This window comes from Cucurbita pepo, chromosome LG15, assembly GCF_002806865.2.
Source record: "Cucurbita pepo subsp. pepo cultivar mu-cu-16 chromosome LG15, ASM280686v2, whole genome shotgun sequence".
In the NCBI taxonomy this organism is placed as follows: domain Eukaryota; kingdom Viridiplantae; phylum Streptophyta; class Magnoliopsida; order Cucurbitales; family Cucurbitaceae; genus Cucurbita; species Cucurbita pepo.
Window position 1 is genome coordinate 2,710,735 of NC_036652.1, and position 127,611 is coordinate 2,838,345.

Consider the following 127,611-nt stretch of genomic DNA (forward strand, 5'->3'; position numbering starts at 1 on the left):
TGATAAATGATGAATAAGGGTGTCATATTAAATACAAAAAGACATGATATTACTCTACTTTTAGAGTTATCAGATACATAAACATCACATAATCATAAACAAACATATCACATATAATATGGTGCATGCACCATCATACATCATATAAGCTAACGCCAACAGTAAGGTCACTTACTTAGTTGGCCTTGGCCAAAGTCACTCACAATAAGGTAGTCACCTCGATAGTACAATTTCAATGTCTAACTATTTCCTATAAAAAAAACATATAATCTGCTTAGGGCCTATTCATAACTTAACCAGGCAAAACATCATGTTTAATTAGTGATATAAGTCTTTAAACTAATCATATTCGGTAAATAAGAGTCATATTGACCTGAAATGGCTTAAATAAGGTCAGAAATGGCTTCAGAAGGATAAAAAACGAGTCGTCTAAGCCGAGATGCCAAGCCGCCAAGTCGAGCCGCTTGAAAAACGTAGTCGAGCCGACGTTACGCACACATTCGAGCCGAGGCGAGTTTGCGTGCACGTGCGAGCCAAATACACGCGAGTCTTCTTGGCATAGGTCGCATGTCGTAGGTGTTAGGTTATGGAGTCTGCTCCCTGTATTTATAGCTTGGTCAACGGCTATATTTGGTAAAGCTATATTTGGTAAAGCTATATATGGTAAAGCTATATATGGTAAAGTTATATATGGTAAAGCTATATCCGGGAAAGCTATATATGGTAAATAGCTATATATAGTAGATGGTTAAATCTTGTAAAGCTATATATATATATATATATATATATATATATATATATATATATATNGTCTCCAAGTAAGGAATTGTTTCGAAATTTCAAATCAGGAAATTTCGGGAAGGTGTATCTTGCCGACAATAAAACCTTGGAGATTGAAGGAAAGGGAGATGTCTCCATACAAACTCCAGCAGGAAATCAATGGACATTACAAGATGTCAGATACATTCCTGGTCTCAAGAAGAACCTGATCTCTATTGGTCAGTTGGATAGCACAGGCTATGCAGCAGAGTTTGGAAAGAGTTCCTGGAAGATTGTGAAAGGCGTCATGGTTGTTGCACGTGGCACAAAACCCGGAACCTTATACACTACTGCAGAGTGTATAAACATGATTGCTGCTGCTGAGAGTGCTTCCAATTCAAGTCTATGGCACAATAGACTTGGACATATGAGCGTCAAAGGAATGAAGATGCTGACTGCGAAAGAAGNTCTATTGATATGGGTCTTTGTGAGAACTGCGTTATGGGCAAACAGAAACGAGTTAGTTTCACAAAGGCTGCCAGAGAACCGAAGAAAGTGCGGTTGGAAATGGTCCATACAGACGTCTGGGGACCATCTCCAGTTTCATCACTTGGTGGATCAAGGTACTACGTCACCTTCATCGATGACTTCAGCAGGAAGGTATGGGTTTACTTTCTGAAACATAAGTCAGATGTGTTTACCACCTTCAAGAAGTGGAAAGCTGAAGTTGAAAATCAGACCGGCTTGAAGATCAAATGCCTGAGGTCTGACAATGGAGGAGAGTACAACAAATCAGAGTTTATAACATTTTGTGCAGCTGAGGGAATTAGATTAATAAGAACAATTCCCGGTAAGGCAAGACAAAATGGTATTGCAGAAAGGATGAACAGAACCTTGAATGAGCGAGCAAGAAGCATGAGGATTCATTCTGGATTGCCAAAGGCATTCTGGGCTGATGCTGTGAACACAGCAGCATATTTGATTAATAGAGGGCCGTCAGTACCCTTGAAGTTCAAATTGCCCGAAGAAGTATGGACAGGAAAAGAACTCAAGTACTCTCACTTGAGAACCTTTGGCTGTACTGCGTATGTTCATGTTGATCCAGAGAAGAGAGATAAGCTTGATGCTAAGGCTGTGAAATGCTACTTCATAGGCTATGGCTCTGACATGTTCGGGTATAGGTTTTGGGATGAGAAAAATATGAAGATCCTAAGACACTGTGATGTGACCTTTGATGAAAATGTCATGTACAAGGACAGAGAGAAGATAAACTCTGAGACTACGAAGCAAGTGGGAGTTGAATTTGAGTGGCAAGAAAATTCACACAGTGATGGTACAACAGAAGCTCAAGAAACTCCTGATCCTATTGCTGAAGAACCAGACGTGGCTGATCCTATTGCTGAAGAACCAGACGTGGAGCAAGTTGCACCTGAACAGGTGTTGAGAAGATCATCCAGAACTATCAAAGCACCAGATAGATATTCAGCCTCATTACATTATCTGTTGCTGACTGACGAAGGAGAACCAGAGTTCTTTGATGAGGCCCTACAAGTGGAAGATTCAACTAAGTGGGAGCAAGCCATGGATGATGAGATGAGCTCACTTGAAAGGAATAATACGTGGGTGCTGACTGAGTTGCCTACAGGAAAGAGAGCTCTGTTGAACAAATGGGTGTTCAAAATCAAGGTTGAACCAGATGGCAGAAGGAGGTTTAAGGCTCGGTTAGTAGTTAAAGGATATTCACAAAGAAAAGGCATTGATTATGCTGAGATCTTTTCTCCAGTTGTGAAATTAACTACTATCCGAATTCTACTGAGTATTGTTGCATCGGAGAATTTGCACCTTGAGCAAATGGATGTAAAAACGGCATTTTTACATGGAGATCTAGACGAGGAGATCTATATGCAACAACCCGAAGGATTTGCAGCTCCATGCAAGGAGCATATAGTGTGTAAACTCAATAAGAGCTTGTATGGACTGAAACAAGCACCGAGACAATGGTACAAGAAGTTTGACTCCTTCATGAGCAAGAGTGGTTTCCACAGAAGTGAAAAGGATCAGTGTTGCTACCTCAAGAAATACACTGATTCTTATGTGTTTCTACTCCTGTATGTGGATGATATACTAATTGCTGGATCAAGTATGAGGGAGATAAACCACCTGAAGGCAAGCTTGTCTTCAGTATTTGAGATGAAAGATTTAGGTGCAGCGAAGCAGATCCTTGGGATGAGAATTTCTCGAGATAGATCTGCTGGCACATTAAATCTATCCCAAGAGCAGTACATTGAGAAGGTGTTGTCCAAATTCAAGATGAATAACGCTAAACCCAGGACTACCCCCTTGGCAAATCATATTAAATTGTCAAAGGGGCAATCTCCCAAGACAGTTGAGGAACGTGAGCACATGGCATCAGTTCCGTACGCTTCTGCAGTTGGGAGTTTGATGTATGCTATGGTCTGCACTAGACCTGACATAACAACAGTGGGACTTGTTGTTAGCAAGTACATGGCAAATCCAGGGAAAGAACATTGGGAAGCTGTGAAGTGACTTCTGAGATACTGAGAGGTACATCCAATACTTCACTTTGTTATGGCAANTTAATTGCTTGATCAAGTATGAGGGAGATAAACCACCTGAAAGCAAGCTTGTCTTCAGTATTTGAGATGAAAGATTTAGGTGCAGCGAAGCAGATCCTTGGGATGAGGATTTCTCGAGATAGATCTGCTGGCACATTAAATCTATCCCAAGAGCAGTACATTGAGAAGGTGTTGTCCAAATTCAAGATGAATAACGCTAAACCCAGGACTACCCCCTTGGCAAATCATATTAAATTGTCAAAGGGGCAATCTCCCAAGACAGTTGAGGAACGTGAGCACATGGCATCAGTTCCGTACGCTTCTGCAGTTGGGAGTTTGATGTATGCTATGGTCTGCACTAGACCTGACATAACACATGCAGTGGGAGTTGTTAGCAAGTACATGGCAAATCCAGGGAAGGAACATTGGGAAGCTGTGAAGTGGCTTCTAAGATATCTGAGAGGTACATCCAATACTACACTTTGTTATGGCAATGGCAAAGTAGTTCTGCAAGGTTTTGTGGATGCTGATCTGAGTGGAGATGTAGACTCCAGCAAGAGCACATCTGGGTATATCTACACTATAGATGGAACAGCAGTGAGTTGGATGTCTAAGCTTCTAGAAATGCGTTTCTCTTTCATTATTGAAGCTGAGTACGTGGCAATAGCTGAAGCTGGAAATGAGATGATATGGATGACAGACTATCTAGAAGAATTAGGCCGGAAGCAGTGCAAGAAGATCCTTTATACAGATAGTCAGAGTGCCATACAGTTGGTGAAAAACCCAGTCTATCATTCAAGAACAAAACACATTAGAAGACGGTACCATTTCACTCGCAGGTTAGTGGAAGAAGGCGATATGTGTTTGGAGAAGATAGAGGGTGCAAAGAATCCAGCAGACATGTTGACAAAATGTGTTGATGTTGGAAAATTAAGGTTATGCAAAGCCCTAATTGGTATGGTGTAGGATCAGTCTCCAAGTGGGAGAATTGTTGAGTCCGGTAAAGCTATATTTGGTAAAACTATATATGGTAAAGCTATATCCGGTAAAGCTATATATGGTACATAGCTATATATAGTAGATGGTTAAATCTGGTAAAGCTATATTTAGTAGACTGAACCATATATATATCCCGTCCAGTAAAGCTCTTAAATGTACTTTTCTATTCTCTGTACTCTCTTGTTGTACATGCCTGAAGTCANAAAAAAATCCTGTTCTTTGTGTTCATCTAGATCGAGCGTGTGCGTTGTAGTGTGATCCTAACAGTAGGCTTGTTGACCGGTCGTAAATCTATTGGGTCGACGCCTTCACTTTGGCCGAAATTGTGTTGGGCCTGGACTGTGGCTAGCGGATTATGTCTGGGCTTGAATAATTTGATAAATTGTGGGCTGGATCAAGGGTCGTGAGAAACTGGTTGGGCCGAGACAATTATGCTCAGGTGCGAGGTTAGACTGTGCGTGATCGTAGGTATTCGAATGTTGAAAAATTGACCCAACTCGTACCGACAAACCATCTCTCTACTTGATAATAGATCGCAAAACCCTAAATCGTATTATGTTGGATTCCGACGATACTTTGACACCCTTATGCTCGATTCTACTGCCGTTTTTCTACACTCCTCGTTGTTCAACACTCCACGACATTACTTCACTCCCACCCAAAGTCATCACTTAAAACTCGAAGCCTTGAAAACGTCTCTCGATTTCTCTATTCAAAACCTATCTCTTTTTCTCTAACACATGCAACAATATCATACAAAGAAAAATAAATGACTCATTAGGTATTATAGCGCTCTAGAATAAAGAACTTAAGAAAATAGGAACGTTTTTATTAGAAAATAAATGTCTCGCCGAAAATCACGTGATTTTCGACAAGATTACATGCAATAAGGGTTCTAACATTTAATAGATGCAATAAGGGTTCTAGTTCAAACTTTGCTTGATTAACAAATGGAATAGAAAGAAAGGAATGCGTAGAGCCGGATTGAAATAAGGTTAAAGCAAAGTGTCCCAAGACTTATAGTATACATATAGCCACTATATCGGACTTCCCGGTGTCTCTATTATGGACACGTATACTCTTGGTTCTCTTGGTGGATTAACTAGGTTCTCGATCCCCTTAGTTGTGCAATTCATAGCAATGTGGCCCTCCTAGCCACACTGGAAGCATGCTCTAGTTCCAACGATACACCTACCCCCATGCGGTTTTCCGCATATATTGCACCCCATCCTCCTCTTCCTCTAACTCCTTCTTGGTCTCTAGGGCGTCTGTCTGCATGTCGAGAGGGGTTTCTAGCTGCATATCGAGGTCTACGCGATTATATTGTCGATATGAACCCCTCAGTTCATATAGTCATTTTTGGCCGAGAGTACGAAGAATTTCTGGATCCAAGCCCATGACGAATCTCTCACCTATTTTCAATTTTGTATCCACCAATGACAGTGCAAATCGTTTTAACCTCAAGAATTTTCTTGCATAATCATCAAAAGGATGTCCACCCTGTGTCAGGTGGGTGAACTTTTGTTGTCTTCCGAGTCGGGCTGCTTTTGGGTAATACTGCTTCAAGAATATCTCTTTCAACTTGTTGATAAAATTAAAGAAATAATAATAGAGAAAAGTATGTTTTCGAAGGAAAAATGCTTTAGAAAATATCACGCTATTAAATATCAATATATGGCAAAACAGAAAGAAACGAAAAATAAAGAGTTTATGCTATTGACTTCTAAAAGTTATCGTCCTATTCTAAAGGAAAGAGTTCCACACAAAGTGAAATTTTATTTAGACCAAGTAAACTAACAACTATTACACTTATGTCTCGATGAAAAATTTCTCGTTTTCGACCCACCATAATTTTGAGTCCTTTAGCATGAATGACGCACAAGACACCTTCTGATCGTCCGAAAAGTTCATTAATAAGAAAATCGTCTTCATTGACGATAGCTATAACTAACTTTTTGTTGGATCCCCCACAATTTCTCAAAAAGTGCGCCGGTCATACCGCTTGAAATCCCATAAATATCTTACCTCTTGTGTAGATTGCATGTTGTTGGCTTGCTAGGTGGCCACCATTGTTTGCTTCATGGTTTGGAATGATTCTCACATCAGGTTCATCGTGGGGTCTATTCGAGTCACTAGTGCTATTGGAGGAGGCACAGCCACGTCTATTCGAGTTACGGACCCTTCACTTGCTAGACTCTCTCCCCCTCTACACATTCCTTAAAATAGAAGGTTGTCCTCTTCCTCGATGTCTCTACAACATCCTTTAGCCGACATGGTTGTAAAGCCAATATATAAGTTTTCTTAAGTCTACTATTCGCTAACATAAATTACATCATATTTTATATCATCAAAAACATACTTAAGCCAACAATCACGCCGTCAACAATAATATAGTGAATCTTATCAAATTCAATCATAAGTTAGAATTGATAATGGTCAATTAGTAACCATATACTCAATCAATGACATTTTTTTTTTCTTAATCTTATGCATCACATACGTGACGGTGACAGAGCATCGGTAGTGAGACCATGGAACATGTCAAATTTACCTCATAGGCTCGTCTACAAAATCTATAACCTAAAACTTTGATACCAATTATAGCGATCCTAATTGCCCTAATTTTTCTTACAATTTCTTTTATTTAAGAGGAATAGAGGTGTAGCTCAATGGTAAAGCACCTTGCAACATGGGATTCAATTCCCTACACCTCCATTTTTTTTTAAGTAACAAATTATCATATATAAATTTATAATTACCAAATTTTTTAAATTTTAAAACATAATTGCCTATTTTTTCATACCGTTTCTTTTATTTTAAAGAAACAAAGGGGTGTAGATCATATGGTAGAGCGCTCACTTCGCATGCGAGAGGCACGGGGTCCAATTCCCTGCACCTCCATTTATTTATATTTTAGATATCAAATTATCATATATAAAATTATAATTACTAAATTTATTAAAATTCAAAACATAATTGCTCTAATTTTTCATACCGTTTCTTTTATTTTAAAGAAATAGAGGTGTGTAGCTCATATGGTAGACCACTTGCTTTGCATGCAAGAGACACGGGGTTCTATTCCTTGCACCTTCATTTTTTTTTATATTTTATTATCATATATAAAATTATAATTACTAAGTTTTTTTAAATTCAAACCATAATTGCCCTAATTTTTCATATTGTTTCTTTTATTTTAAAGAAATAGAGGGGTTGTAGCTCATATGGTAGAGCGCTTGCTTCGTATGCAAGAAGCACGGGTTCAATTCCCCACACCTTCATATTTTTAATTTTTCATACCGTCTCTTTTATTTTAAAGAAATAGAGGGGGTGTAGCTCATATGGTAGAGCGCTTGCTTCGCATGCGAGAGGCACGGGGTTCAATTCCCCGCACCTCCACTTTTGTATTTTATTATCATATATAAAATTATAATTACTAAATTTTTTTAAATTCAAACCATAATTGCCCTAATTTTTGATACCGTTTCTTTTATTCCAAAGACATAGAGGGGGTGTAGCTCATATGGTAGAGCGCTTGCTTCGCATGCGAGAGGCACGGGGTTCAATTCCCCGCACCTCCACTTTTGTATTTTATTATTATATATAAAATTATAATTACTAAATTTTTTTAAATTCAAACCATAATTGCCCTAATTTTTCATACCGTTTCTTTTATTCCAAAGACATAGAGGGGGTGTAGCTCATATGGTAGAGCGCTCGCTTCGCATGCGAGAGGCACAGGGTTCAATTCCCCGCACCTCCACTTTTGTATTTCATTATCATATATAAAATTATAATTACTAGATCTTTTTAAATTCAAAACATAATTGCCCTAATTTTTCATACCGTTTCTTTTATTCTAAAGAAATAGAGGGGGTGTAGCTCATATGGTAGAGCGCTCGCTTCGCATGTGAGAGGCACGGGGTTCAATTCCCCGCACCTCCATTTTTGTATTTCATTATCATATATAAAATTATAATTACTAGATCTTTTTAAATTCAAAACATAATTGCCCTAATTTTTCATACCGTTTCTTTTATTTCAAATATATAGAGGGGGTGTAGCTCATATGGTAGAGCGCTTGCTTCGCATGCGAGAGGCACGGTGTTCAATTCCCCGCACCTCCATTTATTTATATTTTAGATATCAAATTATCATATGTAAAATTATAATTACCCTATTTTTTAAAATGTTTAGCTCATATGGAAAGTAACTTTTTTAATATTTAAACTTAGATAAGGTAATTCTATTGAGGGATATGTGATATATACCTTTCAATGAACAATGAAGATTGGAAGGTAAGTTCTTTAGTTTTCTCTTAGATCGGTTAGATTTTCGAGGAGCTCGATTATAAAATTTTAGTATGATATTCTTAGGAAAATTTTGCACAAATTTTGTGAAGGAAGTCGTAGTTGAAACCGATTGAAAGTTAGAGTTCCAACGGGCCTCGAAAATCTAATAGATCTGAGAGAAAACTAAGAACGTAAAACTAAATAGCTCACCTACCAATATATATCACATATCCCTCTAAACTCTCTAGCATGGTAAGTATTAGGGCTGACACTAATCTTTGTTTTAGATCTTGCAAACTTTTCTCACATGCATCATTCCATATAAATGGTACACCCTTCTTCGTCAATTGTGTTAGTGGTGAGACAATTATTGCGAAGTCTTGCACAAACTGCTGGTAGTATCCCGCTAACCTCAGAAAACTGCACACAACAGTAATAGTGATCGAGCAATCCCACTTAGTGACCACTTCAATCTTGGTGAGGTCTACTGAGGTTTCATCTTTAGACATCATGTGTCCTAAAAACGAGACTTTTCATAGGCAAAATTCACACTTGAGAATTTGGCATACAACTTGTCGACTTTTCGTAGGTATCCTCAGTATTTTTTGTCTGTCTTTGAGTAGACTAGGATGTTGTCTATGAACACAATAAAAAACATGTCGAGTCATTCCTTGAATACTCGGTTCATTAACTCCATAAATAGCGTTTGGGCGTTAGTGAGACAAATCAAAATCACCATAAACTTGTATTGACCGTTGTTCTTAATGTTGTCTTTGACACATTCCCTTCTTTAATTTTAATCTGCCTGTTCGAAGATCTATCTTGGAGAATATTGTCGCTTCTCTAAGCTGGTCGATAAATCTTCAATAAGAGGGAGTGGATACTTATTCTTTATTGTTCTCTTGTTTAATTCTCTATAGTCGATGCACAAACACATCGAGCCATCTTTCTTCTTAACAAATAGCATCGACGCACTACAAGGAGATACACTAGGGCGGATGAAGCCTTTGTCTAGTAAGTTTTTTAATTGTGCCTTGAGTTCCTTTAATTTCGCTGGCACCATATGGTAAGGGGCTTTAGAAATATGTCCACTTCCCGGCTTCAAGTTTTATACCAAAATTTTCTGCTCAGGAAGGGGGTATTCTTGGTAGATTTTCGGGAAGACATCCAAAAATTCATTCACTATGGGTATAGTATTTAAGGTCTTTTTTCCCTTTTTACATCTACTCTACTTTCTAACATGGCTCAACTTCCTTGTTGAACCAGTCTCTTGGCTTTCATCATCGACTACTTTAGGGGTAACTTAACACATGTTCCCCTAAACTTAAAATTGGATCTAGATGACGGTGAGAATAATGCCTCCTTTTTGTAACAATCTATACTGGCATCCCTAGTATATACGTCAAAGTCTGACATGGTAACAACTATCAGGTCTACTTTTAAGGTTCATCAGGTTACTATTACTTTCCCATCTTTTACTCTATCCTTAGCAACTAGGTCTACCCCCATTGGGTACTAAGAGTTAATACATGAAATAAGGGTTCTAGTTCGAACCTTGCTTGATAACAAATGGGACAGATGGAAAGGAATGCGTAGAGCCTAATTCAAATAAGGTTAAAGCATAGTGTCCCAAGACTGATAGTGTACATAGCCACTGTAGCAGAATTCCCGGCGTCCCTACGGGTGGACGCGTATACTCTTGCTTGGAAATGAGTTTGCATATGTTGTAAGCTTCACTTGGTGGATTAACTGGGTTCTCAGTCCCCCTAATTGTGCAATTCATAGCAATGTGACCCTGTGACCCTCCTAGCCACACTGGAAGCATGCTCTCGTTCCAGCCATACACCTACCCCCATGCGCTTTTCCACGTATATTGCACCCCTTCCTCCTCTTCCTCTAACCCCTTCTTTGTCTCTAGGGCGTCTGTTTGCATGTAGAGGTAGGTGTCTATTTGCATATTGAGGTCTATGCATTAGTGATTGTCGATATGAATCCCTTGGTTCATATAGTCGTTTTCGCCCGAGAGTACAACGAATTTTTGGGTCCAAGCCCATGATGAATCTCTCACCCATTTTCAATTTTGTATCTACCAGTGACGGCGCAAATTGTTTTAACCTTATGAATTCTCTTGTGTAATTATCAACAGAATGTCCACCCTGTGTCAGGTGCGTGTAACTTCTTTTGTCTTCGAAGTCAGGCTGCTTTTGGGTAATACTACTTCAAGAATACCTCTTTAAACTAAGACCATAATTTTTTGGTTATGTCTAGGCTGAGAATTTTTTTGGTTACAACCCACCATAATTTTGCGTCCTCCTTTAGCATGAACGACGCACAAGACACCTTTTGATCGTCCGAAAAGTTCATTAATAAGAAAATCATCTTCATTGACGATAGCCATAACTGAGCTTTTGTTGGATCTCCCATAGTTTCGCTAAAATTGCGCAGGTCATACCGCTTGAAATCCCATAAATATATTACCTCTTGTGTAGATTGCGAGTTGTTGGCTTGCTCGGTGACCACCATTGTTTGCTTCATAGCTTGGAATGATTCTCACATAAGGTTCATCATGGGTAAATATATTACCTCTTGTGTAGATTGCGAGTTGTTGGCTTGCTCGGTGACCACCATTGTTTGCTTCATAGCTTGGAATGATTCTCACATAAGGTTCATCATGGGTAAATATATTACCTCTTGTGTAGATTGCGAGTTGTTGGCTTGCTCGGTGACCACCATTGTTTGCTTCATAGCTTGGAATGATTCTCACATAAGGTTCATCATGGGTAAATATATTACCTCTTGTGTAGATTGCGAGTTGTTGGCTTGCTCGGTGACCACCATTGTTTGCTTCATAGCTTGGAATGATTCTCACATAAGGTTCATCATGGGGTCTATTCGAGTCACTAGTGCTATTGTGGGTGGCATAGCCACGTCTGTTCGAGTTACGGACCCTTCACGAGCTGGGCTCTCTCTCCCTCTACACCTTCCTTTAATAGAAAGTCGTCCTCTTCCTTGACGTCTCTTCAATGCGCTCTAGGCGATATGGTTCTAAAACCAACATATAAGTTTTCTTAAGTCTACTATTCGCTAACCTAAATTACATCATATTTTATATCATCATAAACATAGAATTAAGCCAACAAATGCAATCATAATTAAGTTAAATTTGTTAATGGTCAAGCAGTGGTATCAATATAAGCAATCAATGACATTTCTTTTTCTTATCTTATGCATGACATACGTGATGGTGATAGGGCATCAGCAGTGGGACCATGGAACATGTAAGTCTACCTCATAGTCTAGTCTACAAAATCTATAACCTAGAGCTCTATTACCAACTATAACGATCATAATTCTCTACTAACCTAAAGCCGCTACTTTATGCATGACACACTATGATTTTTCTTTTTTTCTTTTTTGCGATGACACATGTCGTGTAAGTACAGGTGCGTCCAAACTAGGTTAGACAGAGGCACGTGGTTCAGGTTGCGCCTTGGTTCTCGAGTTGGAGGAGTAGGTGTGAGTTACCCGCTTACTCCATGAAGTGTAGCATGAGCTCTACATTGAACGTGTGAGCTCTACATTGAACGTGTGTCCTCATTGATGACCAACGGCCATCCCACTCCTCAATTGACACATGTCTGTGGTTCACGTCTTCCTTACATTGACTTTTGCAGTTTTCACACGATTTTCATTAGTTTTTCTAATTCATTGGATTTTCTTAAGTTTTCCTATTTAACTCAAATTAACATGATTCCTTCGCAATAATGGTAGAATTCTAATCTTATTTTCCAAAGATAATTTTCTCATAATTAATCGGATTTTCTTAAATTTTCCTATTTAGCTCAAATTAACATGATTCCTTCACGAGAATTGTAGAGTTCTAATCTTATTTTCCAAAGATAATTTTCTCGTAATTAATCGTCAATCACATAAAGAAATAATTGTACTCAAATTAACTTTCAGTCTATTTTTACTCTGACTTCCTTCACGAGAGTTGTGCTAAATTTTCTAAAGAACATCATACTAAAATTTTATAATCTAGCTTCTTGGGAAATCCAACCGATATGGAGAAAACTAAGAACGTAAAACTGAAGAGCTTACCTTCCATCTTACTTGTTTCTTGTCGAGTTTGGACGATTCAAGTAATCAGAATACTTCTCGTATGACTATTGAGCAACTTTTGTAAAGGAAGCTCGACTAGAATCAGACTCTAGGGGGCTAAATGGAAAAGTCTCGAGCAATTTCTTCCTTCTTTCTCCCTAGGGTTTTCTCTCTTTTTCTTTCTTTTTTCACTAAACCCTTAATTAGTTTATTTCCAAATGCCTTATTAGGAAATAGAGCATAAATGACCAAATTACCCTTTCAAAGTTGAACTTAACCATTTTTATCATTTTTTTTTCTTTTTTCTCTTCTATTCGACCTCTAAGTCCTTCAATAAAATTATTAAAGCATCAACGTTAAAGAAAAATCCGCTATAAAATCTCTCGTTAAAGCTGAAGTGTTACATTTCCTTTGATCAATGTAGAGAATCATTTGCCTTCTCCAAATTTTTATAATTTTTTTTTATCATTTACCAAATATTACAAAATTTTAAAAATAATACATTTAACCCATTTTAACCTTCATTAATTTGACTAACTAGAGTCTAAATTGTTTTAGTAATTAAAAAGTGAGATCTTTTTCTTTTCTTTTCTTCCTAAAAATTAAGTTGATTTTTCTCCATTTAAAACATTTATTTGAAATCTAAGCTCTTTTTAAATTTATAAATCATTTTTGAGAAAAATAATCTGAAATAAAAAAAATAATAATAATAATAAAAGAAGAAAAAAATAGAAAAGCTGCTGAACGTTGGATGGAAAATGACTTTTCATTACCTTGGAGGATGTGAGAGCGACTTTAATTTAATTTTGTCCGTTGAAGGGAAACAGATGTGTCAATCACATCAATTGGGTAGGGGGCCATAATCAATATTCTCCCTAAATTATAAAACAATATCAATTTTTTAAAAAATAATAATAATCATAAATGCATTTATGATTTGTATGTATAAATACAATTTTGACTCTACTTTCCAAACTCACGTGGCTAGGTTTAGGGCATGGATCTAATACCATGTTAGGAATTACGATTCTCGACAATGGTATGATATTGTTCACTCAAAGCGTAAGCTCTCATAGCTTTACTTTGGGCTTCCTCAAAAGGTCTCATACCAATGGAGGAGTATTCCTCACTTATAAACTCATGATCTTTCACTGAATTAACTAAGGTAGGATTCACTCTCAATAATCTTCATCACTATTATATCAATAAGATGGACAATCAAACCTATTTCTCGTTTGAATCCCACGAGTGAATAAAAAAGTTCAAAAGAACTTGCATTTGAAATAATCGAGACAGAATATAAAGCAAATATTCAAAAGTAGAAGCTTCTATGTATGGAGGGACAAAGTGTAAGGCAGGCAGCATGCCTCTTCACTCTCTAACTGCAAATCAAAATTTGTTCCTTATTTGAAAGGGAAGAAGATGCTGATTGATGGGAAATAATGAGCCTCAAGGTATTGTCCTTGATGATAAAAGGTATCTTGTATGATAGCCACAAGGTATCCAAATACAACTGGATCTTCAACTTTGGCATAGCATTGATTGTTGCTTGAAGGTTATGACTTAGATCTCGTCACTACGAAAAAGCAAAGTTGCTCGTTTCCTTGGCTTGAAGTTGTACAAATTGATTTTAAAGGATGAGATTCATCGTGGAATGATGAGAATTCATACCATGTTTAGGTTTAGTAAGATTTCTATTGTGATTGTGAAAATACAGTGCCGTGAAAATTAGAAGGCTTACACTAGTATATGCATGAAAACGATTATGTTAAGGGAGGTTAGATATTTTAGTCATATGTCTTGAGACATAGAATATGGTGTTGTGACCATAGAGATAAAAAAGAATGTACCCACGTATACTAGTCAATTGCTTTAAATGAAAATGACCGAGGGGACTTGGTAGACAATAAGGTCCTATAGACTACTACACACATCAAGAGGTCGAAGAAAATTTTGTCACTTTAAAGTATGCAATATAAAATTATAGGGTTGACATGAACACGAAAAAGAGTGGTTTGGGCTTACTAAATGGAAAACTTACGAGCTAACATCATGAAAGCTCAAACACTGTATACTTGAGCTAATGAGTGAATGCTATGCCACACTTAAAAGTGAACTTGAACCTTTTTAAAGCTGGTTCTCATATATTTCTTTTGGTTCAAAGACATTTCCTCCATTCGAGAAGATTTGAATAAATTCAGATACTAGAAGCTCGAGAACTAAAGACTTGAATGTCAAAGAACAAGTAGTCAATCTAGATTTTTCTCTTACTTGTAGGAATTACTAGAAAATATATATGATGGTAAGTTAGATAAGATTTAAAAGGTTGTTGGAAGAGTTAAGTCCATAACTAAAAGTTAAAAGACCTAAACCACACCATTTTCTTGAGATTCACGTAACTTTAATATAACCTATTAAACGGACATTACTATCCATGAAATTTTAATAGAAGGCTTAATATGATATGATAAGGTTATGTATTAAATTTAGTGGTCATTAGATTATGTCGAAGGGGCTAAACCAAGAATATGTATAAATAACCATAAAAGAGTTGGGTGACTTCTAAATGACATGAAATTTTATAAGGAGGCTTATTTCATGGTTTAAAAGGGTTAGACAAGTTTCAAGGCTATTTGAATATGTTAGGTACTTAAACCAAGATTTGGGGTGATAAACCACCAAAATACCCCAATAAGAATTTTAAGATGTCTTGAAGACCCTAACCGACTCTAAAAGCTACAAACTTTGCATGAGACTCAATTATGACCTTAAGGATAATTGTGTAAGATCTAAAGGGGATTAGAACATAATTGGGGTATGAACCAAGAGAAAAATGACGAAACTACCCCTCAAGACCTTCATAAGAAATCAAGGTTTTTATGAATACCACGTGACAAGATGCCTACAAAGATTTATGCATGTGAAGATGTGTTTATGACTCATATGAATTAGGGCTTACATGTTAAGAATTTTGCTTTGTTTTTGCCTCAAAACTTACTAGAGAACTCTTAGAGCGAAAACCCAAGAAACCTAAGAATCTAAACATGACACTCTAAAAACCAAAATCACGCCAAGAATGTACGACTCAAATCCTAAGCTAGCTATGAGATGAAGATAGCTAGGTGATAACTCTCTAAAAGTAGAGTTACATGGAGCCTCTTTATAAATAATTTTGAATTCATGCTCATAATTTTCTCATTAATTGTTCCATTTATTTTAATTAGCAAGCATGAAATAGTTTATTATGGTTCAACATGAAAAGAGAATCAATTTATACACATCAAGTCTAACGGTACATTTAATTGAGTTATTTTGTAAAAAGGGCTGAATCATGATGCTGTAAAAAATCTGGAACCTGTTAGGCTATGGAGCCTGATACCTATTTATAGCTTGGTCAACGGTTATATCCGGTAAAGTTATATTTGGTAAAGCTATATATAGTAAAGCTATATATGGTAAAGCTATATCCGGTAAAGCTATATATGGTAAATAGCTATATATAGTAGATGGCTAAATCTGGTAAAGCTATATATAGTAAACTAAACCATATATATATCTGGTCCGGTAGAGCTTTGAAAATGTACTTTTCTATTCTCTGTACTCTCTCTTTTGGTACATACCTGAAGTCATCAATACAAAATCCTTTTAGCCAGAGTTCTCCTTGCAACTTTTCTCTATCCTTCTTCTTTGTGTTCATCTAGATCGAGCGTGTGCGTTGTTGTGCGATCCTAACAACTGGTATCGATCCTAACAACTGGTATCAGAGCAAGGCAAAATTCACCACGATCTGTGAAGATGGAAAGTTCAAAGATTGGAATTGAGAAGTTCGATGGATCCGATTTCGGTTTCTGGAAGATGCAGATTGAAGATTATCTGTACCAGAAAGATCTTCACGAACCTCTGTTGGGGGTGAAGCCGGTTACCATGACCACGAAACAGTGGAAGCTTAAGGATCGATAAGCCTTGGGGCTGATCCAGTTGACGCTATCCAAAAACGTGGTGTTCAACATTATCAAGGAGAAGACAACGTCAGGTCTATTGAAGACGCTGTCGAATATGTACAAAAAACTGTCGGCTATGAACAAGGTGTATTTGATGCGGAGATTGTTATGAGTCCTTGTGAGAACTTCGTTATGAGCAAACATAAACGAGTTAGCTTCACAAAGACTGTTAGAGAATTGAAGAAAAGTACCAGAAGAAGCACGCAGAAACTCCAGAGGAGGTTGCGTCGCCCGGAAGCATCGCTAAAGCTCTAGAGGGGGTTGTGTCGCCCGGAAGCGTCGCTGAAGCTCCAGAGGGGGTTGCATCGTCCAGAAGCGTCGCTGAAGCTCCAGAGGGGGTTGCGTCGTCCGGAGGTAAAGCTATATATAGTAAAGCTATATATGGTAAAGCTATATCCGGTAAAGCTATATATGGTAAATAGCTATATATAGTAGATGGCTAAATCTGGTAAAGCTATATATAGTAAACTAAACCATATATATATCTGGTCTGGTAAAGCTTTGAAGATGTACTTTTCTATTCTCTGTACTCTCTTGTTGTACATACCTAAAGTCATCAATACAAAATCCTTTTAGCCAGAGTTCTCCTTGCAACTTTTCTCTATCTCATTCTTTGTGTTCATCTAGATCGAGCGTGTGCGTTGTTGTGCGATCCTAATAACTGGTATCAGAGCTAACGACTGATATCGATCCTAACAGAACCAACCCTAATAGAGATGACGTACATATAGAAATTGATAATTCTAATGCTGTAACAATTATGACAGCATATTTGTTAGGAATGACGCAAAAATTTTACTCCAAATCAGTAAGCCGTGTGGATGGTTGACTTCCCAATTAAAAGGTACCTAGGTTGACAAATTACACATCCACCAATGTTAGATAGCTCCAAGATAGTTGGACTACCCAACATTGGTGGATGCTTTTGCCAATGGAACTATCTTGTCAAAGACGTACAATAAAGCTTATGAGATCCTAGAAAGAATAACATCTAACATTGGTTAGCAGGGCTGATGTGAGGAGAAATCCAGAAAAAAAGACCCGAGAAGTACTTGAAGTTGATGTTTTGACCTAAATCAACGCTCAATTAGCTCCAGTGACTAATATTCAACCGACTTTAGCATTGGGACAAGACTTAATGACTAAAGCACCAGTTCAAGCTGCATCTGTAATGACTCAACGAGTAGCTGAATCTTATGTATATTGTGGGGGGAGCACACTTTTGACCAGTGTCCAAGTAATCCAGCTTCAATTTTGTATCCTGGGAATCAAGCTAGTCAAGGAAACAAGAAGAATTACTTCTTCGCAAACACATACAACTCAGAGTGGAAAAACCATTTGATATGTGGAACTCACTATAAGGGGAGTAAGATTCGGATTATCTTGTTGATCGAATATCTCAAGACAAGAACATTGTTTGAGATTCGAATCGCTCCACAAGCAAGATCAATCATGTCTAGCTTGAATGATTCTTGTTGATTAAATATCTCAACGCAAGAACACTTGTTTGAAATTCGAATCACTCTACAAGCAAGATTGATCATGTCGAGCTTCAATGATTCTACATGCAACCTACACTACATAGAATTGCAAATAAACTTAGTCATTGGCTAAAGAAAGCACAAATGCTTTTTTTACTACATTTTTGAAGTCTCCTTACAAATACAACATACATGGCTTTATATAGCCTCAAAAATGAAACTATATTAAAGACATTCCAAGAGTTGTAACATTCATACTTTATGGTCATAATTAACCATGATGTAAATGTAACCTAAAGTAAATAAAATGTCTTAATATACATTAATGAAATACAATAACTCTAAATTACTCTAAATTGTAATCTACCCAAAATTTATAACAATGAAACTTCATTCTTCTTCAAGGTCGCATGAATTGAAATATCTTTTGATAATTTCAACAGCATTTTCTTCGCGTCTTCATTGAAAAATATTGTATGATTGATGTCTATTGGTTCATATCACCATCCAAACTTCTCATGGAAGGGACAAAACTCGTACAATCAACAAATGTCACCTAAGACAGTTTACCCTCCAGATTTTGAATTATAAAATCAAATGACTTATGGTTCTCAACAAGCCTATACCTAAGAGAAATGAAATACCCAAGCTTAGCAAGTACTAGGGACATCACTGGAATATATGACCAAGAATGACGTTGTGATACAAAATTAACAGACCCCCTTGTGAAATTTGGAAGTTCAAGTAAGCGAATTAGCAATATAGCTACGAAATAAACATATTGGTAAGCTACCAACAAATATCGAAATGCCAAAAAGAGAGGGCAAGAAAGAATGTCAAGTAATAGAATTGAGAAGTATGAAGAAAATACCCAACACGGGAAGTGTAATTAAAGAAAATAACTACAATCACCCTCAAAAAACCGCTGATACACCGTAGAGAAAGGAGGAAGACACTCAATAGAAGGAGCATAACTAAAATTATGCAAAGTGGAAAAGTCTTATAAAAGGCCAGTAACATACAATAGTCAAGAAGAGAGCATAACATACTTTGCCACACTTTTTCTCTGAAAAAAAAAAGAATAATAATTAAAAAAAAAGAAAGAAGGAAACTTATTTTGAGAAGTTTATGGATATTCTATAGAAATTCATATAAACATATCACCGGCGGTGTCCTTCAAGAAAATGTCAAGTCATGTGAAATATGCTCATTAAGAGAACAAAGTTTGAAGAATTAAAGGTAGTTGTACTAAATGAAGAGTGTAGTGCAATACTGAAAAATAAGATCTAGCTAAAAGAAAAAGATCCATGCTCGTTCACTATTCCAGTATCCGATGGAGAAAATGAGCTAGGTAGAATATTATGTAACTTGGGGTGAGCACCAACTTAATGTCTGTATCCATTTATAAGAAGTTACGGATTGAAGAGGCTAGATCAACTGCCGTCACCATTCAACTAGCTGATAGGTCCATCACAAATCCAGCATGAACATTTGAAGACATTTTAATTCATATGGTTGATTTCATTCTTCCAAAAAAAAAAATTATCATTTTGAATTATGAAGTAGACCATGATATATCAATCATCTTAGGGAGACAATTTTTAAACAAGGGGTGAACACTCATTATGGGTGACAAAAAGTTCAATTTAATATCAATGACTACTTGAAATATCCAATAAAGGTAGAGGAATGCTTAGCAATTTATGAGTTGATAGAGCAACCAACGGAAGAGAAATGGGATTGTTGGGAATGTGAGCAAGAAGAAGACAACAACTGGAGTAATTCCACTAAACAACTAACATTTTTAGATGAATTCAGATGGTTTATATTATGAATGTAAACCATGGGGACATCATGCATGTATGTATGTCATGTGCAACCGGATACTCCCTTTATGTTATGTTAGTACAGACGCGTACTTTCAATGTTTATGTTTGCGATGATATAATGCGAGCCTTTCCTTTTTTGTGGCATATGGCGACATGTTAATCCATTGTGCCCAACCAAGCCAGACTTAAGGGATATGCATACGAGCCTGCCTAGTGGTTCCACATGCGCGTGCGTGGGCCATGTATGGGGAAGTATCACACATTTAACCTTGTCTAGAACGGGAAAGAGTCCAAGACCATGTTATGGTTTTAAAAGATACGTTCAGTCATTATATGTATGTGATTGCCTTACTAACCCCAATAGAGAGGTGACTTACTAAGTATTTCTTGAAATACTCAAGCTACGTGCTACCATTATATTTTCAAGGTAAAGGTAAAGCGTCCATGCACGGATGACGGTGAATGCTAGAATAGCCATGGAAGTCAAGATAGGGCAATAGTATGCATTGATTGTCATTTATTAATTGATAGGAGGTTTATTTCATTTTTCGTGTTCAAAGACTATGTAATTTCTATTTTCTTATTTTAAATTAAATGTGTAAGTCCATGACTTCATTTGTAAGGCATGTATGTAGTAATGTCTCTAATTTAGGCAAGAAAATTAGGGGCGTTACAGTCACACTGTCATTCAAGTAGCGGTGGGTTGTTACACTCCTAAGCTTACATAGGTTACTTCGAGTAAAGTCTCAACTCTATGGAGAATAGGCAGGACTATGTAATGTCAGTATTAATAGTAGTAATGCCTCAGTCTCATAATCAATTGGGATTTAAAGTTATATCTTATGAAAATTGCTTACAGAGATATCATACAACTATTGGTGTGACGTTGTTCGAAAGTTTATATTGAAATAGATAAGGGTGCAGTGTGCTATGATGAGGTAGGCAAATGTGAACGGTTAGAACAAGAGTTAGTCTAAGCCACCAATGAGGTCATGTAAAAGATCAAGGAAAGAATGTGCATGACTCAGAGTAGACAGAAGATTCATGCCAACGTGAGGAGTAGAAACTTGGAGTTTAAGGTAGGCGACAAGCTATTTTCAACTAAAGGGCAAGCTAAGCCCACGATTCGTCAGACCCTTCGATATTCTAGGTTGGATCGGATCGATGACATACAGTTTAGCCCTACCACTATCTCTCTCTATGGTGCATAACATATTCTACTTTCCATGCTTCGCAAATACTGATTAACTCGGCACACATTATAGATTACGAACCTCTCTAGATAGATGAGACTTTGAGTTATTCTAAGCTTAAGTTACTTTCGAGGATGAAAGTTTCTTATAGATTTGTATTACGTAACAAACGAAAATTAGAAAGAAAAACAGTTGTTCCACATCGATTAGATTGAGAATGTGGAAAGTTATAATCTAATATAAAAGAGAAGTCTTTTGACTTACTAAGTCACAACAACTACTCCATTTCATCTCACTTTGAGAATTTGAAGAATCCATGTTCTAGTGGCTCCAACTCGACTTCTTGACGATTTTGAGCCAGTCAAAGAATCCATGTTCTAACGATTACAATTCGACCTCTCAGTTGATCTAGCTCGGACTTGATATTTTCAGACACTTTCCTACCATTTTAAACTCTTTGAGAGCCATTTCTGAACTTTTGGAAGCGTTTGAGGTTAATATGGCTACTACTTTACTAGTTTAAATTATCTATGGTTAAGTTTGGATTGCATCGTGCAACTAGATAAGCCAACTTGCATAGTAAAATTCTTAATTATGATTGTGGGATTTCTTTGATGGATTCAGATTTCAATGAGTAGTTTTAAGCTAACATCAAAAGTGTATAGTGACTTTTGCTCATGCCAACCAAGTAAGTGGTTCTATAGTTGAACACCCGTAGGCTTGGTTAGATGACATATTTTAAGTATGAATGACACATACCATGTGGTCCTTGTACGTGTCATATTTTATGGTGCTATGATGTATGATGTGCATTATGTTATGTGACGATTTATGCTATAATATGAGTTATGCTATAATCTGAACTATGATATGATATGAATGTCATAGGCATAGTGTGAACATGGAAAGATACATTCAGTATATGTATGCATGTATCATAGGAAGACTACGACACATAAATGAATGGAGGTATGATTTGTATCATAAGTATGTACCAGGATTTGAAACTAACGGATCTCATGAATTTTGTATGTTTAATGCATCAAGATACTTCCCTATTATGATTAGTACGGACTTGTACACTACGCTATTATGTACACTATAATACTATGCGTGCTCCTTTCCCTTTATGGCTTCTGGCACCATGATTGTACGTTAGCCTAAAGGCAGGCTCAAGGGTATGTATATGAGTCCGCCTGGTGGGTCCATGTACGTGTGTGTGGGTCATGTGTAGAGAAGTACTACATATCCAACTTTGCCCAGACGGAAAAAGTAGAGACCAAAGCCAAGCCATGATGTTTTATGAAAGAATAGTTCTCATCATGATTACATGTGATTACAACAGGTAACGTCTCATGCTCCGGATTCAGAACAATCTCCTGCATCATGGCCAAACATTCTTACTCCACACTTCTAAGATTGAAGATTATCCCAACCGACTAACACAGATCCTTGTAGGATACTTTTTCCTAAGAAATGTATAGAGAAGTACTACATATCCAACTTTACCCCGATTGAAAAAGTAGAGACCAAAGCCAAGGCATGACATTTTACGAAAGGATAGTTCTCATCATGATTACATGTGATTACAGCAGGTAACGTCTCATGCTCAGGATTCAGAACAATCTCCTGCATCATGGCCAAACATTCTTACTCCACACTTCTAAGATTGAAGATTATCCCAACAGACCAACACAGATTCTTGTAAGATACTTTTTCCTAAGAAATGTGTAGAGAAGTACTACATATCCAACTTTACCCAGATTGAAAAAGTAGAGACCAAAGCCAAGCCATGACATTTTACGAAAAGATAGTTCTCATCATGATTACATGTGACGTCTCATGCTCTGGATTCAGAACAATCTCCTGCATCATGGCCGAACATTCTTGCTCCACACTTCTATTATCTCAACAGACCAACACAGATCCTTGTAGGATACTTTTTTCTAAGAAAATTTCCAGGAGGTCACCCAACATATAATTGCTCCTAGCAAACTAGGCTTAACTTTCAAATTCTTATGATTAAGTCATCAAAAAAGACGGTGCACCTGATTGGTATACATAATAACTTTCAATTCTTTTAAGTTTTTTTAACCTCTCTAATTGATCTCTAACTTTTTGTTGAAGACTCCTCTCATTCATTGTTTTCATCTTCCACATACAATCATACAATTTCAAAATTAATGCATGGGATGACAGATATCAAAGCTTGGTACAAAAAGTTGGTGTATTTTTTATGGGAAAGTTATTGGGTTTGGTGATACTTCAAATTCAGCTGCAGTCATGCTTCTTACATCCCACTTATCAGTATTTAAAATTCTCCTGCAGACATGGACTACACACTGTCTCTCCCTCTGCATTCACCCAAGAACGAACTAATCACCCTTCTGATACACTTTAATTTTAAAATAAAAAATTTAAAAAAAAAATTCTTCGGAAATTGAAAAATAAAAAATTAACAAACAATTTCAAATTAATTCGTAGTCTAATGATGAAGAACGACAATTTAGATGAACATATTGTTGATAACTTTGAATGTGAGTAAATCATAGCTCAATCGATTTGCCTGTTAATAGTAGGGTTATGCATCTCCTACCTCTCGATACTTAATGCAACGTATTCGATTTGAATTCATCTTCCATTATGTACCTAATATTTCATTCTTCCATCTTCTTTAATGTCACTTTACTTTCTTGAATCGCCTCTCTCGTAGGCTCTACTCATCTTCCGTTATTTTGGAATATGTAGAGATATTTACCTCATTTACACGGTTTTCGTTTTTGAATGTCAAAATTTTTTAAGATAGTAGGTAAGATCTATATATCTCTATGTGTTATTTAAATGATGTCATTTCTTAACATGTTTTAAACAAACAACGCCATAGTTATTACATATTTTGTTTGACAAAATCGAACAAACCCAATTGTCGTAATCGAGTTATTCTTTTAAGTTGTTGGGATAAGATGAAAAAAGTGTAATATTGTGACTGACATCTTGAATTACAATAAAATTATTAGGTTTTGGACAATATTTGAAATAATGTGTTTCTGATAGTTGGCAATCGATTCTATTAGTTGAGAAAGAATTGAATTACGTCTTACCGACACTGAATCTAACTTAAAATTCTTATAAATATATTTTTTACGGTAAATGTATGCAACCAAAATATGTCGAGCAGAAGTTTTTAGAAGAATAATTTTGTTATGAACAATTATAACACCGAGTAGAGGAAGAGTACAAAGGCTCTTAAGAATTGAAAGTTATAACCTAAGCTGTCCTTTTTATTTTGGTGGCTCAATCATAAAAACTCTAAAATTAATCGTGTGTTTTACTTGGATCAATTTTATATTGAGTGACATCGTATAAATTTTTCTGAGAGTAAATTTTGCTGAAAGAACTCTTTAGTCTCAAAAGCGAGCGGTAAGTAATCTAACCAGATCGCTGACTCTCAGAAGCAAGAAATAAGTAATCTGAAAGGCGTCACTCTCATAGGCGAGTAAGTAACCTGATTATGTCACACGTAAATGTCGGGTCCATCAAGTACCGAATCTAGATTTCAAATCCTAATCTGAATCCTGGACACGAGTCGTTACAATAAAAAATATATATATATATATATATTCAATCCTAATTTTTAGCCATTTTTATTATTTAATTTTTTTAGGGTAGGGGCTACCTGGTTGAGATGGTTCCAACTGTCCATGCACTGTTGAGACATCAATTAAATTAAAAGGTCAGAATTATAATAAATATAATAGCAACTTTAGAAAAAATAATAATAAAATATTATTGTTTATTTTCTCAAATAATAAAAATAAAACATTTTTAAAATATCCAACTAAATATTTAACAATAAAAAGAAAAAAATCAAATCTTATTGAGACCGTTTTCCTTTGGACATCAATCATTTCTCAAAATATTTATTCAAATCATTTTTTAAATAAATATTTAATTATAAATAATTCTTCATAAATAAAATCTTCAAAAATAAATAAATAAATAATAATGGGATTTTTGTTTTGCATCCATATTTATTTTAAGTAAAATAATAATAATAATAATAATAATAATATTCAATAAATAAAAGGAATTTTAGACGTGTTTTAGGCAATTTTAAGCACAAAATGGATTACGGACTAAACAATAATAACTCGAAAACCAAAATCAAAACAAAAGAGGTAGAAATAGAAACATTAACAATAACAATAAATGCATGAACGGGTAAATAAAAAGCCTAAAGAGTAGGAAATTCAGTCGAGGCTCACATAAGTATTGACCTAAAGATGAGTATTAACTCCTACATGGATTGATAGCAGGCTACCATGATCGCCGTCTCGATCGGTGTCAGTTTGGTAGAAGAACACGAATTCAGGAAGAAAATGAAAGAAGTGGAGGAGAAAAAATAGAGAGAAATATGAAGAGATGAGCAAAGAACTAAAATTAAAGATGCTTCAAATGAAGAAAGTATAGGAAGTATATATAGTTAGTTGTAGGTACTGAGTTTGAACAGTGTTACAAAATTGACAATGGGAAACTCTTGTCTCTAAATTTCTTGTTATTTATTATTATTCAAAATTCATGTCGTAATGTTTGGATAAAATTGTAAATTTTAAATTTATGGATCAAATAAAAACAAAATTAGTATAAATTTAACATTTTGAAATCTAAGAACAAAAGCGGATTTATATTCAAAACCATGGAGTAAAATGTAAGAATGAAATTTAATTTTTTTTCACTAAACTCATGTCCTTGATGGCTTGAAATAGCTCGTAGCTAGAGAAAATAGGTTGTGACCCTCACACGCAAGACAGACAAGGGACAGCCCTCAATTGGCCCTTATCCAGCCACGTGAAAGCCAAGATAGACAGGTGGCATGAGGCGATCAAGAAGAACGGTACATCATCCAACACACTAAAAGTGTGCATTTAAGTTAAGTTGAGGTATATGCAAGGTTTGAGAGAATGAGGCGATACAAGTCTCGAAAACAAGCTCGGAGATGATCGTATAAGGCCCTGAGTCATAACCCTCAGAAATCAGAGTTTGCGTCTCTGGAATTAAGTCTATCAATATTAAAGATAAAAGCTCACCAAATTTGGTTTTAATCGGATACTTGATGAGCGCTCCATGGGGCCGTATGACCGCTAACCAAAATGACGTCTACTTCAAAAGATTGGAAATGTCTCAAAGTGTACTATAGGGGAAGTATGGTGTCAGTTCTCCGTAATCTCTAAGCCTTGTAGCCTAAGCGAGCTACCCTGTGGCACATACGTGTGTTACAGTGTGGGTGAGCGCTATGCGACATTGGACATTGGACCCTAGCCCATGTGTCGAAGGTTAAATTATGCACCTACTATCTCGAACGGATTCCATAAATGATTTAGCATGGACACGGAGGATCCAATGCCTTGATAGAATCTAGATGGATAGATGTTTGGGATGTCCCAATGAGATGAATGACATGTGAGTCAGTTTCGATTGATATATCCAAGCAAGCCAAGATGGTCGAGCTGTCTTGAGACATAGGATGACATCACAATGCATGGATCATTCGATGAGAATCTAGATGATGATGAGATGCGACATTGCACACAAGAAACCATGGCCTAGAGTAGTTCAGTTTGCAGGTTGTAATTTTTTTGGTCGAATCAAACTGACCGACTCGAAAATAGTGTTACAACCTAACTCTATCTTATCCTAATTTTAAAAAAATTAATAATATTTAATATTTATAATCGATATTAGTGATGCAACGTGACTCGTAAATATCTAATATTTGAGTTTTATGAGATTTTAGTTATTAAAGAACATGTATCGTATTTTCTTAAATAATACAAAAAATAATCCAACTCAAATGCTGTGAACTCTATTCGGTTTGTCCAGACTATCAACCTAACCATCCCAAATTTCAGGTTGGTCCAAAACATTTTTCCAGCTCCAATACATCTCTAGATAAATGGAAACACGAAACCTATAAACTTGAATTATGTAGCGGTTTTCGAGCTCGATTTACATTCCAGGTCACTATCACACTGTTTCGAGTCTCAAATATCCGTCTAATATTCTAACCAACTAAGATTATCAAATATTTATGAAAGTTTGGAAGTAATATTACAAGATTTCCTTTCCAATTTTGAAAAGATTCTTAGTGATTCTTTTGCAGTCATAGTAAGTTTTACAATCCAATCATTGATGAGTTGAAAGAAAAGTAGAAAGAATACAATCAAGTGTGTAGGTTTAAATGGGGTCTGAGATTGTCTGATGAAGATGACAAATGTGTGGTCCTAATATTATTATTATTATTATTTACTATTATTATTCTTATTATTATTATTTAGAAATGTAGATGAAAAAAGTAATTACGTATCTTAGTGATGATAAAGTGACATTGATGCACGAAACATCTGTATTTCCTCCTCTGCTGAACCCTAATGAAGGTGGTAGCGATGGTGGTAGTTGGCTGTCACCCGCCATTAATTCTATCATCCTCATACAACATATATTTTTATATACCTACCTAAACCTATACCTATACCTTACAATATCATTTATATTCGTTTCTTCTCGATCTTTGTAGGTAACCATTTTGGTTTCGTTTGATAATTATTTGATTTGAGGGATACCCTTGAGAGGGTCAGGATTGCAAAACCCTGCAAACGTCGTGGTTTGTTGGGTTGTGGTATTGCTCGTTGTTACTACTGATCGAAGAACAAGGGTGGTTAGATAAGAAGGACGAAGAGGAGTGTCGATTGGAAGAATAAAGCTCATTATGTGAGTTTTACGATTGGAAGAGGGGGACGAGAGCGAGGGAAATAAGTTAGTTCATTTTTATTTTAAGAAAAAATCAAGTAGAGGAGGAAAAAAAATATGTTCATGTGAGATCCTACATTGATTGAGGAGGGGAACGAGTGCTAGCGAGAATGCTAGTTTCGAAAATGGTGGATTGTGAGATCCCACATCGATTGGAGAGAGAACGAGTACCAGCGAGGACAATAGGCTCTAAAGAGGGGAACGAGTGCTAGCGAGAACGCTAGCCCAAAAAGGGTGGATTGTGAGATCCCACATCGATTGAAAAGGAGAACGAGTGCTAGCAAGAACGCTAACCCCGAAAAGGATAGATTGTGAGATCCCACATAGATTGAAAAGAGAAACGAGTACCAACGAGAACACTGGGCTCTAAAGGGGGTGGATTGTGAGATCACACATCGATCGGAGAGAGGAATGAGTGCGAACGAGTACGCTCGTCCCAAAGGAGGTAGATTCACACATTGGTTGGAGAGGGGAACTAAACATTATTTATAAGGGTGTGGAAACCTCTCCTTAATAGACTCGTTTTAAAAACCTTGAGTAAAACCCGAAACACGAGTACAATACCTGCTACTCCCAATGGATGATTTTACTATTTTAAAATTTTAAATTTTAGTTTTAGTTCCTATTTTTATTTAGTTACACATTAGAAATATGACTCAAAATAAATAAATAAATAATTATTTATTTATTTATTATAATAGAGACCGAAATGAAAATGAATTAGTATCATGTATTTAGTAGTGATAAGAATATTTATTTATTTTTTTCTAATAAATATTAAAAATGTTTGATTTATTTTTAGATTAAAGGTCTTTATCAAACATAAATAAAACCTACCTACCCACATTTTAAAACATGTTTTTTTATATTTAAAACCCTTAATTGATATAGTTGAATTAGAAAAAAAAAAAAAAAATCTTTTTTTATTTAGACATTACGAAGAACATCTGTCAATTTTTGTATAATATTTTGGAAATTTATGCTAAATTAAAACTATAACTACACAACCATAACAACTAAACAATAATTAAACCTTAAAAAATGCTAAAAATATAGAATTTGAGTTAAAAAAATAATTAAATTCTCATTTAATTGTGTAGACATAGTAACAAAAAAATAAAAAATAAAAAATAAAAAAATAATAAAAACTTAGCATTAATGAGTATGTTAATTCCATATTCAAATTAAATAAATGTGAGTATAATTGTATTGTAACCCATTCATTAATCTAATTTATAAATTTATTTATTTAAATAATTGAATACCCTTAATATTTTTCACAAAGATAAAAAAAAAATAAAAAAAATCATTTTCTAATGAACTTTATATTATTTTTTTAATGTATAAAAAATAAATTATTATTTAAGAAATCTGTAAAGTCGGTGAATTAATAATTAACAGTACGAATTTCAAGGAGAATTTATGATAAAATTTACTCGTAGGTGTGACTTAATGTTACTCGACCAACTCATCAGGTTTTTTCCCATCAATCTCTACCAGGCACACACTACAACTACATATTTATACCCTTCTATTTATTTTTAACCCTAAAATTAATAAATATTTTATTTCAAAAATATTTAAAAATTTTTGCTTTTAAGTCTTCGAATATGACTATTACTGCCACGTTTCAAAAATAAAATTAATATCCTTAAACTTAAATTTTTTTTTTTTTTTTTTGAGATAGTTTATGAAATATAAATAGTATAACTTTATTTTTATAAAAATTAAGGGTAAAATGCTACTTTTTAAAATTTTATAGGTAGTATTTAATCCTGGCAGGATTATTTTTAAACTTTTAAATAATTTGAGGATATTAATAAAATTATTTAAACTTCTACGGTATGTTTAAATATTTTAAATAAAGTAAATATGGTTTCTATTCTAAAATTAAATTATTTTAAAATTTTGGGTATTTTTATTAATTTATGGATAAAAGTTATTAATATGATTCATTTAGTTTCTAAATGGACTTAAAATAGAATATTATAAATAAATAGACAATAAATTCATTTCAAATAATTACATAATAAAACTTTATGCATAATATCATAAATCAAATATATCAATGTTGGTGACGTCATGATATCATTTAAAAAAATAATATACATTTCTAGAATAAAATTTAAATCTTTGCCTACAAAAAAAACCCTAAAAATGATCGGAGTAGTTCTTCCGAGAACTATTAAAGACATGTCGTTTTTACAACAAGATTAGGAGCACGTTCGAGAGCTATTCTTAAAATGGTTAAAACCTTTTCTTTTTTTCATGTTCAAAATCAATATTCGAGGATACGAAATATCATTTAAAGTATAAAAACTAAACGATAATGGATTTTAGATTACTATGTGCATGCTCGGAGAGATTTTAACCACTAAAATCACTTCTAAACGTGTCGAGAAAATTTAGCACAAACAAAAAAAAAAAAAATTAAACATCACCCTTGACCACCATGCAATATTAGTTCAACATATTAAGAAAGTAATCACTTACGAAGCATCTTGAATGATTAGATCATCATTATCATGAACAACTGATTAAATATATGTTTTGAAGAATTAAACTCACAAATCTCAAAGGAATAACGTAGGAATTTAATGAACTCCATCTTGGTTTCTTTTCAAGCCAACTTTTTGGGCGCCGTCTTTCCATTTCCACCATAGTTCTTAGCATGAAAATCAGAGAACAAAGCCAGAAGCGAGGAGTAAAACACGACATTAAAGCACCATCCCCACACACCAGCACAGCCAGATCCTTTATGAGTGACATGAAAATAAAGCATCAAAGCCAACACCACGAAGCTAAACTGAAATTGCACAATTTGACACTCGGTAACAAGCCGTTTCCACCGTGGTCGAACCCCGAGCGCGCACGACAAATAATACGTATACATCAAAACATGAACCGACGAGTTCGTCACCAGAACCAATGGAAACAACGATTGAGATGAATGTAGCCATAGATAACACATGATCACCACTGTCGCGTGGTGGTACACGTGAAGGAATGTAAGACGTTTGATCGAACCACTGAGGATGATCAAGAACGTGTCGATGAATTCCACGATCTTCGAGAGGTAGAACACGTAAGCCCAGAAGAAGAGTGGACCTTGCACGGGTGTTTTTGGAGGTAGACATAGGATGTAGTGAAGGTGAGGTGCGTGGGAGAAGGTGGCGAGAGTGCAACCGAGGGCCATTGTGAAGGAGAGGGCGAGGAGGACGAGGTTGTGGACGACGGTGATTCGCTTGAGAACGGCGGGACGGAGGTGCGGGAGGGTTACGTTCGAGAGGAGGAAGGTTAAAGAGAGATAGGATACAACCGTGATTGTGAGGAAGAGTGGGGATGAGCCTAGGGTTTCCCCTTGAGACCATGAGAAATGGAGAATGTTTGGATGGTTTACCAACCAGTAATGGAGTGTATCTGAGACTTGCATACTCATTTTCACAAAGTCCTGAAAGAGTGGGAGAGATTGAAGGGGTATAAATTGAAGGGGAGGGTGTGAGAGCTTTTGTGTTGGGATGGGATGGTCCTATTTGATAGCTGGAAACATGTCAGCTTTGGTTATTGACCATTGCCCTTCGTATTTATAAGTCATGAAGAGGGGAAAGAGAAGGCTTATTCACTACTACAAATTGGGTCTCTCTCGAGATTAGTGATGGGGTATGGGCTAGGGTGCTGCCAATGTTGTTGGGGGAAGTGGTGCACTTTGATGGCGATAATTAAGATGAAAGAGAGAGAGAGAGAGAGAACTAAAGGGCTATGGCCGACGTAGAATGGGGAACATACCACTTTCTCTCATCTACCCTCCTAATTATCCATTAAATGTTTGCTCTCAAAGTGGAGTTTTTTTTCTCCTAATCTTTCATTGGGATGTGGTTCCTAGAGATGGAAGTGTTACTTTGAGATTCATTGTGGGTTATTTGGGAAAGTGTGATGCATGTTCTTACTAGAGATGGAAGTGTCTTTTGATTGGGAGGAATGTTTTCTTGTAAGATTACCTTTAGAGTATAAGTTGCCTTGATTTGATTTTAATGATACAAATGAAGATTTAGCGGATAAGGTGTCCTCACAAATTTTAATTATAACTTGAAGTGTTCTGATATGGAGCCTGTAGTAAAAAGTTGGTAGAGATATATTTGATAGATATTTAGATAGTAGGTAGTTATATCGATTAAAGTTATATATATAATAAACTGAAATCATATATATACTCCTAGGCAGGTTTGAAGGTGTACTCTCTTCATTCTCTATATTCTCTATCGGTATAGGTATCTGAAGTCATCAATACAAATCTTTTAGCCAATATTCTTCCATGCATTTTCTCTCTCCAATTTCTTTGTGTTCATCTTGATGGGTGTGTGCATTGTTGTGTGATCCTAACAACGGGTATCAGAACTAGGCAAAATTCATGACAATTTGTGAAGATGGAAATTTTAAAGATTTGAATTAAGAAGTTTAATGGATCCGATTTTAGTTTCTAGAAGATGCAGATTGAAGATTATCTGTACCATAAATATCTTCACGAACCCTTGTTGGGGGTAAAGTTGGATACCATGACCATGGAGCAGTGGAAGCTCAAGAATCGACAGGTCTTAGGGTTGATCCGATTGACGTTGTCCAGAAATGTGGTGTCGAACATCATTAAGGAGAAGACAATGTCGGATCTGTTAAAGGCATTATCGAATATGTACGAAAAATCGTCGGCTATGAACAAGGTGTATTTGATGCAGAGGCTGTTCAATCTACAAATGTCTGAAGATGGATCTGTTGCAGATCATATAGATGAATTCAATAAGATTGTAAGTCAACTGAGTTCAGTGGACATTAATATCGAAGATAAAATTAAAATATTGACTTTGATGTCATCTTTACCCGAGTCGTGGGATAATATTGTTGCTGCGATCAGCAGTTCCCCAGGTAGTGCTCTCAGCATTGACGAAAGGGGAAGAAGTGAATCGAAGGGCCCAAAGAAAGGTCGATCAAAATCAAAGAACCATGGAAATTTTTCAAACATACCAAATGTAACGAGTTGGAGTTGTGGAGAAAAATGTCACTTTCGGACATATTGTACAAGACCAAAGAGGAAGCAAAATCACAAACTAGAGGATGACAATGATTTTATAAATTCAGCAGAAGACATTGGGGATTCTCTAATCCTTAGCGTGGACAGTCCGACTGAATCCTGGATTTTGGATTCATGTGCATCTTTTCATTCGTCTCAAAATAAGGAGTTGTTTCAGAATTTCAAATTTGAAAATTTCAAGAAGGCGTATTTGGCTGACAACAAAACTTTGGAGATTGAAGGAAAGGGGGATATGTGCATAAAAAATCTCGAAGGAAATCAGTGGACATTAAAAGATGTCAGATATATTTCTGATCTCAAGAAGAACCTGATCTCTATTGGTTAGTTAGACAGCACAGGTTATGCAATAGAGTTTAGGAAGAGTTTGTGGAAGATTGTGAAACTATGGTGGTAGCACGTGACATAAAGTCTGGAACCTTATACACAATTGTAGGGTGCATGAGCACGGATGTTGTTGCTGAGAGTGCTTCAAATTCAAGTCTATGACACAATATATTTGGACATATGAGTGTTAAAGAAATGAAGATGCTGGTTGCGAAAGGAGTTTTAGAATGTCTGAAATCTGTTGATATGAGTCCTCGTGAGAACTGCATTATGAGCATACAGAAACGAATTAGCTTCACAAAGGCTACTAAAGAATTGAAGAAAGTGTGATTGGAAATGGTCCATACAGATGTTTGGGGACCATCTCCAGTTCCATCACTTGGTGGATCAAAGTTCTACGTTACATACATCCATGATTTCAGCAGGAAGGAGTAGATTTGTTTTTTGAAACACAAGTCAGATGTGTTTGACATCTTCAAGAAGTGGAAAGCTGAAGTTGAAAATTAGATCGGCCTAAAGATCAAATGCCTGAGATCTGACAATGAAGAAGAGTACGACAATTCGGAATTCAAAGCATTTTGTGCAACTGAGGAAATTCGATTAATGAGGATAGTTCCCGATAAAACAAGAAAAAATGGTATTGTTGAAAGGGTGAACAGAACATTGAATGAGTGGGTAAAGAGTATGAGGATTCATTTTGGATTGCCAAAGGCGTTCTAGGTCGATGTTGTAAATACAACAATCTACTTGATCAACAGAGGGCCGTCAGTACCCTTGGAGTTTAAGTTACTAGAAGAAGTATGGGCAGCAAAAAAACTCAAATACTCTCACTTGAGAACTTTTGGCGGCACTGTATATGTTCATGTTGATCTAGAGAAAAGTGACAAGCTTGATGCTTAGCCTGTGAACTACTACCTCATAGGCTATGATTTTGATATATTCGGGGTACAAATTTTAGGGTGTCAAGAATAAGAGAATCCTAAAACATTATGATGTGACTTTTGATGAAAATGTCCTGTACAAGGACAAAGAGAAGAAAGGTTTTGGGACAACGAAGAAAGTGGGAGTCGAGGTTGAGTTGCGGAAAAATTCACTTAGTGATGTTGTAGCAAATACTCAAGAAACTCCTGAGACTGTTGCTGAGGAACCAGAGGTGGAGCAAATGACATTTGAACAGGTATTGAAAAGATCATCCAGAGCTATCAAAATACCAGATAGTTATGTACCTTCATTACACTATCTATTGCTAACTGATGGACGAGAACCAGAGCCCTTTGATCAGCCCTACAGTTGGAGTACACAACCAAGTGGGAGCAAACCATAGATGATAGGATGTCTAGGCTTCAGAAATGCATTGTTCTTTCATCTACTGAGGCTGAGTACGTGGCAATAGCTGAAGCCGGAAAGAAGATGATATAGATGACAGACTATGTCGAAGAATTGAGCAAGAAGCAACATGAGAAGATTCTTTATACAGATAGTCAGTGTTTTGTACAGTTGGTGAGGAACACGGTCTATCATTCAAAGATAAGACATAGAAATCGTAGGTTAGTGGAAGATGGTGACGTGTTTGGAGAAGATAGAGGATGCAAAGAATTCAACAAACATGTTGACAAAATGTGTTGATGTTGGAACATTGAGGCTGTGCAAAACCTCAATTGGTATGATGCAGTGAAAATGTTGATAGTCATTTGAGAATGAAATTCTTGGTTGACTAGATCAGTCTACAAGTCGGAGAATTCTTGGAATATGGAGCCTGATGCCTAGAGATGTATTTGGTAGATACTTATATATAATAGGTGGTTATATTTGTTAAAGATACGTAGTAAACTAAATCTATATATATATATATATATATATATATATATATATACCCCTTAAACACTGCTTTCAAGATCTACTCTCTTCATTCTCTGTATTCTCTATTGGTCAACCTACATGAAGTAATCAATACAAATTCTTTAGACAATATTCCTTTCAAGAGCTAGGAAGTCAAAACAAATATTTTCGTCACAAAAAGTCGTTAGAGAAGATATGACAACAATAAAAAGTGGAAAGGACAAGAGTGTAAGATCTAGTACCCGTTACTCACAAAGAGGAACTACACAACATGGTCGATAAAGATGCATGTTAATCTACATGCACATGGCTCATGGATGACTCTTACTGCCATCTACCAAGTAGTGTTGTTGAACGTCCTTCTCATGTTGGAAAAGGACTTGACAAAGGCAACATGAAAATACGCTGCAAACAATGCATGAGTATGGAATTGGTCAAGGAAGCTAAGGTGCATTCCTTGAAGAGTGAGTTCGAGACTATCCCATGAAGGATGGTGAGTCGGTGGACAACTTTGCCATGAAGTTGACGACGAACGTCACCAGTATCGTTCGTTATGCGACAAGATGGAGGAGATCTCCATCGTCAAGAAGTTCTTTCAAGCCGTCCCCTTAGATTCATACAGATTATTACCTCCATTAAGCATTTTGTGACCTCAAGAACATGTCTGTTGAGGAGCTCGTTGGTTGTCTTGATGCCCATGAGGAGAGACTTCGTGGCTAGGACAACAAATAGGAGAACAACACCTCTTACTCACACACAAGGAGTGACTTGCGTAGATGGAAAAGAAAGATGCAACTAATTCTTATTTTTTAGGTATGAAGGGATGCGACGACCACAACAAGAAAAATAGAGGTTGTGGGTGTGGTTGCGGTTGTGACCGTGGACGTGGTGGCAGAGGAGATTGTGTATGACATTGATTGTTATGTCTGAAAGCATGAAAACTTTATGATATGATATATGTGCGACATGAATGATATGATATGATTGACATGCAAAATGATGAACTAGCATGAAATACAACCCCGACATATGCATGAAAGCTATGATAAATGATATGATAAACGTTATGAGAAATGATACGAAAAATGTTATGAAATGAAGAAGACGCTAGTGGGGTTGTACTAAATGATAATGAAAATGGAAAAATGTTGGGATCTCATGCATTATTGTGTTTTCATGCATCGAGGGATATCCATATTCCTTCACGATAGTATGGACGCATACTCTACGAGGCAGAGAAACAATCATTATGTTTATCATAATGTTGTCATGATGATCGCTATTCCTAAACGAGTGTCCAGCATCCACAGCTACTAGAGAATGCTCGCCCGACCAGAAAGGCGCTTAGGAGATGTGTGAACTGACTAGTAGACCGTGGAAATTAAGTACACATCCAAGTTTCCTGTTAGGATAGCCGCCGTAAGAAAATAGACCGTTATGATAGGTCACATGCATGTAACTGTATGTGTTTACATTTAACCCTGGCAGGGGTCGCTTATTGAGTATTTTTTTAAATATTCAAGTCATATGCTATTCTATTTTTCAGGCAAAGGCAAGGCTCCCCTGTACTGTTGACAGTGGCATCGCAATTACGGGACAGTGGCATCTCAACTACGAGACAGTGGTACATGCTTATGATAGTTTCATAATTTGAATTTAGTAGACTATAGGTTAGTATAGGTTAGTGCATTTCATTTAGTAACATATAGGTTAGTATTGGGAATTTTACTTTATGTTATTTTCTTATTTATTTAATTTGTATTGTTTTATTCTAAAAGCCTTAGAAGTGATAAGGACAAAATTAGGTTTTATTATAAAGTTTCACATGATGTATTTTCGCATTAAATATACATGATATGTATACAGTATCGACTCTAGGTTAAATAGAAAGTTTAGGGTCGTTACATTTAGGCTTGAGCTAAAGGCTGCCGAGTCAAAAAAATTGGAGTTACTCCGAACGAAGAATCTTGAGTAAAAGGTAAGTTCTTTAGTACAGAGAAATTCTCACCTCCCTCAAGTTAATCTTTTTCTCCTTAAATTATTCATATCAATGTGCTTCAACCAACCCCATGTATCAATCTTAGCTTTGCAAAGAGCTTCCTTTAATCTTGGGCATGCAACTATTTTTTCCATCGAGCGCACACCACGTAAAAGATACTATGATAAAATTTCGTGCTTGTCTAATATTTAGAACGGTTTATTTCTTTCTTAAGTATATGCACATCTAATAAAGCCCAATCTGGATGACATTGTAGTATAATCTTATTGAAATTTATGTCATAAAGTCTCCTAATTAATTATGTAATGTTTAATAATAATTTTAATTATTTTATTTACAATTTAATATTATCTATTGTATGAAAAATTCAAAGTTATTAATGTAATCTAAAACTGTAAGTCGTTGAGATACATAATGATCATGTTCAAGAAATAACCTAAAGGGTCTACCTTATATGGATAAGGTTAAGTGTCTTATCTTGCAACAATACTGATACGACTTATTTTGTCAGTGTTACAAATGATTTGATCCATATCGTTAATGTGGAAACATGTGACTGTGGGTATCCTATATAATGAGTTTGTATGTGACTGTGGGTATCCTATATAATGAGTTTATATGAGAATGAACCATTCAATATTTAATTTGTCTTTATAAACTGTTGTCCTTTATTTTCCATCTCATGATATTTAGAAATGAGTGATATTGCAAATGACATCGTTTAAGTATTTAAACTTTTACCTAAAACATGAAGTGAGTGTGCTGGAGTGGTTATCGGGTGCTCACGCTATTTTGGATGCAGAACACAAAGAGCACCTAAAGGAAGTTTCGATTACGTTCCGAAAAAATCATGTCTAGGCCATGCCTTTAAAATGTACTATAGGTAATTGTCAACTTCTCCCTACCAATAGTTATATATTGTGAGTCGTTGTTGTTACTCTTTTTGTTGCATATATAACACCTCTTTCGAAAATCTCTCTTTGCCCTCGTTTCTAGAACCTTCTTCTTAAACTGAGGCCAGAGGCTCGAGCATACGTCGCTTGGCCGTAGGCGACGTAAGAACGAATTGGCTTTAGTTGACTTGTTGTTGGGAAGTGAATGCCGCACAATCGCAAGTCCGCTGCCATCAAAAGTGTGATTGTATCAGAGCTTTGTTAGCTCCGTGACATAGTAAAAACCGAAGCCATGTCGACGACAAAGTCGACACCCAAATCACAAGCCGACCGACTTACTTTAATAGATGAGGAAATGTTATTCCTCAAAGAAGTCCCTGACACCGTTCGCTTCCTGGAAGCACAAATGACGGAATTGAATGGAAAAGTCGTAGAAATCGACACAATGGGCAACCGCCTGGATGGGTTGCCAATCAAAGAACTAATGTTTCGAGTGGCCTCGCTCGAAGAAAGAGTTGCTCCTACGAGCAGCTCAAGACCTGCTAGTAGCCCTGATAGCTCTATTGCGCACAAGGAGGGACGTGGCGAAGAGTTCGACGAGCTACAAAATACCATGTTGAAGTTGTTTAATGGATTAGCTGACGAATCCAGAACAACGATTGATGCCATCCAAGAAAAGATGGCCGAGATGAACACCCGAATTAGGGTGACCATGAAAGCCATGAGAACGATACGGCTGGGCAAACTCATACAGGATCCAACAAATTGAAGTTCCTAGACCCTAGACCCCAGACCCCAGACCATTCAAAGGAAACCAGGACGTCAAAGAGTTGGAGAACTTCATCTTTGATGTCGAACAGTACTCTAAAGTCACAACGGCCTGTACCAACGACATAAAAGTGACAGTAGCCTCAATGCATCTCATAGACGATGCAAAGCTTTGGTGGCGTTCAAGGTGCAAGACATCGAAAATGGATTGTGCACCATCGACTCGTGGGAAGACCATAAGAGAGAGTTGAGGGACCAATTCTTCTCCGAAAACGTAGAATATATAGCAAGGACAAAACTAATAGCCCTAAGATAAACTGGAAGCATATCGGATTATGTCAGACAGTTATTGACCTTGATGCTAGATATCAGGGGCACTTAAGAGAAAGACAAGGTATTTCTCTTCATAAATGGTTTCCAATCGTGGGCCAAAACAAAAAATATACGAGAATTACCCGACAGTTATTGACCTAGCCACCGCAATCGCCAGCGCTGAGAGACTCCTAGGCTTTGGAAACGAAGCATGTTTTCAACGAAAAACAACACAAGCCCCAAACACTGGGCAAAAACATATAAGCCGCCAGGTCATCGAAATGAAGCCCCAATAGGGTAAATGGAAGTAACGACATACCAAGTAGGTGGACAGATAGACTTTCTCAGAAAAACCAAACGAGGACATCTCGAGGACCTTACCATCAAAAGAACTACCCGACGACACTTTTACGTGCCTGTTGTGTAAAGGCCCCCACAAACTATTCTATTGTCCTCACCGGACCTCTCTCAGTGCACTCCAAGTGTCCATTCAAGAGAGCAACGATAGAGGAGTCAAGACTACGCAAGACAAGAGGGAAGATCAAGACAACCCTCGAATGGGTGCGCTTAAATTCTTGTCAGCCCTCTAATGGAAGGTCGACCCAAAGGAGATAAGAGAGAAAGAGCTTATGTTCATAGACGCAACAATAAACTCCCAACCGAGCAAGAGCACCTTGATAGACTCTGGTGCGACCCACAACTTCATCGTCGACCAAGAAGCACGAAGATTGGGACTCACCATAGAAAAGGACCACAGAAAAATGAAAGTTCTCAACTCCGAGAGGCCTTGCCTATCGTGGGAGTCTCCAAAAGAGTCCCCTTGAAATTAGGGGCCTGGTCAGGAGAGATGGACCTTGTCGTGGTTCATATGAACGACTTCGACGTGGTACTTGGGATGGACTTCCTCCTAGAACATAAAGTTATCACAATGCCATTATTACTCACCACAACCCCACAGTAATACCTCCAAGCATCAAGCAACTAGGTAATTTTAGAATGATCTCGGTCATACAATTGAAAAGAGAACTCGCACAAGAGGAACCTACATTTATGGCTATACCCCTGATGGAAGAAGTGACCACTGAGGAAACTATTCCAAGCGAAATCAAGGATGTACTAGACAGTTATGCTGACATAATGTCAGAGAGCTTACCACAAACATTACCACCTCGTCGAGGCATCAATCACGAAATTTAACTCCTCCCTGGGGTTAAACCCCTAGCGAAGAATGCATATCGGATGGCTCCCCCTAAGCTAGCTGAATTGAAGAAACAACTAGATGAGTTGTTGGCGGAAGGATTCATCCGCTCTGCAAAGGCACTTTAAGGAGCCCCTGTACTATTTCAGAAAAAGAAGGATGGGACGTTGCATCTGTGCATAGATTATAAAGCCTTAAATAAGGTAACTGTACGCAACAAATACCCACTGTCGATAATATCCGACTTGTTTGACCAGCTTCATGGGGCCAAATACTTCACGAAGCTGGACTTACGATCAGGTACTATCAAGTACGTATCGCCGAAGGGGACAAGTCCAAGACGTGTGTAACAAGATATGGGGCTTTTGAGTTCCTGTTAATGCCCTTTGGCCTGACAAACACCACAGCTACGTTTTGCACGTTAATGAACCAGGTTTTCCACGAATACTTGGACCAGTTCATCGTAGTATACCTGGACGGCATAGTTGTATACAACGCAACCCTAGAGGAACATAAGGTGCACCTAAAGCTAGTGTTCGACAAGGTGCAGAAGAATCAGTTGTATATCAAGAAAGAAAAATGTACCTTCTCACAAACATGTTGTTAGGATCACACAACAACGCACACGCTCGATCTAGATGAACACAAAGAATGGGATAGAGAAAAGTGCAAGGAGAACTCTGGCTAAAAGGATTTGTTTTTATTGATGACTTCACGTATGTACAGTAAGAGAGAATTACAGAGAATAGAAAGTACATTTTCAAAGCTCTACTAGACGGGATATATATATGGTTCAGTTTACTATATATAGCTTTACCAGATTTAACCATCTACTATATATAGCTATTTACCATATATAGCTTTACCGGATATAGCTTTACCATATATAGCTTTACCATATATGGATTTACCAAATATAGCTTTATCGGATATAGCCGTGACCAAGCTATAAATACAGGGAGCAGACTCCATAACCTAACAATTCTCCCACTTGGAGACTGATCCTACACCATACCAATTAAGGCTTTGCATAACCTTAATTTTCCAACATCAACACATTTTGTCAACATGTCTGCTCGATTCTTTGCACCCTCTATCTTCTCCAAACACATATCGCCTTCTTCCATTAACCTGCGAGTGAAATGGTATCGTCTTCTAATGTGTTTTGTCCTTGAATGATAGACTAGGTTTTTCACCAACTGTATGACACTCTGACTATCTGTATAAAGGATCTTCTTGCACTGCTTCCAGCCTAATTCTTCTAGATAGTCTGTCATCCATATCATCTCCTTTCCAGCTTCAGCTATGGCCACGTACTCAGCTTCAGTAGATGAAAGAGCAACGCATTTCTGAAGCTTGGACATCCAACTCACTGCTGTTCCATCTATAGTGTAGATATACCCAGATGTGCTCTTGCTGGAGTCTACATCTCCACTCAGATCAGCATCCACAAAACCTTGCAGAACTACTTTGCCATTGCCATAACAAAGTGTAGTATTGGATGTACCTCTCAGATATCTCAGAAGCCACTTCACAGCTTCCCAATGTTCCTTCCCTGGATTTGCCATGTACTTGCTAACAACTCCCACTGCATGTGTTATGTCAGGTCTAGTGCAGACCATAGCATACATCAAACTCCCAACTGCAGAAGCGTACGGAACTGATGCCATGTGCTCACGTTCCTCAACTGTCTTGGGAGATTGCCCCTTTGACAATTTAATATGATTTGCCAAGGGGGTAGTCCTGGGTTTAGCGTTATTCATCTTGAATTTGGACAACACCTTCTCAATGTACTGCTCTTGGGATAGATTTAATGTGCCAGCAGATCTATCTCGAGAAATCCTCATCCCAAGGATCTGCTTCGCTGCACCTAAATCTTTCATCTCAAATACTGAAGACAAGCTTGCCTTCAGGTGGTTTATCTCCCTCATACTTGATCCAGCAATTAGTATATCATCCACATACAGGAGTAGAAACACATAAGAATCAGTGTATTTCTTGAGGTAGCAACACTGATCCTTTTCACTTCTGTGGAAACCACTCTTGCACATGAAGGAGTCAAACTTCTTGTACCATTGTCTCGGTGCTTGTTTCAGTCCATACAAGCTCTTATTGAGCTTACACACCATGTGCTCCTTGCCTGGAGTTGCAAACCCTTCTGGTTGTTACATATAGATCTCCTCATCTAGATCTCCATGTAAAAACGCCGTTTTTATATCCATTTGCTTAAGGTGAAAATTCTTCGATGCAACAATACTCAGCAGAATTCGGNAAGTATTGGATGTACATCTTAGATATCTCAGAAGCCACTTCACAGCTTCGCAATGTTCTTTCTCTGGATTTTTCATGTACTTGCTAACAACTCCCACTGCATGTGTTATGTCAGGTCTAGTGCATACCATAGCATACATCAAACTCCCAACTGCAGAAGCGTACGGAACTAATGCCATGTGCTCACATTCCTCAATGGTCTTGGGAGATTGCCCCTTTGACAATTTAATATGATTTGCCAAGGGGGTAGTCCTGGGTTTAGCGTTATCCATCTTGAATTTGGATAACACCTTCTCAATGTACTGCTCTTGGGATAGATTTAATGTGCCAGAAGATCTATCTCGATAAATCCTCATCCCAAGAATCTGTTTCGCTGCACCTAAATCTTTCATCTCAAATACTGAAGACAAGCTTGCCTTTAGGTGGTTTACCTCCCTCATACTTGATCCAGCAATTAGTATATCATCCACATACAAGAGTAGAAACACATAAGAATCAGTGTATTTCTTGAGGTAGCAACACTGATCCTTTTCACTCTTGTGGAAACCACTCTTGCACATGAAGGAGTCAAACTGCTTGTACCATTGTCTCGGTGCTTGTTTCAGTCCATACAAGCTCTTATTGAGCTTACACACCATGTGCTCCTTGCCTGGAGTTGCAAACCCTTCTGGTTGTTACATATAGATCTCCTCATCTAGATCTCCATGTAAAAATGCCGTTTTTACATCCATTTGCTCAAGGTGCAAATTCTCCGATGCAACAATACTCAGTAGAATTCGGATAGTAGTTAATTTCACAACTGGAGAAAAGATCTCAGCATAATCAATGCCTTTTCTTTGTGAATATCCTTTAACTACTAACCGAGCCTTAAACCTCCTTCTGCCATCTGGTTCAACCTTGATTTTGAACACCCATTTGTTCAACAGAGCTCTCTTTCCTGTAGGCAACTCAGTCAGCACCCACGTATTATTCCTTTCAAGTGAGCTCATCTCATCATCCATGGCTTGCTCCCACTTAGTTGAATCTTCCACTTGTAGAGCCTCATCAAAGGACTCTGGTTCTCCTTCGTCAGTCAGCAACAAATAATGTAATGAGGCTGAATATCAAAGGACTCTGGTTCTCCTTCTCAACACCTGCTCAGGTGCAACTTGCTCCACGTCTGGTTCTTCAGCAATAGGATCAGGAGTTTCTTGAGCTTCTATTGTAACATCACTGCGTGAATTTTGCTGCCACTCAAGTTCAACTCCCACTTGCTTTGTAGTCTCTGCCACTCAAGTTCAACTCCCACTTGCTTTGTAGTCTCAGGGTTTATCTTCTCTCNTAGAAAGTAAACTCATACCTTTCTGCTGAAGTCATCGATGAAGGTGACGTAGTACCTTGATCCACCAAGTGATGAAACTGGAGATGGTCCCCAGACGTCTATATGGACCATTTCCAACCGCACTTTCTTCGGTTCTCTGGCAGCCTTTGTGAAACTAACTCGTTTCTGTTTGCCCATAACGCAGCTCTCACAAAGACCCATATCAACAGATTTTAAGCCTTCTAAAGCTCCTTTCGCAGTCAGCATCTTCATTCCTTTGACGCTCATATGTCCAAGTCTATTGTGCCATAGACTTGAATTGGAAGCACTCTCAGCAGCAACAGTCATGTTTATACACTTTGCAGTAGTGTATAAGGTTCCGGATTTTGTGCCACGTGCAACAACCATGGCGCCCTTCACAATCTTCCATGAACTCTTTCCAAACTCTGCTGTATAGCCTGTGCTATTCAACTGACCAATAGAGATCAGGTTCTTCTTGAGACCAGGAATGTATCTGACATCTTGTAATGTCCACTGATTTTCTGCTCGAGTTTGTATAGAGACATCTCCATTCCCTTCAATCTCCAGAGTTTTGTTGTCGGCAAGATACACCTTCTCAAAATTTCCTGATTTGAAATTTCGAAACAATTCCTTACTTGGAGACGAATGGAACGATGCACCTGAATCCAAAATTCAGAAATCAGCTGGGCTTTCCACACTAAGGATTAAAACGTCCTCAGTATCTTCTGTTGTATATATAGAATCATCATTATCTTCATATTTATGACTCTGCTTCTTCTTCAATTTTGTACAATCTGTTCGAAAGTGTCCTCTTCCCCCACACCTCCAACACGTTACGTTGGGTTTGTATAGAGATTTTCCCCGGTTCTTTGATTTTGATCGCCCATGTTTGTTTGAGCTTTTTGATTTACTTCTTCCCCTTCGATCAACACTGAGAGCATTGCCTGATGAATCTCCAGTTTCTCGTTTGCGAATACTTTTGCTGAGAACTACATCTCAAATTTCACCACACTTCAGTTTATCAAATCCTCGGGAACTGCTGATTGCGGCAACAACAGTATCCCATGACTCAGGTAAGGATGACATCAAATCAACGCTTTAATTTCATCTTCGAAATTAATTTCCACCGAACTCAGTTGACTTATGATCATATTGAATTCATTTATATGATCAGCAACAGGTCCACCTTCAGACATCTGTAGATTGAACAATCTCCGCATCAAATACAACTTGTTCATAGCCGGTGGTTTTTCATACATATTTTACAGCGCCTTCAATAGATCTGACGTTGTCTTCTCCTTGATAATGTTGAACGCCACGTTTCTGGATAGCATCAACCGGATCAGCCCCAAGGCTTGTCGACCCTTGTGCTTCCACTGTTCCGTGGTCATGGTATCCGACTTCTCCCCCAACAGAGGTTCGTGAAGATTTTTCTGGAACAAATAATCTTCAATTTACATCTTCTAGAAATCGAAATTGGATCCATCGAACTTCTCAATTCCAATCTTTGAACTTTCCATCTTCACAGATCATGGTGAATTTCGCCTAGCTCTGATACCAGTTGTTAGGATCGCACAACAATGCACACGCTCGATCTAAATGAACACAAAGAATGGGATAGAGAAAAGTGCAAGGAGAACTCTGGCTAAAAAGATTTGTTTTTATCGGATATAGCCGTTGACCAAGCTATAAATATAGGGAGCAGACTCCATAACCTAACACATGTATCAACTTCCTTGGACATGTCATCAGTTGTGGATAGATCGGTATGGATAGCGACAAGATAAAAGCTATCCAAGAGTGGAAAATTCCTACTTTCGTATCTGATGTACGATCCTTCCTTGGATTGACAAACTATTATAGGCGGTTCATCGAAGGGTTTTCACTACGAGCCACCCCATTAACAGAACTTCTAAAGAAAGACCACCCTTGGTTGTGGTCAAATGAATGTCAAATGGCCTTGGAAGATCTGAAGGCAACCATGACGAGGGGTCCTGCCCTCGAATTGGTGGATGTTTATAAACCATTTGAAATAGAAACTGATAATTCTGACTTTGCCCTAGGCGGTGTCTTTATCCAAGAAGGTCACCCCATCACTTATGAAAGTCGAAAGCTCAATGATGCTGAAAGGAGGTACACTGTCTCCGAAAAAGAAATGCTAGTTGTGGTCCATTGCCTACGAGTCTGGAGACAGTACCTCTTGGGATCACAATTCGTGGTAAGAGTCGTTGGCTGAATTCGACTTCAAATTCGAACACAAGACAGGAAAGAGTAACCAAGCAGCCGACGCGCTGAGTCGGAAGGGCGAACATGGAGCCTTGTGCATGTTAGCCCATATTCACTCAAGTAAGATCAATGGATCGATGCGCGACATCATCAAAGAACATTTACATAAAGACCCATCGGCCAAAGCCTTCGTTGAACTAGCCAAAGCTAGGAAGACACGACAGTTTTGGGTTGAGGGAGTCCTAATGACAAAGGGAAACAAATTATACGTTCCAAGAATAGGAGAACTGAGGAAGAAGCTCATTCAGGAATACCATGATACTTTATGGGTCGGACACCCTGGGTGGCAACGAACTTATGCCTTAATCAAAAAGGGGTACTTCTGGCCAAATAGGCGAGACGACATAATGCAGTACACCAAGACATGTCTCGCCTGCCAACAGGACAAAGTCGAGAAAGCCAAAGTCTCGGGACTCTTGGAACCTCTACCCGTGCCAACAAGGCCTTGGAAAAGTGTGTCTCTGGACTTCATAACACACCTCCCAAAATTCGGGGAATATGACGCCATCTTGGTTATCGAAAACTGATTCTCGAAGTACTCGACGTTCGTTCCCACCCCCAAATTATGCTCGGCTGAACTAACAGCCCAACTATTTTTCAAACACATTGTGAAGTTATAGGGCATTCCATCGAGCATCATCAGCGATAGGGATGGTAGATTCATTGGCACATTCTGGACCGAGTTATTCGCCTTCTTTGGAACGACTTCAAACATCTCCTCGAGCTATCATCCCCAAACCGATGGATAGACAGAACGGTTCAACTGCTTGCTCGAAGAATACTTACGTCACTTTGTCGACGCTCGCCAGAAGAACTAGATACAACTGCTAGATGTCGCTCAATTCTGTTTCAATTGTCAAACGAGTTCGTCTACAGGAAAGAGCCCCTTCGAAATTGTAAATGGATAACAGCCGGCCTTCTCCCATATTATTGATCATTCTTATGCAGAAAAAAACCCTCAAGCTCAAAACTTCACCAGAGAATGGAAGCAAACAACAGATATAGCCCGGCGTACTTGGAGAAAGCTTCCAAGCATATGAAGAAGTGGGCGGACAAGAAGCGTCACCCCCTCCAATTTCGAGCAAGAGACCAAAGTCCTCATCAAGTTGAAGCCAGAACAGATCATATTCTGTAGTCGAAAGGACCAGAGACTAGTTCGAAAATAAGAAGGCCCGGTTGAAGTCCTTAAAAAGATCGGGGCTACTTCTTATAGAGTTGCGCTACCCACATGGATGAAAATTCACCAAGTAATTCATGTGAGCAACTTGAAGCCCTATCACCTGACCCAGACGACGATTAGCGAAATGTAATCACTAGACCGAGCATCGATCTAAAACAAAGAGACACCAAAGAAATAGAGGAGATCCTAGCCGAAAGGGTTAGGAAGATAGGAAGACCTATACGGAAGACTCGTGAATTCCTCGTCAAATGGTAGAATCTACCTACGGAAGAAACCAGCTAGGAACGCGCCGAAGATCTGGACTCCGCCGCCACCCACCTGTTAGATAAATCCCTACCTTTCAGTAAGAGTGATCTTAAATTTTAGTTAACTATTTTTTAGGTAATTTTAAACCCACAAAATTAAAGTGAGTGGGAAGTACACGTCGAGTGGAAGATCCTGAATTAAGTTTCCCACATCTTTCCATTTTTAGATGTAATTTTTTATTTAAATATCCAACTAATGAGAAATGAAATTCATCGGGTCTTCAGTGCAAATATTCTCTCTCCCTTTGTTTTTCGTTATTTTCTTCTTCGAAAAAGTTTTCCTTTGGCCGTTTTTTACTCCATCGACGATTTCCTCTCGATTACCAGAAGTCAACAAGTAGTATCAGAGCCTGGTTTAATCCATCGGTGGTATATCATTGCAGAGGAGCCGACTTTATCAAAAGCCAAATTGAATAGCTCAAGTGGTTAGAGTGTCGACCTAACAACACACAGGTCTCAAAGGTTCAAGTAGAAGAAAATGCAAAGCGCAAAAATACACACATCGTGGGGTCCATCTCGAGTAGGCTCGCTCACTCCTCCACGTCGCCGTCGAGTGCCAACTTCTCCATCACCGCCACTAAGAGGCCGAAGCCACGAAGACGGACCTCGAGTTGTCATCAAGCGAGTGATTAGGGAGATGACCGCCTCTGTGCAGTACCCGATGCTGACGAGGCCCAACTACAACAAGTGGGCCTTGTTGATGCGCGTCAACCTACAAGCGCAAGGGTTGTGGCACGTTGTCGAGCCGGAGGAAGGAGAAACGATCGAGTACCATGAGGATCGACTGGCGTTCGCCACCATATTACGGTCTATGCCTCTAGTGATGTTGGCGTCTCTCTCCACCAAGCGCAACGTGCAATCGGCTTGGGAGGGGATTAAATCACGTCAAGTTGGTGTGCAGCGAGTGCGGGAATCCAACATCATGCAGCTACGGAAAGAGCTCTCAAAGATCAGCTTTAAGAACGGTGAATCCGTCGATAACTTTTTAATGCGGATCATGATGCTCGCCAACAGCATCACCACTCTCGTTGGGAACATCAGCGAGACAGAAATCGTGAAGAAGATGCTGCAGGTCGCCCCCGATCACCTCAAAACGTTACTTGACGTGAAATCGTGACTTGCTTGAGGTGATCAGGGGCGACCTAACTGCGGGAAAAAATGCCACCCGAGCAAGAATTATAGGAGCAATCTCAAGGAAAAAGTCGATGTGGCCCAATCTGAGGAGGACGCTCTTTTCATGGTGACTGCATCAGTCCTACCTGACGTCCCTAATTCCGATTCTAAGTCCATAGAGGTAATCGACGATGGCGTAACTGCTGTGGTGAGCCACGAACTCGAGGAGGAGCGAGTGTTCACTCAAATTAGTGAAAGAGGCGAGCAGCAAGAGCACCGGTGATGGGTCCTCGACACGGGGGCGACAAAACCATATGACCGGGGTCAAGTCTGCATTCTCTGAGTTTGACTCGGGGATTCGCAGGACAGTTAAGTTCGACGACGACTCCGTCGTCGAGATTGAAGGGCACGACACCATCTTGTTCGTCGATAAGGGAGGCAAGCACCACAAGTTGACCGGCATCTACTTCATCCCGAGGGTCAAGGCTAACCTTGTGAGCCTCGGTCAACTAGATGAGGTCGGCTGCCACATTTCCATCGAGCGTGGGCTACTCAAGATCTGCGATGATCGACGATGGCTGCTCACACAAGTTCGATCGACAGAAAACTACCTTTACATCCTAGAGTTGGAGATAGAGCAACTAGTCAGCCTCTCGGCCAGGATCGAAGAAGTATCTTGGAGGTGGCATGCAAGGTACAGGCACCTAAACTTTCCTGCCCTACAAAAATTACACAAGGAGGAGATGGTACACAGTTTACCGGCAATCAAAGGCGTGAACAGGCAATGCGACGGGTGCCTCATCGGCAAGCAGAGGTGCACCCCTTTCCATCTCAGGCATCCTACCGTGTCCTTCGATCTCGACGACGTAGCCGTCGCCAAATTTTACCGTCCCGCGAATCCCCAAGTCAAACTCAGAGAACGGAGACTTGGCCCAAATCATATGGTTTATCGCCCCCGTGTCGAGGACCCATTGTCGATGCTCTTGCTGCTCGCCTATTTCACCAATTTGAGCGAACACTCGAGACTCATCATCCCAAGGCTCAAGGCTAACCTTGTGAGCCTAGGTCAACTCAATGAGACCGACTGCCACATTTCCATCGAGCGCGGGCTACTCAAGATCCGCGATGATCGGCGACAGTTGCTCACACAAGTTAGGTGCACGGTAAATTGCCTTTACATCCTGAAGTTGGAGATAGATCAATCACTCAGCCTCTCGGCCAGGACAGAAGAAGTATCTTGGAGGTGGCAGGCACGGTATGGGCACCTAAACTTTCCTGCCCTACAAAAATTACACAAGGAGGAGATGGTGCACGGTTTGCCAGCAATCAAAGGCGTGAACAGGCCGTGCGAAGGGTGCCTCATTGATAAGCAGAGGCACACCCCCTTTCCATCTCAGGCATCCTACCACGTCGGTGAGCCATTGGAGCTCGTGCACGATGATATCTGCGGGCCCATCAAGTCAGCGGCCCCAGGCGGCAAGACCCTCTTCCTCCTGCTGGTCGATGACAAAAGCTGCTTCATGTGGCTGATCCTGCTGCAAACGAAAAGTGAGGAGACAGAGGTGATTAAGCGCATTCAAGCACAAGCAGAGGCCGAATGCAGGAAGAATATGCAACTGTTGCACACGGACCGAGGTGGAGAATTCACCTCCGCAAGCTTCGGTAAGTACTACGACAAGCTTGGCATACAGCAGCACCTAACGGTGCCTTACTTCCCCCAGCAGAACGGGGTGGTGGAGCGCCAAAATGAGACCATCGTCGGGACAGCAAGGTCATTACTGATGAGGGCCGAGATGCCCGGGAGGTTCTAGGGAGAGGCGGCAATGACAGCCGTCTACCTGCTCAATCAGTCGCCAACGTGAAGCCTTGACGGGAATACGCCACACAAGGCCTGATACAACAAGAAGCCAGCGGTGTTGGATTTCGATAATCGGCCAAGGAAATCCTTTCTTTTCGGTGAGAGGAAATTGTCGACAAGAGGTTGTTGGAAGAAAGATAAAATGCGTAAAATAACAGAGAGAAGGACGGAAAGTTTGACTGCTCTTCAAAATCAGGGTATAAAATCTTCTGAACAGATTTTCTATTTAAATATAACCTATCCTAAAAATGGGTGGAGAGTGGCCAACTGAATCTGTGCCACTTCCTACATCATCTCCGAGTGTTCGGCTGCGTCGCATACATGAAGAACGTGCGTCCCCACCTTGCCAAGCTCGATCCCAAAGGGCTGAAGGTCATCTTCATCGGCTACGAACCCGGAAGCAAGGCGTACAGGTTCTATGATCCTGCTAAGGGGCAAGCTCACGTGTCACGCGACGTCATCTTTGACGATACCACCTTCTGGCAGTGGAACGACGTGACCGAGGCAGACCAAAACCCAAATCNAAACGACGTAGGAATGAATTGGCTTAGCTTACTTGTCATTGGGAAGTGAGTGCCGCACAATCGCAAGTCCGCTGCCATCAANTGAGTCGGGAGAAGGAGGAGCACAACATCGGGAACCGTCACCGTCTCCAGTAGCTGCACCGGGCACGCATACGCCAACCCCAACCACAACTCCGGCGCACCCCCTGATCCAATGGAGTTTGCAACACCTCGTACTGCGGATTCGACGCTGGACGCCAGTCACTATGATGGTCTGGTGGCCAGGTACCAGAGGATGGAAGACCTGCTGGGAGGAGGTGAACCACTTGGACTGGCGGCGCACGAGCTCAAATCGGAGTTCAAACAATAAGGTAGATATACGATAGGGCTTTAGGAGAAGATTGTTAGATAAATCCCTATCTTTTCGTAGGAGTGATCCTCATTTTTAGTTAACTATTTTTTTAGGTAATTTGAGTGGAAGCCGTGAATTAAGTTTCCATTTGTTATTTAAATATCCTAACTAATGACTAAGTTTCCCACACCTTTACTAATTTGTTATTTAAATATACTAACTAATGACTATTTTTTAATTAAGTTTCCACACCTTTCCATTTATAGATGTAATTTGTTATTTAAATATCCTAACTAATCACTATTTTTTAGGTAATTTTAAACCCACACATTTGAAGTGAGTGGGAAGTACACATACACGCTGAAGCCCCAAATCAAGTTTACCCCACGTTTCCATTTTTAGATGTAATTTGTTATTTAAATATCCTAACTAATGATGAGGAATGAAATCAATCGGGTCAGCGCAAATATTCTCTCTCCCTTTGTTTTTCTGTTATTTTCTTGTTTGAAGAAGTTTTCCTTCGGCCATTTTTTACTCGTCAACGCTTTCCTCTCGATTGCCAAAAGTCAACACCACATCGCCAAGTTTGAAAGTAGTCGGTTGATAGAGACGTCAACCAATTAGGTGGGGGAGGATGTCACGGTCATGCTCGTCCAAGGCATGTTGCCCATGGCCGCATGCCCATGACAAGCCAAACCCTTTATGTCTTTCCATGATTTAGTGTTTTACTTTTGTATTTCTAGTAAGTACAATGTTTCAGAAAAATCATGTCTAGGCGTGCCAGACATGAAATGCGTCAAAATGTACTGTAGGGGATATGACTAGTTGTCAACTTTTCCCTACCAATAGTTATATACTGTGAGCCGTTGTTTTTGCTTGCATATATAACCTCTTTCAAAAATCTCTCTCTGCCCTCGTTTTCTAAAACCTTCTTAAACGACGTAGGAATGAATTGGCTTAGCTTACTTGTCATTGGGAAGTGAGTGCCGCACAATCGCAAGTCCGCTGCCATCAAAAGTGTGATTGTGACACCAAGGACGCATAAATTTTATGCTATGTTTTTTAAGTATGAGTTCTGGTTTCATAAGGTGATATTTTTGGGACACGTGTCAAATGATGAGATATTTGTATTTGCAATTTAATATTATCTATTTATGAAAAATTAAAGGTTCTTAATGTAATCTTAAATAGTATGTGGTTGAGGATTATTTTCAAAAACTAACCTAAAGGGTATATAGTAAATGAATAAGGTTGAAGTGTCTTATCCTTGTAACACTAGTACTTTGCAATTGTTAGAAATGATTTGATCCAAATCGTTAATGTGTTGACATGTGAATAGGGATATCCTATATAATGAGTTTGTATGAGACTGAACGATGTAATATTTAATAGGATTATATATGCGATTTGATCTTATTGATTTAGAGAAGTATTCTTCCTGTGTGCTGCTCGTGTCAATGAGTTTGAAGATATATTCTTCCTGTGCGGGCTTGTCCTTCAGTTTGAATGAGTTTGAAGTTGGGAGCATAGATATCGCCGTGCACGAGCTCCAACGACTCACCGGCAAACCGTGCACCGCCAGCATGGAGGAGTGAGTGAGCCTGCCCGAAATGGACCCCATGATGTGTGGTATTTTCACGCTTTGCATTTTCTTCTACTTAAACCTAAGACCTATGTGTCGTTAAGTCGATGTTCTAACCAATTGAGCTAATCAACATGACTTTAATAAAGATGGCTCCTCTGCAATGATATACCACTAGTGAATTAAATCAGGCTTTGATACCATTTGTTGTTTTTGACTGAGCAAATCGGAAGAAATCGTTGACGAGGAAAAATGCCGAAGGAAAATCTTTGAAGAAGAAAATAACGGAAAAACAAAAAAGAGAGACAAAACGTATTGAACACAGGATGATTTGTTTCTCATTGATTTAGTCTATTTAAATAACAAATATAATCTAAAAAGAGAAAGAAGTGACGACTCAATTAAAGTCCTTCCACTCACTCTAATTAGGTGGCTTTAACAAGAAGATAGGGATCACTTTCACTTGTGAGTGACTAATTGATACTCATTTATATCATTCTCCCCTTCTATTGCTAGCCACAAATCTTGAAGTAGAAGTATAAAAGTATTAGGGTTAGGGTTGTTTTGCTGAAACGTATTGATTTGGTCAGCATTATTGTTGCTACTCAATGCTGCATTCAAAGCCATACTCTATAGTAGTTTTAGTTGGAAAGCTTATCTTCTTCTTCACTTTGAGGTGTGGACTCTGACATTCTTTGAATCCTCTTCCTTAGTGGGATGTATTCGGTTCGAAAGAAAGTCGAGCTGATTTCAAAGCCTATCGGTTCCATATAGCTTTAATGAAACTCATAATTTTATATCGAGGTTCATATCTTCATCCCATCCCGCTTTTCATATTTTCATAAATTCAATATCGACGTAAGAAATGAACTGAAGTTTCAATTATACGGTAGAAAGTTGACCAAATATAATTAAAATATCAATTATTTAGTTCACTTTTAATATATTAATTTAGGTTTTTATTTTTTTTACTTTTCTTACTTTTTACGTTTTTAATTATTATTGTAGTGTACGTTAGAGAGAGGAACGAAACATTTCTAAGAAAAATGTGTAAATTTCTCCCTAATAGATACGTTTTAAAATTTTAAGATTGACGACGATACATAATGAATTAAAACGGACAATATTATTACTTATTGTATTGGATATTTAAGTAATTTAAAAAAGTCAAGTTTGTAATAAAATATTTATTTATTTATTTTTAAATAATTTGATATATATATTCATGAGTGGGGTCTTCATATAGTAACAAGTGGGAATTAAAGCATTGTCCCAGTTGCTTTTGATTTATTGTTACTATATTATTTAATATATTTTTTAAATGATGATGTTGGATGATTCATATTAAATTTAAAATATCCTTTTCATTTTAATTTTATGAAATTGAGACAATATCAAAGGATTTTTTTTTTTCTTTTCTTTTATTCACAACTTGTCTAAAAGTAAATCAATATTAAGCAAATAATAATATAATATTTTCTAATTCTTTTGATTTTTTAATAAAATTAAATGTTTTATAGTTTCGAGACTTCAATTTTATAATTATGATCATAAAAAAATATGATACCGATTTAATAATTAAAAACAAAGTCGTCCTAAAAGATCCCAGATTAAAAGTCAACTAATCCTAATCTTTTATCTTTATTATAAATATCTAACATTGACAAAAAAAAAATTGTAAATGATAAAATCCTAAATAAATAAATAAATAAAAGACAAGACAAAACAAAATATTAAACAAATTTAAATGGATAATGATGTTAATTTATTTCATTCGTGTTTTATTTATTAATCAAATATGAATAAATGTATTTATTCGTGTTTGAATTTATTAATCAATTTTATAATTTTACCCTATAATTTGATTTTATAANAAGATTTCTATTTTTACTTTGCATTGAAATAAAAGATTTCAAAATAATACAATTCAATCGGACCCAACAATTAAAATATTCTAAGCCCACATTCGAATAGTTCAAAAATAAATTTATAATTCAATGAAAATCTAGTAAAATTTAATAATTTTGACAACCATAATTAAAATATTCTAAGCGCACCTTAAAATGTTCGAAAATAAATTTATAATTTAATGAAAAAGCTCCAAAAATTTAATAATTTTGGCCACAACAATTGAAATATTTCAAGCCCACATTAAAATAGTTCAAAAATAAATTTAAAATTTAATGAAATAGCTCATAAAATTTAATAATTTTGGCCACAACAATTAAAATATTCCAAACCCACCTTAAAATAGTTCGAAAATAAATTTATAATTGAATAAAAAAGCTCTAAAATTTAATTATTTTTAGGTCGATAATTAAAATATTCTAAACCCACCTTAAAATAGTTCGAAAATAAATTTATAATTGAACGAAAGCTCGTAAAATTTAATTATTTTTACGTCGATAATTAAAATATTTTAAACCCACGTTGGAGAGCATTATGAAAGTAGGGGGGTGTTCCATTAAATAAAGAAAAGGATGTAATATTGAGACAAGAGGACAGTTGAATTAGGAGAGTGAATTAAATGAGTACATGCAACCATATCCACCATATTACATTATAAATAATGTAACATGCAAAATTGAGGTGTCGGATGGGTAGTGGTCCACGTGTGTATATGTATGCTTCAAGGCTTTTGCGTCATTCATAGATTGGAAAAAAGTAAATGAATATTTATGGTATTGTTGTACGTGTTTTCTTCTAAATATGTTAACTTAATGGTGTGGACCATGTAAAATGGTTATTCAAATCTAATATGATTTTGAAGATTTAATCTCATTCCACATGATTTAAGGTGGTTGGCTTGGTTGATGTAACATAGTAAAAAAACGTAAACTTTACACATAGAAGGACAGATATCCTTTGAACAGGTCAGTCGTCAGATTTTACATTTTACTTTTCCTTCTTATGGAATCATATTAATTTGAGTTCAATCAGGGACAGAAGTATATAGTACAGAGCCAGGATGTTACAATGCTTTTTGAAAGAAGCGAGCAAATCCTTTCTTGTCTTCTTGCTTTCTTTCGTCTTTCTTTCTGCATTACCTTGTAACGGTAGAAGATGAGATCTTTAATTAAAAATATATATATATATATATATATATATATATATATATATATAAACATTCCAAGACTCTAATCATGCAAAGTGTTTAATGTCCCTATCAAGTTTGACACATAGACCTTTTGTAAAACTGAGCAAAATAGTTTGGCTGAAGTTTGAAATTGAAATTGATGTTATGGGCTTACATAGGTTGACTTGGATTTCAAATGACAAAATCGAACTTTCATTAAGGATAAATTTGTAACACCAGCTTAGACTAATTAACTAAGTAGTCTTACTATCGGTTCGGTCGGAAGACTTGTCTTGTGTGTGATGACGTGTGCCCAATGGTCCTTGCACGTATCATTTATGCTTTATATTATATGATGATGTGATGACGTTATATGATGACGTGATGATGTGATGATGTTGAATGATGATGTGATGATGTTATATGATGACGTGATGACGTTAAATGGTGATGTGATGACGTTATATGGTGATATGATGATGTGACGGTATACACGATGTTGACATGATGATGATGATGATGCATGATTACAAGATGATGTGAGACATATGATGATAAAATGACTTAATATGATGATGTTCCATATTAAGATGATGTGCATGTATTAAATGTCACAATACACTATGACAACGAGTTTTCAAAGACACAACTCTAGTTAATGTTATTGATGATGAATGTATGAAAGTCAATACGTGCATATTACTTTGAGTAATGTGTGAACGATGTATAGGGTTGTGTCATAAAAATGATTTAAAGATGAAAACTGTAGGAATCTGATATATTTTGTGTGTCCATATACATCGAGATACTTCTCCATTTATGATGATGATCATGCCTCGCATGACACTCGGGGTCTGCTGACCTCCGGACATCGTTACGAACAGCTAGCTCGACTATGATGGGTCCAGGGGGTATGAACTGCCTAAGGATCCACACTCGCACGTGTGGATCGTGTGTAGGGAAATACTACACACCCAATTTTGTCCAGATTGGAGGCCACCCCCATGATGGTTTAAAACTATAGGTTCCTAATAATAAGTTGCATGTGTTTGCATTCCCTAACCCCAATAATGGAGCCACTTACTGAGTATTTCTCAAAATACTAAGTCGTGTGCTACTTATTTTTCCGGTAAAGGTAAAGCATCCTTGTACGACTAACCAAGACATCACAATTCGAGACCATGACAATGCATAGGGTAGTTGTACTAGTTTTTTTAGACTTAGATTAGAATAAGGTCTTTTTAATTTTAACGTTATTTATTTTATTTAGTTTTTTTTCATGTCATTTAAAAGATGTTTTCGAACATGTAAATCCATGACACTATTTCAAGATGAAGACTATGTTTTATGATGAAGTTTTAAATGTTTAATTTCACATATGAGCATAGATGATGACGACGACTATAGTGACTCTAGGTAAGTAGAAATTTAGGGCCGTTACAGTTGAACTCTGTCACGTTCTAAGTCAGAGAAAAATTTTGGACTTTAATAATAGAAAATCAAAGGTTTGATTTAGGGGTAGTTTAATAATAATAATAGTAATTTCATTTTCAATAGTATGGTCATCCCCAATCTCTCGTAGCTCCTCTCGGATTCCCTCACTTGCACGACTCATATCCCTTGTGACACTCGAGTAAAGAAAGGGTACATGAATAAACTGAGACTATATCTAAATGAGAACGATCTTCAGGATAGAATGACTAAGAAAGAATTAAAAGAATAGAAAGTTACTACCTATATCAACAATATATACCTTCCTTTTCGAATGATCAGTCATCGAAACTTCAAAGTTAAGCGTGTTTTACTTAAACCAATTCTATATTTGATAACCTCCTAGGAATTTTCCTCCTAACAGGACTTGTGTTGGTTTGTAAGAATAGTTTTCACTTTTAGAAGCGAGAAATAAGTAACTTAACCATGTTGTAAGAGAATGTCAAAGTCATAAGGTGTCCTATCATGATCCAAATCATAGGCATGACGTGTTACATCCTCGTCTCCTCAAATCATTACTCAATCTTATCTTTTGTTTCCCTCTCACTTTCGGCTTCAACCATAAGGCTTCATCTTGCTATTAACCATTGCACCTTCAACTAATTAGTCGCCAAACAACGTCACGCCACTAGGCAATTTATGTGCGTTCTACCTTCACCCATCCGTTTTGCAACCAAAGAAGAATTGATTTTTGTTACTATGAACCAATTGAGGTAACGTTAGACTATTGTAACGTATTTCCTTCTGTTCGTTATATTTTTTGCTACACGAAAGTGAAGCATGTTCAAAGGTTCTACGTGCATGAAAGTGACGTACATAGAGTCAGTATATATGAAAGTGATAGATTTCCGAGAAAAAAAAAAAGAAGGAGATAGGTTTTAATGAATTAGAACGAATTTGTGGGACTAATTATTTATTAAATAGGATTAATAAACTCATAGAATTAAGAGAATTAAAAAAAAAAAAAATGGAGATAGGTCGCCTCCACCAACATAGAGGACCTCTCCTACTAAAAAAATTTATTAGGTCGGCCAACTATTCAACAATAATGAAACTCACTATTTCAAGAACACAATTACTAATGAAGCCATGGATTCAACCTCTCTTTCGGGCAAAATTGTACGGGTGTTCAAATGATTCGAGAATCCGAATATTTCAAATTATCAATAATTTCTAGTACGTTAGTTTTTTTTTTTTTTTTTTCCTTCATTTGAGTTGGATTGAATTTTAAAAAAAATGAGAATTTAGGTTGGTTAACGTGTTGATACTTTTTTTGATCGGGTCAACTAGAAAATAGGTTTCAAACCAACCAACCCTATCTTACTTTTAAGAGTATTATGAAAATGAAGAATATTTGACTTTAATCGATGTTAGTGCCAACCCAATCCGCCCATGATCGTGAACTCTATTCAAGTTGTTCGGTTCACCAATCCAACCAACCTAAAAATTTTAAGTTGGTCCAAAAAAAAATTTACCCAATCCGACCGTTCTAGTTAAATTGGTTGTATTTGATGTTAGAATTGTGTTGAAGTGAATAAAAATAATGGTCATATCATTGTTTTTCCTTAAATGATAACATGAATGAACCCATTTGGGGTAGGAAAGTTTTATTGTTTATGACGTTGAAGCGAAATGAAAGGTATTAATAATGACATTAAATAAGATCAATTATTTTGTTTATTTCTATCTCATTTTAAATGTAATTGTGGTAGTTGCATTAATGTTTCTTGGACACCGTTCATAAGGTAAATATAACATAAAAAATTATTCATTTAGCTTAAAATATGTTAGAGACTCATTTTAAAATGAAATAGTGAAAAAAAAAAAAAAAAGTCAAAGTCAATTTTGAAGGGTATTTTAGTCATTTCTACACTTTTTATCGGTTGAAACTGTTGATGGTTAATCTCGAAGATCGAGGAGAAGATAAGAAGAAGAAAAAGGAAAGAAAAACAAAGAAAAGGAGAGGGAGAGGATTTTGAGAAATGAGTCCAATCAAAGGGTATTTTAGTCATTTCTACGCTTCGAGGCATTTTTTGAAATATCTTAGAGGCATTTTTTGGTTGAGAGTCCTTCACAAAAGTTTCTCGCCCTATTGAGAATAGTTGTTATGAGATTTTGAATCATTGAAATCAACCAAGATTAAAGAAAAAAAAGTAAGAGTTGTGGAGTAATAACTTCTCGAGATTGTTCATAATGTGTGAGGACACGTGTTGGCGCCACAAAAGATAAGAGGAAAAGGAAGTCACTTAGGAGACAACACGTGTCTTAAGGAGAAAAATTGGGAGAAATTACGGTAAAAACTAAGGCTCAAACTCGAGAATAAAGCACGAGTACACGGAGGTACCGCACGTGTGACTTCTTTTTTTTCACATGAATGGTTAGTTTGACCCGTTTTGGCCTATGTTTCAATGTTTTGCACTGCGATTACAGTACTAAGACAATTAGAGCGTAAATGAGGATCAACTAGAGAAATTTCTAAAGATCTGCAGGGTAAGTGGACAAGGCACGCATGATCAAGTAAGTAACCATTAAGATTCTCATAAGTAGTATTTGTAGGAATAGTTAGGATGAGCTAGCATGCGAGCATAATATGCCTTGTGTAGCTAGAATATGCATATTTAAGGCATTGAGTGAGCTGAAAAGATAAGCATGTAGTGTGTGATGTTATCTATATTGGGTATAGAGTATGCCCTAGGACACATGTCTCACCCGCTTTAGTGCAGTGGGAGATTGTTGAGATTTATGCCCTAAGGCCTCGTAATTAATTATTTAGTTTTTATTAACAATTCATGATAAAATCAAAACGATTCTCAATGCTTCTGCTACGTGGATGATGAGTTCATTCCCTTCAATCTATATCTGTAATGCCCTTAGATTGTGATTTTTGAACTACATGTTATATGAGATGTTTCCGTTGGGCTAGTTATTCTGTTTTAGATATGATTTATACTCCAAGTTGATTGAGTTATCTCCCTTATGAGCTTGCATGTATGTTTTGAGAATGAGTTATGTACTTGCGGTTATTGATAGTGTTATCTTCCTATTTAAGCCTAAGAACCTAGTAAACCTCTACGACATTTAAAAATGACTAAGAAACCTTACCAGACTTACTAGTAGTGTGAACGGTAGAACTAAAACCAACATCACTTCCTTTTTCCACCGATACCTCATAGTACTATTTGACGGCCAAAGTTGGGCCAAGTGATAAGATTGGTCAGATAGGATAGTGTCACAAGCCTACTTGAATTACTATTGAGTGTATAAGCAAGTAAGGGTAAGGTCATAATTCCATAAATCCATAAATTGATCCTGAGAGAAGACTATTGACTATATGGGTAGTTAGCTCAAGATGAGTGGCCCTAATGTGTGTGGAAATAGACCCAGGCCTTTCGAGTAGAGAAATGGATGAGAAATCATATAGTGAAGCTTAGTAGTTAGTTAAAACACGGGATCACTCTCCAAGATTTACTGTGACTTTATGGCCCTGTGTTAGGGGTAATCAGTTAACCTTAGGAATAAATAGGTGTAGAGCGAAGCCATGAGACATACAGAACAGGAGGGCAGGTTCAGTCTCATTAATCTTGTTTCGTTAGATTCCCTTGGAGCAGAGGAGAGAGAATGCAAGGTGATTGAGGACAGAGTTTACAGTTCAAGAAGTAGGAGTAGGTTCTTTCTCATTCACCTCGTAAACCAAGGTAAGTAAAGTGGCTGGATGAGAATCAGGTCAAGCAGCTCGATTCGAAGAGGAGAGGGAGTAAGGAATGAATAAGTAGCTCCACGAGAAATTTACAAAATTAACTAGTGAAAAAGGAAGGCAATGGAATCATAGATGATGTTTAGACGAGATGATAGCATACTGTCCAAGCAAATATGATGAGGTTGCACCTCAACCCACGATACTAGTCATTCACTATTGTAGCATGGTAAGCGACCTAAGTCTAAACAACATAAAATTTAGTTTACCTATAGATGAGATACGCAGTTTAGTAGATCCTCAGTGCTAAAACTTGGTGAATAATTTCTAGACCTCGACTGTGTCTTCGTGTGATGTCCCATATTGGTTGAGGAGGAGAACAAATCACCCTTTATAAGGGTGTGGAAACCTTCCCCTAGTAGACACGTTTTAAAGCCTTGAGGAAAAGCTCGAAAGGAAAAGCCCAAAGAGGACAATATCTGCTAGCGGTGAATCTGAGCCGTTACACTTCGACAAGTAAGTGAACTCCTCAGAACTTAATGATTTTATACTCACGCCATTTTATGTTTTTTTTTTCCAGGTATTTCCTAACTGTCGATCAAGGTGAGGAGTATTTGGGAGGTGTGCGGTCACACAGAGAATCGTCCTAGAGCATTAGTCTTTTTGTGAACTTTGGGTCTTCCTACATTGCTTAAAATTATATTCCAATTTGGAGACTCAGATTTGTAATAAACTTAAACAACACCAATTTCTTCAAGATCACAATTTATTTTTAATAGTGGCATTGGTCGTTACTCTCTGTTGTACATACGTAACATATTTTGATCTAATAAAGTCCTTAATATTTAATGTAAAAAAGTAATATACTCAAAGGTTGTTTTAACGACCCGGTTTTGAATCTTGGACTAAAAAGATAAAAGAGAAAAGAGAAAAATAAATGAAACCAAATTATAAGTTGGTGTTATTCAAATTTGTTATAACTTAGTAATTCTTAAATACTTGTAGGTTCTCATCGTATCCTTATTCTAGTAAGTTACGTCCGGGCCTAATTTTACAATTATTTGTGCTCTTGGGAAGGCTTCAAAATTTCGAGCTATTGTCTTAGATGTCATACACCCTATCGTCTGGAAGTTGTTACAACATTTACCAAGAGTAACATGGGTCAACTACTTGTGTAGTCCCAAGATCCTTTTCAGGATCGGTTCATGGAATCGCGACTTCAATCTTTGGCCTGTCCCTACACTCAATAGAAGCATTCACTCGGCTAACCATGTGTAGTCCTAAGTCTCTCTCTAAGTCTAGTTTACAGAATCATGACTTCAATCTTGACCTGTTTATACACTTGATAGAAGAGCTAACTACCGGTGAGTTCCAATCTTGATTTATGGATTCACGACGTTAGCCTTGATATGTTTCTACGCTCAATAGAACACTTACCCTTAGACTAATATTTGTGTACTCCTAAGTCCCCTCTCAAAACCAATTTATAGAATTGCAGAATCGGCCCTTGTCCCGTTCCTACACTCAATAGAACCACTCACCTTAAGACATCTACCAGTATAGTCTCAAGTCTTTTCCAAGATCGGTTTAAGGAATTGCAGCCTCTGCCTTGATTCATTTCTACACTCAATAGGAATTCTCGTCTTGAGCTAACTACTTGTGTAATCCCAAGTCTCTTCCCAAGATCGGTTTACGAATTTGCAGTGTCGTCTTGATTCAACCATACATTTAATAGTAACTCATCGAGGTTCTAGTGATATCGTTCACACTACTATTAAGCATGCTAAACTTTCTTAATCATTCTTAAATGTCGTGGAGGTTTACTATGTCCTTAGGGACATCTAGGTTATGTAGTCAATCTCTTAGTTACTCGAAGTTAGCTCCACGAGGCTAATTCAATCTCTTAGTGTACTCAGGAAACGTACTAAACTAGGTCAACTGTAAATCGCTTTAGCTCTAGTGCCCTAATATGCATGCTTTGTAAGGGAGATATTCTTATCGATAACCTGAGCATGGAAAATATAATTCAACATGCTTACTAGAAAGATATTCCTATCAATCACCTAAAGAACGAAATCATAATCTAAACATTTAAGCAAGCTCAATAGGGAGAGAACAATCAGTGCAAATCACAATATCTCATCCACCATTCTGGCATAATGAAAAGCATAAAATTCAGCATGCATCATAAATTCTTATCCTAAAGGGTGAAAGTTTAAACTTCAAAGAAAAAATTGAAAAATTAATCTTCGTCAGAGTTCGAGTCTTACAATTGTTCTCATCTCTCTCTTCTATACGATCCGTAGATATTGCTTGTAATTTAATGATAAACTAAACACCCCTCCATTTGAAGATCGTTGTGTAGTTACACAAATCATTTTATTTTAACATTTTTATTATGAATAAATTATTAATGAAAAACATATAAATCTTAATTAGTCAAATTATCTAATAAGTTAATTAAGAGTTAAATCAAGTTTATTCTCTAATAAACTTGTTATGAACTTTTCTATAAATAAAAAAAAATTAAAATTAAAATATTAATTTTTACTTCTAAAAAATGTCTAATTAATTATTAAACTTTTAATTTTGTTTCCGATATTATCTAATTTTCTATTTTTTTATTTCATATGTTGTTAACCTATTATACATTTTAATTTAACGTTAAAAAAAATTGAGTTGCCCATGTAACATTTATGTCATTAAATTTCAATGTCAGCCAATAAAATCCATAATAAAATTTCGACACACAAATATCATATATATATATATATATATATATATATATATATATATATATATATATATATANATATATAGGGAACGATCACGAGTTTATAAGTAAAGGAATACATCTCCATTAGCATGAGACTTTTTGGGAAAGCACAAAGCAAAGTCACGAGAGCTTATGCTCAAAGTCGACAATATCATACCATTGTGGAGATCCGTGATTCCTAACATGGTATCAGAGTCATGCCCTAAAACTTAACCATGTCGATAAAATCTTCAAATGTCTAACAGAGAATTGTGGGTATTGTGGGTCTCGAAGGTGTAGTCAAAAGTGACTAAAGTGTCGAACAAAGGGTGTACTTTATTCGAGGGCTCCAGAGAAAGGAGTCGGGCCTCGATTAAAGAGAGGTTATTTCTAAGGTAATATATCTATTTTCATTTCAACAATAATGGTTCAATCACGTAGGGTTTAACGAAACGACGTGACTTGACTGAAGACAACCACATTAATATGAGTTCATGGTGGTTTTAATGAGCATAATAGTATACATCACATTGTTATAGCTTATAGTATAGTGTAATGTAATAATTATTATAGTAATAAATAAGAGTCCAAAAATATGGAAAGCAATCAAAGGCGTTCAACTCCCCTCCATACTAAATTTATTGTTCTTTTCATTTTTTTTTTTTTTGAGTGTTAGGTTGCATTAATAATGGATGCATTTTATTAGATTTTTGTTCAAATAGATTTAAATTTACTCTTTGTCCATTTTTGTAGCTAGATTTACAAATATACCCTCGTTTAAGCCATGGACGTGTGAAAACGAACATCGTCTCAAGTGAGCTAAGAGAAAACATTTAAACTTAATTAACGGGCCGAGATCACATTAAAAATAATCAAGGTGTAACGATAATTATTTAAATGGGGAATCGAGAGAGAGAGTGAAACGGAGAGATAGAAGTAGGTCAGGAAGGGATGTTTAGGCGCCTGTGGAAGGGACGACGAACACAATCCTGAATCAAGATTGGCATGCTGAATCGACTCCAAATTTGGGACGAGTTAACTCGATAGGGCTGACTTCATTCACTGGTCTGGGTTGGGTTGGGTTGGTTTGGGCCGGCCTTTTATACAAATATTGTCTGGTCCAACTTTTTATAAGTGCTAAAATAGACAAAAGTAAATACAACTAAAACAGACTCGGGTCGGATTTTGGTTCCTCCCCCCGACCAACACCAATAGCGTGGACTCTAAATGGGTGTTTCGCATTAAATATTTACCCATTCAATCCATCAAGCGTTTCAAGACTCGTCTTGTTGCCAAAGGTTATATTCAAGTTCTTGGTCTCGATTACACTAATACTTTTAGTCCAATTGTCAAACTTACTACTGTCTTGTGTTGTGCTTTCTCTGGCTGAATGCAACCTCCTGGGTATATTGATCTTCTCTTCACTTTCTCACTTTCCGCGCCTGGTTTTAACGTTTCAGCTCATTTCACGCCAACAAGTCATTTTTTTGTCTTTCATCAGAAATTTAACCTCATTTGTCTGTTTCTTTATGTTGATGACATTATTGCTACCGACATGACAGCTTTACTCACAAATTTCATTATGAGTTTGCTACCAAGGATTTTGGCTCTCTAGGTTTCTTGCTTAGTCTTGAAGCTTCACTCACTCCTGATGGTCTCTTTATTAGTCAGTTAAAATATGCTCGAGATGTTCTTACACGTGCTTAGTTGATTGATAGCAGACCAGTCCACACTCCATGGTTATTTCTTAACACTTGACTTCTAATGATTCTAATTCTTCTAATCCCACTCTCTATCGATCTCTTGTTGGCGCCCTTCAGCACTTGATCATTACACGCTCAGGTATTGCCCATGCTGTCAATTCTGTCCGTCAATTTTTGCATGCCCCTACTACAGATCATTTTCATGTTATCATACGTATTCTTCACTATGTTAAGGGAACACTCCACTTTAGTCGTACCTTTCGTCCATCCATTGTTCCTAGTGCACTAGTGGCTTATTCGGATGATGATTGTGTTTCCTGTCTCAATACTCGTCGTTCTACATCTGACTATTCCATTTATCTTGGTAAAAATCTCGTTTCTTGGAGTGCCAAGAAGTAACCTACTTTCTCACGCTCCAGCTATGAATCTGAGTATTGCGCTCTTGCCATGACTGCTACTGAACTTCTTTGGCTTAAGCATCTTTTGCATGATCTCAAGCTTCTCATTCCAGAGCCGCCATTGTTCTTATGTGACAACAAAAGTTCATAATGCAACCATAACCCTCAGCCCAACAATCCAACCTTTTGTTGAGCAAAAACCCTTGAATCAAAGAAATTAACATCTTCTTATACATAATTCGGATCAACCAAGAGATAAGGCTAGAATTAGATTACCTCCTAGGATCAAAAATCTAGAAACAAGATTTTGAATCTTGTTCTAAATTGAGTCATACAATCGAACTTGATTAAGACTTGATTGAATAGCTCAGATGCAATCTACTACAAGACTTGCTAGATGATACTCAAATTTCGAAGGGTAAGAATCTCAATTTCATTCATCCAAAATCTGCCTTTTACCTAATAAATAATTTGTGGATATTTATAATCTCTCCACATAGGAAACTTTCAATTCTTCATATGCTCACTATAAAGTTAATGACCATAATTTAATCCTGATCCCTTCAAATCTGCACGAAAGAAGAGTCAATTTGACAAATAACTTCCACCCTTTTGCCTATTACAAGGATTATGAAATTAAAAATAATAAATAAAGTTTTCTAACCACTAATCAATAAAGTCCAATTTACAACAACTTGATCCACACTTCAATTATGCAAATATTCACTTCAGAAGCTCCAAATGCTCATTCCTCAATTGAATCAGCTTGTAACACATGAAATAATGGTTGAATCGAGCCTATCCAATTTTGTGGATGAAGAATGAATGTTTGTTGAATCTTCTTGGCCTTCGATCGTGTAATAGGTTCAGTTGGAACATTTGGAACATTGTGATCCTTGTCAAAAGTGCTATTTTTTGGGCTTCAATCCTATTTCTCACAAGTCGGCCAAGCATGTTGAATTAGATTATCATTTCATGTGTGAACTTGTTGTCACTGGTAAACTTCGCATACAATGCATACCTTCCATCTCTAGGTTGCTAACATTTTCACCAAACGTATTTCTCAACCTCTCTTTGAATTTTTTAGATATAAACTTCATGTTCGTTCAAATCCGAACTCAGCTGCTGCTGGAGAGCGGGTGTTAAAGATATTTAGCCTTCGATTACGGTTTACATTTTCTTTGTATCATATTTGACCCTTGATTATAGACTAATATCTTGTATTGTTGAGAATATTTAGTCCTTCATTTACCAAATGTATCATATCTGACCATTGATTATAGGCTAATATCTTGAGGATATTTAACCTTTCCCTATCGTTTTTTCATATGTATCATATTTGACCCTTGATCATGGTCTAATATCGTGTATCCATTTATTGCTCTTTTCATTTTCTTTGTAATCTATTTGATTTTGTAAATGATTAGAAATAGAGAACTTTATCACCATTTAGTGCAGTAGTTTGCAAATATTATTAACGTACAACATAGTTCATGGTGGAGCTTAATTTTCATGATTATTACTTGAGCTCTACTTTTTTTTTATGAGTAGAGTTGGATGCATGGTACACACAGTTCAAGCATGTGCACATAAACCCATTGGCGGGCTCATATACGTACCCCTAGATTTGACTATGGGTTAGCACACGATCATATTGTCGAAAACCAATGGAAAGAAATGAGAATGTATCATATCATGGTGTACATGTCCATACAAAACTTATTAGAGAAGTATCTACTGTTCATGACATACAACATGCATGAAGTCTTACATTCATAATCATGGTACATGTTTATGATACATATCATATTTCCATACTTTTCATGACATAACATTTCTATGAGTCATACCTACATGCACATGACATATCTTCCATTCTTATCATACATGACTCATCAAGTGTCTCATAGGGTGTAACGTGAACAATATATCATAGCATACAAGAATCAAAATACTGCAGGTACATACATTACAGAACATTCATAATCAACGTACTACCAACAATAACACATAGATAAGCCACAAAGTACATGCTATTCATACAAGAGTAAGTTAACTTATAAATCAACTTCAATTATTTTAAATTAGCTAAACAATACTCATATTGACCTCAAACTGGCTCGATAAAAGTCCAAAATGATAGGAAGGGGTCTAAAATACCAAACAAAGTCATTTAAGTCAAGCTAAACCGAAGGAAACCGCTAGGTCGAGTTAGAGCAGCGTGGGTCGTTGAAGCCTAATGTGATTCGATTTTGAACTTGCGGTTCAACTTATGTTTAGTCCTCAAACCTAAGATTTAGATCCAAGACTGTTTTCCGACCTAGTTTCTTCTCCAATTTATCTTCTTCCTCCTCCGTGATTTTCTCTCTCTTTACTCTTATACTCGATCGATTTTTTACAGATCCAAAGTGGGAAAAACTAAATGGGAAAAGGCTTACTACTGTTATTCTTTAAATTGTTGTTGCTGGTTCTCGACATTTAGGGTTTCTTAGGACAATCTTTCTTCAACGTCCTATAGAATGATACATTATCATTCTTAAAGTTCTACATCAAGTATTTGATAACAATTTTGTTAATATAAAATATTTTGGATAAAGTTACATTATTTTTTTTTAGTAATTTTCAAAATTAGAGCTGTATCGACTGTTGCCCACAGAGTTAAGATGAGTTTAGGGAAGAAGGAGGCGATCGTTGACTATGGTCAACCAACCTCTTTTAGAAAATTCAGTTTTTTTCTATCCCGGAGTTCGATTTTTGATCCATTTCGATGTTAATTTTGTGAGATTTGGAGCGTCAAAAGGTCAAAAATTTGAATCCCGAATATGAGCACTCACGTAAGTGACTACTTCAGGCCTTTCTTAAGTTACGATTATGGAAATCGCTTGATGTTGCCTAATTAAGACAACATGAAATGATTAGGCAACAAATCACATGATAAGGGAATTAATTTGACGTTTTACTCCATAAACATCTAATAAGACCTAAAATCAGGTAGATTGTGAATTTGATCCCCAAACGACATCCATTGCTCATGAAATTTTACACCGTGGCCTAATATCATGAAATATGAATGTACACATAATTTAATATTTGTAGGAGCATGTTTAAGTAATAAACCGTCAATAGAGATAAAATGACAAAAATGCCCCTACCATATTAACTATGTTGTTTTAAGGCCTTAACAAACTCAGATTGTCATGAAACTTTACGTGCCACTTATTTATGTTATTATGAATGTATTGTGTGTGAATTTAGAAAGGCTAAACATGGATAAGACTAGAATGCCTTAAGATAGGGTTTTATTTAAGACTAGAATGCCTTAAGATAGGGTTTTATTTAAGAAATAGATCGTTTATGATAAACCATTAGAGCTATAAGTAAGAATTTTATAACTCATGACTTTGCTCTAGGGTTTAGCCAAGCCAAGTAAGCTAATGTACCACTAATGTTCTAAGCTTATTACGACACCCAGACACCTAGGTACCACTCTATATGTACATGTCTTATGCCCTTAGACACCCTAAACCTCTCATTACATGGTACATCAGACTTTTTCTCATACTCAAATTATGTTAGTAGAGACACAAGGGAATGTCGGAGCCATTATGACATAATCTGGACTTTGAATGATGCTCCAAATTCTGAGCATAAGACTTCTTAGGTTCATGTTATTTACCGAGTATGTGACGTTATAGGTCTTCTGGGGAGTGTTTAGGAGTAGAACTAAAGTTGTGTGAAGTGGAAGTAGACAGCCTGTTGGGATCCACTCTTCTTAAATCTGTCCTAGAACGAGAGACCACATAAGTACATAAGAATGGGTCAGAGTGTGGTACCTAGCTTTTGCCATGGACCTGATTAGTGTGCACTGAATATTTTATATTCATTCTAGTTTTATATGTTTTTCAGGTAACGACTAGATGTAAGCCGAGGTCGATGTAGTCTTGGAGCATGAGTCATAGAGGGACAATCTAGGTTAGAGCTTTGGTTAGTCATATATCTTTTTAGTTTGAGTCCTATTTTGGGTAATGTTTGCTTTTGGTGGTAACTAAACTCAAACTATATTTTTTGTTTAATGCAAAATCTATATGTATGTAATTTGTGACACATTCATAGTCTATGAATTTAACCCTATCATGAAATTCTATACGTCCATGCCAAGATGGAGTACATGAACTTATCTCGAGATTCACGACTTTGACATCCCAAATGCCGGATTTTCCTCACATTAAACTTTTCGACGTCTATCTTTCACGAAGGAACAAATAAAAACTAGTTAAATTTTATCAAACTTGATTCACGTCATATATTTAAGTAATCGAGACAAAACTAACGTTATATGCGAAGACCGATTTATTTCTTCAAATTGTCAAAAATAAAAATTTTATATTTTCCTATTTTTTAAGTTTGGGATATTAGTTGTAGATAATTATATATTTATTAAAATATAATAAAATACACGTTTAAATATTGAAAGAGAAACAGGGCGACACGAAGATTTATACAAGTGGTACATGTTTAAACTGCACTCTAATGCTATGGCATCGCCCATTTTCGTTATACAAAAAAAGAAACTCATGCATAATGTATGTAGTGTCATGTGCGACATACACCATTTTCTAGTTTTACTATGGTATGTATTTCTACTCACATTTTAACACGTTATTAAATAATATATTAATTTATTTCATCGACCCCAAATTATTTTTAATAAATGAATAATTAGAAAATTTCTAGCATTGTCTGTCATGTCCCACATTGGTGGGGAGGAGAACAAAATACCATTTATAAGGGTATAGAAATTTTCCCTAGAAGATGCCTTTTAAAGGCTTAAGAGAAAGCCCGAAAGGGAAAGTCCAAAGAGGACAATATCTACTAGCAGTGGATCTAGGTCGTTACAAATGGTATCAGAGCCAGGTTTCGAACGATGTGCCAGCGAGAACACTGGGCCCCGATGGGAGGTGGATTGTGATGTCCCTCATTGGTTGGGGAGGAGAACAAAACACCATTGATAAGGATTGTGATGTCACTCATTATCGTAATTACACAAAGAACACGCCAACTCAAAGAGGATAATATCCGCTAGGGGTGGATCTGAGCCATTACATTTACATTGTCACTCTCATTATCGTAATTACACAAAGAACACGCCAACGAGACTCATGGCACTGTACAATGTAGATAACGCCATGGAAGAGAAGACTAACGAGCCAGGAAACACCTTGATGCACACAAATGATTACTACCAAACGGTGTCATACCTTTGCTAGCCAAGAGGATGAATCGATTACTAGAACAACTCTTTCCGTGCAGGTTTAAACCTTAGTAATACGGTTTTACTTTTTTTAGTCGGTCTCGATTTTGAATTTTAAAATTTCAAAGATGGCATAATTATATTAAAAAAAGTTAATAATATAATAACTTATCTTGTAAACTCAATTTATTTTGGGTAAATTTAAATATAATGTAAAATAATAATTATTCAAAAATTTTAAAATAAAATAAGTTCATATAGAATCCTATTGTCTTTAAATTACAAGTTTACTTCTTCCCATTATATCAATTTGATACAGATACAGACAACGTGACACGTAGTAGTTAGCAGCACCGTGAAGAATGGTGGGAAGTTCCGGTGCCGGACCGTTGGGCTTCCCTTTGTTCCTTGAACCCACGGCCGGCCCTCTTGATCTCTTCGCGACTGCCACTTCTCTCCGTCTCACCCACTCTCTCCGCCGCCGTATTACTCATCACATTAGCCTTACCTTTGCTCTCCATTCGTTCGATAAGGTTCTCTCTCTTTTCTCTCTACTTTTCAATTTTCAGTTTCTATATCCAATAGCTCAATTGTGATGATTCGAATTTTGATCTTCTGCCATTTATTTGTGCAATCGTTTCGGGATTCGAATTTTGTATGGTTTGAACTGTTATACTGTTAACTGTTGAGAGAGGCGATCTTATCGGAATACTCTGTCATCTGTTTCGTGGATGATGCAAATTTCTCGGATTTTGTTTCTCTCTATATGTTGACCTTGCTTGTGGCTATCTGTGTTTCATAGGCCAGTGGTTTACATGAATGTGGATAAAAAGTTTGGAGGATTAATGCCCTGTAAAAGTTAGGAGGATCATTTGCTGCAATTGTTCTTCTTATTATTATTTTGATAGAACACAAAAGTTTGTGTTAGTTGTAATCTTTTAACCCCCTATGAGCCATCTCCAGGCCTTCAATTGTTGTTCTATATATTGGTTCGAAGTAAACTAAGGGCCTTAAAAACGTTCCACTGAAGGATCTTAGTTTTAGCATCCCTTTGAGAACACTTAGAACCTTATGAAAGATACCAAGAATGTCATGGGCAAGCCAAGAAAGGGTGGAATCTTGGACAAAAAATTTCATCTGGTGTAAGCTAAAGGGGGGGAGTGCATAAGCAAGTGATCAACGTGTTTCATAGTAAAGTTGGGGTGATGAGAGATATTGGAGGACCTATTTACAGTTTACGGTGTAATCAATGTTTAAAAGGCTAGAGGCAACCTTCAGGCTTTTCCTCCTGAAGAAGTTAGGTATAAGCCTCGAAGCAGTGTAAACCTTAAGCCTCGAATTTGATTAAAAATATTTTACAAATACTAGCTTGGTATGACCTGAGTATTTAAAACATAACAGTCAAATAGAAGTATAAAAAATTACCCCTGACAATTGCCACTTAAAAAAAAATCTATGACATCTTTAACATCACTACTATTGTCATTAATAGGATCAAGTTGTCCCATAATTTTTTTTTTCAATGCTGTTAACGTCACAATAGAAAAGTAGTAATAATTCAAACTCTCACAGCTCAAACCTTCATATCTTTGAAGAATGAGGCTGTGAGATCCTACATCAATTGGAGAAGGGAACAAAGAGAGGAGAATGGAGCATTCATTACAAGGGTGTGAAATTCTCTCCCTAGTAGATGCGTTTTAAAACCTTGAGGGGAAGCTCGAAAGGGAAAGCCCAAAGAGCACAATATCTAGTGGTGGACTCGGGCGGTTACAAATGGTATAAGAGCCAGACACCGGGTGTGTGCTAATGAGGACGTTGGGTCCCCAAGGGGGGTGGATTGTGAGATCCCACATCGGTTGGAGAGGGGAACAAAAAATTCCTTACAAGGGTGTGGAAACCTCTCTCTAGTAGACGCATTTTAAAACCTTGAGGGGAAGCTCGAAAAGGAGGGCAATATATGCTAGTGGTAGGCTTGGGTTGTTACAGAGGTAAATTAATATTATTCTTCTCATCATTGCACGAGTCATAAGACTTCAAGGCTCAATGGATTTTCATAGAGGCGTAAGCCTCTTATGGTTCAAGGTTAAAAGTTTGAGTATTGCCTCGAGGTGTGCTTAAATGCTTAGCCTCAATAGCATTTTAAAACATTGGGTGCGATTGCAAGGACTGTTGACTAGGATGTTTGGGGAATGTCTATTTATTAATCCAGAATTTTGTGGAAGGTTGGCAATCTAGCCACTAGTTTGTGTGTTTTGTTGTTGTAATACGGCATGAGAAGTGTTGAAGATAGATATTAGTTATAGTAATGCTATGGAGGTGAGCCTTATATAGTTTAATACATCTCCACGAGCTTTAATAACTTCAGTTTTATTGATGTTTACTTTTCTTGATTTTGAACAGTTTGGGTTTTGCTTGTAGGTAAAGTATTATATAGTTCTTTTTCCGTAGTCTAGTATTTAAAAAATGAAAAACGTATTTTGCTTTTTTACCCTAGGAGGATCTATGATTTTATGTATTGGTCCTTCACATGGGTGCCTCTACCATTTAAATTTGAAATTATGTAGAACAAGTGGACACAACCCAAGCCCACCGCTAATAGATATTATCCTCTTTGGACTTTCCCTTTTGGGCTTCCCCTCAAGGTTTTAAAATACATGTGGTAGGGAGAGGTTTCCACACTCTTATAAGGAATGCTTCGTTTCCCTCTCCAACCGATGTGGGATCTCACAATCCACCCCCTTGGGGAACCAGCGTCTTCGCTGGCACAACATACGATGTCTGACTCTAATACCATTTATAACAGCCCAAGTCCACCGCTAGTAGATATTGTCCTCTTTGGGCTTTCCCTCCAGGTTTTAAAATGCATATGGTAGGGAGATGTTTCTATACCCTTATAAGGAATGCTTCGTTTCCCTCTCCAACCGATGTGGAATCTTTTTCAGGATATCATCAACTTCAAGGCTAACCGGGACATGATTTTATGACAGAATTAGAGCTCTTGAAAGTTTATCTTAAGGAGTTGAACAGAAACATGGTAATTGATTTATTTATTTGTTTTTATTTCTAAGAAAAGTAGGATACTCTTGTGGAGTTGAAGATATTAGCTGACTTTGAAGACATTGCTCTCTTAATGATTTGAGGAGTCATAAAAATTCTCGCAACTGTAAGTGCCTTCTTCAATACATTATCTTTAAAGAGGAAACAATTTGGAGAGAAAAACTTCAATACTCAAAGCTGCTTAGGAAGGTGAGATAAATACATAGGTTTTCTATAGTCTAAAAATGGAACTTGGGATGAATGGCTGCTAACAGAAGCATGTTAGCTTATATTACCTTTGGGATGGTTGTGATTGACCTGCAAACGAGTAAATATGGCATGTACAGCTAGATTGGAGTTTAATAGGTATGTTGATAGTTCTTGCGCGTGCCAATGAATTCCTTATACCTAAATACCTCTAGACATATACAATCAGTTTTCCCTCGCAACTCAATTGATGCCCTCTAGTATGCTCTCTGCTGTCCAACCACCTTTCGTCCCCGCCTGCAAATGCTTGAAATCTTCGGTTCATGGTTGTTGCTAATCGTCGATTCAAATCAATTCCTGTTGACATTTTTTCAACGTTTCCCCTCAGTCTCTTCCTTCTTCTATTGAGACTTGCATTCATTGGAGCTTTACAGACCACTCACTTCCCCTTCTCCCCCCTTGCCTTTCAATTTTTGTGAAGAACCATTCACGGAGGAGGATGTGATCTCAAACTTACCTTTGGAAATTTCGGATTTGACTGTTGCCACATGGGTTTTTTGTTTTTCTTCCCCTGATTGTCGGTTCTCATGAATTCCCGCCGTCAATCCCTCGATACTTAGATTCAGGAATGCAACATACCATTGATCTCATCAATGTCTCTTCCGATACCATCCATCCTCTCTTTTAATTTTTTTGAGCCATTTTTTTTCCAATCTCCCCCGGATGAATGCCAATACCAATTTGATAGGTATCCAAGCACAAAAAATATAACAAAACGATGAAGATTACTACATTGGAATATCATGAAGAATTACAATATCAATAACCTTTCAAGGGGTCTATCTCTCTCCCAAATCCCACAATGTACCCTCGCACCAAAAAAATCCCCTCTTTAAGGTCCCTAACTCTCCTTATTTATAACCAAGTCAACACTAGCTAATTACCCATATGCCCTGCCCTTACTACTATCCTATTAATATTCCCAATATCCCTTACTAGTACTCTCACATATTCTTCCTTTGTAATTAATTCTAATGGCTTTTCTTTTGTCTGGTAAACCCCTAATAAACCGTACATTTAAAATTTCTTTATATATCTATGAAAAGCATCTCATTTTAATATCTTTAATTTCTTATATTGCTCTGTATTACACAGTGTAATCTTAATTTTTGGTCAACATAGCTTTCCTTCAAATAAATATTTTTGTGCATACAAAGGCCTTATTTGATTATACTTGGATTAAAATGTTTCTACAAAGCTATTCAATGTGTATTGGCTATTTTAAATAGTTTCTGTAATGATCTTAACACATTTTTTTCAGTTTCTTTGATTTTTTAATTGGTGAATCTTGGTTCTGTACTTCTTAACTCCATTTTTTATACTGGTTGAAGCATAATACTACTTTGTGATTAATAATATTTTATTGTCATGCTCTATTTCTTTTCCGGCAGAAACTTGCTCCTCTTATTGAAGTCCCTTCTAAATTGAAGAGTGCATGGTGTTCAAGAGCTCTCCATTTTCCAGGATTAAATTTTCTTGAAGTATCTAAGGATATCTTATCATCCACTCATGCTGCTTGTTTATATTTCTTTGGTGGCGGGGATACTGGGAGTAGCTTAAAAAATGAGGGGACATCTCACTGGAAAACATCAAATAGAAATCCACAAAACGATCGAAGATGGACCAATATTCTTCTTGGTGTTAATATTTTGTGAGTTTTACAGTTAGCCATTTTCTTTTTGATACAGCTCCTACGATCATGTCCTCTGATGTATAACTTTTCTTTTATTCTTCTGATTCCTGTTTATCTTATCTGTTAAACATGTGGTGTGTTTTTTCTGCAGAGCTTTTCTGGCTCAAGTTGCATCAGAAGGAAAGTTACTCCTATGGGGATCTAAGGTGATAATCAGTTACTGCAGATATCATGTTTGGCATTTAATTTTGTGACTGTGTTTGTCGGACGTTTACTGCATGATTCACTTATAATTTGCAGATAAATGCTCTAATAGATCGAGGACAGTTATGGAGGTTGGTCACGTCTTCTTTTTTGCATGCAAATATTGGGCATTTGATGGTATATGGTTCTAATATTTTGTGGCATCTGTTGCATTATTTTTGTCTTCTTTAATTACTGGAAATCAACACTTGAAAGTTTTTGTTGCAGGTTAATTGTTATTCTTTAAATTCTATTGGTCCTGCAGTGGAGAAAATCTCTGGCACTCGGAGATTTCTTGCAGTGTACTTTGCCTCGGCAATTGCAAGTACAACTCGTAATCTCAATAAAATAGCCATGATATTATTGAATACCTTTTTGACTCGATCATTTCAAGAAAATCAGGTTCATCCATGAGTTATTGGTTCTGCAAGGCACCCTCGGTTGGTGCATCAGGAGCAATCTTTGGATTGGTATGACTTTTCATTTGCATACTTGACTTTTGCCAACAAGCATGACAGAAAAAAAAAAAAAAAAAAAAAAAAAAAAAAAAAAAAAAAAAAAAAAAAAAAAAANAGTAGTTATGGATTTTTTTCCTTATATCAGGATGTTGGGTTTTTTTCTTTCTTTTTTACTTTTTTATTTTTTTGTCAATCGAGTTCTTCATTTACGGTCTTCTATAAAGTTCACTCCCGCTGCTTCTCTAAAGGTTTATCTGAACGTGAGAAATTGCAAGCCTTAGCTTCTGCTTTGAAAATTTTGATTATTTGCATATTTTACATCCAGAACATACTCTAAGGTGTGGCCTTGAAGCTCCCTACCTGTAGAACTTTTAAGTCTGTGGCAAGAATGGGTGACTTACCAGAGAATAGTAGGTGCCTAGTTGATCAAGCAACAAGTCCCATCATAAGAAAGGCCTTATATGAGAGACTACATATCGAAGGATTAACCTTAATTTAGAAGATATTTGTGTAATTTATGAGTTAGTATCCAAGCTGAGAATAAATGATATCTATTACTTTGCTTGAGTAGGAGTGTCGAAGGATATTTGTGTAATCTCATTAAATAAGTGAAACAGTTGACCTCGTTATTTGTCTTATTGGATTTATTTAGATTTACTTACCTAATATCTAGGGATTAATATTTAGATTTAGCTACCTAGTATCTAGGAATTTATTTAGACACACTGTTACCTAGTATCTAGGGTATTTAGACACACAATTCTCTAGAAATTAATAAGAAAAATAACAAGCTAATTTAGACTTGCAACACTGCATGTTGCTAGCATTCCTTAGGTCTATCTCTTGACTAGAGCCTATTTTTGTAGTTTCCTTTCATTTTTGTGAGCTTCTTTTGTGTGCACTCTTGTACCTCTTTCATTCATCCTCTATAAAAGCTTTGTTATTCATCAAAAAGAAAAAAAAAAAGTCTCGTCATAGACGGCTACATATTGCTGACGTGGGAGAAAAAAAGGCTATACTTGTTACCTTTAAGTTATTTTGATGAATGGTTGGCTCTTTATTTGTTCCTAAGTATTTTGATTTTTAAACTTCTGATTCAGGTAGGATCCTTTGCTGCATTTGTTGTGAGACATAGAAAACTGGTCGGTAGAGGCAACGAAGATCTGCAGCACATTGCTCATATAATAATCTTAAATATGGTGTGTTTTCCAATTTTCTTTTCTTTTGTCAGATTATTATTATTAATTTTTTTATGGTTTTCAAATTATCATGTTATCGTAAGAATAGTGAAAATAAACTATCACATGGTCGTTCAGAATACTGATCAGTGTACCTGTTAAGTTTACTTCTACCATGCGGATCGGTTGGCAACCTTTACGAGAACCTGGAATTGCATCTATAATTACTATTCTGTAACGTTAATCTGTTAGTTTCTATTTAACTTCTTGTGTCTGTTATTAGGAGAATAATTTCCATGATCATTTGGCTTGCAGGCTATTGGGATAATGTCTAGAGGCATCGATAACTGGGGACATGTAAGTTTGAGAGTAGACAATATTTATTCATTTATTTATTTCTCCATTGAAGACTACTATACTGTTACTGTTTGTCAATAAATGAAAACATTTTTTTTTTTTTTTTTTTTTTTTTTTGTTAGTTAGCTGGAATTAGAAAATGTCTGGTTGTCATAAAGATTGCTTGATATTGTTTAACCATTAGTAAACTGCCTCAGCATCTCGTGCAAAACCTAAGTCTGGAAATGTTCAATAATTGGAGGCTGAGAAGCTTTAGACTTCATTCATTCAATTGCTTCATTTGGCTTCAGTCATACCTCATTCATTCAATAGTTCTAACCCAAAGCCCAAAAGATGCTGAAATAAAAGAGGGAGTAGAACCTAACTAAAAATGTACCAAGGCAAGGTGCCTAAGTATTGATAGGGTACTTGTCACCACTGCGTTAAAATTAAGCATCTCGGCTAGTGGTATTGTGTGCTCTCCCCTGCTGGCAAGTTTGGGTAGAAGCCCTGACACTACTCAAACTTGAGGGTTGATTCCCACCTCCCTCATGGTCCTTCAAGGGTAATTGTTTGCCATGTGGCCCTCTTGGCCACATCTAAAATACGCACCTGAGCATGTCAAACATCGGTCCCAACGATATCTACCACTATTAGTTCATGGGAAAACCTCAAGAAAGAGGTGAGAACTCAGTTCTCCTTTGAAAATGTCGAATTTATAGCGAGGCGAAAATTATGAGAACTTAAAACACACGGGTAATAATAGACTATGTCAAGCAATTCTCTGCTTTGATGCTGGATATCAAGGATATGTTAGAGAAGGACAAAGTATTCAGCTTTGTCGAGGAAATGCAACCATGGGCAAGAACAAAATTTACGAACACAATAATCAAGATCTTGCCATTGCATTTGCTGCTGTAGAGAGACTCCTGAACTTTGTTGGTGAAGCGGGCTTTCAAAGGAAACATACATCATCCCAAAACATCGAGAATAAACCTTTCAAACCTATGGGTTAGAGGAATGATAGCACAAACAAGGAACTATCAAATAACTTAGTTTACAATGTCTTCTATGTAAGGGACCCTATAGACTCTATGCTTTTCGTCATTGAGCTGCCCTCAGGGCACTTCAAGCCTTAGTACAAGGAGGTTATGACCCAAAAGCCAAACTAGTGGTAGAAAAGGAAGAGGACCACGACACTCTTTAAGAATGGGAGTGTTGAAATTTTTATCAACCATATTAAAGAAAGTTGATCCACAAGAAGTATTCGAGAAGGGACTGATGTTCGATGCAATAATCCATTCTTGGCCTAGTAAGAGCAATTTAATGGACTCAGGTGCGACTCACAACTTCATCTCTGACTAAGAAGCCCGTAGATTGGAACTCAAGATAGAAAGAGACTCTGGAAAAATGAAATCTCGTTAGAGGCCCTACCCATCATGAGTATCCAAGAGAGTCTCTTTAAGGTTGGGGGCTTGGTCAGGAGAGATGGTTCTCGTTGTGGTTCTTATGGATGACTTCGACGTGGTACTTGGCATGAATTTTCTTCTAAAACACAAAGTCGTCCCAATGCCACTAGCGAAGTGCGTAGTAATTACCAATTGCAATCCCACAGTGATCTTTGCAAGCATCAAACAGTCGAGTAGATAAAAATGATTTTCGTATTACAATAAAACAAAGGGCTCATCTAAAAAGCGCCCACATTCATGGCCATATCGATGGTAAAAGATGTAACAAATACAGAACCTGTCCCAAGTGAAATCAAAGATGTCTTGCACAACTATGTTGATATAATGCGAGATAGCTTACCAAAGATGTTGCCCTCTCATCGTGGCATTGATCACGAAATTAAGCTCTTACTAGGGGTCAAACCCCCAGCAAAAAACGCATATCAGATGGCTTCACCAGCTACAGCCAAACTAAGAAAGCAATTAGACTAAGTTATTGACTGCAGTGTTTAGTTTCCCCGTAAAGGTGTCATATGGGGCCATTGTTATTTTAGAAGGAGAAAAATGGGACACTACGTCAGTGCATCGACTATAGAACTTAAAACAAGGTGATAGTACGTAACAAGTATTCCCTGCCAATAATATCCGGCATGTTTGACCAACTTTATGGGGCCAAATACTTCACAAACCTGAACTTGCAATCCGGATATTACCACAAATCATAAACTTTATGGGACCAAGTTTATGATTTGTCTTCTATGTTGTTAGTTTTTCATTCGAGTTGTCTAGTCATACAAAAAGAAAAAGTGAGTAATGAGAGAAAGATCTGAGATTCAGCATGCAATACAACCGGCCAGTTTGATAATTTCACCTTTGTAATGACGTAAGCAAAAGGTTATGAAGTGTTGGTTTGGTTGTTAAGGAATGATCAACAGTAATTGAGAGAAATTTAGTCTTGAAACGATTGAAGATGGGGTGAAGAATTCAATGGTAAAAAGATCAACATTTTATTCCTTCTTCTTGAACAGTGAATTATCTTAATATAAAGATCTAGTTATATTTTTTAGCTGAATGAAAAATAAAATAACCACATTTTTGTTTTTTTGTTTTTTGTTTTTGTAGTACAACAAATTTGGAGATGAGAACTTGAACCTCAAATCTCGAAAGAACGAGTGATATTTTAGTTGTTGAGTTGGGCCTTTTATACTATAGAAAGGCTACCTTAATAATACAACACAATTCTTAGATGCTAGGTAACCATAAATCTAACTCAATCTCTAGTGTAATAATAAATCTAACTCAATCCTAGATACGAGGTAATAACAAATCTAAATAATTTCATCCCTAATATTTAGGTAAGAGGTAATAACAAATCTAAATAATTTCATCCCTAAACATTAGGTAACAATAGAGATAAATTGGGGAGATCAACTGCTTGAGATTACACAAATATCTCCCAACTTCTCATCGTTTGACACTCCCCCTCAAACTGAGTAATAGATATCATTCATTCTTATCTTGAATACTAGCTCATGAAGTAGTAAGCTATGAAGTCTTTTTGTTTGAACATTTGTCTCTATTGAAGTCGTGAGAGCACAGAACTCATACATGCTATCCCCTTGGAGCACTTCTACGAGCGTTGCTTGCTTATCTCATGACTCTCTTGAAGCACTTCCACAAGCGTTGTTTGTTTCTCTCGTTCTCACTTTCCTAGAGCATGGGCGTTTCTCGCCTGTTTGGTGCTCATTTCTCTTGGAACACTTCCACAGGTGTTACGCCTTTCGTGCTCACTCCTCTTAGAACACTTCTAGGGGTGTTGCTCCCCTCTCTCATACTCACTCCTCTTGGAGCACTTTCGTAAGCGTTGCTCACCTCTCTCATGCTCACTCCTCTTGGGACACTTTCACTGACGTTGCTTGCCTCTTCCACGAGCCTTGCTTTCCTCTTTCGTGCTCACTCCTCTTAGAGCACTTTCACGAGTTTTGCTTGCCTCCTTCATGCTCACTCCTGTTGGGTCGTGGAGACAAGATATGCTAACTTAAGCTAATCCTTGGACAGAGAAAATAAGATAATATACAAGGTCTCTTTTCTTTAACAAAATAATTCAGTTTTTTTTTTTTAATATGACTTGCTACTTCTTATTTTATTATTTTATAAAATTGAAAATATGCTGCTACAAAAGCAATGTAAATTTTTACATATTATTTTGTACTTTTCTCTCTAGTTGAGGAAAAGAGTATAATAGGCGGGTTTATATGGGTGTATGTGGAAGATAGCTTAGAATGGAGTATAATTATGCCAGGAAAAATTGCGTTTGAAGTACCTGCAATTTCCCTTGTTATCTGTTGACTTGACCGCTTGTGATTTATTTGGAATGAATATTTTCTTCTGAGAAATTTTCAAGTCAACCAATCACATGATGGAAATATTGGTAAAATGAATATATTGGTAACATTACTAATATTATTGGGATATGAGCAAGGGTATAGTGGTAATTAGCTAAGCAGTTAAGTGGAGGAAATGAGATCATATTTTGAGTGGTCCATCCAAAGTGGGTGGATTATGGGAGAGAGATAGCCCTCTCCAAAGGCTATTGTTTATTGTAATCTTTTCTTTGATGTTGCAAGATTTTTTAGTGTGTTTTCTTATATTCAGGTACCTAATACAGCTTTAGAAAGGAGAATAATTATGCAGGAAAAACTGCATTTATACCTGCAATTTCCGTTGGTACCTATTGACTTGGACCTGCTGATTTGTTTGGGTTGAATACTTTCTGAGGAACTTCCAAGTCAACCAATTGCAAGACGGAAATTTCTTTCTTAATCTTAGTTTAAGATAGCTGTAATAGCCAAGCTCACTGCTAGCAGATATTGTTTTTTTTTAGTTTTCCCTCTCAGGCTTCTCCTCAAGGTTCTTAAAACGTATCTACTAGGGAGAGGTTTCCACACCCTTATAAAGAATGCTTTGTTCTCCTCTCCAACCGACGTGGGATCTCATAATCCACCCCTCTTTGAGACTCAGCATCCTCGCTGGCACTCGTTATCTCAAAACCCATCCCCCTTCGGGGCCCAGAGTCATTGCTAGTATTCGTTCTACTCTCCAATCGATGTGGGATCTCACAATCCACCCTCTTCGGTGCCCAGCGTCCTCGCTGGCATTTATTCTTATCTCCAATTGATGTGGAATCTCACAATCCACTCCCCTTCAGGTCCCAGCGTCCTTGCTGGCATTCGTTCTTCTCTCCAATCGATATGGGATCTCACAATCCACCTCCCTTCGGTGCCCAGTGTCCTTGTGGCATTCGTTATTCTCTGCAATCGATGTGGGATCTCACAATCCATCCCTTTTAGGGTCCAGCGTCCTTGCTGACAAACCTGCCCATGTCCACCCTCCTTCGAGGCTCAACGTCCTCGCTGGCACACCGCCCGGTGTCCACGCTAGCGAGAACAGTGGGCTGTTATTGCCGTTGCAATAATGGTGGTAATAAAATCACAATTAGGGGGAGGATATTTGGATGTGCCGTTTTCAACCTCTTTAAAAGTCTTAAGATCTGAATTTTTTCATGAATAGTGCAGCATAAACTTGAAGGAGTAAATGCAAAATTGACTTTTGTACTATTAGCTTGTTATAATTATATCTTCTTTCATTTTGAGCATTTATCCTCCTAAGCTTATGAAATTGTCACCATTTTAACTTCGTTAATGATACTTTGCACTAAAGAGGTAAGATGAAACCTTTAAAATAGTTACAATGATGTTCCAATAAAATCTCTTGTTTTAAATAAACCTAACCATTTCCATATGAAACCTCTTATTAAGTATTGGAGTGATATGTGCAGACATTTCTAAATTTAATTGATCCGAGTAAAATGTGAAGAATTATGGATTCAAACGTTTCTTCATTTCAAGCATTAAACTGTCAAATGTTGCAAAGATGGTTGTATGAGCAATGTTGTTGTGGTGCTGATTTTGTTCCATTGATATGTCAGCTCGGAGGATTTCTAGGTGGGGTAGCAGCATCGTGGCTTCTTGGGCCTGCCTGGAAGCAGGAACCTTCTTTCAACAATGGCCGAAGAACATTTACAGACAGGGCTCCAATTTTTTACCTCATCAATTGGAGAAAAAGAACCTAGATGAGGTAAGTTTCATTTTCCCAGCATTTGAATGTCTTGTATCTCTTGGAAAATTGCAGTCTCTGTAAGCTTTTTGGTCAATACAAATGGGGGAAAAAAATTGTAGAAGCATCAAGTACGTACTAATTGCGAAGAATGTGCATGTACAGATGTACTCCTAATATTAGCCTTGCAAGGTCTACTTTTCTATAGTTTTAGGCCATAGAAAATGAAGTTGGTGTATATTTTGATTTGAAAAATGGTTGTGTAGGAACAAATTTGATCATTAATTAGCCCAGGTTTATATTAGGGGGTTTATATGATCCGATGACTTGACTAATTTGGACTATCAAATCCTAACTAAGTTTGAACTGTGTTCGATTATTTATTTATTTATTATTATTATTATTTTTTTTTTTCAATTTGAGTTGGGTTGAATTTTTAAAAACTAAAAATTTGGTTCGTCTGCACATTGACATTTTTTTGACTTGGTCACTTTCTTATTATTTAAAAAAATTAAGATTATTCAACCTTAGTGATGATGCATTCTGATGTGTTGTATCTTGTAAATGTTTGATATTGAAATTTATGAAATTTTAATTATTAGTATAAAGTAATGGGATAAGTATAATATTTTTAATAATTAAAAAAAAATAAAAAATAAAAAATTTTGATCGAGGAATCTCTCTCCTTTTAAGTTTTTTTTTTTTNTTTCAATCGTATGACATATCCAACAAATAATATCACGTTTTTCTATTACTCGAGGCTAAAGCTTCTAGCAATGGGAGATAGGGGTCGTGCCTCTATGTCAATACCAGAGTTTCCTTCCTTTTTCCCCCTTCCTAACTAGAAATTTTTTCTTGCCTCCATGATAATGGTTGTGATGGCATGAAAAAACTTGTGTTCGTTCCCTCCTCATTCCTCACATTAAGAGATATTCTTCGTCGAAATAGAGATTCTTTCAAAGATTCTTCATCCCACTGAAAAGAGAAAAGGGAACATTTCAAGTTTTGCCTAAACTCATTCGTGTCAATCCACATCGTGATCACATCTAATGGTCTCCTTGTAACTGCATGACTTGTAGGCTATTAGACTTCTCCTGATCAATGTTTTCTTAAGACTATGCGTTCTATTTGGGCTCTAGAGTTAACTCAATTCCATGGCTTGAGTAAATTTGGCCTCTCATAACCATAAGTTCATTTAACCACCTTCTAGGGGTGTAAGTCACCCATCAAGGTTTACTCGAGGTTTTAGGTGCACTAAAAGCATTGGTTTCTATTCTCTTCGGTCCATATAAATCATTACACTATCTAGTATAACTCGGGGTGCTCTCTCAGTCACGAGCTCTAGAGAAGATCTAATATAACAACTCAAGCCCATTACTAGTAGATATTGTTCGTTTTGACATGCTACGTATCGTCGTCAGCCTCATGATTTTAAGATGCGTCTGCTAGGGAGAGGTTTCCAGACCCTTATAAAGTATATTTTATTATCCTCTCCAACCAATGTGAGATCTCACAATCCATCCCCTTCGGAGCCCAACATTCTCACTGGCACTCGTTCCCCTCTCCAACCGATATGGGATCTCACAATTCATCCCCCTTCGGGGCCTAGCATCCTCGCTAGCACACCGCTCGGTGTGTAACTTTGATACCATTAAAAAAATGTTAAAAAACAAGTCACCTTGAGGGAAGTGAAAAAGTTGAAAATTAAGGTTCAATTAAGTATTTGAGGTTTTTTAGCATTAGTATTGGTACCTTAGCATTTTCAATTGAGCGCATTAGCTTTGATAAGAGGATATGATCCAATCATGTGACTATTTATTGAATATAAGGAACTGATCAAGGTATGCTTGAAGGTGGTCTCGATGAACGACATATTAAAGTTTGGATGAAACTACAAGCTAAGTCTAGGTTTCATCGAACCATGGTAAAATTTAAAGAAACAGATTAGCCAAAGTTTGAATTTGAAATTAATATAATGCATGACTTAGATTTAAAATAAAAAAATCAAAAGCTAATCATGTAAATGACATCATGTAGATGACCTTACTGTTCGAGTTAGGTAGTTGAATAATGTATGATGATGATTCATGTCTATGGTCCCTACATGCACCATATTGTTTGTGCTATGTGTATATGTTTATGTAATGGCATATGATGCTATCATATGTATGCATGTGATATTCATTACGCCAGGTAGTAAATGAAATGAATTAATGTAAAGTTATGTGATGGATCATATGATGACTGCCATGTAAACATGATGCATATATGTACGATGTCATGGATGAAAGGAAAAATGGAATGATGTCAACGTTATGCTATGAATGAAAAAATGGGGACCTCATACATGGATGCATTTATGTACTGATTTGAGCTACTCGAAGCACGAATCATGACATAGACCGACACCGAAAGGGATAAAAATATAAAAAAAATAAAAAAAAAATCGCTTTTAAAAATAATGAAAGTCAAAATAAAAATAAAGCATAAAACATACATAAAGTTTATACTTATATATATTTACTTTACAAAATATAAGTTTAAGTTCAAAATTCAAAAAGGGAAACAATTTACAAAATACGGGACCAAGACAAAAGACATGAAGTTGAAGGAGACTCCTAAATGTACGATGTCATGGTCGTCTTCTTCAGACCGCTCCCTTCCTTAACCAGCGTCTAGTCATTACTTGAAAAACTGTAAAGAACTAGGATGAGTATAAAATACTCAGTAAGTAGCCTGTTTGTAGGCTTTTGATCATGTACATGGCCGAAGCTAAGGTACAACATTCTAATCCTAATCGTAAGACATAAATATGCTGGTTTTGTCTGGGCCCTAGATTTTGAGGCTTTGATCAATAGCCTGCCTGAGCCCAAGCTTATGTGCTTATGTAGTCCCTCGCCCTAGGATAGGTTTAAGGTTGTCTACTTCATTTTCCACGCACATTATGTAGCACTAGTCTTGATCTTGAGGTTACTAGATCACATGGTCGGTAAACATCATGAACCTAAAAAAAACCTATGTTTGGATTCGACTCATAACAATCCTAACATTTCCCATCCATTATAATACAGTTTGAGTTTGACATCCTACAAAACTGAGCGAGACATCCCACAAACTGAGGTTAGAAAAACATGTGATAATAGTGTACTCCATAGGTAGGAGGCCTTGGGTGACTTATGACACAAACCAAATTTGAATCTCTTACCTAGAATGGTACCTAGCTATCTAGGCGTCGTATTAGGCTTAGTGTCATGATTATGCATTTTTTTGGGCCTTAACTTACTTGGTTGGTCTACTCATAGAGCTAAGGCAAAAGTCATCGATTCATAATTTTGGCTCCAACGAGTCCATCGTAGAAAGTTATGAACACATTTTAAACATACAACATTTTATATAGTTTACAGAGGATCTATTCCAAAACATTCATGTTATTCTCATGCTTAACCTTCTTAAAACCATGCCTAAATCATTTACAATATTCGGAGTTTATTAAGACCATAAAATATCATAGAAGGTATAATATGGGCATTTTCGTCATTTTTAACCTTATCGTTGATTTATACCCTAAACATGCTCCTATAACCTTCAAATTAAGCACCCATCATGAATTCATAGTATAAGATCATATTTTACAATTTCATGTGCTGCAAAGTTCATTGGATCAATTTTATAATTTACGTAGTTTTAGACCTTAATAGGTAACTACTTGTCCGAATTGCACTTGGATGGTAGTGGACGTGCGATTGTGTGGCACTCATTTTCCAGCAACAAATGAATTAAGTCTATTCGTTCTTGCGTTGCCTACGGCCAAGCGACGTGTGCTCGAGCCTCTGGCCCCGGTTCAAGAATAAAGTTTTAGAAAACGGGGGTAGAGAGATTTCGAAAGAGAGTTTTGAAAGCAAGATTTGAGAAATTGAAATTTGTGTTATATGGGTATGTAAGCAAAAGGCAACAACAACGGCTTACTGCATATAACTATCGGGAAGGGAGAAGTTGACAACTATAAAACGTCTAATTAAGTTCTTAACATGTGGTTCTGGTCATAATCTTACTATATCCTCTTAATATTGAGTAAACATAACTTTCTAAGACATTTCCAAATGATTTCTACCGTAATTCTTAAGAGAAGTTTAAAATGGCTACTTACTGATTCTATCGCGTTCAGGGCTCGGTTCAAGTTCTTCCCAAACTCAAATCCTTCAAATTTTCTTAACTAGGTCTCATTTTGTGTTAGCTTTTAAAAACCATTGAAATTTTCGTGAGATCTTATTATTAAGAGAGTTAATTTGACTAAAAACAATGAAGGGTTCAGAAGAATCAAGGTGTGGTCGGTTCAATTGAACCACCCACATCATCATTTTCTTCCTCTAGATAAAAAGGAGACGTGCGTATTCTAAGAGAGTTCATTTGACTAGAAACCAAGAAGGGTTCAAAAAAATCAAGGCGTGGTTAGTTCAATTGAACCACTCAGGTCATTATTTTCTTCCTCTAGACAGGAAGGAGACGTGCGTGGTCTACCTCTAGCGCCTGAAACTTGAGTTTCCTAGCCCTTTACAATGCTCCTCTCGTATTAGTTTGTTTCTTCACAAAATCTCTAGTCCTAACGTCCATGAATGTCTAGGAATTAATTCAATTTCTAATGATTCATTATACGTGAAGACGGATTGGAGAAGACGAGTTACACACCATTCGTATTTTAAAGACTACAAAGCCTCGAGCTTTTCGAAAAAAATTTCCTTTCTTTCCACCGAATCTAATGGCATACACCTTATGGGACGAACTTCCTTCATCAAAATTTCTCTATTAGTCACAATGACGCTAAAGCATTTGGTCTTACTCGATAAGATTGAGTATCGATGGTGAATTTAGGAATTTTCTAAAAAACAGTAAAAAAAAAAAAAAAAAACTTACTCGATAGTTTGAATTCAGAATTCTCCTTAACCCGAGCTTATTAACCTTCATGCCCTTCTTCAAATTTGCTCCTTAAGTTCCAAGAAACACAAAGGACATGATCATAGTAGACAAATTTCACACTATAACTTGAATTGAATCTTTTAATTTTTACCCGTAACTCATAATTATGAACTGAAGTGGGCGAATATGTTCTGAAAATTTTTCGCCTTCGACCCCTACAAAAATATAGGTAATCTACCTCTAAATGCGTAAATTTGTCCAAACACGAGGTTAAAACCTAAATTGTCGTGGATTCGTTCTTGAGTTTTAAGAGGTCTCACTTCAATTCAAAAACATGGAGAGAAAACCATCCTTGGTCTCTTTAACGGCCCTAAGGTCATTCACTTTGATTTGTACACGATTTTTCTTAATCACAACCTCAGGCCAACTCAAACATTCTCAACCGGGCCTAAGTGAAAATTCAGGTGACCATGTTCATACGCGCTCCTTTATTTCTATTGGTTTCTAGCAGCGTGAGCATGTGCATGCATACATGAGGCCGCCTAATGGGTTCATGTGTGTGTGCGTGAACTGTGTATAAAGAAGTACTATGCATTCAGCGCTACTCGAAAAAGAAAGTAGAATCCAAGAAATAGTCACGAAAAGTAGTTCCCACTAGGGGTGTACATGGTTCGGGTTGGATTGGGTTGGATTGGGTTGGAGGATTTTTTTTACCCAACCCAAAAGTTCGGGTTGGTTGGATTAGTAACCCAACCCAACCCAAGAAAATTTCCAACCCAACCCTCTATTTTCGAGTTGGGTTCGGGTTGGTCCAAAAAAATTTTAAAAAAATTAATTTGTATGACCTAAAATGATAAAACAATTACTACTCGAAGTTGTAGATCAAAAATATCAAACTCTCTATTGCATCCATATTATCACCTATAAATATATAAATAATANGTATGTAAGCAAAAGGCAACAACAACGGCTTACTGCATATAACTANTTTTAAAAAAATTAATTTGTATGACCTAAAATGATAAAACAATTACTACTCGAAGTTGTAGATCAAAAATATCAAACTCTCTATTGCATCCATATTATCACCTATAAATATATAAATAATATGCAATAAATCAATTCTATAGTTACCACATCTAATTAAATTATCTACATTCACAATATATAATCAACAAAATGCCTAAAAGTTCACCCATAAATATGTAAAGAATATTCAATCAATTAATTCCAAAGTTACAACATTCAACAAAATATTTAAAAATTTTAAATTATCCAACCTTCTCTTGTATTCTTAATTCCTACAAAAGAAAAATAGCATCTTGAAAGTTAGTACCGTTTTAAGACGTTTTAAGATTGTTTAGATAAAGCATAGTGTAACTTCAAATATTTTACTTACATTGAAAAATAATTATTCTTGCATGACGTTGGTGGAACTTGAAGGTCTTAAATCATCTGAAAAATAAAATATAAATTATGATATAACAATACATAATATATCTTAACAAATAGACAATAAATAAATTTGGAGATTGAGTTACCTGTCTCAATCTTGGAACAAATCTCCAAATCTTCAAGTTGTTGAGGAATATCTAACCATACTGATTTTCTACGGATTCAATTTTGTGTACTTATGAGAGCTTCCACTGTTTTAGGTGTCAAAGGACTCCTAAAAGAATCAAGAATCCTCCCACCCGTACTAAATGCTGATTCAGAAGATACAGTCGACACTGGAACGGCCAAAACATCTTCGGAAATTTTCGATAAAACTCTATACTTAAACTCATTTGCTTTCCACCATGCCAAAACATCAAAATTATCATCAAGTTCTTCACTAGGGTCAGATAAATATTGATCAACGTCATTCTTTAACTCGAGTGAATGTTGCTCTTCTCTTCTTTGTTTGTATCTTGATAATACTAATATTGAACCACTCAAATTTTCTTCATCAATTGTGTCCATCTCCATATTCATGGACTTAGAAGTGAGTCTTGATTCAGATTGATGGTGATCTTGAGCATTATCATAAAACTTGTAGTAATCATACAAACGAATTAAATAATTTTTTATGTCATCCACCATCACTTTAACCATAGCATCTTCATCAATATTCGAAAAGCAAAATGATATGTAATCCAATTTGTAAGAGGATCGAGTACCAGTGCTATGAATATCAAAATTCTTTCCACTCAGCCCCAATATTTATCATACTTAACTTTCATATTTGAACTCATGTTACTTAAAACAGAGTTCACATTCGTACTCCACTGAATTAAAAGTTCTCGAATACCCCAAAGTTCATGAAAATAAGAATTAGAAGTCACATATAAAGAACCACTTATCTTCGCAGTGACATCATAGAAAACCTTCAAAAACTTTACAAATACTGCAACATTTTTCCAATCATCCCATGATCTCTCTCTTTGAAATAATCAACATAATCTAATTCTTCCTCCTCTAATACTTTGAAAGCTTTTTCAAATTTCAAGGCATGATCAAGCATCAAATAAGTGGAATTCCATCGAGTCGCCACATCCAAACAAACAAGTGCTTTACATTTAATTTTTTCTTGTTCAACACGANCAATAATATAATCTAATTCTTCTTCCTCTAATACTTTGAAAGCTTTTTCAAATTTCAAGGCATGATCATGCATCAAATGAGTGGAATTCCATCGAGTCGCCACATCCAAACAAACAAGTGTAATTTTTTCTTGTTCAACACGATCTTTAAATTTTGTCAATCTCTTGGGAGATGATCTAACATACCTCACGGCATTGCGAACACTAGAAATGGAGTCATGAATTTCTTTAAGCCCTTCGTTCACAATCAAATTAATTATGTGAGCATAACACCTCATGTGTAATATTTCTCCATCTAAGACAAGTGAATTCCAACTTCTAAGCCTTCTCATAATATATGAAATAGCTATATCATTGGAACTTGCATTATCAACTGTGATAGAGAAAACCTTATCGATTCTCCATTCTAATAAACAACTCTCAATAATCTTGCCAATAGTCTCTCCCTTGTGGTTAGCAACTTGACAAAAGTTGAGAATTCTTTTATGCAAATTCCATTCTGAATCAATAAAATGTGCGGTGATTACCATGTAATTAATGTTTTGCAATGAAGTCCATGTGTCAGTGGTAAGACAAACCCTCTGGGAATGACGAACTAAAAAATCTTTCAAGTTCTTTTTTTCTTCTAGATAGAGCTAAAATATATCTTTAGCAATGGTTACTCTTGACGGAGGGTCAAACTTACGACATGCAATACTACAAAACAATTTGAAACCCTCTTTCTCTACACACTTAAATGATAATTCATCCATAATTATCATTTTGGCACATGCTGCTCTACATCTTGTTTGACTAAATAATGAAGTAACAATATTACTACCACCCTTTCCATCTATTGAACGTTGAAAACTTAGAGTGGTTTGTCGTTTGTCCTCCACCTTATATGTGTACTTCATACACTGATTTATTAAGTGCTTCCATAACGTGCTAGTTCCACAAGAATTAGTATCACAAGCATACTTCTTAGAACAATAGTTGCACTTGCACCTCTTATTATTGTTCTCTAATCTTGTAAAGTGATCGCACACGGTTGATTTACTGGGTTTCTTCTTCTTAAATTCAGATTGGGTAGCCAATGGTGGTTTCGATGCATTATAATTACTAGAGCTACTTGCACATCATGTTGCACTATTGTTTTCCATCTATAAAAAGTAAAATAGAACTATTATGATTCAAACATTTAACTCAATACCAACGATTATCATAGAATGCATCAAGGTTAAAATATACAATCAGTTTTTGCAAGGGGATATAACAAAAAGAGAAAAAGCTTACCCGTTATAGCGTTCTAGGAGACTAAAGAAAGAAAGACGGCGCGCGAGAAAGAAACAAGACAAAGAACGCGAGAGAATACTATTGAGATCAAATTCCTTGTGGAGACTAAGTATTTTAGATTGGGTTGTGAAATGTCAGGTTTGGGCTTGGACTTTGGTCGGAGGCTAGACAAATTTTAGATTGGGTTTTGACTTTGGGCCTTTGGGCTTTAATTTCTTTTTTTTTTTTTTTTTTATATTTTCGGATTGGACCGGGTTGACCCAATCATTTTCTTTTGGTACCCGAACCCAACCCAAATTAGATCGGGTTAAAAAAACATGAACCCAACCCAAACCCGGAATCCAACACACCCCAACCCAACCCTTATATTTCGGGTTGGGTCGGGTTGGGTTCTCGGATTTCCGGGTTGGGTGTACACCCCTAGTTCCCACCAATAACCATGTTTCCCAAGTAAACTCAAAGCTCTCAATTACGGATGATGACATCAACTAAGAAGGCAATGGAATCAAGTCACATCAGTTATATTTCGACATTTATGTTGTAGTCTCGATGCTAGAATAGGACAACAAAATTTATTTCTAAACTTTGATAAGAAATGTTGTTTTCCCATTTTCAGCTATAATAATTTTATAACGCCATTATAAAATGAATTTATGAACCTTTAAGTTCACATTTAACCATATTATTTAAAATTATAAATAAATCAATATATTTCAAAATTATAAATAAATAAATAAATATTTTACTAACATATCCTTACCAATAATTTTTTAATTTAAATATTACCACTAATATTTTAAAATTAACTAATTTATTTTTAAATACGACCAAAAAAACTTATATATATATATATATTAATATGTTAAAAATATATTTATATTAAATGTAGCGGGAAAAAGATTATATTCTCTATCCCCAATTTCATTTATATAACCAAAAAAAGATAGTATATTTTTATATTATTATTTTTTCAAAATGTTATAATTTATGTAAGAGTTAATAATAAAAAATTAAATGAATTTTTTTTTTTTTTAAAGCCTAATTCTTGGTTAGAAATTTAAAATTTAAAATTTAAAATTTGAATACAATAAAAACATTAAAAAAAAAATATATATATATATATATATTATTAATTAATTAATTAATATTAAAAAAAAAAAAAAGAAAAAAGGAAAAAGAAAGAGGGGAAATCCAAAAGAAGAGAGAGAGGTAATCGTCCCTCCCAAGTCCCAAGCTTTCAAATTTTGAAAAATCCAAACCTCCCTCTCTCCCTCTCTCCCTCTCTCCCTCCCTCTCTCCCTCTTTTTTTCCTCTCCCAAAACGTCTCTCTATAAGCGCGCTCCCAACACCGTCCCTCAGATCCGTCTCCATTTTCACTCTTCTTCCTGTTTTTTCCCCTCTAATTTCATCTCCATAATTGTAAGCTCCTTCTCCTTCTTCAATCTCTGCAACTTAATGCCGGATTCCTTCTTCTTTACTTCTTTCATTTCATGCATTTTGCTTCCATTCCTGTTTTTTTTTTTTTTTTTTTTTCTAACTCTGCGCCATTTGTTTTCCTTTCAACTCTTTTCAAGATGTTCTTGCATGGATCTCGTTTTGAATTTCGATTTTGTTTTCCCTTTTGATTCCTTCAGCTGAAGAACTGTGCGATTTCTACTAATCTCCTCGCCAATTTTTTATTAGTCAACAATCTGCAATAATAACATTGTTCGTTTCATCACAAGATCTGCTAGATTCTGATTTATCAGGGGAATGTGTTCTCTGTCGGATTACAGTTCTAACAACTTTTGGAGGAATTTGAAACAAAACATGGATGCATTTTTTTTGTAGTTGTTGAGTATAGGTCATACAATTTGCTGAACTACATTTACTTTTGTTGAATCAGTCAGTCCGAATGATCTATGCTCCGTATGGTTCTTATTCTCATAACAATCTGTCTTATATTTGTTCTCACAGAATTATAGGAACTTTTGTTGAGTCAGTCGGTTTGAATGATCGATTCTCCGTATGGTTCTTCTTCTCATAACAATCTGTCTTATATTTGTTCTCACAGAATTATATGAACTTTTGTTGAGTCAGTCAGTTTGAATGATCGATTCTCCGTATGGTTCTTCTTCTCATAACAATCTTTCAGATATTTGTTCTCACAGAATGATAATGATATGAACTTTTGTTGAATCAGTCAGTTTGAGTGATCGATGCTCCGTATGGTTCTTCTTCTCATAACAATCTGTTTGATATTTGTTCGCACAGAATGGATTCACTCCCGGATGCTATTTTTCAGTACATTTTGTCACATATGAGCAATGCTCGGGATGTGGCAGTCTGCAACTGTGTATCTAAGCGATGGAAATACTCAACACCATACATTAGAAGTCTCTATTTTCCTCGCAATTCCTTCGACAACCATTCAGGTGGGTTGAGTCCCGACATCATCATTTGGAGAATAATATCATCCATTGTTCACTTAGAGGAGCTTGTTGTTTATAGCCCATTTTCTGGTGCTGGTCTTGCTTCATGGCTGTCTAGTGTCGGCCCTTCGCTTCGACGTCTCGAGCTAAGAATGGACAATCTGGTTGATCTTCAGGCTTGTCAAGATAGCCATTCCAAGTTAGAATGCCTTAAATCTGCAGCAAATTTGGAGTCACTTAAATTATGGGGTGTCTTAATGACACATTCACCAAGGTGGGATGTGTTTCAAAAGCTAAGAAACCTTGAGATTGTTGGTGCTAAGTTAGATGATCCTGCTTTGAACACGGCTCTTCGTGCATGTCCTAATCTATCCAACTTATTGCTCCTTGGCTGTGAAGGCCTTACTTCAGTTTCAATTGAACTGAAGCATTTGGAGCAGTGTAAGCTGGATTTCTATGGCTTGGGAAACTGCTCACTTATGATCAATTCTCCTAACATTCAACTCCTTGAAGTTCAAGGCTGTAGCTGGATTAGAGCCTGTGGGACAAGTTCCTTGAGAAGTCTGTCAATATCCAACAATGCAGGTAATCATCATAACTACAAATCTTCTAAGTACACGAATTATGCTCATAACACTCGATAATAGAAGCCCTTTGTGAGATCCCACAGTTAGGAATCACGAATCTCTACAATGGTATGATATTGTCCACTTTGAGCATAAGCTCTCATTGCTTTGCTTTTGGTTTCCCCAAAATGCCTCATGCCAATGGAAATGTATTCCTTACTTGCTCTCTTATTTTCTCTCTTGTTGTACATACCTGAAGTCATCAATATAAACCTTTAGCCAATATTCTTTCTTGCATCTTCTCTCTTCTATTCTTTGTATTCATCTAGATCGAGTGTGTGCGTTGTTGTGCGATCCTATCGGTTGGAGAGGGGAAAAAAACATTCTTTATAAGGGTGTCGAAATTTCTCCCTAGCAGATGCATTTTAAAAACCTTGAGGGGAAGTCCGAAAGGAAAAGTCCAAATAGGACAATTATCTACTAGCGGAGGGTCTGGGTTGTTACACCTTAATCATGATAGTTACACCTTTAATCATGATAGTTACACTCTTAATCATGATAACTTAGTTTTTTATTTTGTATGGAAACCTTTGATTCAGGAAGAGTTTACATGGTGGATTTTGATCAGCTGGTTTCATTGGAGTCATTGTCCATAAGAGGAGTTCAATGGTGTTGGGATGCAATAAGCAAAATGCTTGAATTAGGGAGTGAGGTGAAGCATCTTTACATGAAAGTTGAGTTCACTGGAGACTTTGATGCACTTGAACCTTTCCCAGAGATTGATTTTGTTGAGTTTTTCAATAACCATCCAAAGTTGCAAAAGTTTGACATTCATGGAGCCATGTTTGCTGCACTTTGCCAGAAGAACAGCCTTAAAAATGTAAGTAGAATCACTGCCATTTAAGGCAACTTGTTCTTGAGATGGATTTCTTGGCTTATAAATAATGTTGTTTTGGGACTCAGGTGGATCCAGATTTTGTAATCTCGTGTTTGGAGGAAGTATCGGTTTCGGTTAGATCGCCGTTGAATGCCGAACAGAAGATGAATACTCTTGAATCGTTGATTAAGTATGGCAAGAATTTGAAGACTATGGTAATAAAAATTCTTCGAATGAAGAGTAGCCATAGCAGTGCAGATGATTTCTTTGATGAGATTTGCAAGTTTAGATATTGGAATCGCAAGATCGTTCGTATTGAATAAAAGCATAAGTGAGGCACTTTTTCTCTCGTTTTCTAATTTTAATTGATCATTTACCATTTTTATTCTCTGATTACACAGGTTGACCTGCTGAAATGTTTAACTTGACTTGATCATTCTCTAAGAATGAAATCATTACTAAATGTCAGTTCCAGAGTTCTTCGATGGAACCATCAATTAAAGATGTTCAGTTGATGTTGTTATGGATGTTGTTAGCTTGAGCATAATTTAATTGGTCAACTAGTTTTAGGTGGTAAGTTCAAACTCATATTTGCTTGATTTGTAATATTCAAAAGTAAAAATAAACTTATATTGGTAGGGAAAGAAATATAATTTCTTTTTTTTTTTTTCATTTTTATTGAACAACAAATTTTTTATTAGATAAATGCAACTTTAGAAGTATTTAGGTAAAATTGTATTAGATTTTTTGAATTTTGAGTTTATTGTATTTGATATTTTTATTAAAACTGGCAAAGTCCTTTCATAAGGTGTAATATCCTCTTCTCGGTGCATAAGTCATCGTAACGCATCTATAAGAGGAACATGGCATCGTAATGCATTGTGTGGTGGGAGGTCGTTGTAATATCCTCTGAGTAATATCCTCTTCTAGGTGCATAGCTCATCGTAACGCACCTAGAAGAGGAACATGGCATCGTAACGCAGTGCATGGTGGGAGGTCGTAGTCACTTAAAGTATAGTAGCATGGCACCAAGTAGACTTAAGTATCATGACTTTAGGGTATGGAGTGTGTAGGGTCCTAAGGTATGTTAGTTCTTGGGGCATGGTACGTAAAAAGCTCTAGGTATACTTGATTCTTATAGCAAACCCTATTCATGGTACATGTATGGCCTAAAGTAAACTCAAGCATTCTCATGGATATACTCGTGTCATAAGTACTCAAGAAATCTTAGGGATGACATGACCAAATGGAGAACTTAAATTCTTGAAAATCCTTAGTCTTAATTAACAGGCCATATATGGCAAGTTTCCACATAAATCATGGTTGGAGCCCCAAACATGGTACGATGCTCCAACCATGGTACGATGGCCATGAAAATTTACTAATCCTTTTTAAGTCATAATTTGGAGTCGTGTATAAAGTTTCATATAATTTGGAGGTCATTAGGGTCGTGAATTGTAGGTAGATTACATTAGGGGCATTACGGTCATTTTACACCTCTAATTACTCTAGATAGTTAACCTTGTCCACTGACCACCTAAACTTAATGTATGACCTTAATGTGCCATAATATTGTTGAAATTAAAACTTCATCAGCAGTCGAATCCATTTGGTGGGTTATTTTATTGTTACTTAATTTTTGAGCAAAATACTCGATTTAGTTCCTTAACTCATGGTTCTTTGTTTGTTTCTTCCATATTCCATTAGTTCCTACTTAAATCATTTAATGTTTATTTTAAATTCCAAAAAAATTCCACTAGTATTTCTTAAGAAAAGACCGAATTGGCTACTAACCTCTTGGTTGATGTTTGGGTCCTCAATTTTTGAGTTTTCGGCACTCGAAGTACTCCAATTTTTATTTGGTTGACTTCTTGGAGTGCCTAGTTTCTAGAACCATTGAGAATTTTATGAGAATTGATCTAGAAGGAATTCAATTAAATGAAAAATCGAGGGAGGTTAAATTTGGGTTGAAGTGTCTTCTTCCCCCGGGAAGAAGACGCTTGTGCTGTTAGCACCACCTGCTCAAAACAACATTTCACAACTCATTGTAGAGCATTTCTCCCCCACATGTTATGTTAGGATATGGAGCCTACTTATTTATAGCTTAGTAACCGTTATATATAGCAAAGCTATATATGGTAAATGACATATAAAGTAAATTGTTATGTCTAAAAAAAAGTAAAGCGGTAGATATAGTTATATCTGGTAAGAAGCTATATAGAGTAAAAGGAACTATATATATATCCCAGCTTTCAAGGTGTACTTTCTGTAGTCTTTATATTCTCTCACTATACATACGGAACTCGTCAACATAAACCTTTAGCTAATATTTCTCCTTGCATTTTTCTCTTTTTTTTTTTTTTTTTTTTTTTTTTTTTTTTTTTTTTTTTTTTTTTTTTTTTTTTTTTTTTTTTTNCTTGATGAAGTGTGTGCGTTGTTTTTTTTGTGTTCATCTTGATCAAGTGTGTGCGTTGTTGTGCGATCCTAACAACTGAAATTAAAACATTGATTTGATGTCATTTTTACCCGAGTCATGGGATACTGTTGTTACCGCAATTAGCAGTTCTCGAGGATCTGATAAACTGAAGTTTGATTAAATTCAAGATGTAGTTCTCAGGGAAAGTATTCGCAAATGGAAAATTGGAGATTCATCAGGCAATGCTCTCGGTGTTGAGTGAAGGGGAAGAAGTAAATCAAAGAGCTCAAACAAACACGGGCGATCAAAATCAAAGAATTGGAGAAAATCTCCAAACAAACTCAACATAACGTGTTGGAACTATGGAGAAAATGCAGAATCATAAACTTAAAGATGATGATGATTCTATATATACAATAGAAGATATTGAGGATGCTTTAATCCTTAGTGTGAACAGTCCGGCCGAATCCTAGATTTTGGATTCAGGTCCATCGTTCCATTCGTCTCCAAGTAAAGAATTGTTTTGAAATTTCAAATAAAAAAATGTGGGGAAGGTGTATCTTGCCGACAACAAAACCTTGGAAATTGAAGGGAAGGGAGATGTCTTCATATAAACTTCAACAGGAAATCAGTGAACATTACAAGATGTCATATACATTCTTGGTCTCAAGAAGAACTTGATCTCTATTGGTCAGTTGGATAGCACATGCTATGTAGCAGAGTTTGGAAAGAGTTCGTGGAAAATTGTGAAAGTTGTCATGGTTGTTGCATGTGACACAAAATCCGGAACCTTATACACTACTGCAGAGTGTATAAACATGGCTGCTGCTATTGAGAGTGCTTCCAATTCAAGTCTATGGCACAATAGACTTGGTCATATGAGCGTCAAATGAATGAAAATGTTGACTGTGAAAGGAGTCTTAGAAAGCTTAAAATATGTTGATATGAGTCTTTGTGAGAGCTGTGTTATGGGCAAACAGGAATGAGTTAATTTCACAAAGATTGTTAGAGAATCGAAGAAAGTGCGGTTGACAATGGTCCATATAGATGTTTGGGGACCATCCCCAGTTTCATCACTTGGTAGATCAAGGTTCTACGTCACCTTCATCGATGATTTCCACAGGAAGGTACGGGTTTATTTTCTGAAACACAATTCAAACGTGTTTGTTATCTTCAAGAAGTGGAAAGCTAAAATTGAAAATCAGACCAGCTTGAAGATTAAATGTCTGAGGTTTGACAATGAAGAAGAGTACAACAAATCTGATTTTAAAACATTTTGTGCAGCTGAGAGAATTAGATTAATGAGAACAATTCTCGGTAAGACAAGACAAAATGGTGTTGCAGAAAGGATGAACAGAACATTGAATGAGAAAATAAGAAGCATGAGGAATCATTTTGGACTACCAAAGACATTCTGGGCTGATGCTATAAACACAGCAGTCTATTTGATCAATAGAGGGCTGTGAGTACCCTTGGAGTTCAAATTGACAGAAGAAGTATGGACAGGAAAAGAACTTAAGTACTTGAGAACTTTTGGCTGTATTGCGTATGTTCACGTTGATCCAGAGAAGAGAGACAAGCTTGATGTTAAGGATGTGAAGTACTACTTCATAGGCTATGGCTCTAACATGTTCGGGTATAGGTTTTGGGATGACAAGAATAGGAAAATCCTAAGACATTGTGATATGACCTTTGATGCAAATGTCCTGTACAAGGACAAAGAGAAGATAAACTCTGAGACTAAGAAACAAGTGGGAGTTGAGCTTGAGTTGCAGGAAAACTCACACAGTGATTCTACAACAGAAGCTCAAGAAACTCATGATCCTGCTGTTGAAGAACTAGATGTGGAGCAAGTTACACCTGAGCAGGTGTTGAGAAGATCATCCAGAACTATCAGAGCACCAGATAGATATTCACCTTCATTACATTATTTGTTGTTGACTAACGAAGGAGAACCATAGTCCTTTGATGAGACCCTACAAATGGAAGATTCAACTAAGTGGAAGCAAGCCATGGATGATGAGATGAGCTCACTTGAAAAGAATAATACTTGGGTGCTGACTGAGTTACTATAGGAAAGAGAGCTTTGTTGAACAAATGGATGTTCAGAATCAAGGTTAAACCAGATGGCAGATGGAGGTTTAAGGCTCGGTTAGTAGTTAAAAGATATTCACAAAGAAAATGCATTGATTACCCTGAGATCTTTTCTCTTATTGTGAAATTAATTATTATCCGAATTCTACTGAGCATTGTTGCATCGGGGAATTTGCACCTTGGGCAAATGGATGTAAAAACATGGACATCTAGATGAGAAGATCTATATGCAACAACTAAAAGGATTTGCATCTTCAGGCAAGGAGCACATGGTGTGTAAGCTCTATAAGAGCTTGTAGGGACTGAAACAAGCACCGAGACAATGGTACAAGAAGTTTGACTCTTTCATGTGCAAGAGTGATTTTCACAGGAGTGAAAAGGATGAGTGTTGTTACCTCAAGAAATACTCTAATTCTTATGTGTTTCTACTCCTGTATGTAGATGATATATTGATTGCTGGATCAAGTATGAGGGAGATAAACCACTTGAAGGCAAGCATGTCTTCAGTATTTGAGATGAAAGATTTGGGTGCAGCAGAAGCAGATCTTGGGATGAGGATTTCTCGAGATAGATCTGTTGGCACATTAACTCTATCCAAGAGCAGTACATTGAGAATGTGTTGTCCAAATTCAAGATGAATGATACTAAACCTAGGACTACCCATTTGCCAAATCGTATTAGATTGTCAAAGGAGCAATCTCCTAAGACAGTGAGGAACGTGAGCACATGGCATCAATTCCGTACGCATCTGCAGTTGGGAGTTTGATGTATGTTATGGTCTGCACTAGACCTGATATAATACATGTAGTGGGAGTTGTTAGCAAGTACATAGAAAACCTAGGGAAAGAACATTGAAAAGCTGTGAAGTGGCTTCTGAGATATCTGACAGGTACATCCAATACTTCACTTTGTTACAACAATGACAAAATAGTTCTGCAAGGTTCTGTGGATGCTAATGTGAGTGGAGATGTAGACTCTAGCAAGAGCACATCTGGATATATCTACACTATAGATGGAACAACATTGAGTTGGATGTCTAAGCTTCAGAAATGTGTTACTCTTTCATCTACTGAGGTTGAGAGTACGTGGCAATAGCTGAAGCTAGAAAGGAGATCATATGGATGACAAACTATCTAGAAGAATTAGACAAAAAGTAGTGCAAGAAGATTCTTTATACAGATAGTCAGAGTGTCATATAGTTGGTGAAGAACCCAGTCTATCATTTAAAGACAAAACACATTAGAAGACGATACCATTTCACTCACAAGTTAGTAGAAGAAGATGATATGTGTTTGAAGAAGATAGAGGGTGCAAAGAATCCATCAGACATGTTGACAAAATGTGTTGATGTTAGAAAATTGAGGTTATGCAAAGCCTTAATTGGTATGGTGCAGCGAAGGTACTGATGATCGTTTGAGAATGAAATTCTTGGTTGACTGGATCAGTCTCCAAGTGGGAGAATTATTAAGTTATTGAGCTTGCTTATTTATAGCTCAGTAAACGGTATAGCAAAGTTATATATGGTAAATGACATACAAAGTAAATTGTCATTATTAGTAAATAGCTATATATAGAAAAAAGTTATATTATGGTAGATAGTTATATATAATAGATGATATATGTATATATAGTAAACTGAATCATATATATATATATATATATATATCTCGTAAATGTACTCTATTTATTTATATTCTTATTATACATACACGAAGTCATCCATATAAACCTTTAGCCAATATTCCTCCTTGCATTTTCTCTCTCCTGTTATTTGTGTTCATCTGGATCGAGTGTGTGCATTGTTGTGCGATCCTAATACAACAAGATTTAGACATAATTTTCTTACCTTTTCGTGTACTCTATCTTGAGTTATAACTTGTCCAAATTGGATTATATCCTACTTCCTCGCCGGAGTAGACCCACTAAAATTTCTTATTGGTTAGAGCATTTGGGACCTTTTCAAGACACGACTTCTTCATGAAAATCTTTTCTTATACCTTCCTCAAACATAAGAGATGATTTTGAAGGGATAACTTTGTAGAAGCTTGACAAGTTTTGGAGTTCAATTCTTGGTTTGCAACTCAACCCAGAACGCAGAACTTGGTCTTCTTAGGCATCTTGGTCGAGGACAAGTTAGGCCTCGATTCCTTCATAAAAATGTCAAACTTAACCCTCTGAACCTAATAGAACGTTTAATTTTGGATGAGAAGGACCATAAGTCGAAAACTCGAACTTCCTCGAATTCTTACTCGAAAACGATTTTCTCCAATTGGGTAGGCTCGCCCTTCGCGACCTTCAATGAAAATGATCCATGGAGGTGCATAAACCAAATGAAATAGGCCTTGCACGGCAAAATTTGTGTGTAGTCTTGGATTGGATTTTTCAAGCTTTTCTCAAGCTTCTTCAATGACAGTCATATTGGACGTTTAGGTTAGAAGCACTTTCAACCTTTGATTTCTTCACCAAAGTTGTGGACAATCTTGTTTAGAGTGAGCAGAAATAGGTTTGAACGGAATTAGTGAACCATAACTCTCGAATTTTAAAGAACTCCAAGAGTAAGGGACACAAAAACTCAACACTTATAACTCAAGTTTGAGGGCACGTCAATGCTCGGTTCTTGCTCCAAATGAAAGCTAAAACTCATAATTTATAGAAGGAGCTTTAACGGACATTAAAACCTCCGGAATGGTCATGAATTTAAAGTTCATTTTTCTTTATTTTTTGCTCGAAAAATTTTCTTGGATCAGAGGCTCGCCCACTTCCAATTTAAATTATAGTTGTGGACGTGATGATGTGTACTTTCTCTAGATCATATCAAGATTTGAAGAAGATCCAACCGTTGGATTTCATGATATCATTTATTTTGTGCAGACCGCTCATTATAGCATATTTGAATTTTTCCTTTCCAATTACTTTTTAGTCTCAATACATCTTATTTAAACTAGCGTTTTAAGTGTACCTCAATATTCGTATAGTCTGATCACTAGCATTCGACATCCGTTCAAAAGGAGCTCTCTAATCTAGTAGTAATTTAATCGGGGTTGTAACTGGGCCAATTTCAATTTCAAAAGTCCTCAAATAATTTCACCGAATTCAAACGTCTGTCTCAACTCAAAAATCTACAAACAGGTCTAGTAATTTTTTAGAAATACTCAATAAGTCTTCTATAAAATTCAACCTATCCTAAGAAACTTACCCTTTAGGCTCGAGATTTTAGCCCTTCAATTACTTCTCCCTTTACTCCATAACGTCACTCCCTTTTTCAAACACCTTGTATCCCAAGACTATCCCCACGTTCACTAATACGTCCCCTAAATATCTAGATTGAAAAGTCATCCATGAACGTCTCCATCCATGTTTTAACCACGTTTGCAAAAGTAGCCCTCATTCATCTTCGAAAGGTTGTTGGGACATTACACAGACCAACTGGCATCCATCTGAAAGCAAACATGCTGAAAGAATAAGTGAAGGTTGTTTTTTCTTGGTCTTCTAGACACATGATTATTTGATTATACCTTGAATAACCATCTAGGAAGCAGTAGTGTGATTTACGTACCAAGAAGTGGTCCTTATAGACTACTTTGTTTAATCTCGTGTAGTCTACGTACACTTTCCATCTACTTACCACCCATGTAGAGATTACGCTATTCTTATTACGCTTCATTGTCCTACCTTCTTCATAGCGAACACATTGTATAGGACTCACTTGAATCGCCCATGTTGTTCCACCGTCTTGAAGTTTCCTTCTTCCAATTGTATTTTGTGCATGCATGAATAAGACGGGACTGATAATATGAAAATTAACAATTGTCCATCTAATTGCTTTTTGATATTAATCGGTGTTTTCAGGAGTTCTGCTTCTGTTCAATGGGTTAAGGAGGATTATATGATTATTGGAAGTGTCATGTTCACGTGAATAAGCATATTTAAGATCCAATGACATGGGTTTTAGTTCTAGGACTGGAGCGTTCTCCTCTAGTTCTCAATTCTAAGGACTCGAAACTTCTCCCAAATATATTTAATTAATATATATTTTAAGATCCAATGACAAGTGTTCTTGAATGTCTGGAATGAACATTTTATTCACATAGTACAAGATTTTGAATCAATTTTAATTTTGTTTATAATTAAATAAAACGAGAAGGTTAAACAAATTTACTTGGAAGAAATATGAAGAACGTTCGACGGGTTTTTAATCTATTTGTTCCAATTCCTCCAATAGTTGAATCTTCTACATAAAATCTTCAATGCTACGACTCAAATACACGTGTGTGAGTCTCAATCAAATTTCAAATATATTTTTTAATTAAATGTATCTCATATGCATTTATTATTTTAATATTTAATGTATCAAATACAATAAATATATTTTTTTATTTTAGGTTTAATATATATAATATATTAAATACTAATTTAAATCTTTCAAATTTAATAATTTTTTTAATGTAATATGTTTAAAATATTAATCTCAGACATTCCCATCAAATATATTTTTTCTCTATATTTCATATATCTAATATATTAAATATTAATTTAAACTCTTCAAAATTTTCTTTCCATTAAATTAATTCTTTTACTATTATTCTGAACGTGCACCTTTAAGTATCAATAATTGTTTAATAAATAATTATTTCTTATCCGTCAATAATTCACGTCCCTCTCAGCCAATGAGAAGTGGTTCCATGGTTCCATTGTCCAAGCTCTGAAATAATCGTACCAGAGAATTACTCATTTACTTACCATGTAGAAATGAGTAAATTCTATTTTGTAAAATTATATTTCTGGTTTTCTATTTTGGTCAAGTCCACAAAATAGTATTCATATTGAATCGATTACAAAAGTCATTCTTACTCATGCAAATTAAAAGTCAAGTTCCCACAAGATAGAAGTTCATAACTCACTCAAGATTACGATGGAGTCGCATATGATCATTCTATGAAATATTAATCTTCTCAATTAATGGATTTATACAGAGAAATAAAATATTTTGTAATACACCAATTTTATCGGTTTAGATTATTATTTGAACATGATTCTTATGTCAATCATATATGTTGGATTTTTCATTTAAATTGTAAATAAAATAATTATATTTATTAATAAAAAATTAAAAAATTAATTACGATGCTGACAAGATTTAGGAACAAAAAAATATATATATATTTATTTACTAAAAATAATGAATAGAAATGAATTATTAAGTTAAATAATTTAAATATTGATAATGTTAGTTATTTTATTTTATTTATATTTATTATTAGCCGAACAGCGTTCCCATTTCATAGATCCTGTAGCGAAAACATCGCGGAGAAAAGAATTGAAAAAAACCAAATCCAAACAGCGCGGAAGCTCTAAAAAAACGAATGCCAACCGCATCCAAACCCATTAAAGCTCCAACGCCGAGCTTGCCATTTACATCCAAACCCCTTTTACTCTTCTTTCATTTCAACGTTTCTCTTCTCTCTCTAGTTTTCTACTATTCAACGGAGAGAGAGAGGGCGTCTCATCTCGTTTTTTAGCACCCAGAATCGGAGAACACAGCAATGGAACCCTGGAAGATGATTCTCCCGTGTTTGCTGTTGATTTTGATCTTCCTGGCCACGGATCTTGTGCGCCCTACTCATGCTATTTGGCTTAACATTCCTTCTTCCGGAACCAAGTGCGTCTCTGAGGAAATCCAGACCAACGTCGTTGTTATGGCTGATTATGTTGTAATCTCTGAGAATTACACCCATACGCCCACCATTTCCGTCAAGGTGAGCCCTCGATCGGTCAACGCTAGGGTTTTTCTAGGGTTTTTTATTTTCTTCCTGGTGGTTTTCGGGCTGATTGAATATAGAATCCTATGAAATGTTTTTGCCGGTAGTTCTGATTCGTTATCTTTGACGGATTGAATTCTGATTCATTATTCTGTGAGGACATTTTTCATGTATGTTTTAGTTTTGTAATATCCTCGAATATGACGGAGAATGAATGTTATTGTGTTCCACATCCATATATAATTATTAGTAGACAGATTGGTTATTGGTGAAGGACACTGGGATTATATGAACGGTGGTAGGCTCATTAGTACCTGTTGGGTTCTCGCTTGGGGATATTGCTCTCTTTGGGTTTTTTCTTCCGGACTTCTCCTCAAGGTTTTAAAATGCGTCCACTAGGGAGAAGTTTCTACACCCTTATAAGGAATGTTTCGTTCCCCTCTCCAACCGATGGGATCTCACAATCCACCCCCCTTAGGGGCAGTCTTAAAATGCGTCCACTAGGGAGAGGTTTCCACACCCTTATAAGGAATATTTCGTTCCCCTCTCCTCCAACCCATGTGATATCTCACAATCCATCCCTTAGGGACCAGCGTCTTAAAATGCTTCCACTAGGGAGAAGTTTTCACCCTTGTAAGATATGTTTTGTTCCCCTCACCAACCGACGTGGGATCTCACAATCCACCCCCATGGGTCCAACGTCCTCGTTGGCATACCACTCGGTGTTTGGCTTTGATATCTCTTGGGGCGGTTACATGTGATATATTTGATTTCATTCAGGGGGCTTTTACCTTAATCCCTTGGGCTGTTGTAGAGTTTGGTTTTAAAGTCGATTTCTATGCAATTTGTTTTTTTGGTCTCTTCAAATTATAAGAACCTCCAGATTTTTTTTCTTCATTAGTTGCCAACTCTATTTATCATAAGCGAATGTGAAGAAAATATCCAGAAACTTGCCGATGTCTTGATCTATGTCTTTGTATCTTTGTCTTATTATTCAATCTGTACTTTGTTTTCCCTCAGGTAACATCACCATACGGTAACAACCTCCACCATAAGGAGAATCAAACGAGTGGGCAATTTGCATTCACCACAGCGGAGTCTGGCAACCATCTGGCATGCTTTTGGATTGATGGCCATAATCAGGGTGGTGGTGATGCTAGCTTAAATCTCGAATGGAGAACTGGAATTTCAGCTAAGGATTGGGAGTCAGTTGCAAAAAAGGAAAAAATTGAGGTGTGTTTTCTTCTTAAGCTGATTCATACACTTCCAAGATATGTTTCACATTGAGTTTCCTCTTGTTCCTAATCCTCGTCGAAAAGAAGAAAAAAAAAACAAAAAAGTAGAAGAAATTTGAGCTTTGTTTTCTTCTTAATCCTCTTGTTTCTTCTTAAAATGCCAAGATTTTTACATATCTATCTACCATCTAAACTTTATTCGAAACCTATCATCAGTATTGTGGCTCCTAAAAGCCAAAGACGAAAGGAAAACTTTTAACTTTCTTGGGACACTTGTGCTTCAAAATTATGCTAGTCGAATGCGGAGATTAAGACAGTGAACCTGCTCTTTATGCAGCTCAGCTATGGTATTTTATTGAAATTGATAGGCTAAGGGCTCTTAAAATGGGAAAATAACAAAAATTCTTTGTTGACCATTTGTTGAATCATGTAGAATGAGTTCAATGACTGTAGAAAACATCAAACGTATGAATTAAAGCTAGCAAATCTTTGGTTGAGGCCTTACTCTTCCTTCTTATTATATATGGGTATATATATAATTTCATTCATCAATGAATTGCTTGGTACCTCCTTGATTAAGTTTTTTCCCTCCTCACATTCTCATTTTCTGTACTCATCTTTTGACTTGTCTAATTTTAGTATACCCGTTTTGGTTGCTTGGTATCAAACAAAGAGGGAGTTTAGGGCTCTCTCGTGAGCATCAACGAGAGAGATATAAGACTGTTTACCAAGCATGAACCAGAAAGATAGAAATTACAAGCGAAATACAATAATGAGAGAATGGAGGGAAAGAGTTGGGGTAAATATTAGGATCATACAACAACGCACACATTCGATCTATACGAACACAAACAATAGAAGAGAGAAAATGCAAAGAGGAATATTAGCTAAAGGTTTATATCGATGACTTTAGGTATATATACATACATCTTCAAAGGAGGATTTACTAGGTTATATATATGGTTTCAGTTTACTATATATATTTAACAAAGCACTTCAATATATATAGTTTTAGTTTATTATATATAGCTTTAACCGATATAACAACGTAAATATCTATTACCATTTTCCTTATATAGTTTTACTATCGGTAGCCATTTGAGTTAGTTGTTTACCATTTTCCTCGTATAGTTTTACTATCGGTAGCCATTTGTGTGGTTGAACACAGTGAAAAAAAAAAAAATATAATTTTACTATCTGGAGCCATTGAATGGTTGAACACCGTGAAAAAAAAATATAATTTTACTATCTGGAGCCATTGAATGGTTGAAAACCGTGAAAAACGGTAGTTTTACTATCTGTAACTTATGAAAAAATATAGTTTTACTATATGTAAGCATTGAATAAGCTGAGAATTAGATGGAGACCGTGGTTGAACACCATGAAAAATAGAGACTGAAGTCTAAGAGAGAGCATGCTAGAATTAACGTTGAAGTTATTTCCAAATTGCTAACTTTCAGGGTGTTGAGCTGGAGCTCCGGAAACTTGAAGGGTTGGTAGAGGCCATTCATGGGAATCTTTTGTATCTGAAGCGCAGGTAATCTATCTATTTGCCAAAACTCTTCAAGTTCTATGCAAAATATTTTGTGGATGAATGAGTTAAGTAATGATTTGGGAATGTGTATATATATATATATATATATATATATGAACTACAGGGAAGCAGATATGAGGATAGTAAGTGAAAAGACAAATGGAAGAGTGGCGTGGTTTAGCATAATGTCCTTAGGTGTATGTATTTTGGCTTCCGCACTTCAACTCTGGTACTTGAAGCGCTTCTTCCACAAAAAGAAGCTCATCTAAAATAGTGTTCTTCTCTACCTTTGTGACTTTCTTTTCTTACACCAAGGAGTAAAAAAAAAAAAAAAAATGCATGAATACTAGCTTGTAAACTATGAATCTTTCCAATAAAATTTATCACAGGAATGTTTTATCATGGATTTTTTTTTCGTTATGATCGCATCACTAATGCACACACTCATTTTAGACAAATACAAAGAACGCACCACTAATGCACACACTCATTTTAGACGAATACAAAGAACAGGAGGATGAACATAAACAACCGGAGAAATGGAAAAATATTGGTTAAAGATTTATGGATGACTTATGGTATCTACAACAAAATAGAATAAGACTAACTAAGAGTATATATATGGTTTAGTTTACTATATATATAGGTTTACCATGTATGTTATATAAATAAGTAGCTGTAACGACTTAGATCCACCACTAGCAGATATTGTCCTTTTTGGGCTTTCCCTTNCAAATTGCTAACTTTCAGGGTGTTGAGCTGGAGCTCCGGAAACTTGAAGGGTTGGTAGAGGCCATTCATGGGAATCTTTTGTATCTGAAGCGCAGGTAATCTATCTATTTGCCAAAACTCTTCAAGTTCTATGCAAAATATTTTGTGGATGAATGAGTTAAGTAATGATTTGGGAATGTGTATATATATATATATATATATATATGAACTACAGGGAAGCAGATATGAGGATAGTAAGTGAAAAGACAAATGGAAGAGTGGCGTGGTTTAGCATAATGTCCTTAGGTGTATGTATTTTGGCTTCCGCACTTCAACTCTGGTACTTGAAGCGCTTCTTCCACAAAAAGAAGCTCATCTAAAATAGTGTTCTTCTCTACCTTTGTGACTTTCTTTTCTTACACCAAGGAGTAAAAAAAAAAAAAAAAATGCATGAATACTAGCTTGTAAACTATGAATCTTTCCAATAAAATTTATCACAGGAATGTTTTATCATGGATTTTTTTTTCGTTATGATCGCATCACTAATGCACACACTCATTTTAGACAAATACAAAGAACGCACCACTAATGCACACACTCATTTTAGACGAATACAAAGAACAGGAGGATGAACATAAACAACCGGAGAAATGGAAAAATATTGGTTAAAGATTTATGGATGACTTATGGTATCTACAACAAAATAGAATAAGACTAACTAAGAGTATATATATGGTTTAGTTTACTATATATATAGGTTTACCATGTATGTTATATAAATAAGTAGCTGTAACGACTTAGATCCACCACTAGCAGATATTGTCCTTTTTGGGCTTTCCCTTTCGGGCTTACCCTCAAGGCTTTAAAACGCGTCTACTAGGGGAAGTTTCCACACGCTTGTAAATGGGTGGGACATCACAATCCACCCCCCTTCGGGATCCAGCGTCCTCGCTGGCACTCTTTCCTTCCTCCAATCGATGTGGGACCACCCNCTATGAATCTTTCCAATAAAATTTATCACAGGAATGTTTTATCATGGATTTTTTTTTCGTTATGATCGCATCACTAATGCACACACTCATTTTAGACAAATACAAAGAACGCACCACTAATGCACACACTCATTTTAGACGAATACAAAGAACAGGAGGATGAACATAAACAACCGGAGAAATGGAAAAATATTGGTTAAAGATTTATGGATGACTTATGGTATCTACAACAAAATAGAATAAGACTAACTAAGAGTATATATATGGTTTAGTTTACTATATATATAGGTTTACCATGTATGTTATATAAATAAGTAGCTGTAACGACTTAGATCCACCACTAGCAGATATTGTCCTTTTTGGGCTTTCCCTTTCGGGCTTACCCTCAAGGCTTTAAAACGCGTCTACTAGGGGAAGTTTCCACACGCTTGTAAATGGGTGGGACATCACAATCCACCCCCCTTCGGGATCCAGCGTCCTCGCTGGCACTCTTTCCTTCCTCCAATCGATGTGGGACCACCCCCAAATCCACCCCCCTTTGGGGCCCAGCGTCCTTACTGGCACACCGTCTCGTGTCTACCCTCCTTTGGGGAACAGCGAGAAGGCTGACACATCGTCCGATGTCTGGCTCTGATATCATTTGTAACGACCCAGATCCACCACTAGCAGATATTGTCCTCTTTGGGCTTCACAATCCACCCCCCTTCGGGGNGCACACACTCATTTTAGACGAATACAAAGAACAGGAGGATGAACATAAACAACCGGAGAAATGGAAAAATATTGGTTAAAGATTTATGGATGACTTATGGTATCTACAACAAAATAGAATAAGACTAACTAAGAGTATATATATGGTTTAGTTTACTATATATATAGGTTTACCATGTATGTTATATAAATAAGTAGCTGTAACGACTTAGATCCACCACTAGCAGATATTGTCCTTTTTGGGCTTTCCCTTTCGGGCTTACCCTCAAGGCTTTAAAACGCGTCTACTAGGGGAAGTTTCCACACGCTTGTAAATGGGTGGGACATCACAATCCACCCCCCTTCGGGATCCAGCGTCCTCGCTGGCACTCTTTCCTTCCTCCAATCGATGTGGGACCACCCCCAAATCCACCCCCCTTTGGGGCCCAGCGTCCTTACTGGCACACCGTCTCGTGTCTACCCTCCTTTGGGGAACAGCGAGAAGGCTGACACATCGTCCGATGTCTGGCTCTGATATCATTTGTAACGACCCAGATCCACCACTAGCAGATATTGTCCTCTTTGGGCTTCACAATCCACCCCCCTTCGGGGAATAGTGATACCATTTGTACTCAAGCCATGTGCTACTACATTTTTCAGGTTAAGGCAAGGCATTCCTATATGGCTGACGACAGCATCGCAACTCGAGATCATGGCACATGCATAGGATAATGGTATTTATTTTCTTAGACTTAGGATAAAATAGGATGTTTTAAATTTAAACGCTTATTTATTTTATTTCGAGTCTTTTGTTGTGTCGTTTTAAAGATGTTTTCGAAACACGTAAGTTCATGGCTGTATTTTAAGTTAAAGGTTATGTTTTATAGAATTTAAATGAAGTCTTCCGCATTCAAAGTTTATGATACGTATACAGTAGCGACCTTAAATTAAGTAGAAAATTTTGGGTCGTTACTACCGGTATAACCCAACATTGTCATATAAATAATTATGTTACGATGACAAACAAACTGCATTTGAGCGTTAGACCTGTTAGACTTACTTCAGAAGTTCATATACATTCATAGCGCAAATCATTATCTTATTTCTAAAGTTTACTCAGGAGTGGTGCTTGTCAAATGCATTTCATTTGCAATCATATGCCATTTCTCATGTGGTCACTTGTTTAGTTCGATTATATAATACCATATGATGTCCGATTTTTATAAACAAACTCGATGTTCTATATCGTACCGTTCACCCCAAAAAGTAGCATCTTTGAAATTTCCTACGAATAGACTTATTTAACCATTTACTTTTAAATATGTAAAAAGTACCTTACAAAATGTTATTAGATTTATGAAAATTTTAAAAGTAGGATCTAAGGGGTCAAAACATTTAATTATAAATCGGATACAATTGTTAACCAATTATTTAACTTGTAATTTACCAAATATTTATAGATGAGAACGCGGAGAATTGTTTTTTTATTACTTATTTAACCATATAATTTTTTTAAAAAATTGTGATCATAACAGTAATTTGTACCGCTTTATAGTATTAGGTTTTAGTAGAGTTAAAGTAATGTCTATATTATAAACATGATGCACCGTAGGAAGTCTAAGAGTTTCTTGGATTATGAGTCGGAGGACCTTGATCTTTTGTTTTTGAGTGGAACCTAGTAGCTTTCATGTCGTATTGAACTAACTGACTTAAATCTTATCATAAGTTCTTAAGTCCTAATCCAAACTCACAGGTCAGGAACAATTCACAATAACATGTACACGTCATAAATATCATAACATGTTTCTTGAAGTTATAGATAGAAGGGTCATGAGTCTCATATCAAGGGAGTCGTTAAGGATGGTTTAGTCATTTTTTCATAAGCCTCGACTTATATCTCAAATTTTGTTTAAGTTCTAAACCTGATCCAAGCTTCTTGAAATCTCAGACGAACCTTCGGTCCTTATATATAGGTTTTACTTAAAATCCGATGCGATTTGAAGTATGTTTGGATCATGAAATACCTTAAGGAAATTTTAGGGGCATATTGGTCATTTTACCCTCAATTCTTGATTCAGCCCCTAAACGTACTTCAATGACTTTTGAGCTATACAGAGTCCTTCGAAATCATAAAATAAGACTTCTTATAAAATTTGATGTTATTTCGAAGTCATTTGGATCATAAACTAGTGGTATGTTATTGTAGAGGCTTTGATTATTTTACACCGTTACTTGATTTAACGTTTTAACCTTTTCTAATGACCACCAAATTTCATATATAACCTCGATATGTTATATTAGGTTTTTTATTAAAAAAATTTATGTAGCAAAGTTATAGTGGGTTATTTTAAAGTCTCTTGAATCCCGAGTAAAATGCTCGACTTAATTCAAGGTTTTTAATCACATATAAATGATTCGTACGAGTAAAACTTGAGGGAAAAAAATCATATTGACTACTTACCTCTTTGTTGATGTTTAGGGCTTCAATTCTCGAGCTTTCTATATCCGACTTGCTGCTTCTCAAAGAATCTAGTTTAAGGAATCAATAATAATTTCATGAAAACCGATTTTTAAGGGATTCAATTTCGAAGAAAATTGAGGGAAGATCTGATTTTGGGCTAGCATGGCTGATAGTGTAACGACCCAGGCCCACCGTTAACACATATCGTCCTCTTTGAGTTTTTCCTTTTGTGCTTCTCCTCAAGGCTTTAAAATGCGTCTACTAGGGGAGGTTTTCACACCGTTATAAATGGTGTTTTGTTCTCCTCCCAAACCAATGTGGGACATCACAATCCACTCCCCTTCGGGGCTCAGCGTCCTTACTGGCACATGGCCTCGTGTTTACCCCCTTCGAGAACAGCGAGAAGGCTGACACATCGTCCGGTGTCTGGCTTTGATACCATTTGTAACAACCTAGGCCCACCGCTAGCAGATATTATCCTCTTTGGGCTTTCCCTTCTGGGCTTCCCCTCAAGGCTTTAAAACGCGTCTGCTAGGGGAAGGTTTCCACAAAGGTGTTTTGTCTCCTCCCCAACCAATGCGGGACATCACAAATAGCTTTGAAAATGAGCCTCCACCACCTAGTATAATGAGTTTCTAGCCTCGACTTCTCTATGGATCTTATCGATAGTGAATCAAGGAAGAGTATGAGAATGCATGATAGCTCGAGTTATAGTTTGTCAAAGTAGGTTAGAAATCACGATTCTCGCTGAAGCAAACCCACACCCACTTCTTATAGGGTAGCTTGATCTAGACCTTTTTAGATCTCGGTTTCTTAAAAAAATCTCTTCCTTTTCCTTCTCTCAAGCTACAAGATTAATATTGGATGGATAAATTTGCATGGATATCCCTAATTTTTGAGTCAATATCCCCAGCTTGAAAGTCAAACTTAATGCTAACGTCCTTTTCTTGGATAGCTCTCTAGAAGCCTCGATAGATCTCGATTCCTTCATAAAAAAATGTTCATCTTAGTCCTCTAATGCTAACAGAATGATTAATTTCAAGCGAAACGGATGGTAAGAAAGAAATTTAAGTTTACTCCCAAACTTACCCAAAAACATTTTTTTTTCTCCAAAATTTCCACGATTATGAGCTTGGTTGTTCTCGACGCCTTCTTAGAAAATACTCCTCGAGTGTTCAACAAGTAATTTTAATAGGTTAAAAGAGACAACTTGAACGTAGATGTGAATGAAAGTTTCACGTTTTTTCCTTCCTCTTTAACTGCGGCTTGAATCGGGTAAATAAGGCTATGGACACTTTCTGCTCTTAGTTTCTTCATGAAACTTGTGACCAACTGATTTTAGAATGCATAGAAATTAGTTTAAAGGAAAATGAACTATTTTTATGAAGATTCTGTCGACCTCATCGTTCAAGTTCAGACGTTGGATCTAAGGAACCTCAATTTTTTTTTTGTTTAATAATTACTCTTTTAACTTTTAAAAAAAGTTTTAAAAATACTTTTAATTTTAAAAGATTCATTTATATTAAAAAAAAAAACAGTTAAATTTTAAAAAAATAATTAAAAATACATTTACGGTTAATGCCACGTTTTAAAAATATTGAATTTTTCAAGGTAATATTAAAACATTTATAAATAATATGTGAGTTCTGATCCGTCCATATACTAATCGTAAGATTTTTTTTCAATAAAGAAATAAATGATGTAAATCCTATTTTATAATTTGATTGATATATTTTTTTTAAATATAACATTAACAGTAAATACATTTTTTAACTTATATTTGATTATATATAACGTTATTTATATTTAAAATTTTATACTATTTTATCATTTATTGAAAATATGTGATATTATTTTGTAATTAATTTCAAACTAAAATTAATCATTATTCATTTAATTTAAAATAAAAATTGGGATTGATGAGTGTATAATTTTGATTTTGTTTTCGGATAAGAAAAAACAAATCAAATCAAGTGTTGTTTCAGAATTTAAAAAAAAAATTAAAAAAAAAAAAAATTGTATAAGCGATAAATGAGATTGGAGCAGAATAATTTTAGGGCGAAAAAGGAATTTAGAGCAGACATCGAAAGGGGTTGGAGACTACAAGTTTGATTCCTTCAGCTTTGGCATCCCAATCGGAGCGACGACGAACACGGAAGCCAGGGAGAGGGAGGAGCGATACAATCCGCATCATTCCTTCTCCTTAATCCCCATCGCAATCATATTCTTCTCAATCTGGATTCCAACTTCATCAACTGCGATTTTTCTTAATATACATGTATGTATGAGTGTGTTTGTGTGTGCGCTTTCATGTCCGATCCTCTTTCTGCTTCTAATTAGGGTTCCGATTACTCTATGCTACTACTTACTGTCTCTATATTAGGGTTTTCGCTGCTTTACATGCCTGCCTCTTTGTGGATTTTTTTGTCCGTCTTCTTCCTGAATCAAGCGTCCGGTTTGACCTTTTTAGTCGTTGAAACTCCTCAAATCCAGTGTCTTTATGTTTATTTTATGGATTATGTTAATGTTGATTAATCTAATTTGTTAACAGAGTGAAGATTTGTACTTGTTGATACAAGATGCCACGGGATTTATCACGATCTCGATCTCCTTCGTATAGGCGGAGGCTTTCACCATCTCCATTAGGGCATAGGTATACCAGGAGAAGTCGAAGAGACAGGAGCCGTTCACCGTATTCATCGTACAGCAGGTGATCCCGTTTGTGTTTTTAGTTTTATTTACTTTCGATTAATCGAACGATTATTAAAAGACTAACGACACCATATCTTCCCACGCGGTTTGTATTTCACCTCCATCGGAGTTTCTGCATGAATCTTTCCCCTTTTGCTTTTCATTTCCCCCCTGTTTTTTCTTTCTAATATGAAAGCTGTTCAGTGTTGCTCTAGATTTACTTTTCTCTTAAATTTGTTCTGTGATGAGGTAATAAGACTTTGATTATACTAATTGAATGTTCGTTTATGATCTATTCTTATTATTATAATGTTGATAACAAACAGTATGGATACTTTTGTTGCTGTGTTTATTGGGTTTTTGTGTTTGTTTTATTGTTCAGTTACAAAAATGGATCGTTATATATAAATCGTCCACGTTAGGTTTGCTTGATGTTGTTTGAGTGAGTCTTGTCTTCCGGATCTTCACAACCTCTTTTTTATTGTTTATGTGCTGATGAATGATGATTGGTAGTCTTGTTTTGTACTTGTGCTTTACTATTTTGAATTTCACGTAAAGTTTCTGATTTCCGTGGCATAATCGTCAAGTACCTCCTGATGATATTTAATCATTTGTTGAGAATGGTGAGCGGGGGAGAAAATTTAAGAAGTCTTTGGGGGGAAACTCTAAAATGTGGTGAGAAGCAAACAGAATAGTCATGATCTCGGTAAGAGAATTGAGATAAGTCAGTTCTTCCTATTACATGGGAAGTGATCAGATATGCTGATCGGTGTCCTGTCATTGCTCGATTGTGACTTTGCTTCTTCATGTGATGTGATAAAAGATGGAGCCCACAAAGGTTTATTCTTAACAATGTATGAGGTAACTGTACGGTGCGAAGTGGTTGGCAGCTTGATACTTACCTCTGTATAATGAAGTCTTTATCTCTTGCTCAATAATTCCTATGCATCATACAGAAGAAAAAGCCGCTCCATTTCCCCCCCAAGGCGTTATAGAAATCGTTCACGAACACCTAGACGCCATAGAAGTCGTTCTCCAACTTCAAGGAGTTGCAAGAAGTCAAGGCGACGAAGTTCCTCATCATCTGTGCATCATAGATCTTCTAGTTCTAGCCTTGGATCCATTGAGCAAAAAAGTACCAGTGAAAAATTGAAAAAGGAAGAGGAAGAAAGGAAAAGGTATATTAACTAAACTCGCTCACTGATTTTTATTTTCTTTCTGCCTCTCAATTGTCCTTGGGTTTATTTGCAGAATCTTTTGATATACAACAATGGGAAATCTCATCAGTTGTTGAATTTTTTAGTTCGTTTTAGTTCTTTGTAGGCATTGACCCTTTGAATCCTTCAACTGAGATATTACTAGAACTGCAGTCAGGCTCTCTAGGTTTTTTTACCATGAAAGATTATGGCATAACTAAAGCTCACATTAGGACAACTAAGTGAATTTTTGTCCCAAGTATCAGTGGTACCCTTAATTTCACATTATAAAATTCTATTACTACTTTTCTATTAGGATTGGAAACTATTAAAAATGGCTACAGATTTGTATAATAATGTTACAATTCTGTGGGGTGATCGCCCATTTAGTTTTTCTCATTGCAAAATTGTCATTATTGCTATTGTTGATGAGGGGCATATATATGTGCTATGGGTGATGAAGAACCATATCTTTTAACTTATTATACATGGATGTTGCATTTTCATGGTCGTTTATAACGAAAACATTTGTTGCTTAATTGGTTTGGAACTATTAATTTGTTCTACGAGGAACCTTCCATTTAGTTCGAGTTAAAAGTATAAAATGACTCAAGTAAAACCTAGTTGTGGGATGCAGGCAGTGTTTTCATCACCAGAACCCGTTTATTTTTCTTTCAATTGTTTATACCAAATTGAACAGAGAAATCTACACTTTTTTGGAGTCTTGAGGAGTCCAATAGTTTGTTTGATGCTTCAAAATCTGCTCTTTTCATTTCTGCAATGTACTCCTGCTTTGTGGAACTCTTATCCCATCGCTGACTTTATCTCGCCCATCTAGTTCTTTCTTATAGTTTGCTTTGTACTGGATTAACTGGCTACTTTATATTCTTGTAAATTCTCTTCAGTGCAGACTTCTATGTTTCAGTAGTTCTCTCTACGACTGTTGCCTGCTCGCTAACGTGCAGTCCCTAACTAATTTAAATTTGAGCAAGTGATTTTAAGATGGGAAGAACTAATGTAATATGTGGCTTATTCAATTGCTAGAGCATAACAGTCTGCTGTTATCATTCAATGTGAATGCGTAATATGGAATATTTGTACAGTCCGACACTTGTTGACTAGTTTAAGTTTGATAGGCCTAGGAAAGGAACCTTGTTTTACATGAAATCCTGACTGTTAGTTTAAAGAGTCACAGTTTAGACTTTTTCCATGGCGCAACAATGGAAGACGCTTTTCACCTTTTCGATGTTTTGAAGCTATATGAATAGAAGTTTCTTTATATACATAAGAAAAAAAGAAAAAAATATAGTATACACCTCATTCAAAGAATGTTATAGTGTGAGGATTTGAGTTTTTCTAGTGATCAGTTTTAAACCTGCGACAGGTTACTTGACATTCTTCTCCACAGGATTTTCTGAAGGAAGATACTGCTATAGACTTGTTATATTTGATCATCAATTTGGTGCATCGTTAATATGCTGTTCACCAATTTCGTAACTCTTTTGTATGGATCAGGATTGAATTAGAGGTATGCCCTAAAAGGATAAGCATGTTTTAACGCTCTTACCGTCTTGGAGGTTAGTTTGTTAATTTAATCTATGCTTACAACATAAACCGGATGAGGAAAAAAACAATGGACCAAGGCATGATAAGTCACTTGTCATTTAATTGTTGATGAATTTTGGAGGATCCTTCAGGTGGTGGTGCATTTTACCCATCCGTGGTTAGCTGTTTTCTTAAATATTTATTTTTCTCTCAGGCGACAACAGGAGACAGAGGCCAAATTACTCAAAGAAGAAACAGAAAAGAGAGTGGAAGAAGCGATTCGCAAGGAAGTCGAAGAGGGCCTGAACTCCGGGGATGTTAAACAGGAAATAAACAGGAAGTTGGAGGAGGGACGGAGAAGGCTTGCCGAAGAAGTGACAGCTCAACTCGAGAAGGAAAAGGAAGCTGCCCTTGTTGAGGCCAGACGGAAAGAGGTACTAATATTGATTGATCTATTGCTTAATTTTTAAGACTGTGGGTTTGGTTTGGACAGATGTTTGAGAAATGTGCTATTGTGGGTTTTTTTTTTTTTTTTTTTTTTTTTTNTCCGTTTCGTTTCGTTTACAGGAACAAGCTCGAAAAGAAAAAGAAGACCGAGAAAGGATGGTCGAGGAGAGCCGGAGGAGAGTAGAGGAGGCTCAGAGAAGGGAGGCTTTAGAGAGACAAAAGAGAGAGGAGGAAAGATACAGGGAATTGGAAGAGCTACAAAGGCAAAAAGAAGAGGCTATTAAGAGGAAAAAACAGGATGAAGAGGAACAGCGTCTTAAACAGATGAAAGTATTGGGTAAAAACAAATCACGGCCGAAGCTATCATTTGCCATTGGCTCCAAATAAAAACATGTCAAGAAGAAACGTAAGTAAATGCTTCAATTTGGGATGACATATTTTTTGCTTAATGCCAGTCCATTTTTCTTATGAAACTCAGTCTTCGTCTACATCATAAATGCTTCGCCAATTTCCCACGCCCTCACCCCATAAAAAACCCCTAAATCCAACAAGGAATGATAATAGAGTATGCTTGCAATGTCAGTGTTAGGAACGCATTGCATGTAGCCCTTTTGAGAGGAGAACAGACCATTTTTCTCTGCAATCTTTCAACCACAAAGTATGCACTATCTTTCAAACCCGTGTTCTCTTACGTGACTTTCTTATTTGGGTTACTAGATGTGTATTTACTACTCTACACATGATTCACACGCCTTTTGGGCCTCGTACTAGTCGGATTAGCGTCTCTGGTGTTGTTGTCGGGCACTTGAAAGGAATAGCGACCGTCATATTATCATATTAAACATGACGATCACGTTTGTACTCATCATTAGAGAAAATATCTTGATACATGTGACATACATTTAGTATGAGGTCCTGTCATTTTCACATTAATTAAACCATTTAAGACAACCTTTTTTCTCCATTTCATTTATAGCATAGCCTTCAGAACATGTCTTGGGGGTTGCACATCATATCAAAACATTTCGTCACGTCTCATATATGTCATATAATAGATCATATTATGTCATGCAATATATCATATCGTTCAACATGTCATATCAATTATATCAATCAACATAACATATCGTTCAACTTGTCATATTGTTCAACATATCATATCATAAAACACATTATAGAATAAAATATATCATAACATAAACACAATACACATCAAACATATGACGTGCGGGGCCACTGGGAACATGATGCATAACAAATGCCACTTAACTTCTTAGTTTAGGATCATGCATAACAAATGCCACTTAACTTCTTAGTTTAGGATCATGCCACTTAACTTCTTAGTTTAGGATCATGCATAACAAATGCCACTTAACTAATGCCACTTAACTTCTTAGTTTAGGATCATGCATAACAAATGCCACTTAACTTCTTAGTTTAGGCTGGTGTTACTAAATGGATCATGCATAACAAATGCCACTTAACTTCTTAGTTTAGGCTGGTGTTATGGATCATGCATAACAAATGCCACTTAACTTCTTAGTTTAGGCTGGTGTTACTAAATCTATCCGAAAGTTCGATTTTTATCCTTTTATCCTTTGAAACTTATTAGTTTGGGAACATGACATCATGCATAACAAATGCCACTTAACTTCTTAGTTTAGGCTGGTGTTACTAAATCTATCCTTAATGAAAGTTCGATTTTTATCCTTTTATCCTTTTTAAACTTATTAGTTTAGGCTGGTGTCAGTCACTAAAACAAATGCCACTTAACTTCTTAGTTTAGGCTGGTGTTACTAAATCTATCCTTAATGAAAGTTCGATTTTTATCCTTTTATCCTTTTAAAACTTATTAGTTTAGGCTGGTGTCAGTCACTAAAACAAATGCCACTTAACTTCTTAGTTTAGGCTGGTGTTACTAAATCTATCCTTAATGAAAGTTCGATTTTTATCCTTTTATCCTTTGAAAACTTATTAGTTTAGGCTGGTGTCAGTCACTAAAACAAATGCCACTTAACTTCTTAGTTTAGGCTGGTGTTACTAAATCTATCCTTAATGAAAGTTCGATTTTTATCCTTTTATCCTTTGAAACTTATTAGTTTAGGCTGGTGTCAGTCACTAAATCTATCCTTAATGAAAGTTCGATTTTTATCCTTTGAAATTCGAGTCAACTGATGTGCTCCATCAACTTCTCCAAAACTATTTCACTAAATTTTAGGCCAGGTTAGACTTCATGAGATATTTTGCACAATTAGAGTCCGGAAAGGTTTCTATATGTTTGTTATAATATTATTTTCCTACAAACAATTGTGTTAAAGATAAGTTTAGGCTGGTGTCAGTCACTAAATCTATCCTTAATGAAAGTTCGATTTTTATCCTTTGAAATTCGAGTCAACTGATGTGTGCTCCATCAACTTCTCCAAAACTATTTCACTAAATTTTAGGCCAGGTTACACTTCATGCAAACATTAGATATTTTGCACAATTAGAGTCTGGAAAGGTTTCTATATGTTTGTTATATTAGATATTTTGCACAATTAGAGTCTGGAAAGGTTTCTATATGTTTGTTATAATATTATTTTCCTACAAACAATTGTGTTAAGACTTGATGCAGACATTAAGGTTTAGGGTCTTGAAATATTTATATATATATATATATTTTTATAATATTATTTAAATACAAACAATTTAAAACTTATTAATAATTTCAGTCTTTCTTTTCTTTGCCTCCATGTTCTATTTTGACGAGTTTTAATCATCTCTCATGTTAATAATTTAAATACAAACAATTTAAAACATATTAATAAAAAGCTCAAGCATGCAATATTTTATGCAAATTAATGGACAAAATCGTTATTTTATTCGAAAGAAAAATCTCTTGTAATATTCTACTTTCCATTCCAACGATACTTGAAATTAATTGAAGGGTTAAAAATAATTTTTTTTCGAAAACCTTGTTAGTAGATATTACAAAACAGTTATAAAAATAATAACTATACATGACCCTCGAAAGAGGACTACGCCTCCCATAGGTCAGATTGATATGAACCAAGAGACATCAATCATACAATATACTTCAATGAAGATGTGAAGAAAAAGTTGTCAAAATTATCAAAAGATGTTTCAACTCATGCTACATTGAAGAAGAATGAAGTTTGATTGTTGTAAATTTTGGGTGGGTTACAATTTAGAGTAATTTAGAGTTATTGTATTTTAAGACATTTTATTTACTTTAGGTTACATTTACATAATGGCTAATTATGGCCATTAAGTATGAATGTTACAACTTTTGGAATGCCTTTAATAGTTTCATTTTGAGGCTATATAAAGCCATGTATGTTGTATTTGGTAGGTAGACTTGGAAAATATATTAAAAGAAGCATTTGTGCTTTTCTTTAGCCAATGGCTAAGTTTCTTTGCAATTCTATGTAGTTTAGGTTGCATGTAGAATCATTCAAGCTCGACATGATCGATCTTGCTTGTGGAGTGATTCGAATCTCAATCAAGTGTTCTTGCCTTGAGATATTCGATCAACAAGGTAATCCGAATCTTATTCCCCTTGTATTGATTCCTTATCTTATCACAGATCCTCTATACAGGGCAGCCCAGCTAAACTCTCTCGCTCAGGTCACACAAATCCCAATCTCACATTTGGCTCAATGGTATCAAGCGTGGTACCTTTATACCTTCTGAGGTTACCGTGATGATTATTTTGGTCTCTAGGGCGGTTTGACAGTCTTGACGAAGTTCCATAACTCAAACAAATCATTAAACTTTCTTTAACACTTTCCAATTGCTTTTGGGCGTTTGTGTTACCGCATTTTTATTTTTCCTTTTTTTCCTTTTTTTTGTTCCTTTGTTTTATTTATTTATTTATTTACTATTATTATTGTTATTATTATTTTTAATTTTTAATTTTCGGTTGTTACAACTCACCTATACTAATAATGCAAATGAAATTCAACCTTTGCTATGAGTGCCAATGAAATTCAACCTATACTAACCTATATTATGAGTGTGTAAATACAACTCAACCTATACTAAGCTAAACTGTTAAATTGGAAAACAAATCTATCATATACATGTGCCACGGTCACAGAATTTACGATGCTTCCGTCAGTCTCACATGGGTGCCTTGCCATTATCTGAAAACGTAATAGCACAAGACTTGAGTATTTCTAGAATACTTAGTAAGCAACCCCCTATCGGAGTTATGCAATAAGAACATGAAAATGCAATGTCGGGACTTATCATATCAGTCTATTTTTCTACGACACTGTCTTAAAGGGCAGCTTGGATGTGTACCTATATTCTACACACATCCCATACGTGCGAGTATGGGATCACCAGTTAGTTTGCACACTTTTGGGCCAATTTTCTTGTCGGGCGAGCCTACTCTAGTAGCTCTTTATGCTAGACACCCATTAGAACTAGTAACCGTTACAACAGCATTATGTAAAACATAACGATACTTCACCTGCCTAGTGGTATACGCGTCCGTACCCTCGTGATGGAATAGGGGTATCCCCCAATGAACACACATAATGCATGAGGTCCCAATATTTTTCAGTTTTCAATATTATTAAATATAACCGTGCTATCCATTTCATTCATATCATATTACTTCTCATTTCTCAATCCTCCTATCATGTATAATTCTAATAGGGTTATATTTTATGCTATAGATTGAGGTTTCATGCAATACATATCATGTTGTTTACATACAATTTAAGGAACATAACATCATAACATATTATGACTTGTGAAAGCACAACACATCACGTTACATTCCTTCGCACATCAAGTCATTTCAGAAACAACATACGTCCACATTGCATACTTTTACGTAGTGGAACGCAACAGTCTAACATACAATTTATGACACGTGCGAATCCACGGGCACGTACCAACATACAACATACAATTGTGTAACCTACGGCGGTAGAGCCACTTACTTGGTAGGCCTTAACCCACGTACTCCCTAAAATATATAACGTAAGCTTCTAGTTTCTTGTACCCGTCCTACGCTATCGTCGGGGTTGGTTCCTATTAGGTCGTTCAACACTTTTGTTAGTATTTCACAAACATAATTTTATGTTCCAACTTGAAATCGTGAAATACAACCTTATATTGACCTATTTTACCTTAAACGAAGTCGAAATCGAGTATGGGATGGTTGAAACGATGCCGAACAGATAAAAAATAAGTTTCTCGAGCCGAATACGCTGCTGGAGTTGAGAAGCCGCCGTGAGCCGCCGCCGAGCCCATCAAGCCACCGGAGCCGAGGGGTAGTTTGCACCAGACGCTGACACATGGCGCAACCAGAAGCGGCTGCGTGTGCAAATTGAAGTCGGGTCGAGGCGTAGGTCGTTAGGTGGTTCGGGTCTTGGTCACGGTTTCGACGTCGGTCTCGTATGGTTTTACTTGAAATCTCTTCATTATTTTTCCCTCAAGCTAAAGAATGCATTTGGAAAGGATGAATTCTCGTGGATGCTCCGATGAGGGTGTTGATGTCAGTTTATGAAACCAAATTCTCGGCATTAAATCCATTTTCCACTCGATTCTTAAGCTTATTGAGTATAACGATAGAGACATCTGATTTCTTCGTAAAAAAATCTTCCTCTCGTTGCCACTAAGTTAATGGTATCCGTTAATTTAAGTTTAAAGGACTGTAAATGAAGAATTTAGAATTTCCCCAAAAGTGAATGGGATGAGTTACACAACACAAATTCATACATAACCACCGAATTTGGAAACTTGGGCATTAATGGAGATGAAATTGGGGGAACAAATTTGGGACACTTACCTAAATGGTTGAATATAGCTCCTCAATTTTGAAGAACTTGAAAGTACCCAAATTCATAAAAGCTTCTCCCTCGCCATTTGGCTACTCTCGAGCCTCTATTGTTATTCCAAAATGTTGTCCAAATGGTTCAAACTTACACCCACCTTGATTGTTTCAAAATCGTGCTTAATTTCTTTTTAATCTATTAGTTTTAACTTTTTTAGAACGTGAGGGTACTCACGACCTTGATTTTGAATTTCAACGATTGATCTAAACAAGTTCAACGATTGAAACAAAATCTTATAATTCCTTACTAGATCATTAAAAATATACTTTTCCTTTTCAATCATGGAAGGTCTTACACCTCCCGCGGTTGAAAAGGAGTTGTTCTTTTCCGTGTTCTGTATTGATGAAAATCTTGGTCGGAGTCGTTCCGTCCAATTTGATGTTCTTCACTATTATGCTCATCTTTTAATATAATGTGCAAATTGTTTAACATATTGTCTTTGTTGGATGATGAAAGTCCCACATCGGCTAATTTAGGGAATGATCATGGGTTTATAAGTGAGGAATACTAACTCCATTGGGATGAGACCTTTTGGGGAAGCCCAAAGCAAAGCCATGAGAGCTTACACTCAAAGTGAACCCAAAGCAAATCAATGAGCACTTATGCTCAAAGTGGACAATATCATACCATTGTGGAGAGTCGAAGCAAAGCCATGAGCACTTATGCTCAAAGTGGACAATATCATACCATTGTGGAGAGTCGAAGCAAAGCCATGAGCACTTATGCTCAAAGTGGACAATATCATACCATTGTGGAGAGTCGAAGCAAAGCCATGAGCACTTATGCTCAAAGTGGACAATATCATACCATTGTGGAGAGTCGAAGCAAAGCCATGAGCACTTATGCTCAAAGTGGACAATATCATACCATTGTGGAGAGTCGAAGCAAAGCCATGAGCACTTATGCTCAAAGTGGACAATATCATATCATTGTGGAGAGTCGAAGCAAAGCCATGAGCACTTATGCTCAAAGTGGACAATATCATATCATTGTGGAGAGTCGTGTTCGTCAGTCTTTAGACTACACCAACTATTGATGCACAATTCTAACAAAAAAAA

The 127,611-nt window shown here is 36.5% G+C and overlaps 5 protein-coding genes, 2 long non-coding RNA genes and 4 other non-coding genes across 14 annotated transcripts; 9 read left to right on the top strand and 2 right to left on the bottom strand.

Annotated features, from left to right (window-relative positions):
• The first annotated feature begins 7,657 nt into the window (after positions 1 to 7,657).
• On the top strand, positions 7,658 to 7,730 carry TRNAA-CGC. The gene has a single exon. It is a non-coding gene; the product is annotated as a tRNA-Ala (tRNA).
• A 109-nt stretch (positions 7,731 to 7,839) lies between these two features.
• On the top strand, positions 7,840 to 7,912 carry TRNAA-CGC. Its single transcript has one exon. It is a non-coding gene; the product is annotated as a tRNA-Ala (tRNA).
• Positions 7,913 to 8,021: 109 nt separating this feature from the next.
• TRNAA-CGC lies at positions 8,022 to 8,094 on the top strand. The gene has a single exon. It is a non-coding gene; the product is annotated as a tRNA-Ala (tRNA).
• Positions 8,095 to 8,203: 109 nt separating this feature from the next.
• On the top strand, positions 8,204 to 8,276 carry TRNAA-CGC. The gene has a single exon. It is a non-coding gene; the product is annotated as a tRNA-Ala (tRNA).
• A 16,293-nt stretch (positions 8,277 to 24,569) lies between these two features.
• LOC111811357 lies at positions 24,570 to 25,678 on the bottom strand. Its single transcript, XR_002817532.1, has 2 exons — positions 25,494 to 25,678; positions 24,570 to 24,934 (listed from the first exon to the last, which is right to left on the bottom strand). It is a non-coding gene; the product is annotated as an uncharacterized LOC111811357 (long non-coding RNA).
• Positions 25,679 to 30,483: 4,805 nt separating this feature from the next.
• Positions 30,484 to 31,584, bottom strand: LOC111811355 (elongation of fatty acids protein sre1-like). Its single transcript, XM_023698164.1, has one exon. It carries the CDS (start codon positions 31,472 to 31,474, stop codon positions 30,656 to 30,658), a length of 819 nt encoding a protein of 272 aa, XP_023553932.1. The 5' UTR covers positions 31,475 to 31,584; the 3' UTR covers positions 30,484 to 30,655.
• A 40,308-nt stretch (positions 31,585 to 71,892) lies between these two features.
• On the top strand, positions 71,893 to 84,626 carry LOC111776517 (RHOMBOID-like protein 10, chloroplastic). Its single transcript, XM_023655983.1, has 9 exons — positions 71,893 to 72,123; positions 76,285 to 76,544; positions 76,678 to 76,732; positions 76,827 to 76,907; positions 76,998 to 77,094; positions 77,172 to 77,239; positions 78,328 to 78,426; positions 78,721 to 78,762; positions 84,178 to 84,626. The coding sequence occupies exons 1-9, from the start codon at positions 71,953 to 71,955 to the stop codon at positions 84,319 to 84,321; spliced, it is 1,017 nt and encodes a 338-aa protein (XP_023511751.1). The 5' UTR covers positions 71,893 to 71,952; the 3' UTR covers positions 84,322 to 84,626.
• A 9,735-nt stretch (positions 84,627 to 94,361) lies between these two features.
• Positions 94,362 to 97,477, top strand: LOC111811934 (F-box protein At1g10780-like). Its single transcript, XM_023699007.1, has 4 exons — positions 94,362 to 94,495; positions 95,330 to 96,072; positions 96,653 to 96,933; positions 97,017 to 97,477. Exons 2-4 carry the CDS (start codon positions 95,331 to 95,333, stop codon positions 97,251 to 97,253), a joined length of 1,260 nt encoding a protein of 419 aa, XP_023554775.1. The 5' UTR covers positions 94,362 to 94,495; position 95,330; the 3' UTR covers positions 97,254 to 97,477.
• A 9,360-nt stretch (positions 97,478 to 106,837) lies between these two features.
• On the top strand, positions 106,838 to 110,288 carry LOC111811155 (transmembrane emp24 domain-containing protein p24delta3-like). Its single transcript, XM_023697904.1, has 4 exons — positions 106,838 to 107,196; positions 108,220 to 108,432; positions 109,895 to 109,971; positions 110,093 to 110,288. The coding sequence occupies exons 1-4, from the start codon at positions 106,984 to 106,986 to the stop codon at positions 110,235 to 110,237; spliced, it is 648 nt and encodes a 215-aa protein (XP_023553672.1). The 5' UTR covers positions 106,838 to 106,983; the 3' UTR covers positions 110,238 to 110,288.
• Positions 110,289 to 110,707: 419 nt separating this feature from the next.
• LOC111776242 lies at positions 110,708 to 111,110 on the top strand. The gene is made up of 2 exons (XR_002812219.1): positions 110,708 to 110,795; positions 110,915 to 111,110. It is a non-coding gene; the product is annotated as an uncharacterized LOC111776242 (long non-coding RNA).
• Positions 111,111 to 116,858: 5,748 nt separating this feature from the next.
• LOC111811358 (uncharacterized protein At1g10890-like) lies at positions 116,859 to 121,178 on the top strand. Of its 4 annotated transcripts, XM_023698166.1 has the most exons (6): positions 116,859 to 117,100; positions 117,206 to 117,277; positions 117,374 to 117,532; positions 118,470 to 118,691; positions 120,469 to 120,688; positions 120,822 to 121,178. In XM_023698166.1, the coding sequence occupies exons 3-6, from the start codon at positions 117,402 to 117,404 to the stop codon at positions 121,086 to 121,088; spliced, it is 840 nt and encodes a 279-aa protein (XP_023553934.1). In that variant the 5' UTR covers positions 116,859 to 117,100; positions 117,206 to 117,277; positions 117,374 to 117,401; the 3' UTR covers positions 121,089 to 121,178. The 4 variants fall into 4 exon arrangements, with proteins under 4 accessions (XP_023553934.1, XP_023553933.1, XP_023553935.1 ...); XM_023698165.1 differs by lacking the exon at positions 117,206 to 117,277 and having other exon boundaries at positions 116,860 to 117,100; XM_023698169.1 differs by lacking the exons at positions 116,859 to 117,100; positions 117,206 to 117,277 and adding an exon at positions 118,101 to 118,374 and having other exon boundaries at positions 117,459 to 117,532.
• The last annotated feature ends 6,433 nt before the right edge of the window (positions 121,179 to 127,611 follow it).

Excerpts from the sequence above, each read along its gene's own strand:
- LOC111811355 (XM_023698164.1), bottom strand. The coding sequence starts at position 31,474 with ATGAGTATGCAAGTCTCAGATACACTCCATTACTGGTTGGTAAACCAT.
- LOC111776517 (XM_023655983.1), top strand. The coding sequence starts at position 71,953 with ATGGTGGGAAGTTCCGGTGCCGGACCGTTGGGCTTCCCTTTGTTCCTT. Across the intron at positions 72,124-76,284 it reads CTCTCCATTCGTTCGATAAG|AAACTTGCTCCTCTTATTGA; the intron begins GTTCTCTCTCTT and ends CTTTTCCGGCAG. Across the intron at positions 77,095-77,171 it reads CTTTGCCTCGGCAATTGCAA|GTTCATCCATGAGTTATTGG; the intron begins GTACAACTCGTA and ends CAAGAAAATCAG.
- LOC111811934 (XM_023699007.1), top strand. The coding sequence starts at position 95,331 with ATGGATTCACTCCCGGATGCTATTTTTCAGTACATTTTGTCACATATG. Across the intron at positions 96,073-96,652 it reads GTCAATATCCAACAATGCAG|GAAGAGTTTACATGGTGGAT; the intron begins GTAATCATCATA and ends CCTTTGATTCAG. Across the intron at positions 96,934-97,016 it reads AGAAGAACAGCCTTAAAAAT|GTGGATCCAGATTTTGTAAT; the intron begins GTAAGTAGAATC and ends TTTGGGACTCAG.
- LOC111811155 (XM_023697904.1), top strand. The coding sequence starts at position 106,984 with ATGGAACCCTGGAAGATGATTCTCCCGTGTTTGCTGTTGATTTTGATC. Across the intron at positions 107,197-108,219 it reads CGCCCACCATTTCCGTCAAG|GTAACATCACCATACGGTAA; the intron begins GTGAGCCCTCGA and ends GTTTTCCCTCAG. Across the intron at positions 108,433-109,894 it reads CAAAAAAGGAAAAAATTGAG|GGTGTTGAGCTGGAGCTCCG; the intron begins GTGTGTTTTCTT and ends GCTAACTTTCAG.
- LOC111811358 (XM_023698166.1), top strand. The coding sequence starts at position 117,402 with ATGCCACGGGATTTATCACGATCTCGATCTCCTTCGTATAGGCGGAGG. Across the intron at positions 117,533-118,469 it reads CCGTATTCATCGTACAGCAG|AAGAAAAAGCCGCTCCATTT; the intron begins GTGATCCCGTTT and ends TGCATCATACAG. Across the intron at positions 118,692-120,468 it reads GAAGAGGAAGAAAGGAAAAG|GCGACAACAGGAGACAGAGG; the intron begins GTATATTAACTA and ends TTTTTCTCTCAG.